Consider the following 143031-nt stretch of genomic DNA (forward strand, 5'->3'; position numbering starts at 1 on the left):
TCCAAAACGATCCAGCTCCTGTTTGTGCCACGAGCAGTGGTCGTTATATGAAACATATCTCAATACAAAACAATCATTTAACAGCACCACGTGCTTCTTCCTCCAAAGGAACCTGTCTGAAACTGAATCTAAATGTAATGCAGGATCGATTTGTTAGACCGCCGTAAAAATTAGCAGCTAAGAAAAACATCAGTTAGCCTGTTTATCTTGAATATGTCTTTTTTCTCAGCAACTATCACTCCAACCTATTGAAAACATTTTAAAAGCTAATGAGCTAAAACTAATGAATATAAAGGTATCATTTAAAATAACAAGGAAGGGGTTTTGTTGTTGATGTTGTTTAAAGTTTATAGATTTATAGATTCTCCATGACAATATTTCAGTCACCCCAGCAGTATTTTTCATTAAATATCTCAATCAATCACTTTTAAAATTAGTGTAATAATATTTTCTCAGTAATCTCAGCACCGGTGGTAATATATATGTAAAAACTCTGACAAAGTGCTCATTATTACCACAGAAGCTCTGAAAAGGATTTCTTATAGTTATCATTTAGTGTATCCAAGAAAACTGCTTTACATCCACGTCATTTCTGAATTTCTTTGTGCTTGATTGATAATTAAAAATTAGTAGGAAGGTGAAGCTTGCCTTCTTTATAGTCAGTTTGTTTAGTGAAGACTCACTGAAAACATGAGGCTTTACATTTAAACCTTTGTTTAAAGAGCGACTCTGTAAACTGAAAACGTGTTTCCTGTCTTCACAGGGGTTTTCAAGAAAACCAGAGAAATGAGAGCTGAGCTGAACGACTGAGCTGCTTTCTGTGAAAACAAAAACATTCACAGTATCCTAAAGCTTTGCTTTCCATTTGACTTTCTTCCATTTAGTATATAAATAAGTGGACATCCTGTGCTGTTATTAGTTATTATTCTGTTAGTTTGTGTAAGTGCTTTGTGCTCAGTTTGCTTCTTAATAAAAGTACTCCTTAAACACACAACTGTTTATTTCTTTCATATATGAGTCTGAGGCAGTTCTACCTGACAGTACAACATACAGTTACTCATCAGGTGCAGTTTCAGGTATTATTCATTTATGTCTGAGCCTTCACTACACTGCATGGCTAGCAGGGAACTATTTTTAGCAGCCTGTTATCTGTTGGGTTTCTGAGAACTCACCCTTATATTTTCCATTTTCTATGAACTCCAACTCAAAAACATTGGGCTATTTTTACTGTGACATGTTCCCCTATCTGTAAAACCTGTTCAAGATTCACTTTTTCCATTCTCAGTGAGTAAAGCTGTGTTTTTTTCACAGTAGGTGGAGGGCTATACATATTGAAGTATGTGTGTAAAATGTGAGTCAACCACAGCTCGTAGGAACAGGAAATCAATACTCTCCTCTCTCCAGAGACGGAGGTTGAAGCTGTTGTTTTGTGAGGAACAAACCAGGTCATGACAGCTTACGGAGGCGTTGAGAGCAACGGCAGAGCACAGGATGTGGTCACAGAGTGAGACGAGCGAGCGGCAGATTGCTGAGAAGCTTCAGAGGTGCAGACTTCCGCTTCACCGCAACCTTCACAAGCATTAACACGCACCTGTGCACCAGCTCCCCACTCTGCAGCGCTGCACCAAGCACACTAACTGTGTCAACTGAAGCTACGCTGGGAGACAGCAGCTGCTCTGTGTGCATACGCATTACTGCAGCCTTTTATTTAGAGTTTGAGGTCACATAAGTTCATCAGAACTATCAAACACAATAAAGTGCTCATTTCCTTTTTCCTAATCAGAGGATGTTTATATCACAACAGAGTTTTGATCTCCTAAAGCTGAGAGTTCTGCTTCAGAGTTAAGAGTACTGACCGTAATCCTTTAATGCTCACAACAGCATTACATAACAAGAAGGTAACAATAAACTACAATGATTATAATAAAACTATAATGTAATAAATCGTTTTGGGGGGCTTGACTTCTTATTAGTACATAAAGCTAACATCTGTCCATCCACTTTCTTTTGTTAATCCAACTCAGCCCAGGGCTGGAAAAAAACAGCTCATTTAATTCAATAAAGAACAACCTCATATTTCCCCTTAGTCTGCATTATCAGATGAAGGAGTGTTTCATGGGGATATGTTAACTAGTCTATTTTATTCTCCCCACACGTCACATCCTTCAAATAACAGCAGTCTCTATCTGAAAGTGAGATCAAATCTAACTTTGTTAAAGTATATTTACCATTAAAACTGGGATCTGCCTCTATCGCCTGATAATTGCTCTCATTTTTAGACTGCGTGAGAAAGACTGAACTCAAACACGCTGCCTATTCTTTACCAATAGCCACCTCCTGCATCTGCTGGAAGATATTAAAATAATACATTAAAATGTCCTTTAAGAATTCACACTCTGAGGTGCTTTTCCAGTTTAAATATGATTGTAGTTTAAGTATGACACTGGGATGGTATTCACTTTGTGCTATTTTTACTCTTACTGGCCACCAAAGTGCTTTGTAATAAAATAATTATTATTGTGTATGTGTTTTATCTGTCAGAAGAGTAACAGATGTGATAGTAAAATTACAAAACTTATCACAGTTCAACACTCTTTTTATGAACATGCTCAGGTTATACATTTAGAGTTTTGAGGGAGTGTTGATGGGCTTAGTGTAGGAACAACTCAGGAACAACTTCAGTGCTGTGTTCATCTATCAGCTGTGACTGATGGGAAATGAAACAAGCTGTACATTAATAAATTATAAATATGTTTACCTTAATCAGAGAGTGCTAGTGTTCCTGAGAGTAACACACCCAGGCCTGCTGGTCTTTTAATTAAAGAATAACATCGTACAGCCATGCATAGGATGCATCTGCACTATATCAGTGTCTCCATCTGCTGGGCAAACCATGCCACTACATCAAGAGCTTAAAGGCTACTATAGACGGTAAGTTTAACACATAAAACAAAAATCAGCACAAATAGTTTTCAAATGTTTTAATGATTCAAAATGAACATGATTGATTTTATTGGCACATTTGGGGATGAAGGAACAAAGTGAATCTTAAATATTAAAATGTTTCTTAAAGAAGAAAAGCTATCAAGCTCCAGAAAATTACACTAGAATAAATGCACACACGGTTGCAATTAATCCAGGAGGATCCAGCAGAGCTGCAGAGCGATGGCTAACAGAGACAGAGTGATGCTCCGGGTTGCAGAGCCGGTCAGCTTGTTGCTACCCAGAAGGGCACGAGCTATACTTCACTCCTATCATGGACACACCCTCACTTGCCAGCAGCATGCCAGAGAAGACAATTGATTTTGGGTTTGTGTCTGTACCTAGGTCTCCTACACTGACATTGAGCCACTTGTCACTTTCTTTAATACATATTAGTCTGTTATCCTCAACAACATACTGTACATGTGCTTCTAGGAGGGTGGAGCACAGCTGGAAATGACTAAGCTTCATATATCATATGAACTGTTAAACACACTGCACCCTAGGAAAACACCAGCAAATAGAAAAATGCTGGAAGAGCACAAAGTGTATTCATTGTGTTTCCATAAAAAATACAATGGAAGCAGAAATTTAACAAAATCACACCAAACACAACATTTTAGGGACCTGGAAACAGCTATCATGCCTTTGCTCGACTGCTGCAACTCTATGTGTACAGCAATGTCTATTCCACTCCCTCCCACAGAGAGTTCCAAACTGATCAACTCTTAACAAAGAACGATCTCATAACCATCTCTAAGTATTGATTTTGTTTCATTCAGTCCAATAATGTAGGCAGACCCTACAATATTCTATGTATTATTGTCGGGTCTGCCTTACAATATAAAGCACCTTGAGACACTTGTCTTGTGATTTTTGTGCTGTATAAATAAAATTGAATTGAAGTGAACATTAGGAACATCCTGTTCACCTAGAATGTCATTTTAAATGCAGCTGTCATCCAGCAGATAAAACATCATCATTAGCTCCCAAAATTCACTCTGCCACGTCCTTTCTGTCAGTCAGATGTGGAGTGAATCTCACTCTAATCCCTATTGTTCCAGCTTTAAAACCTGTTACCTAAAAGTCAAAGAGAGGTTGACTGTATGATGTCGGTTCATCAGTTCATTGCTCTAGATTTTACAGGTGTTAGAGGAAAAATGATTCTATGCTTCTTTACCTTCTTTAAATGTACAAAGATGCCCTTTGTCTGTGTTTAGATTAGTTTAGAAGTGCCTTTTAGACTTTCCCAGCAAGGACATATTGTTTCAGATTGTTTTATCTTTCCTAGCTCTCTGCTGACTAGACTAGCACCATATATGGAGTTGTTTTATTTTATCTGTTTATTATTTTCTTATCCTGTTCTCACGGTCTCTGTGATCTGTGCCTATAAAAAATGCCAAGCCTCTGTTCATGGTGTGAGTTGTTCTCAGCGGCTCACCCGTGTACATGTTTAGCACAGAAAGTAATTTTGTCTCATTGTGTCTTTATTCCTCCTGGGTTTTTTTGCAGGGTTTTCTACCAACAACAGGTCTACAGCAAATGGGCTAATAACTGCATATTCACTCTTTATTTATTCAATTTTTAACATAACACTCTTGGAGTTTGACTTGATCAGAGGTGGCAGTAATGCGCAGGAAAAACAACACGAGTCCATCTACAAGGAGGCTGTGGGGTAGCACGGGCAGTCACCAGTGTTTTTAATTGTCATCAGGGGTTAGATGGTGGGGTGATATTTGGAATAATGTGTATGTAAGCAGACAGTTTGGTCGATAACCATGGCTGTATAAAGAGAAACTAAACTTTATAAATAGTGCCCCATTCACTGCACTGTTGAAAACCCTCCACACAGCTAAACAAAGCACCATATACCAGACATTAGACAGCTCCTGCAGAGCTTCCATTACTTATTCAAAAGAATTCAAATTAGAAAAATTATATCTTGTGGGGTGAAAAAGCTGCTCTTTTCTTTGGAATTTGGAAAATACTGCAGTGCATTTGTCATGATCTGAGTGTTTCAAAGAATAAACAGAGTAAACATGCCTGGGCTCGGTTCAGTTAAGAATAATTCAGAAAACCTAAATTGCTGTTGCTCACTTAGCAGCTAAACATTCGCTTGGTTTGAAGTGCAAGCAGTTAGCATGTACCTAAACTGGAGAAATTCATGTTCTGCTAACTCCAAACTGGTCTGGTTCCACTTTAGCTTGCTCGATATTATTAATAACTATTATCAATTATTATCAGTCTAAGTCCACTGAATATTTGTAGAGAGCTGTACAGTCACAGAGGCTAACAATAAGCTCAGTGCTGGATCAGTAGACCAAACTGTGGGGCTAGCTGCTTATTAAACCCAAATTTCTCATTTTGAAATTAAAGCTGCACCCTAGCAAACATATTGGAAAATATTACTAAAATTAAAGATGAAACGACACTAGGGACATTATCACAGTGTCAGTTTGACATATATTTTCAATATCACTAAGAATTTGTTTTCAGTAACTGTTTTCTATTATCTATTTGGTAATGAGAATAAACAAAATGTAAAACATTTTAACGTTTCTCAATAAAAAGAACAAGCAGATATCTGATGTTTCAAACAGTGTTCGGCCCACTTCTTATCTTGTTAAACTAACTAACCGCACATAAGAGCAGCAGCATTCCTGAGTTTATGATGCTGACATCTCAGACAGAGCGAGCATAATCACACGATGCAGAATTTAGAAATATTAAATCATCAATAGCTTCACAGTGTCATTTCTTTTCCTAAAACAGGCTCCAGTAATACTAGTCTGTGTACATGGAGACGACTGACGTCTGATCACCATCAGTTCTACGCATATTAGTTGTTGTTTTTTGAGAAAAAACAAAGGTGAACACTTTAATCCTTCTTTGCAATAATCTGATGTGTATTTCTCGAGTTGTAAGCCAAGTCAAACCCAACTTCTACTCTGCTTGGAAATAAGACTGACATCCATCTGTCCACCATTCTGTTTTTGGCACAGTACCACGATCAGCTTTAATCAGAGGTGAGGTTTGGGTTTCAACCCTGTTTGCTGGAAACTGTGACAAAGTTCCCAATACTGGTCCTAATAGTTTCATTACTAAAAGATTTTTCAAAAGGACAGAAAAACACAACAATTAAAGAAGAGATGGATGAAAGGAGGGCAGTCTACTGCTGGAGGCCAGACGGCTCTCTTTCTCTGCCTGTTTAATACCTCCAACACACACACTCACAGTTAATAACTGTATTGCAGATCAGCAGTAATCATCTTGACATCTTTGACCTCTGTGGGACTTTGTCCTTCTCTTTCCCTCCATCAGTCCTGCACTAATCCCCTGTGGAGTACAGACACATATGGTCCTCATGACCCCCTCTATCTCTATTGCTGACTCTCGGTCTGACTGTCAATCAATAGGTTCAGACATTCCTGGGGCTTCTATGGTGATAAACTACAAAGAACAAAGAGTATATTCAAGAAACCTTCTATTAAATATTAAATAATTTATTTGCAATTTTCTATTTTACATTATGAGTTACAGACATGCAAAGATGTGTTTTGTGAGTGAACAGACTTCCCTTGGGTGTTGCATAAGAGAGGGTGTAAAAACCTGCTAAATTAAACATCTACGACAGCTGCCTGCTGTGGTGATCCCGTGAGATTAAGGAAAAGCTCAAATTAGCGTAGGTATTATAAAATAGGTGGAAACGAGATCAGTGAAAGGGAAAGAAAGAAAGCACAACAGAAGTCAGATTATGTGTGAACATTCAGCTGTATCCACACAGGGAGCGATTCACAGTGATGTGTGACAAGAGACCGCAGACAGTCAATCTGACATTTGGTGACTTCAAGAGACTACAGGTGAATGAAACCTCGGCAACTGTTAATACAAGTCAGACATTTTTTTACTCTTCAAACTCCACATTATGTGTATTGGCCTTTGGTCTTTACCAAAGTATGGCTTTTATTGCGAAAAATCCCATTGCTGACAATGGTCGTTCTTAAAAATTCATCGAAAGAACCACATTTTTACAGCAGTTCACTGGTAGCAGCAGATCACAGCTGCAATATTAAATTTGAACAGATACTCCAGGTCTTCTTCAGTTTTAATTCCAACTCTGTTTTTCACTTTTTGAAAGGAAAAAGAAATCAAGTACGATCCATTTGTGGCAGCAGTCAGGAAGTGTGTGCTAAAAGCATTTTTGTAACCAGAGGAGCCAGAAACATCTGCTTATCCTCTCACTAATTTTGCCTCAGGATGGAGGGCTGTGAGTTTGCGTCTGTGACTCGGTGTCCCAGTTCTTCCCTCGGTTCCTCTTCCTGTTCCTTTCCGCCATCACCAGAGCGGCCACCACGGTGACAAGCATAGTGACAGTGATGACGAGTACAGTAGCGGTCTCAGCCACGCAGAGTTGGCTGTCTACCCAGGCCAACGAAGCCCCCATCAGCTGCGGAGGGTCCTGGCATGTCACGTTGCGGTAGTCGTCAATGTGGAGGTGCCGGACGTGTAGGATCTTACTGAAAACACGATGCAGCTCACAGTCACAGCTCCAAGGGTTCCCTGGCAGGGAAAGAAGGAAGGCAGGTATACAGAGTTCAATTAAACAAAGAATGCAAACCTTAAAATTGTGTGTCAGAGTGTTGAGTCAGAACTTGATTGTAGAAGAGGGGGTGTTGATCAACATCATCTATTTTATATTGCATGATAATCAGTCCAAACGTTTTAAACATATTTCAGTCTGTTCCGTCAGTTTCTGACATGGAGAACAATGAATGAAATAGAATTAAAGTATTTCTGCAGACCTGACAGCTGTATGTGTGTTGCTGTTGTATGAAGGCTGATGAAGGTCTTAAATTTGAGGTTATGCAGGTTGTTTCCCTCCAGATCAAGAACAGCCAGGCTGTACAGAGGTGCCAGGGCATCAGTATCTATCTGAGAGATGTTGTTGTTGCTCAGCTGGAGTACCTAGGAAGACAGACAAACAGGTACTAATTAGAAAGGCAGACATACAGAATAATGAAGTCATCGAAAATGGTGTGCCACAGGGATCTGTTTTTGAGCCACTTCTTCTTACAATAATTAGACAATTCTTCCAAAGCAGCACATTAAAGTGTGCATTAATAGGTAGAGATATCATAGTACTTTATACTTTATAACTAATGATAAATTTCAAACTTATCATTATTCAGTGTACCAAAACACTAGCTGTCTTACGTGCAGATGAATTAAGACATGAAATAAGATTCATTTACATTATTATACTTTTTAGAGGCTAAATCTACAACAGTCCACAATCAAAAAAAAACTTTGAGGTACCAGTTTATTTACCCATTTAAAAAAAAGTCTGTTCACCTCCAGTCCAGGCAGCATGTCCAGGCTCCCATGCTGCACCACAGTCAGTTTGTTGTTGTGTAGATAGAGTTGTCTGAGCCGGGAGAGGCCTCTGAACACGCCGGGGCCAACAGACACCAGTTTGTTATAACTCAGGTCCAGCTTTTCCATGTTGTCCAGAAACTCCAGGCTGGCAGCAGAGAGACAACGAGAGCGTGAGACAGTGAGAAGATACTGTGAGAGACAGGCAGAGAGAAGCTCTGTGCTGAATGCTACTGTCTGTAACTGTATTCGCTATATAAATCCAGTCCATTATTATTATTAAGACAGCTCCTGGTCTTTTGGATCACTTTAAACATATTCCTGTTAAGCCAGACGATAAACAGAAATATGGAAGCTGATGGAAAAGTGAGATGGAGTTTCACGGCACTCTGATGACCCACAGATAGCCATGTACCTGTATCCAGATAGATAATGCAAGATGTTGTGCTCCAGTCGCAGTTCTTTGAGAGCAGGCAGACTGGATGAGAAGTCCACAGGGAGAGTTTTTAATTTGTTCCAACTGAGATCCAGTTTCTCCAGAAAGGACAATGAGAAAAATGCCTATTCAAAGACAAAAAGCATCAATTAGGTGTGCTGTTTCAACTTTCCTACTGTCAGGGACCTGGGTCTGAGGGTCCATGAGCAGTTTTGAACTTGTTTATTTGTTGCTGTGTGTACCATGATTTTGTGTGGTGCTTGTGCCCCTGGTTTCCCTTTGTATTGTGTATGTGTGTGCGTGTGTGTGATGTCCTGGTTTTCCTGGACCACCAGGCCTAGTGGGTGTGTCCTGTTGGGAGGCTGGCCACACCCGAGGAGGAGTAACACACACACCTGCAGCTGATAAGGATCGTTAGGGGAGCTACATAGCAGTGTGGCTGAGTGCTTCTCAACGCTGGATCATTGAGTGACTTCACGTTAGTCTCTTTGTCAGTTAGAGAAGGTTAGTCTGCCGCAATTGTGGTGTGTTCTGACAGCTGCCTTTTTGTTATTTCTCAGGTGGTGTGTGGAGTCGAGAGGGCAGTGAGCACGGGGTGCTCGAACACTGCCGAGCGCAGACACACTGGGCACTACTCTGGGAAGAGGACACAGCACGGAGTCGGGAATGCACTGTGTCAGTTTACTTCACTGTAAATAAACACACTGCTTTGCATCGAAGAGCCCTGCCTTTGGGTTCTAATTTCCCCACATCCCCACGGTCTGCCAGCGCGACCGTGACAGATTCAGTTTTTATATGACATATCAGTGACTGGCAGTGATGTAGTGGTAAACACATTTCCTTGCAGTCCATGTCTCTCATTTCTGTTATTTTCTGTAAATGTGTTTTTTAAATATAAAGTATTATTTTTTTATATATACAAGTCGATTTCTATACAAATACAAAGTTGCAATTTATTTTCTATCTATCTGTGAGCTGCAGACAGATAGTCAGTCACAGGCAAAGAGGCAGCGTACATCCTGGACCAGCACCAGCCTGTTTCAGAGCTTTCACTTAGACACAGACAACCACCCACACTCACATTCACACCTAATGCCAATTTGGGATCTCCAGTTAAGCTAACTTACTTGCCTTTGGCCGTTGGGAGGAAGCCAGAGTAACCGGAGAGCAGCCAACCCAACCCTGGAGTGTTTTCCATGCTTGTGATAATTTGCTTTAGTTACATATTAAATCTCTAAAATACGTCTTCGTATTATCCTTACAACTGTAATTGTGCAACATTTTCAGATGCATAAATAGTTTTTCCACCACTTTGTTCTTACCTGTGGTTGGATTTCCTCTATCTGGCTGTTGGTGAGCACCAGCACCCGTAAGGACCACAGTCCTTTGAAGGCTTGAGTGCCTATCACACTCAGATTGTTTCTTCCTAGCTCCAGCAGCCACGTGCCGTGCGGGAGACCCCTGGGAACGTGCTCAAACCCACGGTCGCGGCAGTCCACCAGGTCAGCATGCTCATAACAAATGCACTTGTGTGGACACAACTTTGAGCACTGAATACATGGGAGAAGGGACTGCGGGGAGTAAATGGCAAGAAGGAAGAAGAGATGTGTTGTGGAAAGAAGATTCATATTTCCCAGGACAGCTGAAGGAGGGTCAGGAGATTTTAAGAAGCAGAAAGCTCACTGAAGGGCGGGAGTTTAATTCTGCTGTTCTTTTTCCCAAACCTCGCAGTCCATGTCAAAGCGGCCAAAGTAACTGGCAATAGAAAGAAACAGAATATATTTTCTATATCAGAATATAATACTATACTCAGTACTAATAATAGTGTAGTCTTCACTGGCTCGCTGTTAAATCCAGAAATGAATTTAAAATCATTTTCTTTAACTGATAAAGCTTACAGATATCTGTGAGCTTCATGAAACAACCCCCCTGATCCAGTTCTCCCTTATTCATGCTGTAATCAGCTCAGGCTGCCGTGGAGAAGCACTCCGAGAGCACAAACCTCCACCAAGGTAGCTCACTGTCTGGACAGCATTTACTTTTAAGGGAATTGTATTGTTTTTTTATATATATATAAGCATTATGTAGGATCAATAGATAATATGTGCTGATTTGTAAATAACTGGACATGAATAACTTGAGAGTGCCTAGTTAGTACATTTGTAACTGATAACCTGATAATGCTTTCTTTAAACATGTGACACATTTTGGGGTCAACTTGGAAAAAAGGCAGATGTGACATGTCAAAGTGAGGTCAGAGGTTATGGACGCAAACCATAATGTGATATTGAGAATCCCTGTGTATCCCTATATGCCTGTATGTGGTCAATTCATATAGTGGCAGTAGGAAACATCGTTTTAAAAGCTCTATATTATCATTATTATCGCTTTGGCGTTAGGATCAGTCTGTTGACCTTGAAGGGGAGTTTAAAGGTCAAATGTGACATGATAGTTCAAATTTTTATACAGTACTTACTATATATCGATAACATATTATATATGTTGATAATTCACACCAAACTTGTAAGAATCATAGTTTCTAAGGCTTTTTGCCAATTTTCCAGCCAATAAATCACTGAGTTCACTTTCACCCTATCCGCAGGTTTTATTAAAGACAGAATAACATGCACACATGGAAACAGTACCAAAGAAATTATGGCTTTTGTGGAAGTAGTAAGCTATATTTATAAAACACCTTTAAGAATAGAGGCGAGAAAAAAGAGAACTGTAACAGAGTGAATTTAAAAAAGAGAAGAAAATGTAAAGTTGCACACAAAAACTTACAAGTTTTATCTGGTTTTTTGTTTGTTTGGGTCCCTACTTGTCCTGACAGAAATGTTTGGATCATTAGCTGTTAATTGTTCCACTGTACTCATCAGTATACTGTACAGTTTGTTATATCAATTCTGCCTCCTGCAAATGAAGGCACAGTTTATGACAGTTGAATTTGTATGCTTAGAAATTAAAACAATGAGCATAAAAGTTCTGAAAAGCTACGACATGATAAACATGACTTTCTTCATTTTTTTTTCTGTAAATCTCCAAAGGACAGTTTTACCTAACAGGCTGTAGGACTACAGGGATACGTCTTTATCTCGTCTCTCCATGCCTCATCCAGATATAGCTGCATAATCAGATCATGAATGAATTCAGCCAGTCTGATGAAACTGCTATTTTTTTACTGTATCAATTTTTTTTTTTATTTGTTAGCATGTAGTTTTCTAATGCTTATTTTGGAAAAACAATCTCCAAAATAAAACATTTTCCATGGTAAAAAAATAAGAAAATAAAGACAGCAAACAAAGAGGATCAATAAAGTTAAAGTTTAACAAGTGGGATATTTTTTATCAGTTATTTTGACAATGGATACCTGACTCACCCCTTCTGCTGCTGAAGAGCCAAAATATATCCATGCTAGCTCCTCAACTTGTACATGCCCTCGGCTTTGATGGATGATGCTGAGACAACAGGCAGAGGAAGGAAGGAGCGAGAGAACCAAAGACAGGACGACGATGATGCTGATGGAGCCTTCCAGTGCAGTCAGCTGCGTTAATAATCCTCTAATCCTCTCCAATCGCCAAACGCTTTCTCTCTCTCACTGAACTCGTCTGATGTTTGTCATGGTGTTTCTCTCTCTGTCCACCCTCCCTCTGGTTTCCTAGGCATCGCTCCATCTGTCCCTTTTACCGACTTAAATATTATATAAAGACTTTTAACATTTTGAGAATATTGCGTGTGTGTCTCTGTGTATATTTTTGTGCGTTTCTTTATTAAGTAAGTAAAGAAGCACACAAGTAAGGATAAGTGCAGATTTAACTATGAAAATTCACTTGGGCTATTTATTAATTAATTATTACTTTAATACAAAGAGTCAGCTGTTTCTACAGCTTCTTTAGCTAGCAATGCTAGTGACTACTTGCAAATTTAGCCCCTATTAGCATCAATATAACAACTGATAAGAACTTCTAGAAATTGTTGCAGTCATTAATTCTTATACTAGATAAATTAGAGAGGAGAAGTACAACATGTTAATTTACTTAAGGCTCATAAATCACAGAGGAAAACTCTGGAGGTCTACAAGGTTCATTTCCTGGGCCTTGCAAGACAGATGCAGCTTACAGTTCTGAAAAGACAAGCCTTTGTGGAAGCTCCTTAAACTGCCATTCTTTTTCATGACCGGCAGGGGGCCAAATACTGTGGATATAAAAAATAGTTAAGATTGTAAAAAAGTCTATCCGGTCATTAAGTGATGGCGTGGCGAATCCTACTTCCGGGCCTAAAGTAGTCTGCGTTTAATATGGCTTTTGTGTTGTTAACATTTTTAATGTTATGTATTTTCTTCTATTTGATCTCAAAAAGCTCCTAAAACAGTCAGTGATCACTGTTGACCTCCCTCGGCTTTTATTACCGCTAATCATTTATTTAAGCTCAGTTTTTAAAACCTTAGGATGTAGCTACAGCCCAGCCCATGCAGCAGTTTATGAACGACTAACCTCGTATTGTGGATGGATTATCTCAGTTGTTCTCCTGGCTGAAGTTACAGCATCCTGCCATGCGATTACATTTGTTCCTGACCACCGAGAACACTCACGTTAACTTTTATCGAGTGGAAAAAAAGTTAGCTTGTTTATATTATGCTAACATAGCTGTGTCGTAGTGATGTTCGATTCGTGAACGAATCGTTCAGTACTCGAGAATCACTTTACTGACTCGTGAATCATGATTCACAAGCCCAACTGACTCACCCCTGTTGCTGTTAGCAAACTAATTCCATTAGTAGAAATATATCTAGCTTATAATTAAAATTGTGGGGGGGGAAACAACAGCCAGTTTCGTAACAAAAGCATTTCTGCTCGGAACTGGAAGAAAAACCCCTAAGTAGAAGCTCACATCAAGAAAATAGCTCCTCGGTTCACAGTAGCATCGCGCTGCTAACATGCTAACACCACATTTGAGCTACTCACTAGTGATGTTCGATTCGTGAACGAATCGTTCAATAATCGAGAATCACTTTACTGACTCGTGAATCATGATTCACAAGCCCAACTGACTCACTGACTCATCCCTGTTGCTGTTAGCAAACTAATTCCATTAGGAGAAATATATCTAGCTTATAATTAAAATTGTGAGGGGGAAAAACAACAGCCAGTTTCGTAACAAAAGCATTTCTGCTCTGACCTGGAAGAAAAACCCCTGAGTAGAAGCTCACATCAAGAAAATATCTCCTCGGTTCACAGTAGCATCGCGCTGCTAACATGCTAACAGCACATTTGAGCTACTCACCCCCTCCCTTCCTGTGCTGAATCGTAAGCATAAGCGAATCACTCAGGACTCGCTAACCCCCTCCCTCCTGTGCTGAATCAAAGAGCGAACGAATCACTCAGGACTCGCTAACCCCCTCCCTCCTGTGTTGAATCATAGAGCGAGCAAACGAATCACTCACTCACCCTGTCACTACCCCCCCTTACCTCTGTTGAGTTTGATTCAAGGTTATTTGTATTACTCTAAGGCACAAATTAGTCTACCTTCTTTACATCTAAACCAGATTCCTTTGACGGATAAAAACTGTAATAATAAAACCATGAACAAGATATTTAAAAACAAATTATTTCACGACTTTAACAGTAACACAAAACTAAAAGGGAGTAATATTAAAATAACGAACAAATATACGCACTTTTTAAAATGGCCTATCCCCCCCAAAGTCAAAGAAATGCAATTTAAAATAATTAATGGATATTACCCAGCAGCTGAAATGCTTAAAAAAAGGTTTGGGTTTGAGGTAGAGCCATGTGGATTTTGTTCACAAAATGCGGAAAGTATTGATCATTTGTTTTTTTCCTGCTCAGTAACAACTGACTTTTGGCAAGATCTAGTAGACTGGTTGAGTATAAGAATAGATGGGATGACCCCACTGACTCTAACACAAGTTTTATATAATAATGGTGATCCATCTAAGGAACTGTCCATGCTACACAAGGTGGTGATAATTATGGGCAAATACCACATACACAAATGCAAATGGAAAAGTAAAAGACCTTCCCTAACTGTATTGAAAATTGAATTAAAATCTTTTTTGTCATCTTTAGAATTACTGAGGGATTCATGTAAAGAGGCTGCTTTGATATGCGACAATGGGACTCAATCTCTATCCTTTTAATGATTGTGTTTTTGGTGTACTAAGTAAGCCACATGTATGTTAAAGTGTTCGCAGAAAGGAAACTGTTATATGTCATAAAAATGGCCTTCATATATTTATGTATATGTATATATGTGTTTTTTTTTGTTTTGTTTTTTTTGTTTGTTTTGTTTGTTTTGTTTTTTTTCGTTTGATTTCTTATTCAACCTTTTCAAGATGTTGTTGCACAAATGTTGTCTCCCAACGAGAGATTGTAATATGTGCATAAATTTAATTAAAGTATTTAAAAAAAAAAAAAAAAAAAAAAACCCTGTCACTACCCGATCCGTACCGGAAACCCGATCGGTACCCCGCATGCGCAAATCTTACGTCACTTCCTCTCTTTGCCAACATTGCGACATTCAATATATTTGAATGATATGGTTAGCGCCCAGTTAGCTCCTAGCATTTCTCTGCAGCTCTGCCTCCTTTTCGACTACCAGGACATTTAAACAATGAATAATCCGTATCCGCAACAAATTTTTGCTTTTCTCCTCAACAGAAAGCGTTCCCCAATTGAACAACAGCGCCGTAAAATAAGAAGAATGGTGCCTAATGACAGAGTTAATAATACAGACTTTATAATATGTCACGTGAAGATTCAGCAGCCAGATGAAGTGTTTACTGGCAATTGACAGTGATAGCGGACATTATCATCACTTTTCCAACAATCCTCTCCACACAGACAAGCATAAACACACTCGATTATCACTAAATCAAATTTAACACACATTTGTAATGACGCTAATTCAGTTTACAATAGGGTTCATTCGCTCAGTCAGCAGGTGGCGATATCCTCGTACACTGGGGAGTACACTGCCATTAAACGAACAGAAGAAGAAGAAAACCCCTGCACATGCGCGGTACGGATCGGGTAGACCCGATTTGTACGGTCTGACTTTGCACATGCGCAGTAAGGATCGGGAGTCCCGATCTGTCACTATCTTTTAATTTTTTTATTTTTGTCTACATTATATTAAATGTTTCATTATCGGAAACATGTTAAGAGATACTTGTTATTCTTAACATCTTAACAGATACTCTGACCTGTAACTATCGTAAAATGCTTCGACCGGAAGTAGACACCTTTCGCGCATGCGGGGTACCGATCGGGTTTCCGGTACGGCTCACAGCTTCTTCTTCTTCTTGGTTGGCAACCAATGTTAAGGCGCATTACCGCCCCCTGGCTCACAGCGCAGTGGACATTTAGATGAGAAAATATATATTTGACACACTTAAGGAAAATACTAATAAAATACAAATAAACAAAATAAATGTTTATTAAGCAATTTTGATAAGAAATTGCTTAATTTTAGAAATGTTTTTGCTCTTTGTTCTCTATAAAATAGTTGTTTTTTTTAATCATTCATGTTAGCAGTGGGATTTACATGAAAAGGGAAACAAATTAAGTTTGAGTGAAAATGTAAAATTTTTGCACTCTGTGGTCAACTGACTCAGTGAATCAAATGACTCAAAACACCCGATTCACTTTGGTGAGTGACTCATTAACACTAGATTCAGTAAAAAGAATCAAATTTACCATCACTACTGTGTTGCTAGCGGTCACGTAGCACATCATTATATACCAGCTAGCCCAACTTCAGTAACCCTACAAACGTCACTGCTGTTTACTTTTCTGTCTTCATTTATGTTGGAAGTGATAGCAGAGCTGTACGTTTTAATTTGTTTCCAAAACCCTGCAGTCAGGACATGCTATATTATATTTAGATAGAAGCTAGCGAGCTAACTTCCTGCTAACTTCTAACTCCGTTAAATGTCATAAATTCCGTTTTCATGGATGCCTGGATGCTAAACTCAATTGTTACACCTGGTAGAGCAGAACGCTGATCATTTTATTAAAGATGAAAGACTTTAGACAGTTTTTCAACTCTCAGTAATGCCACAGTGATCGTTTGATATATGGACCTGCAGCGGAGTTTAGACCCAGACACGGCTAGTGACGTCAGACTTAACGACTGGATAAGACAAGCCTTTAGCTCCCTTTGCTCTCAGTACACTTTCCCCATATGGTCGTTTCTTTTAAAATACAACATGATTTTGTCAATCAAAGTCTGTTTTAAAGTCAAAAAAGGACAACGGGGACTAAGCTTTATCATGTGATCAACAACATTAGGTTACTAGGATGTAATGCCTCAGTTAGGTCGGCCCCTAAATAACCACATCTGATTTCAACACACACCAAGATGGTGATGGCAAAACATTTATTTTGAGGGTTCACAAAAAAGGTGTCCATTTTTATATACAGTCTACGATTTTATAGTATCTACGCAGACGCATGCTTGATTTATTGTAACTAGCAGTAACTAATTTCTACTGTGCAATTTCTGATGAGGCTTTGGTGAGCTTCAGAAATTACAAGTGAGCCAACATTTTGGCACAGCACTGTAAATGTGCTGTCAAGTTGACTGTGTTTTATTTTACAGAATAAACGATAATTCAGTGCATAAGTGAAGAAAAGCCACAAAATGTTGAATAATGTGTAATGTTGGAATTTATATTTGCATATATGAGGATTAAAATGTTTTGTCTTCTTGTTTGTGCACAACAATTTCAGCACATTATGCAATCAAGAGGTTAAATACCCAGCATCCATTCACCAGGAGGACTGCACAGTCCCTGAATTCAAGGTCATTATAACAAGCTGCACTGCTGCAGTGATGTTATTGGGCCTACAGATTTTTGCTTTGTTATGTGTTAAGCCTTTACTGAACTCAGACAACTGAGAGCAGGCAGAAAATGAAGAGGATAGAGAGAGAAGGGCATAGGATCAAGAGATTAAACCAGACTCAGACCCACATGGAGAGCTGGATATTGTTCATGTTTAATTATCACTTTTTTTGTTTTTAGATACCCATGTTAGACACAAGACAACAAGGAAAAGAGCACAAAGACAGCCTCCAAAATTCCTTCCTGATTGATTGAGGAACCTTCACAGGCTAAATGTGGGCAGAACGGATAAGGAAGCAGAACCATCACGTTTCACAGACTGTATATAAAATAATGTGTTTTATATCACCTGCTGGTTTGTCACTGCTTCTAAAGGCACAGTGGCTGTTTGATAAAACCAGAAATAGATTAGATGACATCATATTAAGAGAATATATATAAGATGATCGAAAAGAAAGAGAAAAAAAAGAACCCTTGGACACTGCTAGCATCATTGACAGGTTTTTGACGGGGCTCCCACACAAACGCAAAGCTGGAGATGAAGCATCGCCAAATATGTTTCCAAACCAACTTCCTTCCAAGCCAAATGCTAGTAAATATGCTGAAGCTTATCTTCCCTTTGGCTTCACCTGCACAAGTGCCAGGTAGGTCTCTGCGACAGAATTAGTTTCCCTTTCGTCGGGAGCATGCTCTGTGCTCTCGAAATTACGGACTAACAGTATCCCACAGTTGTTTTTGAATCCATTTTGCACACAGAGGCATTTTTTTGAGAAATGTATTGATATCAATGTTGAATATTATTACACAGGAAAAAAACAACTACACATAAAATAATTACACTGTGACGCCTCTGCCTTTCTAAATTGGGGGACAGTAACTGCGTGTGTATAGAGTGTAAAACTGTAGATAGTCAGATTAACAGTATTTTGTCTCTATCTGCCATTCTGCAATTCATCTCATGCAAACAATAACGTGACGCACAGCGTGACGTGAAAAAAGGCACATACCTTTGAGTTGCATGACGAACTCTGTATTCCCGGTCCACACGTAAACGCAAAAAACGGCGTTTAAAAAAAAAAATCTCAGTTTTCGGTGATTCGAAATGCCGTTTACGTGTGGACGAAAGGTTCGAACAGCGGCGTTTTCAAAAATACCCGTTTAAGTGTGGACGTAGAGTAAAAGAGTTAGTAGTGGGGGGGGGCGGCGAACATTTTTCTTGTAAAACAAAGTAGCCTAAAATTTCTATCAGTGCCAAACTCACATTAGTTCACCAATGTGTATTATTAATTTCCACAATGAAATAAGGTGTAGCGTAAAAATAAAATAATGCAATCTTAATTTCTTGTTTTAATTAAAATAAATGTTACATTCAAAAGTATAAAAAATGGTCATCTTTAAGTTAAAATAAAAATAATGAAAAGATGCAGCTGGTTTACCCTTTTCTTCTTCCTTTACTACATGTCCCATGTAAACTATGAGCTTCAACTCCTCCCTTCTGTTTCCTTGACTTTGCTACTTCGGACTTCTGCATCTCGTAAGATGTGTTACAATTTACCTGATTGGTCTATGTGTTTCTCTGTGTTATTTGGACTCGGTGCTTTGTTCGACTGCTGTATGTATAGAATAACGTAAAGAAAAACGCTGCCCAGATTAAAATCGACGATACATCAAAATCAAGTAATTAATATGAATCCGTAAATAACGTAAATTAAAAATATGTTTAAACAACTGTTATTTTATAGTTGTCTAATAACTGCCCTCTTGACTCTCCCTCTTCCTGAGGTGGATTTTTAAGGTCAATTGCACTTTTTACCTGTATAAATAAAGGATGTAGCGTCGCTTTTGCAAAAAACTGGTTGCATCTTCTACCTTGTGACTAGTGTGATTTTTTGGGCTGAAAATTACTTAATATAATTAATGACAGATATGTTTGGGAGCTTATAGGCCAACAAGTCATTTACAACGGTTTAAATACAGGCAATCATCTTTTTTTGGCAGACTACCATTATTTGGCACCGCCTGGCTGCGTCCACCTATCGGTGGCCTAGGATCTATAGCGTCATCGGTTGCTTGATAGCGAAACAGCCAATCACCGTAGAGTTACAGGGTAGTCGCATACGTATTCTTGCGCGATGACGTTGTTGAAGAAAAAAACACTTAGAACGTGTGTAAACGGAAATGGTGAATTGTTGTGGACAGTACACGTTGTGGGGCGAGAGAGGAGAGAAATGGGACAAAATCAAACTCCGTCCTAATGTTTTGCTCAGCGCTGCCGTGTGAGTTAGAAGGAGCCTAAAGAGAATCGACGCTAATGCAGACCTGCTAGCTGGGAGCTAGCAACCAGCAGAGGAAGGTACGTGTGACCACAGAAATAAAGTAGTGAAAAGTAAATGCTACCCCGCGCCGTCAGTACTTCTTACTGTTTAGTCTATTAAACTGTGTTAAACTGGTAATAGCACCTGTCCAGTGCTTTACTTACCTGGCGTTAGCACTGAGTAAGATGCGACACTAGCTGGTGTTTACCAGCCGTCATTTCAAAACGTCACTGACATATTAAGTGTTTCACAAATGCTCATATACGCGGCTTGCGTTTTAAAGACTTTAGAGTGTTGCACTGAAGACACCTGGGCCGTTTAACGACACATGCAGCCTTCAGGGACAACTCACGCTGAAGTAGGTCATGCCAGCTTTGCACCTTGTACCTCGGTTCTAAGTTCATGCAGCAGCCGCGTGTATCCGTCATGTTGCTTACTGAATCTCTGTAAGGGAGACAAGATAAGTGTGAATCACAAAGCCCGGATAGAAACCTCCTTTTTTGTGCTCTAGCCACCTTAAAATAGTTCCTAAGACTCATTTGGGCAGCAATTTTCAAACTTGAATTAGGGCTGCTCGATTATGGCAAAAATGATAATCACGATTATTTTCACTGAAATTAAGATCTCGATTATTTGACGATATTCATTTAACCCTTTAAGACCTACCATAGAACCAAGTCCTCCAGAGCTTTTTTTTTTTTTTTTTTTTTTTTTTACATGCTGTAGTGCCATTTTTGGGAGCATTTCAAGTTGCTATATATCAATACAACTGTCATAGCCCATATTTTAATAATATGTATGCATTAAGTCCAGAGTAACTACATTAATTGCAAAAAAGTGCAATAAACTACAAAAAAATTGAAAATCGTTTTTGTTTTTTTTTTACATATATTTCTACTTGGGGAAATTTAAGAGGCTTATCCCTCAAAACTTTAAATACAAAAAAGTTGCAAAAAATAGTTTCCCACCACAGGAAATTTATTTTGAGTGTCTTCATAGTTTTATTTTGGAGATACAGCAATTTTTATATACTGCAGGAAAAACAAAAAACAATCCTATGATGCAAATTTGCAAAGAAAACAGCAGGTGCATCAAAATAAACTATTTCCAGCAGTGCAATTCGAGTTCTAAGCATTCCAGAAACAAGTCAAACATGACTTATAAAAACACCAGTATAGGCTTTTAAGGCCTACAAGTAAAAAACTAAATTTTCCGTGAAAAATGACGTCACTTCCGGTTTCGGACAAGAAATGGCGGACATGCAATAGTTCGTGTTGACGTCTTTTTCAATGTGGGAAGTGTTACGAACAGCTGATCAGATCGGCAAAGCGTGTTTCTGGAATATTATGTTTTTGTTCCTGCAAGCGCTTTTCATGCAGTTTTTGCAAAGCTTTATGTGGAAGCAAACCGTGACCGAGGACAAGCTGATGGCATAAGATGTAAGTACAACTCCTCCGATTTCATATGCAAAACAAATTATTGCGCTAGCTTACGCAGCTCCGGTTCTACAGGGATTTAAAGGGTTAACAATAACAAAATTGTTGTATAAAATATAAAAAATAAATGAAAAATGTAAACATCTATGTTTAGTGAACTTTGCAGTGTTGCTCTGTGGTGCAGCTACGACACTGTAGCAAAGTTTACACACTACGTCTACTTGACCCACGTCTCGACTCCGCGAACCCAGAACCCACTGAAGTTTTTTTTACCTCTCTTTTCAACCAATGGCAGTCACTCTCCTCTCCAAATAACTTCTGCATAGCTTTCCGAGCTTCCCTTGGGTCCTCTTAATTGTTGTGACGCGTGTTCGAAATGCAGAGAGGTGCGCTCGATTTGCCACACGGAGCAGCGCCAGAGTAAAGCACGAGGGAGGGGCTAATAATCGGCTCAGTCATTTTTAATGATTGTTGAAAGCCCAGATCGTAATCGTGATTAAAATTCGATTAATTGAGCAGCCCTAACTTGAATAAATTTTAGTTTTAGTGAGCGCCGGGACATAAAAACTGCACAATTGCCCCTCAAACGGGAATTAAAACTGTGACTGACTGACAGATTTCAAGTTAATATTAGTCGTGAGATTCCCAAGAAAGTGCATTTCAAGCTGTTCCTCAAACGCAGCACCACATGGTGATTTTCTTCTACCATGCCAGTGTAAACCCTGCTTTGCGCTCTGTGTTCAAAGATTAACAGAAAGGTGGAAGTAGGGCTGGGCCATATTATACCGTTCACGGTAATCCCGGTATAATGTTAGGCAACGATAGGAAAATGAAATATCGCGATAGAATGGGAGTAAAACGCGCATGCGCAGTGCCTTTGTTTTCATACGCACATGGCCGATTGTTGAGTGAAACTGATGAACCAGAATTGGTTTGTAAAAATGGTGCAACTTCCATGATGTGGAACTGGTTTGGTGTTTGTCCGTCAGATACACAACAAAGCACATTTTTTTGCAGAACATGCAAGCAGCCGTTGTTATTGTCGTATTTGTCGGACTAAGATGCTCTTAAATCTGGGAGTAATCTGGGTCCTAAACTCCGTATGTTTCAGGTCAAACAACACTGCAGCATCACTTAGAGTTAAAAACTGTCTAAATTCTTTCATCTTTAATAAAACGATCAGCATTGCTGCTTTACCAGGTGTAACTATAAAGTTTAACTTCCAGGCATCCATGAAAACAAAAGTTATTACATTTATTTTTTATTTTTTATTTTTTTTTTATATTCTTTATTTCTACAATATTACCTCATAAAGATGATTACAGGCATTAATTAACACAGTTTACAAGAGAAAAACGAAACAAAACGAGAAGAAAGACAGATAGAAAGAAAGAGAAAGAAAAAAAAAAAAAAAAGGGAAAAAAAAAATATATATATATAAAATAAAAGGAGAAAGCTCTGTCGGGAGTAAACAATTAACTAAATTGGTGGTTTCAAGCTTTAAAGAGAAAATTCGGTTTATAGGTATTAACGTATTGGACCCACTTATCCCAGCACAGATGGAACCAGGCCATCCTGTCATTAACATGAGCTGTTACTTCCTCCATCCTATATATCTCTAACGTAATTTCCCACCATAATGACAAAGTTATTACATTTAACGGAGTTAGAAGTTAGCAGGAAGCTAGCGGAAGTTAGCTCGCTAGTTTCGCTAGTTACCTAAGCATGATATTGCATGTTCTGACTGAGAGATTTCTGAAAAAAATCAAACGTACAGCTCTGCTATCACTTCCAACATAAATGAAGACAGGAAACTAAACAGCAGTGACGTTTGTAGGGTTACTGAAGTTGGGCTAGCTGCTATATAATGATGTGCTACGTGATCGCTAGCGACACAGCTATGTTAGCATAACATAAACAGTGAAGCTGGAGGACGAACACTAACACTTTTCCACTTATAAAAGTTAACGTGAAGGTTCTTCATGGTTAGAGACAAATGCAATCGCATGGCAGGATGCTGTAAACGGACCAAACTTCAGTCAGGAGAACAACTGAGATAATCCATCCACAATACGAGGTTAGTCATTAATATACTGCAACAACATGGGAATAGAGCAGCTGCCAGAGAATTCAACATTAATGAATCAATGGTACAGAAGTGGAGGAAGCAAGAAGAATGAGTTTAATAAAGTTTGATTTATCTGACTGCTTTGTTTCGCTTAATGTGCCTTATAATCCCGTGCACCTTATGGTCCAAAAAATACGTACTGCACACTGCAGTTTAATGTTGCAAAGCACCTCTTTTTAACTTCAGTGGATATTATACATGGTTATGCTCAGGATATGTCAGCCCATTTCTACTGGAAATGCCTTTTGGTTAAACTTTCAGCAAGGAATTTGCATTTGCACTGTTACATTTTTATAAAGCTTTAATGTACATAAAAACCAGCTTCTTGTTTAAGTGAAAATAAATGGAAGGTTGTCTTTTTGCGCTAGTAATGTTGTGGAGTTGTATTTTGTCTCGCATCAATTATATCTTCAGTTATATCGTTATCGCAAATTTTCAAATATATATCGTGATAAATATTTTTGGCCATATCGCCCTGCTCTAGGTGGAAGATACAGATGGAAGAGTCTCTCAGTCTGGACTTGAGTGCAGTGGTCATACAAAAGGCAGTAAAAGGTAACTGTGCTGTGTTTGTGCAGCAGCCATGGCTGAGGCCGGAGCCCATCTCACATCCACGGTTGTCAGTGAGCAGCCATCAGTGTTTGAAGTCCTGGCACAGGAGTCTTTGATGGAGGCGGTCAGACCGGCACTGAAACATGCAGTCAAAGTGAGCGTGTGTGTGTGGTGGTACTTATACTTTCCATAGATCAGTGTTAGGGTTCTAACAGCCTAGCTCCTGGTGTCCTTTCCAGGTTCTGGCAGAGTCCAACCCATCCCGCTTTGGCTTCCTGTGGCGATGCTTTGATGAGCTCTACCTGCTGCTGGACCTCCTCCTTCAGAACCACTTCCTGTCTAACTGCAGTGCCTCCTTCTCGGAGAACTTCTACGGACTGAAAAGAGTTTCAGGCAGGCAGAGACTTCCTGTGCGCCTCGGGATGACCAGGACATCCCGCTGGTGGTCTCTTCTTCTTCTGTGCCTGCTGCCATACCTGCAGGCCAAGCTAGAGGCTACATTGGCACGGCAGAGGGATGAGGAGGATTTCTCCATCCGGTTGGCGCAGACGAGGAGCCAGAGGCTGTACCGGGCGGCCGTAGCAGCATATCCGTACGTCAGCTCAGCCTGGCAGACCTGGATCTTCTGTCAGCAGCTGCTGTTTGTCTTTGGAGTCTCCAGGACCCACAGTCCTCTCCTGTGGCTGGCCGGGGTCAGACTGGAACGACTTAACACTCAAGATATCAGAGACATGGAGTGGAAAGCCAGGACTCCCGGGAGACCAGCTGGAGGAAGGTACAGCTCGCAAACTCCTTGCTGTCTCTGTTTTTACCCACAGTGGTGTCCTAACAGGTGTGCTTTGTACCCGGATAGATCACCAGTTGCAGATTCTAAACTGAAGGAAGTTTTTCATGCAGCCTGTTTAACTCTATGTTGCTGATACAACGTTCCATGCATTAAAGTGCATTTAGTCAGTGATGTAAAAACCACAAAACTGTTGTGTCCTTATGGTCCAAGCCTGTCTGCTGGGATGGCTCAGATCCAACACATTAGAAAACAGATGTTTTTCACAGAGAATATTCAGACAGTGAGATTAATTTCACTTTGTTTGGCCAAAGGTTTAAGTACTTTAAACACTTATCAAGTTTAATGTTTGCTGATGTGCACTGTGTGGCTTTAGCTCATTTGGTGAATTGATTTGAGGCCACACAAACATACACTCAGTGATATTTTTTACAGTTCTTGAATGAGGAATGTCATAAAAAAAAAACATTGCTAAACACCCACAATGCATTGTTTCTGTGTTCACAGCGTGATGCAGAGAGCGTGGTGGATGATGTCACAAGCAGCGAGGGGCATGGCTGTGTCTGTCTCCTCTTCCCTCTCTATGGGTGTTTTCTTCCTGCAGTTCCTGGAGTGGTGGTACTCGTCGGAGAACCTCAGCACAGTGAAAGCTCTCACCTCCCTGCCAGCTCCTCCACCCCCGCTCCACCTGCAGCAGGATCAGGGCGGGCTGGGCTCAGAAAGCAGGAACTGTCCTCTGTGCAGGAAGCCCCACACCAATGCCACCGTGCTGTCCACCTCGGGCTTCGTGTTCTGTTACCGCTGCATTTACACATACGTGAAAAGTAACCACCGCTGCCCAGTCACCGGATATCCCACCGAACTGCAACACCTCATCAAGATCTACTCACCAGAGAGCTAAAGCATCAAGCAGTCAAAGCAGACAAGATCAACTGTGTGAGAGATGATATACAGACACAATATGAAAATTATATTTGAGGGATATTCACAGCTGTTTTCCTTTTTCTATACAATAAACTAATAATGTCCTTAAAGTTTCTGAAAAAACAAATTCATTTTAATAATATTTCTTTTTTACTAAGTTTCAGCTCTTGTCAAAGTGAAAATTGAATAATAATAAAGCCTAATTAAAAGAAATCTAATAGGAGTGTAATTGTTTTTGTTTTTTTGAGGAATTTGCAGGATCCCTTAATTTGGTCACCAGTTGGGTTACTGGTTACAAACTGGCTGCATTTTAGCAGCTTTTTCCAGTGCTAGGACCAGATTTAGGCCTGTCACAGTTAGCATAAAAGCAGATCAGTCAGTGGGTCTTTTCCTCACAAATGAGTTGTTCACAAATAAGTTGTCATTACTGATAAAAATGTCTGTGACCTGGCAAAGATGTTTAAACTCCTACATGGTGGATTGTAAGATGCAACTTCATTTTTGTGGCCTTGTTGAACCGTTGGCCTGGTTCTGCCCAAAGAAGACCTGAGGCACGACCAGTTTGGGAACTTGGTTCACTTCCCTTTTACCCAGAAACCTAAAAAGTGTTCTCCTGCTGCACAGAGAAACATTGTCGAGCTGCTCCTAGTAGAATCAGTTTCTATGGTGTGAGTGCTCTGCTGCATCCCATAATGAGGACACATGCTAATGGAGATGGATTAGAATGAGATCTGGCCCTTTCCTCAAACAAACTGCAGAGGAGTTGGAAGAAAAATAAATATACTAATCAATAAGGTTGTGTGAACACACTCTTAGAGGAGCAGATGCATTTTGAATGAGCCTAGAAAGCATTTGTGTGTGTGTGTGTGTGTCCTGTTTCCTTTTTGCCTAAGCTGATCTAACAAGTAGAAGAGTTGTTTCAGATATGACCTTACGATCACACTAATGACTGACAGTAGGGCATAAACAACATAACAAGGTTAATGATGCTCTCATGTCTACACCAAATATAAAACCTTATCCAAATGCGATTCAAAGGCTCATAGCGATTTAGTGCTAAGCTAGCAGTGTACATAACGATGATTACTTCAAAAGTTTGGTCTCCATTCTCCAATCCAGAGTTTTCAGAGGAGGGTTCTCCTCGTGCACTGTATGACTTTTCAGCAAGCAGCCAATAGGCTGTACAACCCCGAGCACTTGCTCTACAGGCCACTTGAAAGACAAGTCGATCACATCAAAAACCCCAACTTCAACAATGAAATTCAGTCTATGGCTAATTTCAGCTGCTGTTTTGTTAAGGCTTAGTTAGCCATGGACAGATGTTCCAACACAGACCTCATCTTTGCTAATTAGAAGTGGACTTGTGAGTCATCTTTAAACCATTTTACTGGAATCATATGAAACAATATGGTTCGCTGTGTGGTACAGACACGCCTGAGCTTCAGTTTTGGCTTGCTTCAGCTCAATAACCACGCTTGCTAGCTCAAATATGCTCACTTCTGGCTCGAGAAAATCAAGACAGTCAAAAAGCTAAACTGAACAAAGAGTTCAAAAATACTGCCACCCACCAGGGTAGCTCTCAGCCTCCTAGTGGACGCGCCTGTGGTATCAATTTCAAAAGCCGAGCTGAATTCCTTCAAGAGTTAGCGCCAGTTGATCACATCATGATGGCAACTTTCAGGCTTTACAAACAATCCATAGTCTGTATACAGACAGCCTCTTGCTGTATCTGAGACTAGAAAAGCGCTCTGTAAGTTTCAGAATACAAGTTACTGCACAGACCATCGGTGAATTGCTTTATTGAGTTTCCAGACAAATTTAACAACAAGCCCACTTAAAAAAAACAACAAAAAGAAAAAACAGAGAAACAGGTAATCAGGGTCAACATCACAACATTACAGCGAGAGTAATAAAAAAAGGGCTTCGTTAAAATGTCCACAAACCCCTGAAATGAAACTGAGCGTGAAGAATCACAATAGTCACCTTCCCTTTTTAGGCTCCTGCAACACAATCCATCAACAGCAAATCAGGACGAGGAGGGGAACAAAAAATAAACAAAACAAACAAAAAACAGGCTGAAACTTCAAAAAAGGGACAAGTATCATCATCAATAATAGTCACAGTAATAGATTGCTCGAATAGCGTGTATTGCACATGTGTACACATATATGCACTTTATATACATGTGAGTCAGCAAGAACTAGACACATGTTATATCGTCGCAACAGGCAAGAATCTGGAGAAAACAACAGCACAGACAGAGAAGAGTCAGGAATGTGCTCGTGATCAGTTTCAACAAAAATGGCGTTTCCCGAAAAGAAAAAAACAACGTTTCAGGCGCGAGCTGAAACGAGTGAAAGGTAACAGAGAGAACGTCTCCCCTCAAAAAACAGGAGGTAAATGAGGGAGAGAGGGCGAACCTCCTCTGTCTCCCTCCCACCCGACAGCCCAAATGTACCGCTCTCCCACCCCCGCCCCTGAACACCGCATGATAGCAGGACACTACATTTACACCACAGTATCAAACATATCAAGAAATACACAGTATCAACTCGTAGCAAAATAGTCCGAGTGTGTGTGACTGTGTGCGTTTCACCTCAGTGTCGTGTGGGTGGCAGCAGCAGTAAAGCTATGTGGCCTCCAGGCTGGGGAGGTGCCCTGACAACCCAAACCATCTCTCTGCATCAGCACGGTGTCCTGAAAGAGTTCTCCATTCCCTTCCCTCTTCTCTTTGGGCTCTTCCAGCTAGCGCAATCAGCCCCCGTGCTGAGGCAAGATCCCAATGTTTCCCACCTCGATCTGTGCTCATAAGTGTCCTCGACACCAAGCAGCAACCACTACAGCTGAAGGGTTTGGCCGTCTCTTGGTAACGTGCTAAATCAACGCAACCACAAGTGGTTCATTCAGTTTTTCCAAATTAGGCCAGGTTTGTCCATCGCATCTGTCGACTACGACGACACAGAGGAGCTCACTCAAAATCGAATCTTGGACAGTAATGCTAATATGAAAGTGGGTATTTTTAAAGATGAGCAAAGTTTAGAACTGTTCACAACCATGTGTGAAGAAAGGGATAAACGTTTGCCGTCATATACTTTGGAAACTTTGCTGGTGTCAAGTTTTGCTCGCTTGGCAATTCCGTTTCTAGATCCGACTGAGTTTGCAAGAAACCCATCTGAACAACATCTTGGGAGGATTTTCCTGTTATTTTTTTTCTAATTCTTTTAAATCTTTAATTTTTATTGTGGAACTAATAAAAACCACAAAATAAGTCTGACCTAGCGAGATAAGGTAGCTAATCATGAGCTCTTATAGGTTTACATGTTGACTTGTTGGGTCAAGGCTTTTTTTTAATGTGATTTTAATTCTTGAAAATACCTAAATTGTTATCCAAACTTGATTTACAGGAAATCAACTAACAATTTGTTCCCTTTGTGAATGCAAGAACAAGGAAAATTGGAAAAATTGTGTGCACTTCCAAATCAAAGGACTTAGAAAACCAACATCTGATTTATTGGTTGTTTCCATTTTACTGGTTTCTCTTCACTTGTTTGCATCTCAAAGGAAAACCTACCAATTAGATTAGATGCTAATTGCTGCTACTGAACCTTTTCCCTAATTATTACAAAAAGCAAAACTACATTTCTATATCATCTTTTCTAAAATGGAAAACAAAGTCTTACTGTTTAACTACATCAACTCAGTCTTTTCTTCTTCACTGGTTTAACAGTTTAGGCCAGCGGTCCCCAACCCCCGGGCCTGGGACTGGTACCGGTCCATGAGTAGTTTGGTGCCGGGATGCGAGTATTGAGGCTCAGGTGTGAAATTCATGGTTTTCAGGGTTTTTTAGCATTATTTTTTTATCGTTTTTTTCGTTAACTCGGTTTCCCTGGGTCCTTTCCGTGTGTTATGAATAAATCTTCTTTTTTTTGGTACTGGTACTGGTTTTATTTTGTTGCATTTACCCGCTACACCTTAAAGGCCAGTCGGTGAAAATATTGTCAGACATAAACCGGTCTGTGGCGCAAAAGAGGTTGGGGACCGCTGGTTTAGGCCACAGTGACCATGATGCCCACAAGATGCTAGTCTAGTTATTGAGGGAATGGAAGATCCTTTAACAAAGTGAATCTTTTACTTGTTGTTACTCATTTTTATAAATGTTAAGGTATTTTTCATCTGAACCAACACCTGTGGTAGTTGCTGCTTGCCTCCAAAGTTCTTCATTTGCTCCCTTTGTGCTTGCATGAACTCCAGTCGAGCTCAGAAGCTGACCCCGTGTAGCACTGCGGTGTCGGGTCATTAAAACGATCGACCTGTCCAGCTCTCGCTCACTCTACGGCCCCCACGAACCCGACGCAAGGCGCTGCTATTACTGACTGCGTGTTAAATGGACAAAATGCCCTTAGTGTTTACAATAGTACAAAAAGACTACACTAAACCACCTGGAAACACAGGTCAATAAATCAATCAATCAATACTGCCTCTCCATTCCACCTGACAGATAATATACACAAAGAGCACTCAACCACACTGTGTAAAAAGGTACAGAGAGTTCCTCCGATCATCAGTTGCTATGGCCTTCTCGCTCTCTGTTCCCGTCACTGCAGTTCTACCACTGTGGTATTGCTTTAAATGGACGAGACCCAGAGGTAGCAGCGTCGGCTAGAACACCACAAAGGGTCCTGGGAAATGAAGTTTAGTGAGGTTGACGATTACGTCGATCAGAGTTAGTCCCCTGACGTCCCAGTATAGTGTTTCTGAGTTGAGTTTCAATAGGTTTTCATAATAGGCCGGTCCAGCTCTGAAGCTTCTGTGTGATTGGTCAGAATGGGAAGGTGGTGGCCAAACAGCAGTCAGCAGGCTTGAGCCTGAAGTTGGGTAGGTTGAGTTTTTGAGACTGAACAAACCTCAACACTTTCAAACATTCACTTTAAAGATTTCATGAGTGGTGCAATTTGACTGCACTTTTTTAATGAGGATGTGAGGATTATATCATGTAACAAAGCACTCGCTCCTTCATTACTGCACTGAAAATAGTGGATTGTCAGCACTGATCCAGGAACAGCACACGATGCATTCTCAGTCATTGTCACAGAATGGAAGCGAAATTTGTGTTAAAAGTTTTAACAGCCTTCATATGCGCTCTGTTCATTGGATGTAAGTCACCATGATATATAGTCGTGGTAATAAGAAAGTACGCCCTATGTAACTTCTAATGTTTCACATATCAGTACATAATCAGATAAAGTGCAACCTCAGAATCACCCCAAGGTCAGAGAAACTGACATGAACCCAGGCAGAGCACCTCGGGTATGAACTAAAGCAATGTTGTAAAGAAGAGCTGTTCCTCCAACAGTGTGAGGAAATGATAGTCATACAGCGGTTACTGCTGCTTGTGCTTCTACAAACTACTGAATTATCCCAGCTTTTATTTATCTGACTTTGTAATGACCTCATTTAAAGAGCTGGTGACGACTCAGTCATTTTGTTTATGCCCGATACTTAAAACCTTAGAATAAACAAAGCATGTACTTTTTTTTGACTCAAACGAGACTGTTAAAAAATCTGAGCAATGCTCTTAAGTCTTAATTTGAAAAAGAACAAGCTTGAAATGAGAAATCATCTCGACACGAGGATGCAACTAAACAATATGAGAAAACAGAAAATGAATCTATCAAGAAATTCTAATTCTAGGCGGATCTCCCTGTGATCTATTGATGTAACAGTGATATTGATAAGCCTGCTGAGTTGCACATTTTTCTGCCAGCTTTGGCTACAGCTGCTGTGTAGCTTTCAGCCTGGATTATATCTTTAAATTCCTCATATTTGTTTAGGATTATATATGCAGGATTATATTTGCTCCCATTAGAAATACACACCTTTAGACCTGTGTCTGTTCACCATTGGAAAACTAGTGATAACATCCCAATTTGAACATGCACAAACTGAGAATCATGTAGCTTTAACAGCAATTCAGGCAATCCAAGTGCCAACCTGGACATTTACTGCTAACTCATGCATGCAGCTTCCTGATGTGTCCTCAACAAAAAACGGTCTTCTCCATTAAAGTTGGTGCAAACCACGTCCAATAATACCTGAGGAAGCAGGTTTTCCTCGCTCTCAGTACTTACTGCTTATTTCACCTTGATTGTAATCAGTTTGTAGTGAGTTTATTCAAGTTTACTGTGGACAGCTGGGGATGAAATACCAATATCCCAGTCCAGCCTCATGGTCTAGGCTCTGGCTGATCCCCTGGTCCTCACCCAGAACCACTTCACCCTGACAGACCCTACAAGGGGCAACAATGACTTCTGAACCCATGGGATCACTCAGCCAAAGCCCTCCACTGTGGTAAGGTGGTGATTATGCTTTCTGGGTGAGGTGTTTTGGGCATGTCCAACTAAATGTGGGGCAGAACCAGGGCACGCTGGAATGGGAACACCCATTTATCACCCCAGAAGAGATGGAGGGCGTGGCTGAGGAAGACCGTCTTAGCATGTCTGCTTAGACTGTTGCTGTGACCTCTAGAAAATGGATGGTAGTGAGTTTAACAGCATTTAAGAGGTCTGACTGTCATCCATCCAGCGAGGCTGTTTTCAACACTCCTGCTGTACCTCATTTCACGATCCATCAAGTGACCATCATTGCTTCACTGCTTCCTGGATCAGAGCTGATACAAACCTAACGTATGAGAATTACAGGGCTCATGATTTGGTACCATCGTGTGATATGTAGAATGAATACCACAGTCTCTGGAGGAGCTAGCGTCATTTGGACTACAAAAACACATAATCACTGGACCAGCCTATTTTACTCAGCCATGACTTTTGACCTTAATATCACCTTTCTGTAGTTGCTGCTGTTTGCCTGCGGAGGGCAGCGCTAGTCCTGCTAGAAGAACTAGAGCTTGCTGACCACCCCCCCTCCAACACAACAATATTCAGCCATCCTGAGCATCTATAAACAAACAAACAAACAGGTCGTGGTCTGATCGCATCAGACCATGTGCTTACTTCCTGTCTAACAGCCAAACCTTTTCAAACTTCAAATCTTCAAATAGAATATATTCAGAAATCCAATCTGATTGGATAAAACACTGTTTACATATATATATTTATATAGAATATTGTTTTTGCTTTTTTATACAAAAAGAGAAAGTCTTTTGTGGTTTTATACATATGTGTATGTACAGATATAGAAAAGTGACCACACCAAACCTGCTGTGATGTAACCATGGCCAACAGGACAGGAGACGCTATTTACACCAAACAGGAAATATTACAATTATTTTTTTTAAAAAAGAGAGAGAGAGAGAGAGAGAAAGATAACGTGGGACGTGGTGGTCACTGCGGTGGTCACTGCGGTGTTTCAAAAGTACAATCCCACAGTCCCCTCCTTCAAAGAAGAAGGGGCAGGGTTTAGGTCACATGACTAGATCAACACAAATGATAAAGACAGAGCGAGGGAGAGAGAGGACTGATGGGTGTTGCAGTTTCATTAGTTACATGAATCCTGCTAAAGCTGATCTGATCCTGAGACGCTTCCACCAGATTCCACAAAAGTCTGATTGAATATTATTTTAATCTTATTACTAATATTCAACTGAGATTTTTACTGGAGAGTTCTAGTGTGTGAGGATGGCTTTAGAGGGGTTTCTTCCCTCAAAAATGTGAAAAAAAGCAAAACTCAGTCTTTTGGAATATAGCCAGATATTAAAAAATAGTCAAGAAGCAGAATATGTATTTACATGAGCTCATGAGTCTCTCTCTCCATCTCTCTACAGGCTGCTAAATAGTGAGACTGGGACAAACTAAGGCATCCAGATGAAGAAACAAGGACTCAGAAATGAAGTGACCAACTGGATCAACAACAGCGTGTGTGTGTGTGTGTTTGCGTGTGTGTTTAAAAGTGTGCTTCTTCAGTCCTGATCAGCTGGTTGCTGTACTGAGGTGCTGCGGTGGTGGTTTGTGTTTTCTGGACTTAGTTTTAGTTTTTGTGGACAGAAAAAAAGGCACCTAGTTCCTCCTCCTCCCCTGCGAATATTAAAACCAGTTATTTCCTCCAACGGGCAACCCTGCGCTCGACACACGCAAGAGGACCAGTCGTCCGCTTGGTGTGCGGCATTTAAGATTCAAGTTTTTCCACAGTCATCGTCCCTCAGTGGAAACAAAGGAGCAGGGATGGAATAAAAAGGTCACGAGAATGATTGGAGGGTGGAAGAGAACATTTCAGTGGTGCTGTGTACAGGTGGTCAAATATTCAAGGGCTCCCTCTCTGCTGAGACCCACGGAGGTGCTAACAAGTCGTCTGCTCCTCCTTGCATGGACGAAACAGTAGAGAAAAGAAGTGCATCCATGTTTTCGCATGACACGGTTTCTCCTCCGTTAAGTTCTCCTTTGCCAGTTGGAGTCCTCCACAACAGCACGACTGCGCTCTGTGTGTGTGTGTTGTGTTTACCAATGCACACTCCATGGAGGAAGAGGAAGAGAAAGAGAGGTGCTAGAAGGAGATGTAAGTGGAAGTTTGGTGGGCTTCTTGTTTAAGCTCCTCCTACGAAAAGGGCTCCTCTTCCATTGGTTCCTCTGTGGACCTGAGAGAAGGTCAAAGCAAAACAACATAAATGAATAAATACAAGCCTGAGAATTTGTTTGAAAACATGATTCGTTTCATTTCATTGTGAATTACAACACTAATGTTCTTGGATGACATGCGTGCTCTCCTGGCCCTGTAGCATAAAGCTTTCACTGTGCACTGCTGACCTGCTGGTTTCTGTGCTATCAGGAACAGAGCCTGGCTGCTCAACATCAACGCTCAGAGACGCCATGGCGCTGACCGTTTCCGCCTCATCCTTCTCTGACTGGCCTTGAGCCCCCAAGGGGCCGTCGAGTAGTGAGTGTCCACTGGTCTGAGACAAACTCTGGAGACAGGACCAGTGTTTACCTGCAGGGACACAGTGAGAGAAAGAAATACAATCAGGAAGTTGAGAAGATACGATCTCATGGGTTTCTGGCAGTTTAGCGAGCGTTTCTTACTCTGGATCTCTATTACTCTCTCCAGGGAGGCGTAGGCTTTTGGACAGGGCTGCTCCTGAGGCCACTGAAACACAGAGTCGCACTGACGGAGACAGAGAGAAGGGAAAACCAAAAAATAAGTGCTCAACACTTCAAGAAAGTCTGCTGACCAGTGAGGAGTGATGTTCTCATCACTGAATCACAGAACAGGCTAGCTAACATGCTTTATCTCTTTATTAGTTTATGAGTTAGTGGATACTCTGGCTTCCTCCCACAGTCCAAAGACATGCACTACATGGTGTGAATGTGGTTGTGTGTGTATCACAGTGTAATCGGCTTCATAGCTTTTGTCCCAGTAAGAAAGCTACGAAGCAGATTTTCCATCATTTGAGTGAATTTATTTGGACAAAGCAGTAATTGCAGTTTGCGCTCAGTCACCTCAAACCATCACAAAACCTTGTAAACACTGGTGTTGTTGTTCCATACTGTTGTGGCTAACACCTCCAGGTGGTAAAAGTCTAAGGTTAAGACATAAATATTAGACTCTGACTCTCACCGGGTCTCCCAGAAGCGCAGAGACGCAGGCCTCCGATGCGTCACAGATAGCGGTGAGGTCATGACCGCCCTCCAGCGCCATAACAACCCGCCCACCCGCCAGACCCATGAGCAGCTGCGTTAGCTGACCAAAACCTGCCAACACACAACCGTCACACGTGAGAAACACTGCATGTGAACCATAGTCACATAGACTCCTCAGAAGACGGCTCTGTACAGAGACAGCATGTTTCTATTCGTTTGTTGTCTTACTGTTGAAAAACAGTTGTGGTCAAAAAAGAAAAAAGAAGTTGAGCAAAAACCCCAAATTAAAACAAACTAAAGGCTGTACTCACATTTGGCAGAGACATTGTAGCCTCCCAGAGGAGACTGATGACCCTCCACTGCATCGAAGCCTGCTGACACCAGGACCACATCTGGACTGAACTGTTGAGCGATGGGCATCACCACAGTCCTACACACACACACACACACACACACACACACACACACACACACACACACACACACACACACACAACAACAGAATTTGATTCCACTTATGTTGCAAACCTGAATTAACACCATTCAAATGCATACATGGCAGTACAAACATCACGAAACGATGAAATCTCCACGTTGAAAAGTTTTACCTGAAAGCAGTGAGGTACTCCACATCACCCATTGGGGGATCTACTCCCCCGGTCCACGCTATGTTCACATTAAAACCAACACCTGCACCTGATCCCACCTGCAGACAGCAGGACAAACAGGGACAGAGCAACAATCATCATCACGTGTCTTTAGCCATTCTGTTTGTAAACTCTGCTGTCTTTGCATTTCTGTCAGTTTCACTTTGTGTCTTTGAGCCTCCAGCTGTCTGCCTGCCTGTTCACCATCAGTTAATCTCTCTCTGTATTCTTGTTGCTTTCTCAGTCATTGGCCTCCTGCATCCTGCAATCAGGTCTTTTCTCTCCTGTGACCATATTTGCCATTTAAACTCAAATAGCCACCGCTTCTCGTTGATTTGCCTCTTGTTCGTTCCTGTGCACTATATTATGCAAGTGGAGATCTTTTTGGCCAGTTTGGTCAGCCGAGGTTGAAACTTTTGGTTTGTCGAATCCTCACACCCACAGAATGACCGGTGGGATTGTGTGATTACCTCCTCTGGAGCGCCGCTGCCAGGAAAGAAGTTTCCGTCGTCGTAGCGATGGAGGGAAATGTAGAGGACGTTGGGGTCACTATAGAAGGCCTGCTGAGTGCCGTTGCCATGGTGAATGTCCTGCAGTGACATATCACAGCAGCGTCAGAGAGAAGGTTAGAGGGAACGTATGGTACAGACGCAGTGGACACACAGGGACGGGTTAGCCTTTCACTCAGATTCATTTCCCTTTTAGTTTAACTTTTTAAAACCTTTTAAAAAAATGTTTTCCCAAAACTCTCAGGGATCGTCAAGATGCTGTTCTGGTAAATGTGAGACATGGCTTTGTTTTCCTTTTGCTCTAACTGTTTTTCACTGGAGTCTTAAAGCGTTAGAAACGGTTTTATAACCATTTCCAGACAGATAGATGGAGAATACTTCAGCAGCTTTCTGAGAGTTAAAGCGGGATAAATAGAAATGACTGTGTGATAACATTGTGTGAGTGAAAGGACCGATGTAGAGGGTGTACTGACGCTATAACTGATGTCTTGATTCGGCAGGTCTGCTAGGAATCAGGTCTGGGTGTGGCTAGCAAAACTGAACTGTGATATCCTAATAAAATGTGGTGAATCACAAATAATTCATAATTTAACAAAGATACAATGAGTCCACTAGGCTACATACACAAAAGGTAGGTTTGGATAGCTTTTCTTTATCCTTTAACACATGAAATCATTATTCAAATAGTGCATTTTGTATTTACTCAAATTATCTTTGTCCAATCACGTCACTTCACCTGCAATAATGAACAGTCACATTTAACCCTGATCTTACCCCAGTAAGCCTAAATCCTGCTTCCAGCTGCATCATTAATACATTCATCTTTCAGTACATTGATAGATGAATGTATTAACATGAATCTGTTTCACCCAAACTGAAGAAGCATTCATCTGTTCAGGGGGGAAAGTTTGGAGTAAAAATGAAGTTATTATTACACTTTCTATTAAATATGAAATGCCTAAAAAATGTATGTAAATATAATGTTTTCTATAGTCATAGAGAAACTGTGTGTTCCTGTCTAGCTATCTTTGTGAGGACCGAAATCTGCATTCTACTATACTTGTGAAAACCAACAGTCACTTGTGAGGACACACACACACTGGTCCTCACACGTTTGAAGCCTTTTTGAGGCTCGAAATGTGGTTTTAGTGTCAGGGTTACAATTAGGTTATGGTTAGGTATTAGGGTTAGGCATTCATTTTTAATGGTTAGGGCATAGGTGTCAAACTCTGGCCCGCAGCCTAATTACATTTGGCCCGCGAAACCATACAAAATTACTATCAGAGCTGGCCTGCCAGTATTATACAGTGCATGTACTGCTAATACTACAATTCCCAGAATGCTCTGTTGGTGTTTTGGCGCGTCAGTCATGACAGGACCCATTAGCACCCTCTCCTCTGTTGACCATAGCCATAGCAACCATGCAAATACTGCCATGCTATCTATTCCAAAATGGCAAAAAGAAAGGCAGAAAACAGGAGCTTTCTGGACAGGTGGGAGAATATGATGAAAATCTGATAAATGATAAAATGATCAAATTTAATTCAGAAGGCTGCAAATACATTTTTATTTAAGAAATGAATTCCACTGATGTGTTATTTAATTGGAATTTTGATTTTGCATGTGTGCAATTTTAAGTTATACATACGTTTATATAGTTATATATATTGTTCAGTATTAAGCTTTGCTTGTTCCATATTCAGATTTTCAGCAAAACTTGTTTGAGTCCATAAGAAAAGATTCCTTGCTATATTTGGAGGAAGATTTTTTTCAATGAATATTTATGTTAGCCCGCGACTTTGATCCAGTTTTGAATTTTGGCCCACTGTGTATTTGATTTTGACACCCCTGGGTTAGGGTAAGGGGCTAGGGAAACCATTATGTCAATGAAGGTCCTCACTAAGATAACTGAACGGGCTTAAGGCATTTTTGAGATGTGATTTTAGTGTCAGGGTTACAGTTAGGTTTAGGTTTAGGCTGACAGCATTATGTCAATTAGATGTCCCCACAAAAATATGAAAACATGACTGTGTGTGTGTGTGTCTGCCCTCTCACCCAGTCCACAATGAGGATCTTGCCCACTCCAAGTTTCTGCTGCAGCAGCTTGGCAGTAATGGCGACTGAATTGAAGAAACAAAAGCCCCTGTGCAAACACATTAAAAAAACATATTAGTCAAGCTGGAGATGTAGTGAGAGAAATGTAGTCAGAATTCTGTGACAGGTGTACTGACATAGCCGTGGACTCCTCAGCATGGTGCCCTGGAGGACGAACAACTGCGAAGCCATTCTAGAGAAACAAGCACAGAGTGAGGGGGACGCGCACGCAGCATGAGCTCACACTCATGGTTTGTGGTTGCCTCGGTGAAAGCCTTACTTTTAACTCCCCTGCAGCCACTCTGAAGGCCAGCTCGATGACCGAGCCCACCGCCATGCGCACTGCAGCCGATGAGTGCATCTCATTCCACACTGTGTCGCTGTCCACCTGCAGGGGGCAGCACACAGTTCAGACCAGGGCTAACACTAACACAGGCAGACCAGCTAGAAAGAGAGAATCTCACCCCTATTCCTCCACAGGGAAGAACAGCGTACATCTTCTGGCTAATCGGACCTGGAACGAAAATCAGCCAGAGTTGAGGTTACGGCACAGGAAGTGCTCGATACATTTATCACAAGTGGAAATAATAATAACAGGCAAACAGTAAAGTGGGTACGACACCCACACAGGCAACAGCCAAACACAGGATGGAAGGACCATAACTGGGTTGTCAGAACACACACTCAGTCATCACGACATCTCAATGTTATCAACCTTTATGTAATTACAAATGATGTTTCCTGGGTAAAGTATTCAGTTACAGTGGACACACTGCTGGGTCCTGAGCTTATTTACAGTAAGGATGCTGTGACATTCCTGTCTTATTTTCCTCTGTGGAGTTACTGTGAGGATAATTGATCTGGGTGTCTGATTGATGTATTGCTTTATTTCTAAAAATTAAACAGGAACATTTAAAGAAGCGATAAAACTCATGCTAACTCGTACAGCAAAAGTTAAGCCAGGGCTGCATTTTTCTCTATAATTTACTCTGTAATTTATAATTTACAGATTTACTTTAGTCAAGCTTCAGTGTATAGAAAGTGTAGACAGACAGTCAGACAGACAGACGGGTACCGAGCAGCTTCTTGTGGTCCAGTTTGTGCCGATTGAGCGGACTGGTTCCATACAGCAGGGTGTGGAACTCTGAATGGACGGACTGGATCTCATCCAGAGATGCTTTACGCCCACGAATCCTCTGCTCACACACAGACAGAGAGTAATGTTTGCATACAACAAAATCAACTTTGCAAGAAATGACAGATGTGCTGTACTTGCTTTTACACAGTGTATAAATCAATAAACTGAATTGAACAAATCATTGCAGGCTCTGCTGTCAGTGTGAAGGCCTTATCTGAAACTTAAGAATGTGTGTGTACCTCACAGCGGCCCAGCAGGCCTGTCTCCTGCAGTCTGGACCAGATGCTCTGAACTCTCCCAGCATGCTCTGGGTGGATGTGAGCGTTCCCACACACACACTGATGTTTCAGCATCAGATTGTCATATACGAGCCCTGGAGAGGGAGAGGAAAAAGATACACACAGATATTGCAATGAAATAAAAGCCTGTAGTTCAGTGGTATGGACACCGGGTCAACAGCAGCTGTAGTACCCAATGATCACCACAAGATGTCAGGAGCAACTACCAATTACATGTATTTGTGTGCAGCTGCATAAAGTCTGTTTTTATATTCGTAAACTGGAATTTAACACTGGTTGGTCTGTTACGGAGTGGAAAACAAAAGATCCACTTTAAGCATGAAATGAGTCACAGCAGCACAATAAGAACACAATCTATGAAGATTTAAGATTTCAAAATTTACAGCCACACGTTTACTCTGAAATAACTGTCAAAGAGAGACGGGTCACCTTAATCACCAGCTTTCATTATCAGGATTAACATGAGCATGCTCTCTGGAGCCTCTGTTTTCAAGCTTGCATTTTTACAAGGCCACATCTGTCAGATCTGCCCTCGTTTCATCCTGGTCAGACCCCATCTCAGGCTAAGCTCATGTTAAAGTGAACCCTTTTCTACATAAAAGAACTGGACTAGGAAAACAACAGCACAAAACTCATGGTTTGAGTCTTTATTTGGTACCAAAGACTTAAAAGCTAATTTAATACCAGAATAAATCTGTTTAATAACAGACGCAGTGTGAGATGAATAAGGATTACTTATGAACTATGATTCAAATCCAAGAATTCAAACTTGGAGCAGAACAGGTCATTACTGTGACGCTCCCTCTCTCTGGCTTTGAAAATGCCAAGAACGCAGCTTACGGTCTGAATAAACTTTATAAGTGTGCCAGCTGCACAGTGTGAGCTGAAGTAAATCTAGGTGAGGCGATTAAAACGTGAAGTGCTCAGACTCCTCTGTGTAACAGTTTAGTTTACAGTACTCATGCAAGGAAGTCTCATATGGAGCTGTTGTCCTGTGGATTCAGAGCATACAGTAAAGAACACCCTGACCTGACCTGCACGTTCTCGTCCCAGCACATCAATGCAACATCAAAACAGGAAGAGCTCTTACTGGAAAATAATCAAATATAAAACAAGGTACGAGTGATGGGCTCATGCGCTGTTCATCTGAACCGTCAACCGAGAGAGTCAGCTCCCTGTTGCTAGGCAACAAGTATGGAGGCCTCCAGTAGGCAGACTTGACACCATCACATTGTTAACCAATGGGAAACCAGATGTGCGCACGCACAACCACATAAGAAGCGCAAACACAGAAAACTGACCGGTAGTGAAGAGGTGTTTGATGGGATTAACGGCAGCTGCAGGAGAGGACTGCGCTCTACCCAGGGGTCTGTGGGGCAACGAGGACTGGAACACACCCAGCTGCTGCAAGGCCTGATGGGACAGGGATGGAGGGAGAGAAGAGATAGAAAGTAATGATTCGCTGCAGGAGGATGAATCAGAGATCAGCTCATTCACTGCAGCGATGGAGGATGTGTGTGTTTAAGAGGAGAGCACACTTAAAACCAGTCCTGTCTCTCTGTCTCTGCACACACACACACACACACACACACACACACACACACACACTGAAATCACTATTCAAAATATTGTATCATTCACAAAAATTGTGTTCCGTTTTCATGACATTTGGACTGACTGTCCTGAAATCTAACTGATCACCACCCCCTCATGGTATGTGTGTGAGATTTCAGGTTTGTGTAACCACTCCCCTCACACACACACACACACACACTCTGTGGTGTCTATATATAGGGAGTGTTGCTGTGCTCCCTGCTGCGATCTGGGTGACTCATCACGCGTGGGTGGACACTAAAAGACACACACTCGAAGATATACAGACATACAGGACACACATACACACACAGCGGTGAGTCCAGTGGTTGAGTCATCAGCTGGTGATGTCACTGCGGCATCAACAAGTGTGTGTGTGTGTGTGTGTGTGTCTGTGCATCATTATCTTGAGGCTGGGTCAGCTTTAAAGGCTTTTGTCTTTCCTCCACTGTTCAACAACGTGCCCCAAACATCCAACCTGATACTTGCAGTACTGAGCAACAACAGGTCCTGCAGCAGAGGACGTGAACCCCTGCAGAGCCCTGATCTCATCATGCAGTCTCCCAGGAAGCATCCTCCCTCTGATTTTGCATATTACTGTATACGCTGCATAAAAGCAGTGAAGTTGTTCATATTCAAATGCCATCTTGTTTTGTTTTGGTTAAGCATCTGATTTCTTCTTCTTCTGATGACTCATCAAGTACCGGTGCAAAAATAAATAAATAAAGCTGTTTCTCCACAATCACAGCATCCACTTTAACCCTCCTCTCAGTAAGTACCACCCACAGTGAACACGGGTCAGAGGTGTCATGGGGCTGGAGAGAGAAAGATGACTGAAAAACACAGTGAAATGTGCAGGTTAAATGCACTTAAACTCAATGACCGCTAGCACGCACGTCACACACGGACCTTTACGGTCGGGTCCAGAAGTATTTAGACAGCAGCACAATTTACCTACAGAAATGTTGCCTCCGTACTAAATCAATGAAATGAAGCAATCAAGATGCGATTGAAGTGGAAACTTCAGCTTTAATTCAAGAGGCTGACCACAAATCTTGCATTAAGCATTTAGGAATTACAGCTATTTTTATACACACTCCCTCCACAGTAACAAGAGCAGTGTACCATAACTGAGTATATCAGAAACCTTTAAACATTCGGAAGCCAAACCAAAAACTGAGAGTTCTCCTTCTGTGGCTTCAGTGTTGTGTGCTCAGGTAAGCTGGTAACCACTGAAGACCTCTCCATGTTTTGCTTTAAGAGGTGCTTCTGTTGGACCATTGCAAGGCTGAACTGTGAAGCACTATCTTATCAGTTTTGCAGCATCTGATTGAAAGTACAGTTTGCACCTGCAGTCACATAATCAATAAAGAAGAGTGGTGACCTGAACTGAATGATTGTGACCATAAGCTCATCGCAGAAGTGTTTACAAAAAAAACGTCGGCACTTCTTCAGAGCTGGTGAAGTCGCCCTCTGTTGGCCATTTGATAAAAGGCAGGCTTAAAGTATTTCTGTTGAGGCTTTACTTCTTAGATATGACAGGTACGTCCTTAATGCCGTCTCTACTATGTTGGAGAGGCGATCAGGTGTATGAATAATGATGCTTTCTTGTCCCTGTTCATGCTCTTATCATGTTTCACATTTGTAAGGCTGTTCTAATCTGGCTGTTTGTGCTCGTCACTGCAGCCACTCACTTTGAGGTTAAACTCTACTTACATTCACTAACTGTAGATTTAAATGTTCTCAACTTTACTCAATGTTATGTAGGGCTTTTGTTTACCAGGGAAACAACTCAACTGTGATTATCACCTTTATCTGCCATGTGTAGTCTCCGTGGTCTTTTGGTGTTGCTCAGCTCATCCTTCTGTTTTTGGCCAATTCAACTGTTGATACCAAATGTTGGCATCAGAGTCTGATTGTGGAACGACATATTTAGAATACCAGATGGCAGACTAAATAGGAAAGAATTCATGTAGTTAGCATCACTGATCCACTTTGAGCAAAGTGATCCTTACGTTCAGTCAGAGTCCTTGAACAGTGTTGTGCTCACACAGTTAGACGTCACCACCCTGCACACTGCCAAGTGGTCTGAGCATCACATTGTATAAGTTGGCTCTTCAAGAACGCTTAGCCTCGTCTAAGACGAGAAAAATATGCGTTTGGCAAATTTTGGAAAATTCAATGTGTGTTCTTTTTCCTGAAAGCAGATAAGACACGTTATGCAATGAGCTCAGCCCAAAAGGAATACTCTGAAGTGATACGTAAATGTACTGCAGCTCAGAATTGCTATGTGTGAAAACAGTTGCGCGTGGGTGAAAAACACCTGAAGCCACCTCAGCTTTAGACTGAAGTAAGAGGCCGACCATTAGCTGGGATGAGTCAGATCACTAACGCAAAGCAACCGCTGTAACAGAGCAAACGCAGCGAGATACAAAACAACAGGAAGGCGGTCAGTGATGCATTTGTGTGACTCATCCCTCTGTGGGATGACGCTGTGGAACCAACAAGTCCTGAGTTTTAAGACAGACCGTGGGCTTTGAAGGAGCTCCTGTTGGACACCTTGTCATTATCAGATGAGCCCAAGCTCACTAACTGACCACACCCATTTACATGAACCAAGCTGATTATCAATGATGCAAAGCTGCACTGTATTCACACACAAACCTGACTGTAACTCCCTCTCTCCTCTTCGTCGCCCTCCCTCAACTGAATGATATCTTCATCCTCTTCCTCTTCTTCCAGCTCACTCTCGGTGCTCTCCCCTTTGATATGCACGCTTCCACACTCCTCCTCACCCTTCACGTGCACGCCGAGACGCTCAGATGAAGGCGTGCTATCATCAGACCCCTCCTTCTGAAGCCTGATTGGATGAGAAGACAGAACAGAGGGAAAAGGTGTGTCCAGGAGCCAGATACACGTGCTCTTTACGAAAACTAGCTTCTGGGTCAGATTTACAAAGCAGGGCAACTGATCGACAACCTGCAACTGAACAACGCACCAACGAGAGTGTAAAGCTATGCGAACAGGCACAGCCGGTTCATTTCAATAATGATGTCGGCATGATCTACCAAGAGCAGCACAAATTAGCAGGCTGGACACAAGTAGGACCTGGTGAGAGAATGAGTCATCTATTGTTGCTGAAATCTGACAAACATAACAAGCTCATGTTTTACAGTGTTTCCTTCCAGGAAAAACAGCAATTCAGAAAAATGTTTTGATTCAAGAGCAAAACCAAAGGAAACTGAACAAGATCCGTTCGGGTCTTAAGACTGAGTCCAGGGCTGTTTCATTTCCACCTTACAAACCTGAACTCTGACAGCTGACTGATGGGATGATTAGGCAGTCAAATATCTACATCAATAATAGAAGCGACACACTTTATGTTGTTATGCAAGTCATAGAAAATTCCTAAAAGCTTAATTGTGATGATGAAGAGCTCTATAGCTCTCTGCAGTTTTCACTCCCAACGTTTGTACAGAAATCTGACTATAAACCAAAAACACTGCACACTGCACACTTGACTCTCTGTAACAGATCCATGACCTGCATGTGTTTAGCACCAAAGCACTTGGGTTCACAGTTTGAGCCACCCATTATAAGCTTGTTCCGCTAACAACCATCTCAGCTATGCCAGGAACACCAGTTAAGATAATGTGTAGAAATAATGGCAGGCAACCACAAACCTAAATCGTGTTGTGAGTCACTTAAATATTTCTCAAAACTCTGAGCTCAGAAGAGGAAACTGTGATGACTACGTCAGCCAACAAGATCAGTAAAAATGTAAAAATAGGAGCAGCCACACTCTTCATTTCTACAGATATATAATAATATATACATATATATATATTTATATTTATATTGTTATTAACCAGCCTAATAACAAAGCCTAAATAATAACAAACTGAATTCATGTTTTTATACTCATATTTGAGCTAACGGAGTGGACATCTCTGAGAACAGAACATTCACTTTTTATATTCAGGAATTGTATTTGTAATTTCAATTAAAAACAAATAACAGCTTTTCAGCTTCTTTGTAAAGCAACAAATTTGAAACATCACAGATAAAAACAATATTTCTATTTAGCATTAAACAGCCTCCACATACTGCTGGAGGAACCATTACTGAACGAGGATTTTGGCATTGGCATAAACCTCACATCAGGCTGGGGCTAATAATGTGTTAAGCACTGTGTGTCACACAGAGACACACAAACACAGAAATACTGGCACACCTGTGAAGGCCCACCCCTTCATCCTCCTCCTGCATGTCATTGGTCTCTGTAAGCTCCTCCTCTGTTTCCTCTGGGTGAGTGGGTGGTGGCCTAGGTAAATCTGTCCCCTTTGACAGCATCTACACACACACAAACACACAAAGATTATGTGAGAATCTGCACGTGTGCTCATCTGTGTGTGTGTGTGTGTGTGTGTGTGTGTGTGTGTGTGTAATTGTGTCTACCTTGTAATGCTTCTCCAGGAAGTGATGGTGCTGCTGTTGAACCACCAGTTGCTGCAGGGCCTGGGGGGACTGGGGCAAAGGTGCGCTCTGCGTACGAGCCAGCGGCCGGTGGCGAGGCAGCTTGTTGACGGCCCGCATGCCACCCGACACACCTCTCTCTGCCGTAACCAGCGGCGATTGGCTGTACATGGGCACTGGACAGGTCAAGGGTCACAGAAAAAGGTGATGAGTTAGGCGCTGTCGTGAATTTTTGTGTATGTGCTGTGTGCGCGATTGTGTTTGCACCACCTAGCATAGCAGTCTGTTGCCTAGCCTGCTCCAGCAGTAGTACGTGTTGCAGTAACGAGGAATGGGCTGAATGAGAGCTGGGGGGCGGAGTCTCCACATCATGTCCCACACCTGCAAAGAGATATTAAATCATAACTAAAGAATTCAATTTAAACCAACTACAGTCACGATGCACTTTTATGATTAGTGCACGATGACTCACTAAACTCTGATATGAGCAGCGGTCCAGCTCACCTGCTGGAAGGGAGGACGTGGAGAGAAACTTTCCTGTTAGAGCTCCACCCCCCCGCAGCGACTGGATGGCCTGACGCTCTGCCTCTTGCTGGGCAGACAGCTTCTGGGAGGGCTTTAGAGGGAGTATTACCATAGTTACCACACAGACACAAATTGACAGGCACCTCATGGCATTTTTTCAGCTGCTCAGCTTTTTGCTTAAATCCTCTCCTTGAACAGGAACTGTTTATTTAACACAGAACTCAGAACAACAAATCTATGAAGTGCTGGATTCCTTCTGATGGTACAGATTTCCTACAGTGGTGCAAACAGAGCTCGGAGCAAACGGAGCAACCAAAACTCATCATGAAAATGTATCCAAAGCCAAGACCAAAGGAGTCTCAACACCGTGTTTGGTTGTCTTAGCATATTTTACCTTTATGAAAATGCAGGAATAACTAGCTTTACACTGAAACACAAGAATAGGACTCTTTATTGTTTCCATGTATTCCATAAGAAGCAGCCTGTGGATATCTTTCCACTGGGTTCGTGTAGAAATGTGCAGACATAAAAATCCCACTGGAGAAAGAGCTTTTAACCAAATCATACATTTTAAGGATAGCACTCGCTTACACATGCAAGCTAGAAGTGATCTCTCACCAAAATGAACAGTCATGGAAATAAAACGGCCTCCTTTGGTTTACTTCTGTGTGGAAAACTACACACATATAGAAAAAGAAGAGCCACTGCTTCATGGATCACTTAGTGTAAGTGAGTAAGACTGACTGCTTTGTAACAAAAGTGCACGTCAGCTAGACGAAACTCCTGGGTTTAAAAAGCAAAGCAACAAGGAGGCGACTTCTACGCTCACCACAAGGAGGCCAGTTGGAAAGAAGTCACTGGCAAATGACTGATTGACACCCTCAGTAAACCTTTTCCCAATTCATTCATACAGCTCCATTTAACAACAACAGCTGGCACAAGGTACTTTATATTGTTAAGTAAAGAACCTGCAGAGGTAAGCAACCCCAGCAATCACACCAATCCCACAACTGTCTATGACTGAGCATTTGGTGACAGTGGGAAGGAAGAACTTCCTTTTAACAGGAAGAAACCTCCACCAGAACCAAGCTCAGAAAAAACAGGATACGCAGATACTTATAGAACTACAGGTTACTGTGTAACAGTGTGTGTGGCGAGTCCATCAGTGTGGGGGTGTATAGTGTGTGTTTGTGTGTTCTTGTGTCGATGGGTACATGCACCGCAGTGACTCACCGTGATATGTGTGTTGGCAGGGAGACCCAGCGAGATATTCGGCAGGGAGGGTGAGGTGTAGAGACTCAGAGGACTCAATGTCCCATCAGCCCCCAGCGTCTGATGGAGAGACCTCAGCTGCAGAAAAACAAACACGCAAGCAGTTTTAGTGTCCTGCACAGGGAGAACTCAGTTTGTTAAATTTAGCACATACTGGGGCAAAATATAATTAACTGCTTCTTCTTCTTGTTATAGAAGAAGACCATTTCCTGGAAGTTTCTTGGAAGAGCACAAAAACAGGAAACTTCCATGGCATTTGTTCCACACTCGCTCAACTTAAATAAACAGAGGAGTCTTGTCAGCCTTGAAGGCCTTTAAGAATTACTCCATACAGCCTGCTTTAACATGCATTTGATACAGTTGTGCCCAGTATATTATCCATATTCAACACCACTCTTAGAAATATGCCTCTGGAATAAAATGAAAAAATGAAATCACACTGTCTTTGGCCATGCTTGTCTTTAATCTCTAACTAGAGCCCGACTGATATCTCAGTATCAGTGTTTATAATGCCCAACAAATGAAAACTCAAAAGGTAAAGAGACAGGAAACCATGTTATGAGCACTGATGTTGGATAGTTTGACCACCAGAGGGCGTTCTGCGTACCTGCTTGTAGCCAAACACAACAACCAGTTAATTCAAGTGGCAATGAGTGTAAATGAGTAATCCGAAACATGATTATTTAACTGCTTTGTCATATTATCTTCATAAAGACCTACAACGAAAACATAAAAAATGTCAGGGGAATCATTTCATGTGTCTTTAAAGTCATATACTGAAATAACCAATCAAAACCAACCAACTCTGCTGAGGCTACAACTAGGATGATCTGATACCCTCATGTTGGTGTTGTTCCCAGACCATCATGAAAATGTTGTTCCAGGTTCAACATTGCAAGTGACCAATCACATTGTTGTGACGTTATTCTTTTGCGCGCCAAGCCATTCGTGCATTTATGAAATTCCAATGTTGCAAGGACAATATCAATTCTGCTTACTGTTTATTAAAGGGTTACGGTTAGGGTCAGGGTCCGTTGATCGGCAGACAGAGGCGGTTTCACGCAGCTTAGGTACAGTTTTTTGTTTTACGCCGGTTTTTCCTGAAGTCGCAAAAGTATGACGTCACAACATTCTGATTGGTCACTTGCAATGTTGATCCTGGAACAACATTTAGTATGATGATCTGGGAACAACACCAACACGAGGATATCAGATCAACCCTACAACTACGGTTTGTCTGTTAGGTGAACTCTGGATATCATCTTAGTATAGTTCCTTTCTTATCAACAAAACAGCAAAACTTATTGCAGATATGGCACATCTGGTGGTGTACCACAGGGTTCCATTATGGGACCTATGTAATTTGCATCACACACTCTACATTCCTAAAAATAAGGGCACAGGAAAAGTGTATTATTCCACTGAAACCCTTTAACACTAATCACTGTACCTCATTCATGAGTAGTAAAGGCTACATACTTCAAATTCTTCTTGATTTTATTCTCCAGTATCGAGAATCAATACTCTGTCAAATAAAAAAAGAAATTATGTTAAATTATAATTTTACATTTAGATTTGTAGGTTTTGCTTTATTTTCTCCAAAAATAATTGTAGACATTACAGAAGTTTGATCTTGTAGGGGTGGTGCAGATGCCTCACAGCAAAACGATTCTGGGTTTTCTGTGGCCTTTTTTAAATGTCTCTTTTTATTCTGTTATACTATTGTGAAACTGTAATTAGAGGTTCAAGATTTGTTTCTGTAAGCACAAACCACAAGGGTACAAATAAAATCCCCCCTCCAGGGTGCAGGGAGTACTTTAGAGTTTCCCTCCAGTGACTAGCTCTGAACCACTAAAGGTACAGTTAGATATTTATAACTTAGTATTTTTGCAGCCCTATTTCTGCGTCAAAGTGAGCAATTTTATCTTTGACATTTGACAAACAATAAAAATTCGAGAATGTTTTCTTTTCCAAGATTGCAGTGCTAAAATGGTTTATACTTTGGCTGTGACCCAAACAGCATCAAAGTATGCACAGCAAACACAACGTACAGAACAGAAAGCACAACTACACGCAGAAACACTCTGCAGATACAGCAAAGAAGACAACACAGGGGCAAAGCCAGAGTTCCTGCAGTAGTTCAAGGTGATTAAATGCTGCCTTTTGCTGCTCAATCATCACTTTCACACAGCTGCTTACATGTCGCCTGTTACAGTTTCCCCCATATCGTCATTTTTGATTCAGTGCTCCACACTGAACTGCAGGGGGCAAACTCGAGCTTCGTGTCGAGTTTGAAGAACTGAAAATGAAGCCAGCCTGTGTGTGTGTGCACGTGTACCTCAGTCTGTATGTTGGGGACTGATCCAGTATTGCCGTTGGCAATAGCTGTATTGGAACTGTTGGGACTGCTGGGACCTGACCCCGGAGCACTGTTACAGAGAGAGGAAACTGGTGGAGAGACACAGACACAGGAATAAATGAGCAGCAAATTCATTTTAAATTTCTGATTAAAGCAGCTATTCACACTAAACACTCTGCACCTGAGAGCTTATTTGCACTTCTTCTCAGAATGAAAACGTAAGCGTCTCTGCTCACCTGATATCTCTATGGCTCTCTTCTTGAAGGTGCTGATGACAGTTCCGTCCTTCCTGCGGAGGAGAGGGGAGCTCCGCCTCTCTGCCACCTTTTGCTTCAAGCGTGAACGCACCTTCAGGTTAGGCTCAGAGACTGGACGAGTAAAGAGAGAGGGGAGATAAAACTGTTCAGCGCAGAGACATCAGTGTAACGCAGACCATTTCCTGTAAATACTAAGCTGTGCTCGGAACGCAGGTGAAAGAAGAACAGTTATTTTGTCGGCTGCTGATCTGTCTTGTTTCTTTTTCATTATAGGTCACTGGTAACATGCAGTGGTTTGTTTTGGCAGAGGGCTTCAGTGATATTTTAAGTCACCTGGTGACTTGCCAACAAGATTCTATCAGGGCAGACTGAGAAGTCAACTAATCCTACATTACAATTTGGCTGGGTCGTTTGCTAAACGAGCAGCCACAGTGGAGTTTAAGCTATTTTTGGTGTATGGGTCAAGGTGAGGATAATAAACAGTAGAAGGGAAAACATGAAGTTTTCAGTGGCATAAACAGTATCTGGATCCAGAGGGATGACATGTCACTGCTTACCCGGTGGCATCAGGGCAGCCAATGACAGCTCGGCCTGGCATTTGTTATGCTAAAAACCATTTGTCATTATTGTGAGCCAGGCAGCAGAACCTGCACACAGTATCCCGGGACACACTGGAGTATATTTACAAAGAGTGAGTTTAATCTGGTCTATGTGATTTACACAAGTGCCACTGAAGAGCACCCGTGTCATGCACATCTACAAAGTGTTCCTGCCTCTATATTTGGATGACTGGCTAAAAGGAAGAACCCTTTAGAGCTGAAAACATCACGGCATGGATGCTTCTATCTGCAATTGTAGCCAATTTTCCATCTAGCACAAATTTGAACCTCTTAAAATCTGGCAGGTTGCTGGGAGGTTAGGGTACGTGCACATCTACATGGCATAACTGAAACAGAAACCCTGTAAGAGACAAACTGTGAAGCCATGATGCATGAAAGAGAGCATGTGGCTAAAATACAACCTCGTGCTAACCTTACACCGAAACTGCTTCACCCTGGTGTTGGCTATGATACAGACTATGATTATAATTCAGTGTAGGAGCATCAGAAGCTGGGTTTATGGACATGTATATGATCATATCACACACACACACACACACACACACACGCACACACATAAAAATATATATATATATATATATATATATATATATATATATCCATCACATTTTAGCTTTACTATATAAAGTAAAGCTAAAATACCTCAGACCTATGTGCTGTGCACGAGTGACAACTACAGTCTTTGCAGTCGGGTGGTGCAGATGCAGTACGGAGGTCCTGCCACACATCCATGTGAGCTTCACGTAGCCCAGCTGCTGCGCTCTTGTCTGTCTTGGAGTGTTGTGGGCGACCTTTGTACGCTGAGCATTTAAACAATTTAACTACAGAGGCAAACATGTTATCCGGTAACTGCTACTTCAGCTGAGACCACAACAGTCAAAAGAAAATGATGTTTCCATCTGCAGCCATTTATATTTGGCGGCATCTATTTGAGAACCTCCACTTTCCATGTGCACACATGAAAAGCCTTAGGCGGGGAGAGCAACAACAAGATCCCACCACAGGACAAATGACGACAGATAGGACAATTCAGAAATAGCATGAAAGAAAGAGCTGGGGTGGAGGTGGGCTGCAAACTCCCTTCCAGATGTCCAGCATCTGTGTGCAGGCTCAAGCAGCTTAAACACAGCTCCCTGTGTAAGAGTTAGCAACTGTAAATCGTCAGCTGACGTGGGGACCAGCTGATGTGCTCTGACTGTGACCGAGCTTCAGTTTGTGGGCTTGTCGCTCATCGCTTTATGGCGGACGGCCGGTCCCTGTTAGACACAGACTCGGACTGTGCAGATGACTGTGTCATTGTTTGACGCCCCTTCATAAGTAAAATGAGGTTTTCTTCACCTCCATGGATGCTGCTGAGTAAAATGAACCTGAGACGTGCCCACAGTTGCTTTGCATGTAGCATATCACAGCTACATTGTTACGTGTGTTTTAAACTTTCTCCATCAGCGAGTCCACTAGGGTCCATTTGGGTCGAACAGTGAGCGAAATTTACTTTACTCACTCCGTCTTCCACAGAGACTTTGATTACACCGACTACTCATGCACCCAGGCAGCAGACTGCAAAGTATAACAGGAACAACTGCTCGGCCATCGGGACTCCACCTGTTGTCATGTGTGGATCCACCTAAACACTTTTAATATATATGAGATGTGTCTGGTAGGTTGGAATTGTCCGTTGCATTGGGGAGTATCTACACACTTTTGTTCCAGGTCCAGGTAAGGCAGTCTGCAACACTTATTTCACAAGTAAATAATTATATGACAATACTGCACCACCTTTGCATACCTTATGAATTGTGTACGTGCAAACACACACACACACACACACACACACACACACACACACACACACACACACACTCGTACCCGTCTTGCGGAGTGGGAAGTCGTCTTTGCCCTCATAGTTCCCCAGGAGAGGGGGCAGTTTATAGGAAGGAGGAGTCCCCGGTGTGTTGCTCTGCGGAGGCGAGCTCTGCTCCAGGGAGGTGTGCTGGGCTCCCCTGCAGACACAAACACCCAAACAGACGGCAGATTAGCTGCCTGGGAAAACCCTTTTATCGTACCATGAGACCAAGCGCTGAATGTCATTTTCTGCCCAGGTTCTCGAGGGACGTGTACGTCATTTAGTCATTTCCTACACTTCCTAGAATGCTGCGTTATTTCCTTTGATTGTCAGTGTGGAAACATTCTCTCTGTGCTTCTTCCTTTAATTTCCTCCTGTGTTATAGCTGCTGCAGAACGGGTCTGAGTAAAAGCTTATGACACTCAAACCTGACCTTTTCTGTTGTTGTTGTAGATCAGTGAACATTGCCGGTTGCTTCTGGCCCTGCTGATTCTAACAGGACGTGGCATCGTGTTGTCTGCGGCCCTTTTCAGACTGGGAACTCATTACGTTCATGGGAAGTGACAGCTTTTTGTCATTCAGGCGTAGGTGTCTGGTATGTTAGCGTGTGTTATGGAGATGTGTCTGAGGTGTTGGAGCAATATTTTTTAACATGATTCAGGTGATTATCCACACATCAGACTGAAAAAAACATACATCACAGAACGATGGGTTTGTGGCTGTTATTAATAGTAGAAAACGAAAAAGAGCTCAGCTCACTGAAAACACAACGCGAGCAGCTTTGGGATCGACGTTTTCTATAGGAGGATCAAAACTGGACAATCTTTGGTCCGTTCTGCTGTAGGAAAACTGAACATGTGATGCTTCTGTTAGAACAGGCCATAATGAAACTTTAATACAGGGGTCCCCAATCCCAGTCCACGAGGGCCGGTGTCCCTGCAGGTTTTAGCTCTCACCCTGGGTCAACACACCTGAATCACATGATTAGTTCATTACCAGGCCTCTGGAGAACCTCAAGACATGCTGAGAAGGTAATTTATCCATTTAAATCAGCTGTGGTGGATCAAAGACACACCTAAAACCTACAGGGACACCGGCCCTCGTGGACTGGGATTGGGTCCACGCTTTAATAGCTGTCATAGACAGCGCCTCATTAAGATAACACAACCAAACTTTATTTTGAAGCACTCGAAACTGCTGGAGTTTTAATACAGGCGGGAACTTTTATTTAGATAAACAGCACTAAAACACTCGAGAGGCCAGTTCAACAAAGTGGGAAACATTTACTAAAATAAAAAGGGGGAAAGTACATGACTCACTTCCCACCCAAATTCAAAAATGCTCCTGCTAGTCTACATAAGAGTCCCGTCAACTAGGGCTGGGTTTAAAAATTGATTTTCCAGATTCAAATCGACTTTAGCTTCAATAAAATAAAGTAAATCCTGAAATATTTTTAAATAAAAATGCATTTTGCCAGAAATGCCAGAATCTCAGGTTGAAGCTCACAAAACTACTTCAACAACCGCTAAACAGCTACAACAACAAATGAGAGCAGGTACACGGATTCCACACAAAGATGTAAATACAAAGCGCGGATCGTTCACCCGACGGCACGTACACGGACACGCCGCCGGGCCTGAGAGCCGACAGCTCACAGATTCTGATGCTGCAGGTTTTGTCGCTCTCGCTGAACCAGCAGCAAAAGATCCAAATTTTGCTTCACGTTTGATAAACATCGTCATGGATTCCCTCTTACTTTTGCTGTTTTGCTTCCACCACGATAAAATCATACTTCCTCTCTCTCTCAGTGTACTTCAAGAACGGTTTCCCATCTCAAATCTCTGTTTTCTGCATTATTAGCTTGCTTATTACCGTTTTGTACAGCGCTGTACACAAATGACCTCCGATAAGAAAGCCTGATTTCTGCTGTTCAACACCGAAGAAATGTCAATGTTTTAAAATGATACCAAATTCCAAATTGCTTTGCTGTGTCTCTAATGAAACCTCTAACTTTGCTCTGCTTCACGTCAGCAGCATCAGATAATGCTCATATGTCGATTTATGGTTTTCTTCAGTTTTCGATCTAATGCAGAATATTTTTTAGGTCATCTGCTATAAAAAGCCAGGCCAGGAAAATCTGCTTCATGTTTTTTCTGTTTTATCCTCAGTTACTTTGACACAAAGGCATCTGCTGTGATGTTTACACCTCTGATGAAATCTCACAAGTGTCAATACTGATAAATGATCAGAAATATAATACAGTGGAACCCCGACTTACGAATACCCCCTTTAACAAAAAATTCAAGTTACGGAGGGACTTAACGGCAATATTTCTGCCCGTGTTACGGCAAAATGCCCACGTAACGAAATCCGCTGGCTCTGATTGGCTGAGCCCAGAATGCCTTCTGAATCATGTGACAACCCCCTTGGCTTTGGTACTTGCACTTCGCTGTTCCACTTAAACGACGTATTGTTGTTGCAGTTAGCAATTAGCCTGTAGCCTATCGTTCACTGAAAAGGCGCGATGGGTGCTTCGACTTACGAAGACCCTCGGGAACGAATTAGTTTCGTCAGTCGGGGTTCCACTGTATTTCTGACTGTCAGTCAAAATTGATTCAAATCAAATCGATTAGAAATGGAAATCGATGCCCAGCATGACCCTCAACGTCTCTCTGTTGCATTCAGGATCCAGTCTGAATGTTTCCTCCTCCAGAGCATCACACGCTCCCTTGCATGGTGTCCTAAATGCGTCATCTTCACCCTTGAGCTTGCTCACTCAGCTCTAACAGTGTTACATTATTGTTGGAACCATGAGTCCGGCCTGTGGACGGCTGCACCTGCACCGGTGAGCTCTGCTGTTAAAGTCAGCTGAAGACAGAGCAGTGTCCTCGGATGTTCGAGTAACGTGTTTCTTCTTTGCTGTGTACGTTGCTGTCTTTGTAACTTCTCTTTAACTAATGTCCGCGTTCTTTAATTATCCGAGCAGTATTTTTGCATTCTCAAGTTTTTCCTCAGGTTTCTTTCTCACTGTTTGCATTATTCACAGCGTTTTCCATAAAACACTTGGTGACTCGTGTCTGGAAAAGTGCCACATAGATAAACATTGCTTACTATTGCTATTGCTGAGCCATAGCACAGAGGATTTGCATGTGCATCACTGCACCATGCACATGCCGCGGTGTCACAGTGATTATGTTACTACCCAGTGACCTAAGACATGACTCTAGTACATTAACTGCATACTGTCAATTTAATGAGATAGAGCTGCTCACCAAATTGCATCATTTTCCCTCAAATACTACATATAACCATGGTAACGAGGTATAACTGTGTAAAACCAAAGCCATGTGTGTTTTAATGCTTATTTCTCTACATAAAGACAAACTAAACACAACTTCATGATATCGCGGGTAAAACAGCACCCTCACACTCTCCTCAGCTTGGAAAGTGAAGAGTGCTTCCTCGATATCTCTCAGGTCCGGCTTTGTTTTATTTCTGTTTTGTTTTCATAGCGAAGTGTGTTAAGTGCATGTTATATTAGTTCTGGTGCAGAAGATCAAACCATCAGTGGGAAACACTTTCCCATTTCTACACACACACACTCTGAAACAGTTTTGGTCCTCACCAGCACTTTGGGGAGAAGGAATGGTTTAGTCCGCCAGAACCAGGCTCCTTCTTACTGAGAAGGAACTCCTGCAGCTTCAGCTTCACCTCTGTGCTGGCAATGGCACCTTCCAAAACACACACACACAAACACACAAAGCAATCAGGCCACTTCCCTGTCTGTATGCAAACAGCCTGTGGTCTGCGAGTAGCATCAGGATGACCTACTCTCTTTGCCTTTCTCCTTGTTCCTCAGCAGCAGCAGTTGCTGCTCCAGCCGTTGTTTCTCCTGCTCTTCGTGTCTTTGCTGCTCCAGCTTCCTCTTCTGCTCCAGCTCCTGCTGTCGTTTGGCTGCCAGCAGCTCCTGTTGTTGCTACACACAAATACACACACAGGTTATTGAATGGTTCCTGGAATAAGGCAGCGGGAAAGAGAGCTGGTGCTTCAGCTCACCTTTAAGTGTTCCTGCAGCTGGACTTCGTGTTGTCTTGTTAGCACTTCGTGTTTTTTCTGAAATTCTGCAAACAGCAGCTGTTTCTGCAGCTCCTGCTGCTGCTTGAGGAGAATGAGTTCCTGCTGGAGCTGCTGCTCTCTCATGGCTGTGTCCACCACTGCCCCCCCGGACACAGACCCTACCCTGGGCTCAGTTCGCAGGTCCACCGGGCCTCCTCCTCCTCCCGGGCTTTCTCCAGGACTCCCACCTGGAAATGTCAAAAACAACATGGCATCAACTTTAGCCAAGTGCACAGCTGAGCTTCTGATTCTGTATATCTGCAGTCTGATTTGAATTACTGCATTTTTTCCATTTCCTAATTATTAATTTTTTTATTTCCTTCCAGCAAAACTGTGTGAAGAACAGTACAGCAGCCATCACACTGGACACTATTTAAAAGCTAAAATCTGAGACCTTTTATTTATTTTATGAAAAATATTATATTCTGGCAGCAGCAACAAAAAAGAGAAACTAAAGGCTGCAAAGGTAAGTGTTAATAAAATGAGCTGGAACAACATTTTGCATCTAATATTGGTTTATTGGCAACACGTCAGTAACAGGATTGGGTCTTTGGAAAAATTCCTCAATGTATAATTGTGATGACTTTGAATATCTTATCATCTAAAGCAGTAGTATCAAAAGATTATGAAAATCTGAGAAATCTCTGTGCAAAGAGGATAAGGCCAAAAACCAGTCTTGGACGACCCTGATCTTCAGGTTCTCAGCACACAGTGCACCGTCCCATCCACAAACTTAGGTTAAAGCTCTTATGTGCAAAGAAGAAGAAGAAGCACTATGTGAACATGATCGCTAAACACCACCGTCTTCTCATTTAAAATGGACTGAGGCAAACCTTTCTGTCTTCAGATGATTAGAAATTTGAAATTCTTTTTGGCAAAAACAGAAGCTCAGTCCTCCAAACTAAAGATCATCAGTATCAGTGCTCACTTGGTATGAAGGTATGAAGCTTGCACATCTGTAAATCATCAGTGCTGAAAACTATACACAGGTTCAAGAGAAATGTGTGCTCCCATCCAGTTGATGTTTTTTTAGGAAAAGCCTTACATATTTCAGCAAGGCAATGCTAAACTGTACCCTGCATCTATTACAGCAGCATGGGTGCATTGTGGAACAGTTGCTTCATTAAACTGAAAACTATAAGAAAGTAGAACCAGGACTCATGAGCTGCTCAAATCTATCAGGCAGGAATGGCACAACATTTCTCCCTCTGAAGTCCACCAACTGGTCTCACAGATGCTTACAACCTGCTAAAATAAGAAGGGATGCTTTGGAGAAGGTTTTATCCAATCAGGCCTGTGCTTGAAATGTAAAGGCTAAGCACAGTCCTGATTGGCTGCCTCATTCCTGCACACTTTTTGTAAAAACTTTGAATATGAGTCTAGGTTAAGCCCAGTTTTGGTTATTCTGATATTACTAAAGAAGGGTTTTACACTTTACACTGGCTCATGAATGGCACGTTGTAGTCAGACCCCTCGCTCATCACAAACACCCACAAACACCAGCTCTGATTTGAAAGTTTCGTACCAGGAAACAAACCGGTGGGTGACATCACGATAACTACATCATTCTTGCACACTGTCCATGATACATATGACATACATAGCCATAGTATATCATTCGCTGGGGTGAGGAACGTTAGGCACGCTGTGAGCGTCAAATTTGAAGCATCAGACACTTCACTTCCCACATTCTGGTTATTTTTTAAAATTTGTACCACCACACACACACAGACACACACCTCCCACTTCAAGGACTCTTAGAGGACTCCCTACTCACCACCTTCTCCACCACTTCCTCCTCCTCCTCTCTGCTCGCTTGCTGTTCCTACTGGGCTCTGCATGCCTGATGGGAGGCTGCTCTTCACCTCCACTACTGCAGGAAAGAGAGCGAGAATAGAGAAATGAGTGATTGATTAGTGTGGAAAATGTCAGGGACACAGCAGATTATTGCATCACTCATCGCATACACACCCACATAGAGACAGCTTCCATGTCATTCAGATGGGCTGTGATAGTGTTGTAAGAAAAGTGAGGGGGACAGTCCTGCTGCCTAAAAATATTCACAAGCAGCAGTGGGTAGCACTGAGCTCCAGCGCTGAAGTCAGCCTTTATTCAGCATGGCTACACTAAAGGACACTGCAGCAACATGCTAACATGTGCTTTACATACTAATAGTGACAGATTATTACAGTAGTACGAGTAGCAAGCAAAGAAAAAGGAACAAAGAAAAAGTGTCTTGTAACACTCGTTTCTGTAACACTTGTTCTTAATTGAAATTCCAGATTCATATTGATTTCCTGCTTCAGACAAAGCCTAGCTAAGCCCAGCAGCTGACTTTTTTTAAGTGTGTCAACAGGCTATGACCTCTGATTAATAATTACGAGCTGTGATACTGATTAATTGGTGAGCTTCCTTAATATAACCTACAAACAAAACCTGCTTTTGGACACTGGCTACTCTCTTAAAGACTTTTTCACAATAACTTATAAGATCGGCTTCATTTTAACAGAAATGAAGCATCATTTGTGTACGTACAGAAATGCACTCAGTTTAAGCTGACTGTCGTCACTCGCTCGCTGCATTTGTTGCAATGTACTCGTCTTCTTTTTTTTCACAAGTACATTTAAGCTACAAGCCTCAGCAGTGCTTAGATCGGAAGGTTCCAATCAGCTTAGCAGCTCCAATCAGCTTATACTGATCACTTGTGTGTATAAGTGAATGTTAGTGAGAGAGAAAGAGGAAGAGGGGGGGAGAGTTTGTATGATCTCATTTGGACTGATTCTTTAGTTTTGGCCCTTGGAAGCGCAAAGAAGCAACAGGTTAACACTAGGGATGAGTATCGCAAAGGTCCTGCGTAGCTGTCCGGGACTTTGGGAGATCAGATGACGTTTTAACCATGTTGGACTCGATGCACGCACCCACAACAGTCTGTCTGCTAATATTTACTTAGATCATTAGCCCATGTTTATATTTTAGATAAGATAACCTGTAATTTAGATAATGATGTGCTCTCCAGGCTGCTGCTATAAGATACCTGGAGCAATGCTAGATGAACTATGAGCCAGGCAGTGGAAAACTCTCCTTTTCTCACTTTGAATGTTTAAACGTTCCCTAAATGTTTTCATAGACTGTTTGTGTTTTTCCCTTACAAGACAAAGAAGTGTTACATTTGCACCAACAAGCACCGTCAGCATCAACACACAGTCTGTACGCTGGGACGGAGAAGCTGCAGATCCCGCACCTCAGAGGGTCTGAGCAAGACACAGAAAACCTTCTTCTTCTGTCTACGTTCTGTCTACATCAGTGAAGGGGGTGTCAGATAAAATGTGAAAGGTAACTTTAATAAACCAATAAAAATCTGTTTTCTTACTTTCTTCACTCCCAAAGGCTGCCATATAACGGAGACTCTGGTCATTTGTAATTTAGGGCTGGGAGTAAAAGATGAGAGCAATGAGAGAGAGGGGCAGGGAGGTCCTCGTATTCCTGCTCCATCAGCAGCCATCACTGTGTCCGGGAGAAGGGCTGTAACCGTGACCTGCCTTTGCTCTCCTGGTGAACCCTATGAGAGGATCAGGCTATTTCTTTGGAAACGCCACACACGGCAGCACGCTGTGACGTCAGGACATTTCCTGTCTGCAGACCAGGGAGGAAATTTAATTAGGTTTTACCTACTGTGAAGTCTGACCTTTGACCTTTCTGAGTTAGACCGATTGGTCTCTGATGTCTGACGCTTCCCATGTGGCTTCTAAGCTAATCAAACAGGAACATCGACAGTAGGGCCAAGCCTGTTAGATTGTGACGACTTTGGCTTCAGATCATAGCAGAGCTGAAGAGAAACATGAAGTGGATCTACAACGAGTGAACAAGTGCTTCATGACACAGGTATATGAAATCAGCAGAAGCTTTTCAGGCTGCTGGTTTGTGACCAAAAATGCCCAAAAAGTGGGAGCTCTGGATAAACAAGTGTGCCTGTGCATATGTGTGCAGCCGTTCACAAATTACCTAAACAAATATTCTGGAGTTTCACTGTGACGCACGTGTCTCCCCTTCCACTACAACACACACTCTGTCTGTATATGTGTGTGTACGTGAGAGACCGGTCTGTGAGTGTGGGTACAACAGTCCGTTTGGCAACAGAGCAGCATTCCACAGCAGCCAGCGTCTGACGTCAAACTGAAGACATTTATAGTCTGGTAAACACACACACTAACGTACAGTCTGACACAGAGGCAGGGCTCAGGCAACATTTTAGTCAATCATCCAGTATCGGCTTCTAACTGACTACTGCTCACTGCAGCACCACGCAGTCATTCATGCACCACGGCAGATGCAGTAAAAAAGAATGAAAGACAGACTGTGGGTCCACTTCGTCCAGTCAATGAATCTGGATGGAAACAAGACGGACTGGTCATTATACCCTGGCCCTAATAAGATACACAGGCACACTTCTTCAAGAAAATGAATGAACCTCGTAAAACCAGAGAGTTTATTATAAAGCAAGCTAAAAATGAAGGCGTGAAGAACTCCAATTAAATAAATGTGTATCAGTGGCATTCAATCAGGGCAAGCAAAGCCACCACTGCATGTTACTGGACAAACATGTTACTGCTTGTCCAGTAACATGTAAAAAATCAACATCAATATTTCTCCTTGCATCTCAAAGAGTGTTCTGTCCCATGAGCTTCTCTCATTGCATGTGTGCACCATCCTTTAAATTACTGTCATCATGCAGCCACAGTTAGCTGTTAACTCTGTAAGCAGGCTTAAGTATGCTTGCCTCCCTAGAATACATAGCACCGGTCGATTTGATGAGCATGTGCATGTGCCATTAACACTGGCTTGAGCTGGGCAAGCTAGGAGGACTGTTAATTTGTGCATGCACATTGTGAACAAACTTCTGGTCTTTGAGGGTAGATTAATAGTGGATAGACAAACTAGATAACCCGCTGCTGACTCTGATTTACCTGATCCGAGATCAGGTACTATCTGTGGGTTGATGGAAACAGCTAGCATTAGTAATTTAGCAAGCATTTTGTGATTTTCTATTACTAGCCATGTCCTCTTTATTCAAACAGCAAGTTGAAGTGGCTAATCAATGGACCACAAATTGCAGTTTAATTAATGGATAAGGACCAAGCAAACAAATGCAATGACTGTTAGCTTCCATCGCCCAACGCTACGTCCATAAAAGCAAGTCTGTACACTCTGTGCATCCATCCATCACACAAGGAAGCACTGAAATCACCAGCACAAGGAGATTCCATTTGGCCAAAGGTACTTCAGGAAAATTGTCAAACTACTGGATAAAAAGATTAATTAACAGAAAAGTAGAACAGTGTAAATGTGAGAGCAGTAACTATTGACTTCATTTTGTATTAAATATTGTTACTTTTAAAAAAAAATGAATTTTCCATTTTTCCATTTTCTTCTAAGAATTGGCATAATGAAACTAAGATTCTTCAGTATTTACTATTGTTTGTCAAATGGCTCATTTTAGATGTTGCAAAACCATATAAACATTCTCCATAATAATGAGCATGAAGGAAATAAAAATGATCTACAGCCGCTCAACTATAAATTCAGGATAAAAATCCCCAAGTACTTTATTTTGTTGTTGTTTCTTGGACCGGTGAAATGAACCATTTGTGTCTTATTCAATTCAATTTTATTAATAAGGCGCCAAATCACAAAAACAGCTGCTTTATAATAGAACCTACAATAATACAGAGAAAAGTCAACAATCAAATGACCCCCTATTTGCAAGCACCTGGCAACAGTGGGAAGGAAAAACTCTCTTTTAACAGAAAGAAACCTCCAGTAGAATGAGGCTCAGGGAGGGGCGGGGCCATCTGCAGTGACGGGTTAGGGGTGAGCGGAGGAAACGGGATAAAAGACACACTGTGGAAGAGAGCCAGAGATTAATAATAACTAGTTATTAAATGTAGAGGTGTAAAAAAACATGATGAGTGAAAAGAGGTGGCAAACGCTCAGTGCATTGGTGAAGCCAACTGCACCATAACTAAGGAAAGATTCAGGGTCACTTGATCTACCCCTAACTATAAGTTTTATGAAAAAGGATATTATTCTTAGAAGTAGCAATCAAATCTGGGATCTGGAAGCTGAAGGCTCTGTCTCCCATTCTACTTTTGAATATTGTAGGAAACACATATTACCAAATCGCCCTAATATGAGGTCTTTAAGATAAGGTGGGGCCTGATTATTCAAGACCTTGTTCATCAGGAGAAAAAACGTAAATGTGATTCTGGATTTAACAGAGCCAATAAAGAGAGGCCAGTATTCGATAAATCTGCTCTCTCTTTCTAGTCCCTATCAGTACTCTCACTTCAGCATTTTGGACCAACTGAAGGCATTTCACAGAGTTTTTAAGACATTCTAATAATAATGAGTTACACTCGTCCAGCCTAGAAGTAATAAATGCATGAACTAATTTTCCAGCGTCACTCTGAGACAGCATGGTTCTAATTTTAGAGATATTGTGCAAATGGAAGAAAGCGGTCCTACATATTTGTCTAATATGCGCATGTGCTGGTCAACAATGACTCTGACTGTTATTGGAGGACAAGGTAGTGCAGTCCAGAGTATCTGGTTAAACACCATGTTTCTAAGGTTTTTAGAGCCAAGTACAATATCCTGAGTTTAGAAGAAGAAAATTAGAGGTCACTCAGGTTTTCATGTCTTTAAGGTATTCTTACAGTTTAACTAATTGGTGTGGTCATCTGGCTTAGTAGACAGATAAAGCTAGGTATCATCTATATAGCAATGAAAATGTATGTAAGAATGTATAATGTAAGCAGAGTCCTGCGGAACTAATTAACATTAGTGTGTTTATAAGACTTCCCCCATTTAAATGAGCAAACCAGAGTCTGTTAGATAGATATGATCTGTTAGCTGTGTGACAACTACTCTTTCAAGGATTTTAGAGAGGAAAGGAAGGTTGGAGATTGGCCTATAATTTCTACGCAAGCTGGGTCAAGTGATGGCTTTTTAAGTAACAGTTTAATTACTGCCACCTTAAAGGTGTGTGGTACACAGGCCAGTAATAGAGATAGAGACTGATTATATTTAAAACTGAAGCATTAATTAATGGTAGGACTTCATTAAGCACTTTTGTAGGAATGGAATCTAACAGACACGTTGATGATTTGGAGGAAAACAATTACTGAAGTTAACTCAGAAAAATGAATCAGAGAGAAAGAGTCTAAATAAATATCCATACTACTGAAAGTATCTGTAAATAATGATATGTCTGTGAGGTGGTTTTGAATATTTTTTGAATATTGAATATTTTATTTGTGAGGAAATTAATGAAGTCTACTAGTTCAGTTTAAAGGAATGCTTGGCTCAGCGGACCTCTGACTCTTTGTCAGCCTGGCTGCAGCGTTACAGTCCTACAATCTACTAACTGGGAATTTCCCACTAATGCCTCTGACAGGAATACCTCATGTGGCTGCTTTAAAGCAACTGTGATCCGGTCAGTATCCAGACAGAGTCAAAGATGCTTTACTAAGTGTTGGCCAAGATTTGTCACTGCAAATATTTTGGAAATCGCATGATGTATCCCATCAGGGATGTGGAGTTTGAACTCCAATTTGGATTACTTTACACTCTTTCTCTGGTTCTATCACTCCTATTTCACACTGGTGCTGCTTCTGCTGGGAGGTATTTCTGCAAACCAATATTTTTCTCCTGCTTTCTTTCTCCCCGTCTTGTTCACTCTGCATTGCTAAAAGAAAATAGGCACTATGACGTCAGCCCTGCAAAACACTCTAAAAAAAGCCATGAGACAGAGAGACAGAGCAAGAGAAAGAAAAGGCAGAGGAAGAGGGAGAGTGAGGTAAAAATAGTATAATGGCTGTGTGTACTTTAGACAAATTAGAAGCTTAGAGAGAGGGAGAGGAGTCACATGTGTGGTGTTGCTATAGAGACTGATGGGTGGGTTAAGCATTATGGGATGGCAGACTGTAGGTCATCCACAGTGGATCTTGTCTGTTGTGTTACACTGGGCTGAAAGTACCTGAGAACATCTGGTACAATTAATTGTGCCACAGAATATACGTAGCTTTAAAGATGCACCAAGTTATGTTTTTATATTTCAACTTCAGTGGTCACGTACAATGTAAAGTGAACCAGTAACAGTAACGAAACCTCAAAGAATTATCACCCCATGAAGCAGGCCTCCTCAGCGTTTAACACTGTACATTTCGTCATTGTGTTTTTACACTCTATAGCTTCTGGTTGAGTCTCACGGTTGTGATCTTGCTTGGTCATTTCAGCATCCGACATCAGTTTAGAGTACAAAAAGCTCTCATTGAATGCTTACAGTTAAGCAGATGGAAAAGTTCAGAAAGTATCGGATGAACAAAGCAGAGCACATTTCCTACAACAGGCGGTGGAGACCAAAACAGACAGTGGTGGATTTAAACATGACTGAACAGATGCGTCCACACAGACTAGCACTGATTATAGTTGTGAACGTCAATGAATTTAAGCTACTTACAAAGCCAAAATAACCTTTACTGACACATAGTGGGCAAGGACTAATTTAAACTTTCAACTTTGAGACAAGGGATTGGATCAACTACCAATAGGAGAAAAGGATACGGCTGATGGGTGGTAAATACATTAAAGGGTTATCTATACAACAGGAATAGCAATAGGTGACAGCTCCTGTTACTTACGGTAGAATATCATACAAAGTTCATTATTTTTCACAATCTCATTTATAAAGGTAAACTTTTACTTTGTGGTTACATAAAGTTCCAGCCTACTAGAGCAAGAGAACTGTCGTGCATCTCTTGCGCTAGTAGAATACAAATAACCACAATCAAGGGAAAACTACCGACTTGACAGTTGTTCAGATTACAGTCACTGACGCCTGCAACAACGAGAGTAAGCCACATTAGGTCATTGCTGAAAAGGCTGGATACACAGGATTCACAGAGTGCCGTACCAAAGCATGGAAAGTTTAGTGGAAGGGAAAAGTGTGATAGGAAAAGATCCAAAAGGAGCCCGGGTGACTGACGTCTTGAGATGATGGTCAAGAAAAGTTGATTCTAAACTTAGGATGGACTGAGGCTGTTGCCAGTGCATCGAGAACCACCGTGCACAGACGTCTTCAGGAAAAGATGCTACATCTGTCACTTCCCTACGATTAACCCACTACTGAACCAAAGACTTGAGAAATGTCTTACCTGTTCATCAGTGGCCCAAAGTCTTTTCAGATGAAAGTAAATGTTGCATTGCATTTAGAAATCAAGGCTCAAGAACTTAAAGGAAGATATCCCAGTGTTTTAAGTGCAGTGTGAAGGATCCAGTCTCCTCGAGATGTTGATATCTTTATCTAGGTATTAGCACTTGCCCACAGTGCAAAATGAAACTGGCCAACGAACTCACCTGACCTGAACCTTACAGAGAATCTCTGGAGTACTGTCTAGATGAAAATGACAAACTCCCAAAATCCAGAAAAGCCAAAGGCCACTATCAAAGAAACCTCAATAACAGCCTTGCAATGCCACAACTACGATGCACTGACGCAGTAATCCACAGTAAAGGAGTAACGGAGTAGAGTCATGGGTGTACAGACAAACATTTCTTTGAACATTTTGGCCATTTGTGTGTTGTAATATATCTCTTCTAATAATAAGAGAGGCTGGCTTTGATTATAAGCTATAATCAAAATTCAAACAAAAGAAGACTCGATATATTTCAGGTACAAGTGAAAGTTCTTTTGTTAAGTTCTTTTTCGTGACATTCTCTTTTTTTGAGAAGCTTAAGATGTGCACATAGTTCACCAGTTATAATGATATAAACAAACAGGCGGTTATCAGGTGTGTTGATCCAGGAGTTGTTTTCATTTTGCAATCTAAGAGGAAATTCATTACTTCATTTAAAGGAATTTTGGGCCACTACACATGTAAATCTAACAAATCTTGAGCTACTTCATTAACAGCGTCTTCAATCTCTGCAAGTCTTTTATTCTGAACACACACACACACATGCACGGAGCCAACATTGTAACTGCAGCCAAAAGAAGATTAGAGTCAATATACATCCTCTTTGTTCCAGCCTGCTGTCATCAAGCTACATTTCAACATTGCTTTACCTCATTTTGGCACCATTGTTTGGCCAGTTCTACTCTACCTAAAGCTCAGAAAATCCATTTTATCACCCATGTTTCCTACTAGTGTACATTTGTGTTTGGCATTATAGGAGTAGCCAAAAATAAATAATTAAAACACTGTCAATTTCCTAAAGATGCCCAAAGGATTCCCAAAGCTAACTTAGTCTACAGAATGAAACGGAATGACAGAAAGTGTGTCCAGACAGAGAAAGCCAAAAAGAAACCATCTACATAAACTACAAAAATACTCAGACCTTTTACAAGAGATCAAGAGAGACTGGTCGGGGCTTTCTGCCCTTCTTCTCTAAGAAATGTGAAGAAGAGCGAGAACTGCTTTTTTGCTTTAAGAGTGAAATATTCTTCTTACAAAGAAGACTGAATCTCATCTCTCTTTGACCTTCTGTCAGGCTCGTCAACTTGCACTTTATTTCTAAAAATCTGATTCATTTTTCTTTTTGTTTTAACATAAAATGTGGAGCTTTCTCTTTCAATGTCAAACGAGAGACTTTTACACATATTTCGATTTTTTTTTAAAGAGTTAAAAGTTCCAATTGTGAGAAAATGTCTGTTTAACTGTACTGCAGGGATAAACTATGGAACCAGGATATTTTCTGAGGTTGGGTATCTTTTGCGTTGTAACACTGACGCCTAGCACTGGAAACCTGCACACAGTTATTCCACTTAAATCTATGATTTCTAAACACATCCATCAATATTTATCCTCAATGTGTTTGCTGGAGAAGACGATACAGACAAGATGTGGGAAGTCACGTTGAATCTAAAAATACGTGTATGAGGTATCTGTGGAGTGCACAGTTTGACGCAAACTGTGGACACCGAGCACTTAGTGTACTCAGGTACCACCGTCTCCTCAGCGAGCTGCGAGTGCTGCTGCTCCAGCTGACAAACTTCAACACAAATACCACACAGGCGTTACTTATGAGAGAAAACATCAAATTATTCATCAGTTTTAATCAAACTCCAGCACACCGCAGCACCCCCACTCCCTCCCTCCCACCTTCCCTCTCCCCCCACCCCTACTTTCCCATAGATGACTCACCAGCAGTGGGCATGGCAGCGCTGGAGCCCCTGTTGCCGCTCAGGAGCTCCAGAGGCTGATGGTGGCTGTCTGTGCTGCTGGAGGAAAAACAGGACTCAGTCTCATAGATGGTCTGCAACATGGCGCACAATCCTGACACGGTGGGATGCAACAGCATGCCAAGGCGAGAGCCGGCGCTTTATTTTATTAAACCAGTCACTTCTTCATCCGAGACGCAGGCATGCCGTAGACCCATACAGTTAAACTGAAAACTTCAAAACTAACTTCTGCAGGGAACGGCCGCAAATTACAAGAAAAGAAAATAATCGAACAGCTCTGTGCTTCTCTTGTGTAATCCAGTCTCCATCGGACTCCTGGAGCTTCTGCCGTCTCTGACTGCTCAGCTCGAGTTGTGATGACGAGCGGGCGACACTTTGAGCAAACTCCTCCTTTCTAATATCGTCGTCTCGGCTGCAGCCCACAGAAAGCCTCCCCTCCGCTGGGTTTCGCAGATCAATCAAAATGTCAACAGCCAAAGGAGACCACCTGAAAAGTGTCTGTGTGGTCTTTTGGTTTATTTCTCTGTACCTACATCACCTGGAGTCCTGATCCATGCAGAAACACAGTGCTGGCTCCAGTGCTGTTGGGGTGTGTTGCAGATGGAAGGAACAGAAAGTTTGTTTCTTCCATTCAGCTGCGAGGGAAAATCCAGTCACCCACAGGCTGTGAGAGCGAGGAGCGACGACGAGAGGAGCTGCTGCAGCCTCGTCAACACAATAAAAATACAGACAGAGGAGCAGCCCAATTCCCCAGCTCTGTGTGCATCAAAGAATCCTCACGCTGTTCTCCTCCTGGCTGACGAGAGGGAGGAGGAAGAGAAGGAAGAGGAGGAGAGCAAGGAGGAGGTGGAGGAGGAGGAGAGGCGAGGACGTAAATAGCTTTGGGAGAGCGCTCCCCGAGGTTCCATGTTTCCAAAATTAGAACGAAGCACTGAGAGAATGACAGACAGAGAAGGAAATGGAAGAACGCTGGGACGGCGAGTTTGGAGTCCTCACTGAGAAACTGAGCAGCAGGAGAGGAGATGGCACGCTGTCCTCTTATCATAAGACAGAGGATAGTGGAGCTCCACACAGCGACCACAAACAGCTGCTGGTCAGACGGCTAATATTCACTGACTGAGAGTCACTGATGAGTGTGTGTGTGTGTGAGAGAGACGCTCACTGAGCTACTGAATGAACGTCGACAGAGAGACAGGAGACGGAGGGAGGAGGGTAACCGAGAGAGAGAGAGGCTGAAAGTAGATCACTGGGTGGAAAGGAAGTTAGACGGATACAGAGAAAAGTCAACAACAGCTCATTTTACTTCATAGAAAGGAGAGGGAGCAAGGACACGAGAAGAAGAGAAGAGAAGAGAAGAGAAGAGAAGAGAAGAGAAGAGAAGAGAAGAGAAGAGAAGAGAAGAGAAGAGAAGAGAAGAGAAGAGAAGAGAAGAGAAGAGAAGCATTTACAAACACAGGCGATTGGGGTGGGGGAACAGTGCTGAAAATAGCCTGCTAGGGTAGAGGAGGAGCTAGAGATAAAAATAGACAGAGAGAGGGGAGAGAAGGAGAGAAGGAGAGAAGGAGGGAGCAGTAAGCCTGCAGCTCTGGGGTGGGGATGGGAGGGTGGCGCTGGGTGCTTTCATGTTTCTGTGCTGTGCTTGCCAAATACTGTATGTCAATCAAAGAGTGTGGGCGGGCACTGTGGACCTCTTCTTGCTCTGCTAGCTCCACGACCCCCCTTTTTTTGGGTGCACAAATTGTGGCCGTGCAGGTGTTTATGTTAGCTAGCAGCGGGCACTGGGGGATGGCACAGTCAGTGTAAGATCGCAGTGTGATATCAGCTCCAAGCATCCACAGTGCCAAGAGGATAAAGCCTGCTCATCTGCTGAATGGTCATTTAGTGCCACCGGCTGGCCGATATGTCCACCTGACCAATAAAATATGTCAACATTCAGCCAAAGGATTGGCCAACATTCATGGCTCCCAGAGGAGGAATCCTGACAACTGTTCCATTTAGTACCACCATCAGGTTGGTGCTGCGAATGGTTCTGCAGCTTTAAGCTGTACTTGCTGTTAAATTGCATTAACAATATTGTTAATCATTGTTTTTGTGAGGCTTCATTCACTTAACCCATAAACAGGTTTTTATTGAAAAGAAACGTTGAAGCCTTAAAGACACTTGTTTGAATTAGCTACAACTTCCACCATCAGGGGGCAGTGTTTTACTAGTTTAAGATGTTATTATTTGATGGCTGCTTAACTTTTTTTTATTCGCTACCACCATTTCTTTAAGAGCATCTGCCGCTTGCCAGGCTGCCAATACGTCTGTGGTCTTAAGGACTTGCTGGGTTAAACAAAGAGTACACCGCCTCACTTGCACCATCTTGTGGTTAAAAGCTGGTAGTTAAAGTACAGCCAGGTCTAGTTAGGCTTTCGTTAAAATCTCTTAAACACAATACAAAGACGCTTTTGGACACAAACTCACAACAGTTTCTTCACATTTTGTTGAAAAATGTAATTTTCAAAAAGGAATTTAAATTAAGTATAACTACAAGACTGTGCATAAGTCTTAAGTCACCTCTGATTTCTTCCCATTTTGCTTCCAGTGAGCCAGACTTTTGTTTTCTTATATTCTGATCCTGAGCAGTCGTTCTCCGTGCTTCAAAAAAATTTTTCTATTCTTTCGGACATTTTTCAGTCACCTCACTTCCAATAGAAAACTGTCACAGAGAATCCTGCAAAGGCTTCTTTGTAACCAGAAGCTACACGCCTCACTTTGCTGTCAGCGTGGATATTATTCATTGAAACTGCTCTTTATAGAATTTGTTTGTTCCATTCAGTATTCAGTCATAACAGAAGCTAGAGATTAAGAATAGGTTTTGGTCCTCATAACGAAATATAATGGGATGTCTCAGCTGCTGGCAAATGCAGAGTGCAAGGATTAGAAAAAGCAAAAGAGGAGAACAAACTGAGCTCTGTGTAATCAGTGATTTTACATTTAACAGACAAACAAATCCAGCAGACCAGCTCAGGACTCGTCTAATTCATGTATTTGTCTGCTTTTCATCTCTGCGTTGACCACTGTCGCTGCTGTTTCCTTTCCAGAAATGTTTCTTTGAATCATTTTATCATCACTTCTATCCCACCTCCTCCTCATCACCTTCATCTCCCTCATCATCCTCACCTCCTGTGTAAACAGCTCCCTGTGTCCTCCAGCAGATCTAAGGCTGCCTCAGTATGACTCACAAGTAAAGACTATATACACAGCAAAGGGAGAAAATGTAAATACAGAAAGTTAACTTGAAGTGTCCTGTCTTGTTGAAACTGAATGGGCTGCTGTGTTGCTGCTCTGTTATCCAACACTATGATTATTTATTAAAGACATGCGCTGTTAGCTTAAAATCAGCCTTTCGTGTGTTTATAGTAGCAGATGAAACTGTCCAGGCAACATGTCTGACATCTCAGTGGTCTAACATACCAAACACATCTACTAAAGGTGAGTGTGTGTGTGTGTGTGTGTGTGTGTGTGTGTGTGTGTGTGTGTGTGTGTGTGTGTGTGTGTGTGTGTGTGTGTGTGTACTGCAGCAGCTTGGCGGATGACTCATCTCTGCGTTTCTATTTGAGGCGCATCAACCCCTGGAGTCACACTGCTGTCTGTGCGTGCTCGTGTGCGCGTGTATCTACTACATCTGTATCCATGACAACCAAATTACAGCCAGTCAGTCACCCCGTCACTCGTCCCAAGACAAAGCTGTCAAAAAAGCTGTGAGAAGGACGCACAGGTACCTACTACTCACACATATACAAACATGAACGGAGTTAACCAAAGCGATCCAGCACATGGAGCAAAGCAGGAGCTGCCGTTACATTCACCGTGAATGAAAAATGTCTCCCTCACCTGACTAACTCCATCAGTAGCAAATATCAAGCATTTTTTTTTAAATCATGAGGACTGTCGGCAACTCGATTTAAAGACTCCAACCTGGTCCACTCAGATTTCTGACATAAGCCATGTGTCCCAACATTTAGTGCCCTTAAACATACACCTACCAGTGATGATGTAAAACGAAGATGACTCACAAGTGTTCAAAAACGTATTGCTTTCGTTAAAGCACACGTCTGCAACGACACCCAGAGACTTGTAATATATTAATATATGCTTTTCTTTCCCAGCATGCTAGCAGCTTGACATAGGAATAGCAATGATGCTCAGTTCTCCACGTGTGCCTTTAGTCCAAACAATAATAGTCTATGGTGCAGAGGATGAATTCTATCACGTGTGCTGATCCCCTCACCTTTCCTCTCGCACCACCATGACACTGGCATTTTTGTTGCCATTCAAATGATATGCATTAATAAATCCTTCTGCATGCTCTGGTGTCATTGTCAAGGCCGAATTTTCATTTTTGTTTATAGTTGAGATGAGCAATGAATGAAAAATGACATAAGTGTGTGTGAATAAAATAATCAATCAATAACTGTAAACTGTTCAGTTAATCAAGGTTTTGATTTGAGGCCTTACACTGAAGTTACACTCCACTAGCTAAGCAAATTAAACAAGCACATTTCAAGAAAACTACTTTTCATCCTTTCAAAGACCCCAAACCACTCTCACACGATTGCACATGCTCAATTTAGCATGTTTTGCCCAATGTAATGATTTAAATGCTGTGGTCGCCTTTAGATTTGCAGGTTGCTCCGGTGACCGTACCATCAGATCCTCATTCAGTTTTGATTTCTTTCATTTTCATCTATAATGTCCAGAACTAAGATGTAAAGAAATAAATATCAGCTCTGAGTTAACAAATAGCATCGTTAGCACAAAGCTATTACAATACAACTTATAATCATCTGTCCACGGATTAGTCCCATACTTTGCCCAGTATAACAGCTGCATCATAACTCAAACATAACTGTTTATATTATGCTAACATAGCTGTGTCGCTAGCGGTCACGTAGCACATCATTATATACCAGCTAGCCAAACTTCAGTAACCCTACAAACGTCACTGCTATTTAGTTTTCTGTCTTCATTTATGTTGGAAGTGATAGCAGAGCTGTACGTTTGAATTTGTTTCCAAAACCCCGCAGTCAGGACATGCTATATTGTATTTAGATAGAAGCTAGCAAGCTAACTTCCTGCTAACTTCTAGCGGAGACGGCGAGCAGTAGTGTATTTTGTGAGAAGCTTGGATAAATAATCTGGGGCTTGGCCATTTAGTGCTCTGTACGTTAAAACAATAATTTTAAAACGAATTCTAAAATCTATTGGGAGCCAATGTAAAGAACATAAAATAGGAGTGATGTGAGCTCGCTTGCTAGAGCGAGTTAGTAGTCTGGCTGCTGCGTTTTGTATAGCTTGGAGGCGAGAACGAGATGATTTATCCAAGCTGGTAAACAGGGAATTACAATAATCTAAACGCGATGACACAAATGCATGGACAGTTTTTTCCAGTTCAGCTAAGGAGACCATATGTCGCAATTTAGAAATATTCCTTAAATGAAAGAAACAGGAACGAGACAGAGATTTTACGTGTGAGTCAAGGCCCAAAGAAGAGTCAAATATTACTCCAAGATTTCGAATATTTGGCTTAGCAGAAGAACAGAAAGGGGCAAGAACCTGACTGATTTTAGAATATAGATCAGGAGGAGCTATGATCATGGTCTCTGTCTTGTTCATGTTTAAAACAAGGTAATTGTTAGAAAGCCAGTCAGAAACCTGAGTTAAGCACTGGACTAGGGTGGACAGCCTATCCAGCTGATGAGGCTTAAAGGACATATACAGCTGAATGTCATCTGCATAGAAATGATAAGACAGGTCACTAAAAGACTGAATAATGCCAGCTAAAGGAAGCATATAAAAAGAAAATAATAATGGACCCAAAACTGAACCCTGTGCAACCCCGCAAGTTAGGGCAGCAGTGTTAGAGGAGAACCTATCAGTCCTAACAGAAAACGTTCTGTCTGATAAGTAGGAAGAAAACCAGTCTAAGGCAGTGCCAGATACACCAGCCAGAACCTTCAGCCTGTTGAGTAAGATTTTGTGGTCGATGGTGTCAAAGGCTGCACTAAGATCAAGAAAAATGATCACGGAACAATTTCCTGCGTCAGATGCCATTAGTAGATCATTATAGACCCTTAAGAGAACGGACTCCGTAGAGTTCTGCTTTTGAAAGCCAGACTGAAAAGGGTCAAAAATCTGCAATCGGCATAGTAAGGACCTGAACTGATTTTCTACAATCTTTTCTAGTAATTTACTTATAAATGGCAATCTTGAAATAGGACGATAACTACTAGGGGAGGTAGGATCTAGATTCTGTTTTTTTAACAGAGGGGTTACCTCAGCATGTTTAAAATAGGACGGAACACAGCCTTGCCTCAGTGAGTTGTTGATGATGGATAGTAATGTGGGACCAATGCTGGTGAGAGTCCCAGACAGGACAGAGGGAGGTAATATATTTAAGGAGCATGATGAGGATTTCATTTTACCTATTACTACAATTAAGTCATTGAGTGTGATTGGAGAAAAAGAAGTAAATGACCCTGGACACTGTTGTGTAGAACAATTCCTTGGGATCCTCACAGTTCAAAAGCTGTTTTTTACGAGTTATGGTCTTGGATTTAGATGCAGTTTTTCAACAGGTGCACCAAAGCAGATTTGACAGGGTTTTGCCACAGAATAAGATAAGATAAGAAAAGATAAGATAAGATAAGATAAGATAAGATAAGATAAGATAAGATAAGATAAGATAGAACTTTATTAATCCCTCGGGTGGGTTCCTCTGGGAAATTCGATTTCCAAAAAAGCACAGCACCGACAGAAGTTACAGTTACAGAATGTTATATATATATATATATATATACACACATACACACACATATATAAATACAGAGACAAATATAAATAAAATATACAAAGGGGATAAATAGAATAAATAGGAATAAAAAATAAAAATACAAGTGAATTGCACATTTCAAGTATTGAGTCTATTGCACTGTTGACTATTTACAAAAAGTATTGCACAAGGTATTGTACAGTGAGGTGAAGAGGCACTACAGCTTAGTTGTTCCCCCCTCCTTTGTCCTCCTGTTTCCCCTCCCTCTCCCCTCCAGAGAGGAGTTAAACAGACTGATGGCGTGTGGGACAAAGGAGTTTTTAAGTCTGTTGGTTCTTGTCTTGGGGAGAAGCAACCTGTCACTGAACAGACTCTTCTGGTTGTTTATGGCCGTGTGCAGAGGATGCCCAGCATTGTTCATAATGTCCATCAGTTTCTTTAATGTCCTTTTCTCTGCCACTGTCACCAGAGTGTCCAGCTTCATGCCGACCACAGAGCCAGCCTTCCTGATCAGTTTCTCCAGCCTGCATGAGTCCTTCTTTGCTGTGCTGCAGCACACCACAGCATAGAAAAGTACTCCAGCAACCACCGACTGGTAAAACATCCTCAGGAGCTTCCTGCAGATGTTAAAAGACCTCAGCCTCCTGAGGAAGTACAGTCGGCTTTGGGCTTTTTTATACAGGTGCTCTGTGTTGCATGACCAGTCCAGTTTATTGTCCACCCACAGCCCGAGGTACTTGTACTTGTTGACCATCTCCACCTCCTCCCCCTCTATCTGAACCGGCAGTGGACCTTCTCTGGACCTCCCGAAGTCCACAACCAGTTCCTTAGTCTTTGAGGTGTTGAGTTGCAGGTGGTTTGTGTGACTCCATGCGACAAAGTTCCTCACCAGACTTCTGTACTCCTCTTCTTGATCATCCCAGATACACCCCATGATGGCCGTGTCATCTGCAAACTTCTGAATATGGCATAATTCAGAGTTGTAGCAGAAGTCGGAGGTGTACAGGGTGGAGAGAAGAGGGGACAGCACAGTTCCCTGTGGTGCTCCTGTGCTGCTGACCACAGTGTCAGACGTGATGTCCTTCAGCCTGACGTACTGTGGTCTGTCGGTGAGGTAGTCGGAGATCCAAGCCACCAGGCAGGGGTCCACCTCCATCCTGTTCAGTTTTTCCTGAAGCATACAGGGCCGGATGGTATTAAAGGCACTGGAAAAGTCAAGAAACAGGATCCTGACCGTGCCTTTTCCCCCATCCAGGTGTGAGTGGGCTCTGTGTAGGAGGTACAGGATGGCATCCGACACCCGTATGCAAACTGTAGTGGGTCCTGGGCATGTTGTACCTGTGGTTGAGGTTGAGGAGGAGCTGCTCTAGAGTCTTCATAAGATGTGACGTCAGTGCCACGGGTCGGAATAACAGTATGCCAGTAGTTATTGCAGGCCAGCTAAATACAGCATTCTGATTGGCCCATTAAATTCAAGCTTATTGTTCATTGGTGGTTCAGATCTCGGCAGTTGAAGTCAGATGATGACTTAGAATCATCTTTTCTGACTGAATCTTACAACATTTAGTTGTCTTTAGTGGATTTTCCAATATTTCAGTCATTCAGAGATTTAAATAATATAAGGTTTCATATTCATTCAGATGTTTTCTGACTCTCAATTTTCTTTTGTCTTTACTCAGGTTTTTCTAATTCACATTTTAAACATGTTCACCTACTTTTCAACTTCTGTGTGAACGTCAGCTTTCAACAGTTCTCAACTTTTGTTTTCAGGTGAAAATTTCTGTATTTTTAATCTCATTCAGCATTTTTTACTTAAATTCAGCATTTGCTTCATTTCAGCTCAAAACATTCAGCTATCAGCATTAGGGCTGCCACAAACGATTATTTTGATAGTCGACTAGTCACCGATTATTTTTGCGATTAGTCGACTAATCAGATCATCATCCATTGGACGTACAGCGTACAGCTTATTGCACCAGCAGCATCTGGTCTTATATAACTATCATTAGCTTACAGCTTGAAGTGTTTGTGCTAACTAAAAATAAAGACAAGATGGTAGTTTATTAATTTTTAATGAAATTTGCAGATTGTTTCGGTGAAGTTTAATAAACTCCTTGCTTTCTAAAATATAACAGGACACCGGAGTATATTCTCCAGCGTCTCACACTTCTGATAATCAGCTGTCTGCTTGACAGTTTTAGCTGTGCAAAAACTATAACTTTAATCTCAGCCAAACCGATTTACTCAGGAACAAATAAAATACTAAAGAAAGCCAAACAATAACATTTTTAAGTTATCTAAGTGACTTATATATATGTTTAACCTGACTAGCGAAAGACGGCGGTGGGTTTGAAAACGATTTGCGGGGAGTCCGGTGTTCTCACGGCTCTAGTTAGCCTTGCCCCCGCCTAGCTAACGAGCTAGTGGGTAACAGACGTCTCCGAAAACGTCGGAGCGCTTTTGAAAATATGCGGTGTCTTGATAAACTGAGCAGATATTTGAGGTTTACACAGCTACATTCTCGCCTGAAAATATGTTAAACGTTTATTTTGTGACCCAGAAAGAATAATAAGAGTAAAGTTAAAACTAACTAGCTGCCGCCATTGTTGACAACTGCGCTGGGCTGCGCTATGAATTCTGGGACACAGCTTCTTCTTCTTCGGGGTTTAACGGCAGCTGGCATCCTTGTACATGCAGTGCTGCCATCTTCTGTTTCAGTCCGTTATTACACTCTTAAATCCTACTACTCATTCCTGCGTCCTTTGTGATCTTACAAAGCTTCAAACGATGCGTCGACTATTAAATTAGTCGTCGACGATTTTAATAGTCGACATAATCGTGACTAGTCGACTAATCGTGGCAGCCCTAATCAGCATTCACACTGCAGTTTCTTCAGAAAATGCATTTTCTAGTTATTTATTGATGTCTTACGTAGCAACACAACCACACGATGCATTTTCATACATGTAACACACGATCATGTAACATGGTCATGTCACATGTAACTCATGTAATCAAAGACTGATACCGATGCTAGCCACCAAATGCACAGACTGAGCTACAAGCTGTGTTTTAACACAGCTGTTAAGGTTCGCTAACACTTACGTATTCACTTTTATTAAATGACAACCAATTAAAATATTTGCATTCAATTTACTAAGAGGAGCATTTTCAGGGAACTTTATAGTAGCAACATTAGCATGTTAGCAAAAGTAGCTTTGAATGGAACTAATTTATATCTTAGGTGATCTCTACCATTGCTTAGTATTCATGCAATGAATGTGACTGATGATTATATGATTTACACTGACCGAGCAGGTTCTATAAGGGGCGAGGTGTCGATTGACTCAGGAGGGTTTGTGCAGCTCAGATAGAAAAAGGCCAACTGTGCAAAATCATTCTTTCTGAACAGTATTTTACGATTCCCTCTAGAAAACGATCAGGTTGACGTGTTTTGATCTGTGTAGATGATAATAATCATCACAATATCTGTGTAACAAAGGCAAAAACCAACATGATGTAACTAGAAAACCAAAATAATGTAATTATACACTGTACTGTGACATGTGCATATTATCACAGTTATACTAAACGAGGATGGGAGCACCCCTCCTAGGTCTGTTTTGCTGGTGTAAACACAGTATTGTTTTGTATGTTCAACACAGACAGTATATTGTTGTGCAGATGGATGAAACACAGTGTAACAGACTGTAACTGGATCTAGCTTGCTCCTTATGCTAATGCCACAGCCAGTATACAAATCAGTAAATATAACTGTTCAAGATGTACCTACAAACATGCTGCCCAGTATGGCACAAGCTCTCAAACCAACACAGCTCTATAAAATAAGCTCAAGTCTTGCAAGGCTGTCAGTTTTGACCTGGACAAATCTAAATTTTGACCTGACTTGAGAAAACACTGTAGATAAAGCACAGAGCGGGCTTCAGAGACACTTTGTCTGCCACAGGAGGAAGTCACACACACTTAGCGCTGTCAGGCAGCTGGAGTAAAGCTACCTACAGTATGATGACATGACTGCTTTTGATACTGACAGCTTAGATGAGCCAAACATCTGCTAGAAAGTGCCACTGAAGCATCGAGCCTTTTAGTCGTACTCACAGTGTTTACACAGCACTCAGCACCTTATTGAGCCAGCGCTCAGTATAATTGACCTGAGCTCAAAGCGCAACAACAAAATCACACTGCACAGTAACCCAACCACAAGAACAAGGCCAAAGTTTGCATTGCTCATATGGATTTATCTGGGAGCTTAGAACTTCGACACATTAAACACAGACACTGCATGAAAAAATGAACATTCACCAGTCCAAACTGGGCAGTTTTACGCTTCCAGGATTCAGGACCACTGTTAACTAATTACATATCATGCTGTTTGAAGAAGACTTTACCTGAGGGGTGTGATGAATTCATGATGGCTGAACCTGGACTTCTTTCCCCTGCCCTTACACTGTGTGTGTGTACGTGTGTGTGTGGGTTAAAGCGGGTCCTCTGAGTCGGCCATGTGTAGAAGGACACACGGATGATTCAGACCTTCTTCTCGACGTCTTTCTGCAAAAGACAAAATTGCGTTTTTCAGCATTCACACTCAAAACAACCAACACCTCAACCAAACAGCTACAGCCCAGTCACAGCGTAGCAGACAAACTCGGACTGCAGGTTGATTTGATCCTGCTCGACAGTTAACTGCAAAGATTAGCATGCTTAATGTCTCTCTTGGCTTCTGTTCTTCTGTCTGCCAGAGGTCAAGTCAGAGCCACAGTATAGTTGGAGTTCTTTATTTCCCTACTTTTCACAGATGCATCCAAAAGCCTGAGAATGCCTGTGAATATGTTTTTATTGGCATGTGTCAATAAAATATTTCATTCAAAACAATGATGCCAGCTTAAACATTTTAGTGTTGAGTTAAATCTCTGAAATTTCCCTATTTGACAGCTTTTTATAGCACTTGCTCACGTCCAATAATCCAGGTTACTGCAGCTACTGGTGATGTCTGTAAAGCTTCAATAGGTCCCATTAATGTTCAGTAGGGTTTAGGCAGTGCTGGGCAGTCGTTCACAAAACGAATCAAAACTGACATTCAGAACATTTTATCCATGTTGGTTATTTGTTTTTTATTTTATTATTGCTTCCGTTATGTACTGTCCCCTTTAAAACACACTAGAGAAAAAGTATCATGAGGAAAACTCAAACACTGAGCCGACAGCACAACCCGAGCAGCTTGTGTGTGTGTGTCTTTGTGCAAAATAATAAGTATTTATTCAGTAAAATGATGGTAAAATGTTCAATTAATCGTGATTTTGATTTGAGCTTCAGAGTAAAGTCCATGACAGGCATAAGTCTGAGGTCTTTTCTGGTGTTCCTCAAAGCTTTGAGGTGTGTTTGGGCTCATTATCCTGCTGTGAATCCTTCTCCACAAAGATGAAGTATGAAATGCTACTTCTCCTTGATCAGGATGCACTGCAGGAATCCAAATCAAGAGACTTTAATATTTCCTCCATCATATTTCCTTACTGATTTAATCTGCCGTGTCATTTCTTTCATGTCTTTTTACCTATATTCTACTCTTGCTGCAACAAATCCTGTCAAACATCAGAAAACAGGATTCCATCATCTGCTGTAAAGTTCAGGTTTATCTTAGTCACTAAGATAACCTTAGTTACTGATCCAGTCCTGTCATGTTTTGATGGTGAGAAAGTCTGACCTCTCTTAGTACCGATACCTCGCATCCCCAAAATTGCCAAAGCCATATAATACAGCTGTGCCTGAAGTTTAATATGGCTACAGGTTGATGTACTTTATGTCCTAATCTGCCCTCATCTGAAAACAGCTTCAATGACAACGAGTAAAGGGAGGTAACACAGGTCTGAACTGCTAACCAACAAATACCTCCAGATCCTTGGGTGACTTGAAAGGCGCTCATAAATAAAATTTATTATTATTATTATTATTATTATTATTAGGTGTTTTTGATAGGGTTTCACATTCCAGGGCCCAACTGTACATGTTGTATTATCTGTGGATTAACTGAAATATTAAAATGAAATGTCAATCTTTACACCAATAAAAGCCATTCATCAATAGCACAAATGAATACAGAAGTAGTTCAAATAAAATCTTTATGCACACAAGCTGCTGGTACACTTTTCCACAAGCTTTCATTTTATGTTTTACTGAAAGCTGCCATTCCTTGTCCTCTCTGTCTCTTTCTAGCAGCAATGCCTTCAGGATGCAGCATTCACTTACTACTGTTTACAAGCTTTAGCTACTTATATAGACTATGTCTTATTCTTACAAACGCTAGCAATACATGTAGTAATAAAATCTTCTGTTTTTGTGACAGATGCTCCCGTCACCTCTATGCACTTTTGCCAAATATAAGGCCTGGGGGCCACAATTGGCCCGGCAAAGACTCCAATCTGGACCGCTGGAAGGCTTTGGACAATATGAACCAGTGCATAGCTGAACTGTCACAAGTTTTATAGGTTTTCCTGCTGATAAAGAGTCCACACATTCATACTACACCAAAGCCACAGAAAAATAATCAAATGACACAAGACTTTTTCCACTATCTACTACAGAAATTTCTGCTTTTATTATAGTGGGTCCACATTTTTTTTAAATGTAAAAAAAAATAATCTGTGAATTAACAAAACTTTATACATTTTCTGTCTTTTCACACATTTATCATGTCAAGAAACTGAGACGTGCAGTTGAAATCACACTTTGTTTGTCTTATATTAAAACATTGCAGGGATTAAATGTTCAGTTACGTTTCTCTACACTGACAGAAAAGCTGTTTCATTATGATATACGACAATAACATCACAAAGAATCATGAAGTACAGTCTGATATGATGACATTCACACTGGCTATATGTCAGACTGTTCTGATCTAGAATAATGAGCACATTTGTTTTGTTTTATTATTTTAAACACAGAGAAAACCCGAGGCTCGCTGATGCTGCTTGATCCTCTGGCTCCACCTACTGGTTTTGTACTGAAAAAGGGTTTATGGAAAATATACTGACACCCTAAATAGTTCCCAATAAAGTGTGTAATAGGTGTGTGTGTGTCTAAGTGTTGCAGCTGAGTCCTTGGCTACTTAGCTGTAATGTGATTTAAAGTCCCCTCACCTCCTCCATTCTTTTTGTGTCACTCAAACCACACACACTCATTTGTTCTTGGACACATCACACACACACCGACATAGAGCAGCGTGGCGGCAGTTGTGTGAGGACTGCTGGCTCTCAGCCCAAACACTGATAGCAGTCGATTAATGCTTTTAACTGATGGAGGGGGACATCTCAGCGTGGGTGGATTCTTCATCGCTGTCATAATGTCACATACATCCAACATTTACTCGCCTGTAGATGCAGCTGAATCGGCTCAAAATAAACCTTTTTAACACATGTAGTCAACTAACCTGTATGTACAATATAATGGCTTTGACTGGTTGAAAGTACACTGGACTGCTTACAGACGCAGATAAAAACAAGCCTACAGGTGCGTGCCTACGTACTGTATGCCCACAAATTCAACTTAATTCATTTATATAGCACCAAGTCACAGCAACAGTCGCCTCAAGGCGCTTTATAGTGTAAAGACCCAACAACAAGCAAGAAGGAAAAACTCCCTTTTAACAAGAAGAAAACTCGAGCACAACCAGGCTGCATCTGAGCTCATGTGATGTCAGACGGGGTCAGGCCTGGTTAGTACTTGGAACTGGAGACTGGCTGGGAATACACATTAAACTGGAATAACTGGTGGCCCAGCAGAGCATTAGTTTTCAGTGTCAGCTCACAACAAGAAGGTTTTTAAAAGCTCTTTTTATTTGGAGTCAGGAGACAGATACCTTCTCTACTTTTAAGATTAGACTTGAAACCACGCATTTAATCACTAGTTACTATTCATGTCTGCCTCTCTTCCACAGCATGTCTTCATCCTGTCTTCCTACCCTCACCCCCAACCTGTGGCAGCAGATGACCTCCGCTCCCTGAGCCTGGTTCTACTGGAGGATTCTTCCTGTTAAAAGGGAGTTTTTCTTCCCCACAGTCACCACAGTGTTTGATCACAGGGGGTCATTTGATTGTTGGGGTTTTCTCTGTTTTCTTGTATTATTGTTGTTGTGATTTGGCGCCATATAAATAAAACTGAATTAACTGAACTGGTAAATGGTAAATAGTAAATGGACTGGTTCTTATACAGCGCTTTGAGGCTGTTTGCCAGCACTTTTCACACTCTCCCTGTGTCTGCATGGGTTCTTTCCAGGTTCCTCCCACAGCCCAAAGACATGCCTGTTAGATTAAAAGCTGATGCTAAACTGGTCATAGTTTCTGCCTCTCTGTGTTAGTCCTGATAGGCTGATGAACTATCCAGGGTGTACCCCAGTTCTCAGACTGGGGTAGCTCGCGCAGTCTCCGCCCTCTGTGAACCTTTACCACACAGCAATCCATACTTTAGTCGTGTAATCCATTAGAAATACATTAAAATCCTCAAACAGCACACCCAAAGTAAAGAGGTCCAGATTAATAACAAAGAAAGGAGAGGCCAAGCAGACACCACCTACTGCTGCCTGCGTTGCACACCTGTCAGTCAAAGCAGCCACACCACTAACTACTGCTGACTTCTAAAAATATACCAGATTTGTGTGAAAAGGGAAATTAAGCACAGAAGCCAAAACCACTCTAAAAATATGTTTTTAATGCTGTAAAGTTGGCTACTTTATGATGGAAGTCTACGGGGACTGACTTGCTTTTGGAGCCAGCCTCAAGTGGCCATTAAAGGAGCAGCTCTGGAAGCTGAAAAATGAAAAACCACTGAAGAAAACAGCAGAGCTGAGCACAAAACTGAGGCATAAATCATGAGGAAATAAATCATTCAGCTGTCATTTTCCTCTACCACCTTAACAATCCCACCGACTGAATAGCTTCAGCACATTTAAGAAATACGACCTGTATGTTTGTGATTTTTAGTTCAGACTTTTTAAGCAGTTATTAAGTGTTAAAAAGGAACTGAACATATTGACCTAGCACTACAACACAGTGGAGATCAGCTAGAGGAACAAATGTTTCCCAGAGAAGCTGCTGAAGAACAACCATATGAGCTCCAAATAAAGTCACTGTTGCTCTTACTGACAACAATACGACACAAATGTAACCGACATTACTGATAGCAAACACTAGTTTGTCGCATTCACTGATTTTGAAACAAAATGAGTGCATTTACGATAATGCAGCTGTGGCCGGATCATTTCCCGGCAGATATGTAAACATGTTAAAAGAGGAAAAACAGAGGAGTAATTAACAGCATTAATGAGCCAGGTCCTGGGTTTGCTGGTGCACATGGGACCTCGCTGAGGCAGAAATGAACAGAGCTATTGTTGAAATTAGCAGGAGCAGCTGCGCTTTTCCAGCTCTGAAACACGTTGTCCTGTTGGACACGTTAAAAACACTCACAGCTCACAACAACCGCTACGCAACACCAAACTACTGCTGTGCTGCAACACAGGTGCACTTCTTTAATCACAACTGAAAGCACAACAATGCAAATGATAATAATGAGCTGCCTATTTACACAGAGGTAGGCTGGTGTTACTTACTAATAACGACCGTGCACACTGCAAAAAAAAAGTGTCAGGCAGTGGAGAGAAAACAGGCCAGGAATGAAAAAAGAAAAGCGACGGCTCGCACTCTGCGGGGCCCCGGTTCTCACCTATTATGTTAACTTTGTTCTGTGTCGTTTTTTGTTTTCCTTTTAGATTACTTTCAGAAAACTGTAACTCTGTATAATTAGCTCTCGCATTAAGTCCAAACAATTAGTGCCGCAAATGTGAAAATAATTAGTCAGAGGGTCAAAATGATTTAATACGATTAGTCACAGCCTGGAACAACAGTGGATTTATTCAACTTAAACTGGTGGGGAATGAACGTGGACTTTTATGGAGGAACGGGATGTCCTGACATGCAAACCAAGAATTATTGCAAAGCTTGTGTAACACACAACAGTTCAATAATATCAGAAATCAAACACAACAAGTGAAACATTTCAGCCTATAATTAGCTTGGGACTGACTGTGTTACTGGCTGCTGTCCGACTGGAGGAAAGCTGCCTTTGCAGCTCTCCTCCAACTTCGCTAATTCCTGAAAGAAGTCACAGGATGTCAGTGTCAGGGCCTATATAATGGGATGAAACGCTGTGGGTGTCAGCATGTCTGCGTGCCTCAGTGAGTGTGTATGTGTGTGTGTCTGCACTCAGGCTAAAGAGCTAACTAGCCATGACAGACTAACCTGCTGGCCAACTACTCCATTAGCCTAATAACATGCACACACACACACACACACACACACACACACACACACACACACACACACAAACACACACACACACACACACACACATACACACACACACGCATGGGGAGGTCGGGAGAAAGAAAGAGGAAATACGTGAAAACAGAAGAGCAGAAGCTGCTGCTTCAGTGTCCAAATGTTGCCAGAAAACCAAGAAACATAAATTACTCTGTTTCTCACTCTGCCACCTCCTCCTCCTCTTCACACTATCATTTCCTAAAATACCTGGCCCCTCCCAACCTGGAAAGGAGCAGGAAGTGCTGCCTGGCAACCACGGAGCTGGGTGCCGTGGTAACGGTTCACCTGAACGCCTCTTCCCTAAACAAACAGCAAGCCTGAGCAAGGGAGACAGGGGGAGCAGGATGTGGAGCTAATGTCAGAGGCGATCTCCTGCAGGATTTCTTTGGAGTCCCTTTGTCCTGCTTGCTCTCACCTGTTCTCTGTCACACACAGCAAGCTGCTGGACCATGACAGCATTTAACACCGGCCCCACTGCCCGCCCCCCCGCCTTGAGTCCAGCACATTCAAGGAGAAAGGAGACAGCAACTCCAACGCGCCAACACACACATGGTGTAGCTGTCTTTACCAAAGTGACCTTACTGTATCAGCACATATTTAAAATAACTGTTAAAGCTTCAGCGACTAGCTTTTAATCCTCAGGGAGTTAATAATGCGCAAACATCCTGACTGTTACAAAACTGATGCTTTACAGCTTTTCTATCTCTTAACATAATAACTAGTCCTAACCTGAACACGACAGGGACAAACACCATAATCACACATTTATACAACCATTAGTCATTCCTCCTTCGAGTGTTATCAAGATAATTCTCTATATTCCTCTGCTTCACTCAGTGTTACACTGTCCAGCAGAACAAAAACAACAAACCCTGAGGGCTATTTTGTGACCTATTTGAATGATATTGAATCATACTTGTTATTAACCTCTGGCTCTCTTCCACAGCATGTCTTCTATCCTGTCTTCCTTCTCTCACCCCAACCAGTTGCGGCAGATGGCCCTGCCCCTCCCTGAGCCTGGTTCTGCCAGGCCTTTTTAAAAGGGGGTTTTTCTTTCCCACTGTCACCAAAGTGCTTGCTCATAGGGGGTCATATGATTGTTGGGTTTTTCTCTGTATGTATTATTGTAGGATCTACCTTACAATATAAAGCACCTTGAGGTGACTGTTGTCGTGATTTGCCGCTGTATAAATAAAACTGAATTGAATTTGTTACAGTGTTGACATACTGCTGGGTTCACTGCAGGGCCCTTACAGAGAGACGTAATCATCACAACAACCTGTCACTAAAGAAGGCTCTGAAGTGGCTGAAAGCTCTAGAAATAGAAAGCAAGAAGCATCAAAGTTGGAAGGCAATGAGACAGAGTAACATAACAGAGCAAGAATCCAATTATTATGATCACTGGAGGTCAAAATGAATGGCAGATGATTATCGCTCTTACATAACTAAAAGGCTGGCCTTTACCTCCAAGATCTGACCTCTTGACTTTGGAGGAAGGACGGAAGAAATAAAGAAATATCTGCTAACATGATGGTAGAATTCACAAAGTGTAACAAATTCTAACCAAACATGAAGGCAGATAATCAATATCATTTAAGCCAAATCACTATTCTGTTTTGTTCTGATCTGAGTAACTGAGCCAGAGCTACTGAGACTTTAATACCATTACATTACAGACTTACATCACCGAATGAAGAAAAGCTCTGCTAATATTTACTAAACACATTTTAATATATATTCAATGACTTACACATAGACTCTTCTCAGTCTGAGACAATTGCCTTACTAGTTTGAAAGTTCAGTCCCCGCTAACTAGCCAGCACCGCCCCATCCAGTGTCACATTTCCCTGCTTGCAGGATCATCAAGTCACAGTTTTCAGACTGTCATCCAGCAGTCTGCAATGAAAATGTGCTGTGAGGTGGAGGGTCGCTCTAACCAGAACCTGCGGCAGGGGAGGAACTAGTTCATGTGATGCTATGCTGAGTTTATCAGAGCTGTCAAACAAAGCGCAGTTCAAGGCTGTTCCCACACTGCAACTGATTCACACATTGTTTTGAAGCTGACTGCCTGTCACCTGTGGACATTAAAGCCTCCGGTTGCCTTGGTAACTCTCTAATGTTTTTACTACCAGGTCACATGTCAATCAGCTATACTCTCAGTGGTAGTCGCTTCAGTTGCTCTGCTGGAAGTTGAGGAAAGTTTATGTTGCATCCTGCTCACTTCATGTCACCAGCAGTCACCTGAAGTCGCTAAACATCCTTCACTTTCTACAGTCTCTGGTCATGACATCACTGACATTCACTTCCAGTATGGATGCAGCCCAGTCAAAGTCCAGACCTAAATCACACTGAGATGCTTTGGCACGAACATGCCCTTCTTCCTCAAAAACCCTCCAATGTGACTGAATTAAATATATGTGCAAAGATGCAGGCCCAAATCCCTCCATGGTGATGTGAAAGACTCATTGCCAGTTATCGCAAATGCTGCCAAGGATAGCACAACCACTTATTAGGTTTAAGGTTTTTAAAATATTGTGATGATAAAGAAAATTCTTGCTTGTTCCTTGTATTACCCTTGGGGTTGTTATAAACTCTTCGTGAACATCTACAAATCAGATATAATGGGTAATTATGCATATTACCTACAGTAGCAGTCAAGAGTTTCAATACACTCTTAGAGCAGAGCAGTTAAATACAGGCAGTATGTATAATTACCTGTATGGCATCCAGTTACCTTGGATTCTCAGGAGAATGCAAATCCATAATGACAGGCCTTAAGCTAAGTGTTTATTGTCAAACCAATCATTGTCCTATACTACTACTACTAGGCTGTTTTAGGTAACAACAGAAAAACAAGACTGGCAGAAATAACCTCACCTTACACATAGTACCTGTTCAGTCTTACCTAGGACAGGCCGATATGACCTCATGAATACACACACAGACCCTGTGTTTGCGTAGTTTCTCTCTGGATACTCCGGCTTCCTCCCACAGTCCAAAGACATGCAGTTAGTGGGGATAGGTTAACTGATGATTCTAAATTACCTATAGAAGTGCTGGGTATTCAGTACCCTTCAGTACCCTTAGATTGTTTAGACTTAGACCTTAGACTGCTGTTAAAAGTCTAAAATTCAAAGCCACCATAAGCAGTAATAATGAATCTGCACACAGTGATGTCAATATTGCAACATCACTGTGTGCAGTTTACCCCAAGCTATAAAAGACATGACCTCACCAATAACTAGTAACTAACAAAATAGTACTAACCAACGACAGGTAGCATGGTAACAATTTAAAAAAAACATCTTATGGTAGCATGAGTGTCCCGGGTTTGATCAATGACCATTAACAGAACCAATAAAGCTTTTTTCATTCTTTAGGGAAGAGATTTTTCTGTCCACACTCAAACACACTGTGGCAACTGTCCATCGTCTAAGGCCCGTTAACCCAAATGATGGGTTAACAGGGAAAATTTTCACAAAAATCCCTGGAAGTAAACCATGTCTATAGATGATACATCCACTTCAAAGACTTTCATACATGTGCCGTGTTATCTGTGTGACATGAACTTATTCCTTCACTCACTGCTCTTAACACACTAGCCTCTCTGTGAATGTTGTTTTTCCTTTACCAATGGCTTTTAAAATAGAAAGGCAGTCATTGGTTGATCTCTCTCACACACATTGAATACATGTAAAAAAAAAAAAAAAAAAAGAAGCCCTATATCAACCTGTTATCATTTTTTTTTTAATTTCTTCCAGGAAACACCAATTAAGAGGAAGCTATGATCATGTAGCAGTTTTTATGAAGTAAATGAATAAGGGGCACATTGTGGGGTCCAGTTATGAATACAGCAATTATATGAATTTGAATCATTAAACTAAGGAAGAATAAGAGTACTGATAAGAGTTAATACAGATAAGCATTACCAGTACTGCTACTATTCAGTCCTTGTGACGTGCATCCCTACCCGTGAAATGTGTTCTACCTCAGCCTGTGCTTTGAGTTGCTGGATGATCTATGGCCAAACAACTCAGCCTCTAGGTGTTTTCACAACAGCTGATGCTGACGCACAAATTTGTGCTCCCTCTTGGGAGTAGGACCAATACTCAGCAGAACCATGCAGGATCAGTGCAATGAACTTTAATCCCTTTTCAAGTGGTTTTGGCAAAGCTTTTGGATTTTTATCACCATAACCGACCTGCATGATTTGCGGATGAGTCCCTAGTCATACTGGTCACAAGCATTAGTGATGAGTGCTACTGTCCAATACAACATCAATTTCTTCAGATTGTTCTTTGTTTGAAATAGATTGAGGTTTAATATTGCCAGAGGGCAAAATAAAAGTAGACAGAGACACTGTCATCTAGTCCAACTGCAAATCACTAACTTTCCAGCAGAGATGCAAGGAGGCGGGATTACAAATCTAATAATAAAGACAGACTGTGGTCGTCTTATTTTGCAAAAAGGAAACTAAAACCTTGATGTTCAGAGAATTCCATACACGATGACTGATTGTCATTTTGGCTTTCACATTAATATAAAAGTACTAGTTTTTGTTTTAGCTCCATAGAAACCATAGAATCTAAACACTGCGTATGTACCAAAGCCAGTTGGGGCACCTGTCTAACTTTACATACCGAAAACAAAGGACACCCACAAGCAAAACAAAAAAAACATGGCGAGTAGCCCTGCCTCATTGATAAGAAACAGTCAGGCATGAAAGTACTTTGTGTCGAAAGTGGATGACCAGGACATGCTAACTGACACGAGGCAGTATGCAAACAATCCCACTGTGTTTTTTGGACAAAGGAATGAAATGCTTCTAATTTAGCAAAGCACCTGAAAGATCAGCATTCAGATCTGTTCAAACAATTCAAGGTGAATGAGTTTCAGTTCATATTACCAACATCCAAAGTATTATGTTATCCTCAAAAATACATTACCATTTTGTTTGAGACAGATGTGAAACCATCTATGTCTTCTCAACAGAATATATCATTAACATTTTAAATAAATGGTCTGCCAGCATCATGTAAGTGATTTAAAATCACTTTTTAATGAAAGAGTTTAAGTAGATGGGATACTGGCTTTGTTTTGTTTTCAGATTAGGTATCAAGAATCATGTAATTCTGCTGGTATTGGCAAAGACTGCAAACGTTCAGGTATTGTGGCATGCCTATAATGCAGTGCTATGACCAACTGTGGGGAAGAAGAACTCTGACAGCAGGGGACCTCCAACAGAACCAGGCTCACAGTGGGGGCAGCATATCTGCTACAGCCAGCTCAGGGGTGAGAAGAAAATGTGGCTGCAGGTTAGCTTGTTGGGTGTGTATTTGTGGCGCTCTGTTTGAGACTGGTGACGATGTAACAAGATGTCCCATCACATTACAGAAAAACATAAATATGATGCTTTTTACTGACAGAACTATGATATTTTATCAGCATTAGGGTGATTTTATTATGTTATGCTATAAAGTGTTGTAATTTTTTCAAACATAAATGTAACATATTCACAAATAAGTTTTGTAATATTGCTGCAACCAGACCCTGGTCTGCGATTTTTACATTAGCACTACTGGGACTAAAAGGTAAAGCAGACATTAAAGATCAGCACTGAATATTACTTCTGTAATGTAACCATATTTTGTTTGTATGGATCCAGTGTAGTATTATAAATCTTGAGTATGTGATACTTCCATAACATCAATGATTACATGGGCTGCCAAACATTACAAAGCTGCCTCTTGATCCAAAAAAGGGAAGAGAGAAGGACTGAACACTCCAGATTCGACTTATGAGGCGCTTCACTTGCAACTTTGCAACTTGCAAGTTATCAGGTTAATTGAAATCTCCATGAGTCCTGTAAGGTTCTGCTTAAAATCTCAGACGCGGTTAGCATTAGGTAAGCAAAATAACAGAAATAGTGCCATATGAAAAGCACTTTACAGAGATGTGTGAGGGTTAACATTTTAATGTAAATTACTTGAATTACTTCTATATTTACTTTAGAGCCCTTTAGAGCCATATTGTTATGATATTACTTCATTGTATGCTTTTAGTTAGCATGTTGTTGTTGTTAAATGTAAAATATAATTAAGTTTTATAAGATGTAAGCAGGTTATGACTATTTGTTAATGCTGTATTCTCACTGCAGAGACTTACAGGTTAAGAGCTGAGGCTTGCTTGCTTGTGATTTTCACAAATATCTTTCTACCAACTTTACTTACCCCTCTTATTCTTAAACTGACTGTCTTACACTCTCTTGTTTTTATGCTCCTTCTATTGCCTAAAGAGTAATTCAGTGAGCTCCATAATAAGGAGTCATTAATCATGAGATGACACAACTCCTGAACTGCAGCAAGATGGCAAAAATGCACATACAAATTAGACATTTTTAGTCAGTATACAACTCGACAATGATGCTTTAATGGCACTGCAGATGCAATAAGATTCAGGGGAAAAACTGGACAGCCTCAACATAAGTTAGTGTCTGAATACATGTGAAGACTTCATACCAGCAGTGGTAGTGGTACCCATAACAGCTACTAGTAGCAGCTGTTATGTTCTTCATTGGTAGCCCCTGGCAAGTAAAACCACCATATTTGTAGTTAATTGGTGCCCATTGCTAGCTCTTAGTTTATTAACTTGTGGTTGTCAGCTGTTTGTTCTGTACTAGTTAGCTGGAAGCTATCATGTCACTCCTGGCACGCCGCTAGTGCCTGTATGAAGCTGTAATAACTGTTACCTGTTTGGTAGCTAGTTAGCTGTTGTATCTGTCAGGTGTGAGCTTGTGTATTTTAGCTAGCCTTAGCACTAACTACACAGTTTCCAAGTTAGCCTATGCGTTAACTGTACGGCAGAAGTGAGGACAACGTTATAGCAAAAGCACAAAATGTTACATCTTAGCTCTGCAGCAAAATAAGACCAAATAAATGTCTACGCATAATGTTCTTGGACGGTCACGCACACACGCACGCGCCTCAATCTCTCGCTCACGCTCTCCCTCTCTCCCGCTTTCTCCCTCTGATAAAACCCCACGGTACCGTGGATGTCGGCGGCTCCTCTTGGAATGTGTATTAGAGCAGAGGTCGCTTCCTCCCGGCTTTGGTTTCTGCCGAGGCACGGTGTGTCCCTCCGTGGAGCTCCTTTGCGCTTCTAATTCACACGAAAACGCGTAGTTTAACAAGCGGGACGCGTCTCACCTCCTACCGCTTCACCTCCTCCATATTTACCGTCTGCCTCTCTCCCTCTCTCTCGCTCTTTCTCCCACCACCAACAACAACATTATTGACGTCCTCCTCTTGCCACGTGACCAGTCTGCTGAGGCTAAAAATAGACTCAATAGAAACCAATGGAGGCAGACAGACAAGGCAGAAGTAGACAGACAGACGTAAAGTTTGGCTTGTTTGCCTGCTTCACCTTACTTTGTCAGATAATCTTCGTTAGTGGAGGCAACCGGACAGCGTCTTACTTTCGAGCAACAGATAACACAGGAAAGACTTTCTAAGAGTATTCCCTTTAGTTGCGCAATTCATGAGCAATAAATAAGCTGACTGCCAGGTTTATGAACTTGTGAAGAGTGCTAAGATTCTTATCATCTATGAATATTTTTTGCTTTATTCATGAGCAAACTCTCTACTATCACACTGCAGGGCCTTTTTTGTTATTTTTTTAGAGCTCTAGTATGGCGATTACACTAAGCTAATCATTTGATTTCACAGAAGTCGCTTTAAAATCCAGACATGTTTGAAGAAGTTCTATAAAAGGTTAATACAAACTCTTAGTGATTTGATAGTATTTTCACATCCAGGAGACCAGGATTCAAGTAGAAACTTGGAATACAGTGTCTACTTGTACTGAAGCGCATCCCTGTCATAAGATGTGTCCGATCTATTGCAGGGCTAACTGAGGCAGACAACCACAAGTCTTACAGTCACAGGGAGAACATAGAAACGCCACACAGAAAGGTTTTGGGCTGAATTCAAAACAGGACCTCCTTGCTGTGAGGTAAGGCCACTGCACCACTTTGTCATCCAGTGCTCTTTGATAAGTTTTTTTTTTTCAGCTTCTTGTTTTTTTTTGTTTGTTTGTTTGTTTTTTACCACATCATACAACCCTAATTATACATTTAATTGTACTCAATGCACGGTGTTTGCGAAAGCATATATCATTTACAACATCAATATGTTGTAAATTATAGATTCACAGTTTATAGCTTTTTTACACTGACTGCTCACTGTTAGTTACACCATGCTAATACCAGGTTAGACCCTTTTTGCCTTCAGAACTACCTTAAGTCTTTGTGGCATGCATTAAACATGGTTCAGGAAACATTCCTGTGAGGTTTGGGTCAATATTGATATGATAGCATCAAACAGTTGCTGCAGATCCGTGAGCTACACATCCAAGATGTGCCACCATTCATTTCTCAGCTCGTCATTTAATTTGTTTTTAAGTGACTGGTGAATTACAGATTTTATAAACACAGCAAAACTCAGAAACAAAGTGCATTTCCAACAGAGCTGCTAACAATAAAAAGTGTTTTGGTAAAAATTACTATGAATGGCATAATCTTTGTCTTGTCCTATTGTGTGCAGCAGTGTGTGTGTGAGTGTAAATGTTAGGCAAAGTGCTTGAATGGGAAAATAAGACTTTGTAGTAAGAAAATGCTTTGAGTGCTCAAATTAAGAAAAAGCCTTTATATATGTATATACACTAGGACATACATCCAGAGCATACATCCAATAAGGGTCCTCAGGCTACGCCCATGGTATCAAACCCTACATCGGAATCTGAGCGAGAGACATATAGCTGAAGCCATAATGGCTCAGATGTGGCCCTGGTTTGGGCCAGGTGATAAAGAACCAGGATACTCTAATGAGAAGTGGGCTACTGGAACAATATATGCATGTATGCCTTGCCTGCTAGCATCTTGCACCCTGCTGTTATGTGCTGGATTGTCTCTGGGGCATCTTTACACAGCCTGCACCTGGGGTCTTGCCTGGTGTGATAGACCCCAGCCTCTATGGATCTTGTACTCAGAGCTTGTTCTTGTGCTGCCATGATTAGTGCCTCTGTGCTGTCTTTCAGTCCAGCTTTGTCCAGCCACTGGTAGGATTTCTGGACCATTCATGGTAAGGAGCTTTCTTGTCTTTATGTCAGTGGCTTCTATCTCCTCCTTTGGCCAGCCTATTACCCCAGCAGGGTACCTGATCACGGGCAGGGCATACGTGTTGATGGCCCGGATCTTGTTCTTACCATTCAGCTGACTCCTCAGGACTTGCCTGACCCTCTGCAGGTACTTGGTGGTTGCAGCTTTTCTAGCGGCCTCTTCATGGTTCCCATTTGCCTGCGGGATCCCCAGGTACCTGTAACTGTCCTCTATGTCTGCAATGTTGCCTTCTGGTAGTTCAATCCCCTCAGTTCTGACTACCTTCCCTCTCTTTGATACCATCCGACTACACTTCTCCAGTCCGAACGACATTCCAATGTCATTGCTGTATAGCCTGGTAGTGTGGATCAGTGAATCGATGTCTCGTTCACTCTTGGCATACAGCTTGATGTCATCCATGTACCGTGGCTGACAACTGCTCCGTTCCTATGGCCTATGACTCAATGCCCCACAGCTGGATACTGGAATGCCTAGAATTGTACAAGATCAATGGGACCCTAAGAGCCTTCATCAGGAACTCAATGGGGATGTGGCGTACAACACTAGAGGCCAACTCCAAGCCCATAGCACAAGTCACCATCAAGTGCGGGATCTACCAAGGAGATGCACTGTCCCCACTGCTGTTCTGCATAGGCCTGAACCCCCTCAGTGAGATCATTAACAAGACTGGCTACGGATACCGACTACGGAACGGAGCAGTTGTCAGCCACCTCCTGTACATGGATGACATCAAGCTGTATGCCAAGAGTGAACGAGACATCGATTCACTGATCCACACTACCAGGCTATACAGCAATGACATTGGAATGTCGTTCGGACTGGAGAAGTGTAGTCGGATGGTAACAAAGAGAGGGAAGGTAGTCAGAACTGAGGGGATTGAACTACCAGACGGCAACATTGCAGACATAGAGGACAGTTACAAGTACCTGGGGATCCCGCAGGCAAATGGGAACCATGAAGAGGCCGCTAGAAAAGCTGCAACCACCAAGTACCTGCAGAGGGTCAGGCAAGTCCTGAGGAGTCAGCTGAATGGTAAGAACAAGATCCGGGCCATCAACACCTACGCCCTGCCCGTGATCAGGTACCCTGCTGGGGTAATAGGCTGGCCAAAGGAGGAGATAGAAGCCACTGACATAAAGACAAGAAAGCTCCTTACCATGCATGGAGGGTTTCACCCCAAGTCCAGCACCCTGAGGCTGTATGCTAAGCGGAAGGAAGGGGGCCGGGGACTGGTGAGTGTCAGCACCACAGTCCAGGATGAGACAACGAACATCCAAGAATACATTGGGAAGATGGCCCCAACTGACCGAGTGCTCAGTGAATACCTCAGGCAGCAGAAACCCAAGAAAGAGGAGGGAGACGAGGAACCATCATGGAAGGACAGGCCCCTGCATGGTATGTACCACCGGCAGATAGAGGAGGTGGCTGATATCCAGAAATCCTACCAGTGGCTGGACAAAGCTGGACTGAAAGACAGCACAGAGGCACTAATCATGGCAGCACAAGAACAAGCTCTGAGCACAAGATCCATAGAGGCTGGGGTCTATCACACCAGGCAAGACCCCAGGTGCAGGCTGTGTAAAGATGCCCCAGAGACAATCCAGCACATAACAGCAGGGTGCAAGATGCTAGCAGGCAAGGCATACATGGAACGCCATAACCAAGTGGCCGGCATAGTGTACAGGAACATCTGTGCCGAGTATAACCTGGAAGTCCCGAGGTCAAAATGGGAGATGCCCCCAAGGGTGGTGGAGAATGACCGAGCTAAGATCCTGTGGGACTTCCAGATACAGACGGACAAAATGGTGGTGGCTAACCAACCGGACATAGTGGTGGTAGACAAACAGAAGAAGACGGCCGTAGTGATCGATGTAGCGGTTCCGAATGACAGCAATATCAGGAAGAAGGAACACGAGAAGCTGGAGAAATACCAAGGGCTCAGAGAAGAGCTCGAGAGGATGTGGAGGGTGAAGGTAACGGAGGTCCCCGTGGTAATCGGAGCACTAGGTGCGGTGACTCCCAAGCTAGGCGAGTGGCTCCAGCAGATCCCGGGAACAACATCGGAGATCTCTGTCCAGAAGAGCGCAGACCTGGGAACAGCTAAGATACTGCGCAGGACCCTCAAGCTCCCAGGCCTCTGGTAGAGGACCCGAGCTTGAAGGATAAACCGCCCGCAGGGGCGTGCTGGGTGTTGTTATATATATATATATATATATATCAAATCAAATCACTTTTATTGTCACATCACATGTGCAGGCACACTGGCACAGCACATGCGAGTGAAATTCTTGTGTGCGAGCCCCACAAGCAACAGAGATGTGCAAACACAACAACACAAACGAGCAAAATACAAGAATGGCCAACCTGAAACTAATAAATATATGTACAATATATAATAGTGTATGCATTTCTGGATGTGTATACTAAATATTTTCCTACGTGTGTGTGTGTGTGTGTGTGTGTGTGTGTGTGTGTGTGTGTGTGTATACACATTTTTACAAATTAAATAGTAAAAAAAAAAAAAAAAAAAAAATAATAATAGTAATAATAAAATATATAAAATATATATATATATACACACACACACATAATCCCCACCCTCTAGATTTGATACCAAGCTCCAAGAACACCTGGTGCGTTTTAGGCATCGAATGCAAGAGCAGCTGGCCTGAAAAAGAAAATTGTGGCTAAGCTGGAAACCTGGCCCTTGTGGTTAACTACAAAGACTAAAGAAAGTACCTCCTGAACGTCTACTAGAAGATATGAATGCAGCATTACAATCTCTACTGCGCTGCAATCATCACTGAAACCAACCAGATGGTTGACACCATGGCAACAGTGACTCCTGAGATGTTTGACTACAACATGAACAAGGACAAGGAGCAGTACTCTCCTTGAAAAGGGAGACTAGAGGCCAAACTCAAGGTTAGTACAGAGGGAAGTTAGCCAACTATCAGGACTGAAGAAAGGCAAGCTGGCCATACCTGAGACCTTAGAAACTGCCAAGGAAAGACTCATAGTCTTGGCTAACCCCCGAAAAAGTATACCAGAGAAATAGTAGCTAGGATAAAAAAAACAGATGTCCTCCACTGAACCATCCAAAGTATACTCTCAGTGGCAGGGAAACAATATAAGAACAATGCCACTATGCCTGGAGACTGAGCAATACTGTAAGGATATATGGAAGAGAGGATGCAACACATCAATACTCAGTTGCTAGTGGATCTAAGAACAGACCACAGCAACCTCCCTGAACAGGATCCAGTAAGCCAAGAACTGTCTTGAGTCTCAAGTATGAAGCATTGGACAGCACCAGGCCCTGACATGATTCACACCTATTGGCGAAAGTATAACTACAAGTACCTTAGAATCCCACTGGCAAATAGGAACCATGAAAAGGCCACTAGGAAAGCAAAGCAGCAACCACCAAATACCTGCAGAGAATAAAGCAAGTCCTGAGGAGTCAGCTGAATGGGAAGAAGATCCGTGCAATCAACACCTATGCCATGCCAGTCTTTAGATACCTTGCTGAGGTCATAAGCTGGCCAAAGAAGAAGATGAAAGCCACTGACATCAAGACTGGAAAGCACCTTGCAATGCATGGAGGGTTTCAGCCCAGGTTCACCTCCCTGATACTGTACTGTTCCAGTGAGTGTCAGAACTATGATCCAGGATGAAACAACAAAGATCCATCCAATAATGTGCTTAGTGAATACCTCAGGAGGCAGAAATAAGAGAAAGAAAAGGAGCAAAAAGAGGAACCATCATGGAAGAACAGGCTCTTGCTGAGCCTACTATTTGCAGGTAGAAGCAGTGGCTGATATTGGAAAATGGCTACCAACACCAATAGCTGAAAAAACTGGACTGAAAGACACCACAAAGGCATTAATCATGGCAACACAGGAACAAGCTCTAAGGACAAGATCAATAGAGGATGGGGTCTACACCAAGCCAGATTCCAGGTGTAGTGTGTAAGAATCCATCACATTATGGAAGGGTGCAATATGCTAGCAGGCAGGGTATACATGGGATACCATAACCAAGTGGCTAGCATAGTATGCAGGAACATCTGTGCCAAGGCTGGCCTGGAAGTCACCAGGTCAAAGTGGGATGCGGTCCGTAAGGTGGTTGAGCATGACCAAGTTAAGATCCTTTGGGTCTTCCAGATACAGAAGAACAAATGGTGACGGCTAACCAACCTGACATCATAGTGGTGGACAAGCAGAGGAAGCAAGCCTTAGTGATAGATGTAACTATTCTAAATGATATCAACATATGTGAAAAGGACCACAAAAAGCACGAGAAATAGCAGGGACTGAGAGAGGAGCTAGAGAAAATGTGGAGGCAGCAGTGGTCCCCATGGTAATCTGAGCACTCAGGGCATTGACCTCCAAAACTGGGTGAGTGGCTCCAGCAGATCCCAGGAACAACATCTGAGATCGCTGTCCAGAACAGCGTAGTCTTTAGACCTGTCCATAGGCAGTGTTGTGGCACTGACACATTTGGCTGCCAATAGAAATGGGTCACTGCTGTTTAGTGATGGTGTGACTGCTTATAAGTAACAGGGTAGATTCTGAAGCAAATAAAGCTATACTCTGTGCTGAGATTTAGTAAAAATGCAGAACATTTGACACTACTTCACAGTACACATGGACAATGAGCCAAAATGAACTGTAAAAGTGACTCAAAACAAGGTAATGAAATGTTCTCAAATGGGAAATTAAGGAACCTGAACTCAATTCATCTGAGCATTATATTACTTACTGTAGACTAATCTGATGGCAAAAAAACCCATAAGTTAGCAATAACTGAAGGCAACTGTAGTGAAGGCCTACCAAATTATTTTAGGGAGCAAGCTTAGCATTTTGTGATGTCCATGTTCTGCTGAGTTCAGACAATCATTCACTGAAAAGGATACGTTGTTACAATAAGACACAATAGTTCTTTTTTTCATTATTATTATTATAACTACCTTTATTGAGGGCAGCACTTCAATCATGTCAGTCATGTCAAGTGTGCGGAGGTGCATGAAAATGTTGCCATTTTTTAGGCATTTCTGAATCTCACTGTAGCCCACTAAACATATGGTGGCATGGATAAGATGTAGTAATACATCATAATGGACACCAAATTTCTAATATTATGCCAATCAGAGTCAAAGTCCTGCATATCAGTAATGCAGGAGCACTTCAGTTCAAATTTGTCAAAATCTGATTTTTTAAAAAAGCAATTAGTCTGATGTAAACAGGTGAAAACAACTGTCAGATTTAATTGGATAGCTCAGAAGAAACGCTGCAGAATCTCACTTTCATTCACAGTAAACAAAAAGAGAGGAGAGGAGGAATCATAGCTGAGGCTATAAATATATTCTCTCTTTGCACAATGTGAAAATGCTAAATAGATACATGCGGAGGAGGTGGACGGAATAAAAAATGGAGACTGGGAAAAAAATGAGGGAGGAAAGGTTTGGAGAGAGATGGGGTAGAAAGGACAAAAAAGGAAAGAAGGTGGGAAATGGAGGAGAGGGTTGAGAAGGAGGACATGAGGAGGAGAGGAGAAACAATGTGCATTAAGCCAAAAAGAGGAGAAAGGATGGGTTGCAATGAAAGGTCGGAGAAAATGGAGAGACAGAAATAGAGAAGTAAAGAGCTATTCTGGTAATGATGTTGTTGCCATGGAGATGCTGTCCTCGCTCAGGCTACTCCACAGGTGCCTCGTGGGTATTTCTAAGGAACTGTGCTGATTGGAGGGGTTTATGGAAGAGAAGGCTATGGATTGGTTGGTGTACATGGATGTCAAAGGTCGTGTCATTGCTTCCGATTACTCTCCACATATTTTCTTATCCCCTCCTTTTATGTTCTCCCTCTGACGAGTCATGAAATGAATTGAAATAAAGCTAAAATGAACGAGGTGCATCAGTGATAGTAAAATGTGTATCACACCTACACACTGTTATGTAGTAAATTACAAGTGCGTAGAGCGCTTAATGAAAGGGTTTCCATGGCCAAGCAGCTTCACCCAAGATCATGCCACCATTGGACTCTAGAGCATTGGAGATTTGTTCTCTGGAGTGACAAATCACACTTCTTTGTCTGGCAATCCAATGGACAAGTCTAGATTTGGTGGTTGCCAGGAGAATGTTACTTACCTGACTGCACTGTGCCAAGTGTGAAGTTTGGTGGAGAGGGGATTATGGTGTGGGGTTATTTCTCGGGAGTTGGGCTTGGCCCCTTAATTCCAGTTAAAGGAACTCTTTATACGTCAGTACACCAGAACATTTTGGACAGTTTCATGTCCCAACTTTGTTGGAACCTTTAATGAGCAAGTTTGGTGTAGAAGAACTTGACTGCACAGTGACCGCTACCCAATAGAACACCTTTGAGATGATTTAGAGCGGAAACTGAGCCAGGCCTTCTCATCCATTATCAGTGTGTAACCTCACTTTCTGGAAGAAGAAAACGCCCATGAACATTCTTCTAAACCTTGTGGAAAATCTTTCCAGAAGAGTTGAAGCTGTTATAACTGCAAATGGTGGGCCAACAGCATATTGAATCCAATGGATTAAAATGGGATGTCACTCAAATTCATATGCATGTGAAGGCAGATGAGCAAATTCTTTTGGCAATATAGAGTACAAGAATTATTTATCAGGGTTGGGGTCACAAGGGCAGCAGTCTAAGCGGAGATCCCTCTCACCCGACCAGCTCCTCCAGCTCTTACTAGAGGACACTAAGGTGGAGGACTGAGCCAGTCAATTGACGTAACATCTGCAGCGGGTCCCAGGTCGAGCCTTCGGCCTTCTCTCAGTTGGGCATGCCTGAAAAACCCCACCTAGGAGCTGTGAAGGAGGCATACTTGTTGCCTGAATGACCTTAACTGGCTGTACTCTGAGCCCCTCCCAAATTACCAAGCTCCTCATCCCATCTCTAATGCAGGGCCTTAGATCAATACCTGGCTGCTCCAGTCCACACTTCAGAAAGGACTTTGGCATAGAAAAAAATGCTTGTAAGAATGGGTGAATGAGGCATTTTGTAGAAAATGCTTTGAGTGCTCAGATAGAGTAAAAAGCTCTGCGTATTTACATTTACTCATTCAATATAGTTACTGAACGGGTAAAAGTAGTATTGGGTTAAGAGTTTGTTTGTTTGTTTTTTTACTTTTGACCCTAATACAGTCATTTATGAGAACAGAAGCCCCACCCACATACTGTTCAAACTTTCTGTTTACAGGGGGTAACTAATCAGAAGAAAGCTAGCCAAAGGCAAAGGTAAACGAAACAGCTTGTTCAGACAGCAATAAATTGAGGGACTGCACCAAGGCCTGCTAAGTTTCACTAGACCAAAATGCAGGAGAGGACAACAGGTAAAAGGTAATGGGTTTATTTACAACAAACAGAGAACAAGTTTGACAGAGGTATCCAGGTGAGTGTTGCAAAGGTCAGGGGCAGGCGTAATATCCAAAAATACACAGCAGAGATGTGACACACACGGGAGAAATCTGCAGCAGAGAAGAAGAGATACAATGTAAGTCTTTGTCAAGAACCAGAATTACTAAATACAGCTGAGAGCTTGAATGAGGATTATTTTCAACTGTGAATCATTAAACATAATCCTGTAGAGTCCATGAGTAAATATCCAAAGCTTTAAATGAGTACAATGCTCCAGTGGTATTAATATACTCATTAGCAACTAAAAGTATTTAACATAGTTTTATAAAATGAAAAAGTGAGCTTTACGTGCGAGTGTTTCTTTAATTGTGACATCATACAGCACCAGTGGGTGGAAGTACAATCTTAGAGTAATAGAAATGTGACAGGTTCAAACCCACAGCCGTAGGAAAAAAAGAAAAAATCTATTCATACTGAAGGAGGGTCAAAGAGACTTTATTATTAGAGTGAAAGAAGAGGGGGAGAACTGGGCACATGGGTGTCATTAAAAGTTAGAAGACATTAAAAGATGAAAAGAAAGGAAGGGGATGGAGGCTGTTGAGGACAGATTAATAAACAGCATGTCAATATGTGGCGCGCGCGCACACACACACACACACACACACACACACACACTTACGCAAAAGGAGCAGTGGTGAGTCAGCCTCCAGTGAGTCACAGGAGAAATCAGAAATGTCAGACTGAAAAAGAGAGCGCGCGCACACACACACACACACACACACACACACACACACACACACACACACACACACACACACACACACACACAGGGCTGTAGCCACCCATTTCTGACATTAATGAAGATATCCTTGACAAACTGTTCTCTTTCCTTCTTCTAAAAAAAAGGTGACAGCGTAAGGCTTTAGGCACACACACACCTGAGAAACACGTGAGTTTAACACATCCTGTGTTACAGTGCAGCTGGACGTTTGGATAATATTGAGTATATGCAGATATTAGACCTCGTCGTGGAGGATGTATATTTTCTGTCATCTGTTGTTGTCCCTTAACAACTCCCCAGAACCCCAAGATCAACACCATCAAGGATTTGGCTGCTGCTCATTAAACACACGATCACAAGGTGAATTATCCGAGACAGCAGCGCCCTCAAGAGGAGAAGAAGGCAGAGTGCAGGGATGTTACTGTGATTGCAATAACGCAGTACTTTTACTACATTTTAGGAGTAAACGCAGTATTTTTAAGTGCACTTCAATCGATAGTTTTTGTTTTTTCACCCTTTTTTCTGCTTGTCCAAGTCCACTAGAAATGAGTGCATCTGTAAATGTGAAATTTACAGTGGAGCTTGTAATTGTGATTTAAAGGCCAAACAGCCACAAGCTCCCAGAATGCATTGTTATTTACAGAATATTACTGTGTTAAAAAAAAAACAAACAACAACACAGCAAAATCATGCTGTGATTTTTGCAGGAAATTATTAGAACATATAATGTTGGGTTTTTTTAGTCTGAGTACAAAGTCTCCTATTCTATTAGGCTACTATTTATGAAGTTTAGGAGTGTTGGTGGTGACTAATCCTAAGGATTTATTGGCCTTACCTTCTTGTCTTCAGTCAGCCTCAGTAACACTGAGGAGATGAAGATGACTACTAAAAATCAAAGCTATGTTAAACCTTTTTTTTCATGAGTAAAACTGTACTTCAGCAGCTCCACAGGTTGACACTTTTCCCAACTGACAACTGACAACACGGATAAGGCTTCAGAGTGACGCTCGGCTCTTTGAAGTAAATTTCAATCTCTTTTCCTGATGTTTATCAAGAACGTATATTCACTCCTGATAAAATTTACAAGACAAGAGCAATGACTCATGATCACATTGAAACAGCAGCATTTGCTCCTGAGCCACAGCCGTCCAACAACAGCTAACAGGAAAAATTTGACAGCGACACAGAGTGCCACAGAGCCTCACTGTTATATTGTAGCTGATGTTATTACCTGCATGATTTGCTTTTCTTGTGTGTGTGTGTGTGTGTGTGTGCTTTCCTTTACTGGAATAAATATATTTCTGCTGTCATGCACATATTGATGCTTAAAGGTTTAAGAGAATGCAGGAAATGATGCGCAGAACGTAGATCTGTATCCGTGATTGTTTTAAGAAGTTGGGAAATTCTATCAGAAATTTTTTTTAAACAAACAAAAGCATCTGATAATTCAATGAATTATAATGATTTTAATGTGCACAGACCCACCAGAATTCTGTAAACATAAAAAAGAAGGTTTAATGGTGACTTAATAGGGCTAGAGCTAATAATAAGATGTAGTGCTGCTTCCATCTATTAACCCAACATATTTCATCGATAGTGTTTCATAGTTATACATTTACAGCGATACACTGGTGAATTTTTCCGATTACTGTGCCACATCAACACCCCCGCCCCCTTCCGCCCCTGCGTCCATTGTCTTCATTACTCTGAGTGAAACTTGCTTTCTGGAAGGTAACGCAAACTGAGAATCCACACGAGTGGGTAGTGCCTTTAAAAGCACTGGTGGCTATGACTGTCTGCGTCTCCACTAACGAGCTGCTCTCATTCAAAGACGAGCGCTCCCATCTTCCTCCTCCTCTTCTTCTCGCTCACGCACCCACCTCCATCTTTCCCACTCCAGCGTTGTCAAGGCAACAAACCTTTACATCGAAGCTGTTAGTCATAAGTCCACGCAGACAACCCCCTCCCACCCCTCCCTTGACGCTGTCGTGACGTTTTATCACGTAAAATCTCATTTTCATGATTCATTTTTCTTGGAATCCTCTGTGTGAGCTGTGTGTACATCAGAGTTTGATCCCCATATCATCATCCTCATAATAATATTAATATTATTAACACGATCACATACATATATAAACATAAGTATGCTTTCCACTGCTCATCGCCGTCCTAAAGTCACGTGGGCTTTTTTTTTTGTCTAATAAGGCCACCCAAAACAAACACACACACCCACACACAGGCGCACTTGAGCCCGGTGGCAGGCAGGGGAGGAGGAGGAAGGCGGATCTGTAAAGTCCACTCTGCAGGACTTCCTCGCTACAGCCGAGCAGACCGTGGAGCGCAGTAAGTACTCCACGCTTCCTGTCAACCTTATGCTCTGTGCCTTTCCACAGTCACTGTGAACATAACTCAGACACAGCTAAAGCAGGCTGGAGAGTCCCGTTGATCGATCCCACAGGTAACAGCGCACCGTGGGAGCGTGAACACGACTGTTTGACTTGCTGTCATTCTTCCCGTGTGTGTGCGCGCGCGCCGTGTGCGTGGAAGGTGAATTGTAACAAAGAGGAGCTGATAATGGAGTTTGAGCTGCAGTCGTGGAAATCCGTTGGATTCGGCTGTTCTGTGCTCCAGTCCTCATGTAACAGCTGTGACACACTTCCTGTTATGCATTGGGAGCGTCATTGATACCTTGTGCCTTTTGGGTTGATATGAAACATGATAAAACACAGCAGACACAGGCTCCTGTGTGTTTTTATTTTTAAATCTTCCGCTTCAAGCCAGTGTGGTGCTGGCTGTGTTCGTGCCATGGTGATTCTGTTCTGTAACAGTGACATCAGGAACTTTAAGATCCTGTTGTGAAACGAAACAGACTTTTTGCTCCTTTTATGCGTCAGTAGTTTAGCGCAGTTCAGAGCCAAAGACGTGTAAGTACATGAAGGAGCCATTACAAATAGGTTATTCCATTTTATGCTATTTTTATACCTTTTAATGCATTTCTTAGACGCACATTAGGGAATGCCTAACAGCATGAAAACATCAACCCAAAGAAGAAGCACGGTGGCAGTGGCATCAGGATTTAGGCTTGTCCAGCTGATGTTTAGCAGAATTTCAGTGAGAGGTTAAGAGCAACAACCACAAGGTGAGCAGAGACCATAGAAAGTCAATGACGTTCAAGTGACTATGGGTGAAATAAGTGCTGGCACCAGAGCAACATTTTCTAAACTTCCAGGCAAACTACTTCCTGTGAAACAGAAGAAGAACACCTGTTGCCTATTCGCTGTCCTATGTCAATCAACAGTGTTCTGCATTCCCATTGGCTGTTCCTTTAATCGCTTGCCTCAGAGTTGAGAATAATTAAACTTGGGACCAACAGCTATTTTGACTAATGCGACTACTAACATGAGAGCAAAGGATAACAGATCTATGTCAGGATAGCAAATTCATTAATTCAGGCAACCAGAGCCTGGAATGGCCATAAACAACCGACTATCAGTGACAAAGTAGAGCACAGCAGGTGATTTCCTTCCCTTGGTGGACATCCATTAAGAAACTGGAAGTTCAGAGAGCAAGAACGGTCTCCTTTAGCAGCAGTAAACCTTTTTTTTAACCTTGTTATTGCTGCTAAATGGAGGTTCATTGTTGCATTGCGTTGACCATGAACACCCTTTCATGGTAATGGTATTCCTTGATGGCTGTAGCTTCTCTCAGCAGGAAAATATGCCCTTCCACAAAGTGAATATCTGTGGGACGCGCTGGACAAACAATTCCAGTCTCTGGAAGCCCCACCTCGCAACTTCCAAGTCTAAAGGATCTGTTGCAAACTACTTGGTCCATGCTTTAGTGGGTCAGGGCTGCTTTGGCAGCAAAATGGGACCAACACAATAGGCATGATCAGACCTAATGTTATGCCTGATCAGAGTGCATGTGGTACTTGCATGTTAATATAATTGACATGCTCTATGCTTATTTTATACACTAATACAGCATCTTATGAAAAACTTACCCAAGAAACTGAAACTAACCCATAACTCTTCTCATTCCTTATTGTAAGGAATGAGAAGAGTGTCGTTGCCGGATATTAGCACACGATAACAGACATGTCATGATGTATGTGTAGTGCTTTTTGTTACCAGTGTATGAAGGGTTTAGAGCCTGATTTTATGTTCTAGCAGGCCTGAATCCTGAATCAGTCACAGAGGGCATTCAGTATATCTGTTTTTAGATATTTATATTTCTTTTTATAGATGGAAGACTGTTCAGCTAAATCCTTTTAGCATGGTAGACGGCCCCTTGGTGAGTCTTTTCACTGCCCAGTCTTTGACACTGGCTGGTGAAAGACAGACCCTAAAGATGGAATACAAATGCAGGAGTGATGTTGGCTGATGTTATGTTTCATGGGTACAGATTTTCTCGTACTGCAAAATTTCCTGAAGCAAATATGAGTTATTTTAGCTTTCTTTCCTCTCAAAAGCTCAAATAAGTCAAACTCTTTATAATGTGACATGATGAAAAATAATGTTTATGAGGTACTTTGTTGATGCTCTGTGTTTATCTTTGTCTAACCCATCCTTCTAATTGAATTTACTTTGATTTTATTCAGCAAATGGTGCAGCCTAAGGCATCGGTTCTAACTGCTCTGTTCCTGTCTCTCAGATCATGGAGGACTCTGCCCCCCGTCGTAGTCGCGCTGCGTTTGCGGGGCTGGTGGGAGTGTCCCAGGTGCTGGGTTTGGCATCGGTGGTGCTAACCGGTGTGTGGATGGGTCACTTCCGTGGAGGTTTTGCCTGGAATGGCTCAAAGCAGGAGTTTAACATCCACCCTCTGTGTATGGTGCTGGGCCTGGTCTTTCTGCATGGAGATGGTGAGTCCACACTGATCAATGAGTGTACAGGTAGAACCTCAGCCTAATCAGGATGTGGCTCAAACTGAGTGATGCATCTCTGTGATTGTATTATACTTTTTTCATTGTTAAAAAAAGGCTTTACTTTCCTCACCCATCACTCCCCATCAGGTCAGGCTAGATCGCCGCCCCTCCCTGAGCCTGGCTCTGCTGGAAGTTTCTTCCTGTTAAAAGGGAGCTTTTCTTTCCCACTGTGGCCAAGTGCTTGTTCAAAAGGGGTCGGCTGATTGTTGAGGATTTCTCTGTATTGTTGTCGGGTTTCTACCTTACAAGATAAAGTACCTGAGGCGACTGCTTTTGCAAATTTACTCTGCATAAATAAAATAAAATTGATATAAAATGTTTGTTTATTATGTATTTGGTTTTTTTCCAGCAGACATACCGACCGTGCTACTGTCAAACATTTTAGATCCCTAATGTTAGTGTTAAGCAATAATCCAGGGAAGTCATGAAATATCATCTGTATCATCTATAAAAGATTTATTGAACAGAACACATTGTATGAAGAATAAAGATAGAGACAGGAGGTTATTAATGCAAACAAGTGCTAACACACACACACACACACACACACACACACAAAACCCAGAATCAACATGAAATCAAACAAAGACATCATGTTCAATTTAAAACAAGTTGAGCATTTTGGTAAGTGTTTCAATGTTATTCAAGTTAAACTCTTAACTTGCACCACCTGGGGTAGAAATAGGCGACTTAATTTAAAATGTAACATCTCGTAGCTGATACTGATATTTGTTTATTGAGCATGTGGCTAAAACACAAGCCAGCCCTGCTCCCAATCGTGGGCTTGTTTCCATTGAGCACCATAAATGCTTTATAGAAGCAGAGCAGAGAGTTCTTGCTGAAATATCAAAGTGCTATCCAGCTGACCAGTTAGCCAGAGCTCAGCTGAAAATGTTAGAATAATTAGAAAAACTTGCAGTCAGTGATTGTTCCTCTCTCTTTTTTTCCTTGCAAAATGCTCAACAGAAAATGGCTGCTCTAAATTAGCAGGACTGTTGGTGTGTGTGTGTCTGAGCTTATGAGTGTGCACCAGTGCATCGTAGCCTCAAGCCACTGTTTTGCTGACTTGTTACATTAAGCTAACGCTGGCCAGACACCCATCAATCCTCCCTAACCTGACCCAGCAGGACTGAGACAAACAGAGGAAAGGGGGAATGGTTTGCATCACTGAATGAATGTAAACAGCTTGCGTGTGTGTTTTTGTCACGCATCCAGTAAAGGTTTGACAGGATGACTCTAAAGGGAAAAGTGGCACAAAAAAGCACCAGTCAGCAAACAACAGCATATTTTTCACTGACAGCAGAGGGCCTCCACTCTATTGGTCTTTAAATTCTCTTGTCCAATTATGGTATTTCTCAGAACTGGGTCTTCTTGTTTGTTCATGCTGTAGCCTCCCTGTGCTGGATATATTGAGCTAACCGCTGCTAGCTGCACTCCACCAGTTTTAAAATGTGTCAGTTGGAATTATTATGTTATTTGCACCCTGACTGTCAAAATTGTATAAACAAAATCAAATATTCTTGTGTTAGAGTTCAGGTTAGTTGCAATTGACCTTCATGCTAATTACCAGATTACCAGTTAATTTGATACCTGACATTAAGAAGGAAGTTAGTTTGTTAGATGAAAGTGAAATAATATTTTTGACTCAGCTTTTTCATGTATTTACTCTGCCTTTTGTCATCCTTTATGCACAAATGTAGCTAGTTATAACTCGATGAAAACAAAAGGATGAGGCTCTACAAAAAAAAATAAAGCAACACTTTTTAATCAGAGTATATCATCAGCTGCCCAACACTGCCACAAGGAGGTTCTGGGGGACAGGCATTTACTGTAGGAGAGCTGGACAGGGTGGTAGAAGGCCCTCAATCCATCACTGGGACTAGTATCTGTTCCTTTGTGCAAGGAGGAACAAGGTGTGCACTACCAGAGCGACAAAATGAACTCCAGCAGACCACTGGTGTGAATGTTTCTGACCCAAAAAAATCATAAACAGACTTTATGAGGGTAGAACCGTCTGGTACCGTAGAGCCCTGTATGCCATCAAATACCAGAACTGGCCGGTCCACCATTGAGAGCATGTTCACCTTGAGTGACACACGTGACCCTGGAGAAGCTCTGGAGAATGGGATGCGGCCTTTAGCATTGTTCAGACTGACATCTCTGGTGGTGGGTCAGTGATGGTGTGGGGAGGATCCCCATGATGGGACACACTGACCTCTACAGGCTAGTCGACACCATCCTGACGGCCATTGGGTGTCAAAAAGAAATCCTTGGACGGATTGCCAGAAACTTGGGTTACTGCTAGTAACTCGGGAAATCACCTTGTTGGTGCAGGAATCTTATTCTATATCTGTCACACTGTATTGTTGATTTTTTTTTAGGCCAGTGTTAAGTGGCTCAAAAAACAAAAAAACATTCCTCTTCAAACGGTCAGGTACAAGGACTGGACTGAAAATGGGTGAAAATGCAGTCAATGTAAGACCTTCAGAAAGCTGGAAGAGTTTCTGCTCAAGAAGACTTAAGAAAAACATAATGAAAGTCTGACTGCTGAAAACGGAAAATATAAGAAAATGAAGAGTGGCTTAAGATGTCTGCACAGCACTGCATGCTTTTGTATGTAGTCTTCATGTAGCTTTAGTCTTAGTCACTCTGCAACAGCACGATGAACATCATTCAAGACTGAACTCAGATCACCACAATACAACGTTACAACAGTGAAAAATGCAGAACACACTTGACCCCACACATTAAGACAGTTGGATGACACGCCCACACGACATACACATCCACACAGCCAGATTAAAGGAAGTGCAAATGACAGCTGAGGTGAAGTTGCTCTGTCACACACAAATGTTTTGTGAGGTGACCTAAATACTTAAACAGCATAAAAATTGTAGGAATTTTGTCAAATCTGACTTGAACTTCAGATGTCACATGTTCATTTGATCCAGACGCTTGGTATGTGAACATGATGTGGAGAGACTGCCCACCAGCAATTACTGTGCCACACAAGCCATTAATACGTCTAAATGTATTCATTCATTCATTGTTTCTAAATGACACTATATAGCAGCTTGGTTAGGCCATTCTTTCCAATTCCCGTGTTCAGTTTCTTTTTAATGCAGATTTTCCCTTTTGATGGTGCCGTCAGTCATCCAGCTCAACTTGATTTGTTTTGGACACACCGTCACTGTTTTTGACGTATTGCTGCCACCTGCTCATGCTGCAGCAGACTTTGCTTTGTGTCCGCAGCCCTGGGTACCGTTCTAATGAGAGTAACCACATTAGCTCAACTGGTTCAGTGCTAGATTGCATTAGAGCAATAAAAACAAAGGTTAACTGGACATTAGAATGAGATTGAGGAAGGATCTTGATGTGAAATGGAAACCTCCTGGGGGTGTTCCTCACACAGAAACAAACACATGTCCACACTAATGCTGTTACACTTCAGCTCATGCCCCCCTCCTTCGCCTTTAATATTGGGTTCTTTTGAGTATCTTGCACCCCCATGAGGTGGCTTAAATCTCTGTGACGCTGTGAAGTGGAAATTAAACAAAGCTGTTGGCTCAGGTGGGTGAATGAAGGATTTATGCTGAGAACAATTAGAGAGTGTGTGTGGTAGAGCTGGAGGCTCAGTTGCTGCACAGTATTAATGCTGACCTTTTACCACAGTGTCCCCTCACTTCCAGCTGGACCGTCCTGACTCTGGTTCTGCTGGAGGTTTCTTCCTGTTAAAAAGGAGTTTTTCCTTCCCACTGTTGCCAAATGCTTGCTTATAGGGGGTCGTGTGATTGTTCATTCTAAATTAGTGTGTGGCTGTGAGCTTGACAGATTGTCTGTCTGTATCTGGTACCCTGGAACAGGCTGGCAGTTTGTTTTGGGTGTACTCTGCCTCTGGAGCCATAACCATTGAGATAAGCTCCAGCCCCACTGTGACCTTATACTGGATAGAAGGAATGAAGGAAGGAATCTGTAATTGCTTTATTTTATAGAAAATCAAATGTTAGCTCCAATAATGGTGTCACTGCAGGAAGTGACACACAATCATGCTGTTTAGTTGTGTTGCCTTGAATTCTGAATAAAATACAGATTATGTTTCTAGCAAAGTAAAGATAGACCTCAAAATAACAATTGTTTCTTTTTACTTGTGATTCCTTCCATACTTTACATGGTCTTCTAATTTTGTTGCCCAGTGGTCAATGCAAACAGCTTACAGGCGTGCACCGTGTTAAAGACTGATTGCAGACATCTTCATCCATTAGTAACGTGTCACATTCTGCCAGGCACCTTTAAAAATGATGGACAATGGGTCCACACAGGTGATGGCAGCTACATTGTAGCTACAGCTGCCCTGGGGCGCACTGACAGAGGCGAGGCTGCCGGACACTGGCGCCACTGGGCCCTCTGACCACCACCAGTAGGCAAACATGGGGTTAGTATCTTGCCCAAGGATATTTGGCATGCAGCCAGGAGGCAGCCTGGGATCGAACCACCGACCCTGAGGTTATGAAATATGAGTATGAATCATGTTTTGCTGTTTCAGACTGCATTGGATGAAAAAACAAAAGTCTAAAAAAGAACAAACAGCAATTAACATGTGTGTAATGTTTGATCAGTGTTAAATGCATTTAATGGATTCTATAGTCTTCCCTCTTTCTGCATGTCTCTGTCTGTCTGCCTCTCCAGCCATCCTGGTCTACAGAGTGTTTCACAATGAGCCGAAGAAGAACGTAAAGCTGCTTCACGGCATTATTCACCTGCTCGCTCTCATCATGAGTATTGTAGGTAAGGGAGCTACATCAGCCGGCGTCTGACTGCTGCAGATGTTTGTTTTTTTTAAATAACCATGTGTGTGTCCGTCTGACATGTTGCTCTATGCGTGCGTGCAGGTTTTGTGGCTGTGTTTGACTACCACAGGGCAGCCAAGATTCCTGACATGTACTCTCTACACAGCTGGTGCGGTATGACTACCCTAATCCTGTTCTGCTTACAGGTACACACACACAGACTGAATCTCTGCAGCAAATGTAACACATTACAACACTAAACTTTTTATCCCTCCATTTTTGCCAGTGGGTGATGGGTTTGATGTTCTTCCTGTTTCCTGTTGCGTCGGCATGGTTACGAGCCTCATACTTGCCTGTCCACGTGTTCTGTGGCCTGGCTCTGCTGGTAATGTCCGTAGGGACCAGCCTGCTGGGCATCACGGAGACGCTCCTCTTCAACATCATGTATGTCTGTACTCGAGTATCTGCCCCCTCGTCTCCTCTTCATTTCATTAGTGATGTTCTTTAGGCATAAACCACAGACAATATGACATCACACGAGTGGCTTGTGAAGGTCGTTGTGTTTTTGTCATTTCTTTTTGAAATCATTTCTTGCTTAAGTAACTACATTTATTTGACTATTTCCACATTATTGTATAGTCAGCACCAGTGGTTTGATCTGAAAATATAAAGCTGGACATTTGTCCAGGGAATATAACATGGCCGGTTTTAATGGCTTCATATCAGATATTACGAGTCTGGTGCATAAAGGCCTTTTTAGTTAGGGTCATCGCTGATTACAGCTTGGATCTCAGAAGTCAGATGGCTCTGATAAAAAGAAATCCACCACTCTAATCCAGTACATCCGCACACTGCTCTTGTTGCCTACCATGGTGGACATGGTACAATCACCAGTTGCTAAGGAAAATGTGTAGTGGTTCCTGGAGGTTGTTGGCTGCATGAAATTGGTTGCAAAGAAGGCGCTACACCAAAGACCTCCTAGCAGGCTGCTGAGGTTGTGAGCAATTTTTTAAAATCGTTGTCTGTAAATACTTGCTAATGACATGCTAAGAGGTAGCAAAACTTTCCAAAATGCAAGTTTGTCATTTCCATTCAAACTACAAACACAGCAATATGATAGTGACCAAAGCAATCGGAAGAAGGTCATTGCCAACCGGAATAAGTTTTTCCCTGGTGACACGTGGTTGCCAGGTTGATCACTGACCAGTCTGTAGGTCTGTGTGATCCTTAAGCAATCATTTCCCAGCAAACTCCACCAACCACTCGCAGTAAAGTCGGGGAGTACTAAATTTTCCCTCACAACTGCTGGTTGAGGGATGGTCACTGAGTGACCTACATTCATTGATCCCACAATGTCACAAGTGCAGAATGTCAGACAAGTTAACATCACATGGTTTGTGGTCACATGTCTGCAAATCCTCAATAACCACCATCTGCTCCTGATTTATCTCAACTAACCTTAAATTTTACTATGCCCTTACCCACTTATGATGTCTCCTTGCTTCCTTGGGGCCAGGCCGACCTACTCTAAGTTCACCCCAGAGGGAGTGCTGGCCAACGTCTTGGGTATCCTGTTGGTGTGCTTTGGATTGGTGCTGGGACACCTGATGACGAGGGAGGAGTACAGACGCCCACCAAACCCAGAGGAAGAAGCTCTGTCCGTCCATTTCAAGACACTGACTGACGGGGGATCACCAACCACGCCTTAATCTCACTCTGAAGCCTCTCTGTGATCTACATCTACAGAGCCAACAGACCACCTGTGCTACCAGTCTCTGTTAGTACCTGCATACCTGTCAGAAAATGAGTTCAGCTTTAGGTTCAGTGAAGTAAGAACAGAAATCTGTAATAACTGTCCTTCTCATGTTATTATACCAACCAGCTCTGTCAGCTTTGTCATGAAAAACATTTATACAAACATAGTTAAAAATGTACTGTTTCACTACACATTGTGATATGGATGTTTGTGTACGTCATGTTTGTGTAGTTGAAGGGCGCAGTTTATATTTTATTGTTTCCTGTTGTGCAGTGTTCATGGTTAGGTTGGGATTCTCGTTTTGCTTAAATGTGTCTTGGATTCCTTCACTTGTGTTTTATCATTGTGTCTTAACTATATTAAAGATGTAGCATCAGCTGACCGGAGTAGCTGCAGTGTTCTCCTCTCCCGTCCTTTCCTCCTCAGCTCTGCTCTGTGTCGGCTTTGTGAGGACAGTTATTGACATTAATGCACTCCCAGCGTCTCACCCCCAATTTTAACCATATTAACTACAGTAAATCTCACACCTAACATAACTCTAAAACCAGGTCTTAACCCTCAGACAGACAGCGGTGTGAGAAGATTCAAGTTGTACCTTCCAGAAAGTCACAGCAGATGGCTGCCATGGGCGTTATTTGGTGATTGTGCTGATGCTATCCTTTTTAGTAAATCTGGCACCTTATCAGGGGAATTAAATTTGACTAAAGAAAGAAACCACAAACACAAATTTCTACTTTGACGCTCAAAAAGAAGCTACACTACCCTCAGAACAATTGTACAAATCCTGCAAACGTAGCCTTTCTGTGAGCAGGGTGGAGCATGGTGGTGCAGGGTGGTGCGCTGGTAGTCTGTAGAATAGACTCTGTGCTCTGCTGGAGAACCACGTGTTCAAAAACTGTTCTCCGCAGCCGCTGTCTACTCTCCGTGCTGCTTTTCTGTCTGTGAACATTGGTTGAGTTGTTGGTTGTATGATAAAATTTCCTCTGCTGTTGCTCCGTCTTCGTGACCTGCAGTACCATAAAGTCCTGTTTTCTGACCGAATCCTATCATTAACTGTTCCTGTTTAAATGCTTCAATAACCTGTTGTGTGTATTCAAATACCTACATGTATGTTTTAAATCTACTTATTTTTGTTTTGCTCGCCTTCGGCTCGGACTTCAGTCTTTGTGCCTCAGAGAGAGCTTGGTGGAGGTTGTTCATTTTTCTGTAAGTTGTGACAGTGTCGTTGTTCACAGGAAGTCGCGATCTCATCAGGACAACCTGAAATAAAGTGTTTGAAATTATTTTCCCCAGATTTTTAACATTGGATGTGAAAGCAGCAAGAAAACATATTTGAATTGTAGATTGTTTTAAAATGAACATTCTAAAACAAACATTTTTACTGTACGTAACAAGCTGTTCACGTCACCTTTATGCGCATTAAGCTGCACCAGTTTTGTCGTTTTGCCTTTGTACACCAACATAGTGGATTTTAAATCACACAGGCAAGATGTCATTGAAGTGCAGACATTCAGTAATAATCTAAGTGGGGATCACGTTAACTGTTCAGGGTTTACATTTTCTAACGCTCAAATGTAACTGGACATGGAACTGAAAAGCAGTTTGATGGCCAGTTCAGGTCTGTTCCCGCTTTATTTCCTGAAAGGTTAAACAGATAAAAGATCTGTAGTTCACCCTGAGAGCTGCGCTTGCCACTCCTAAAGTTTTCCACAGCAAAAAGTTTAGGATGGCCGAAGGAGCAGTCTGGCTCATTCTTACAAAGCAATCATAAAAGGCCCGATAGCCCACTGACTGGTGCTTTATGTTAAAATCAATATTCTATTTAGATTGCTTCTGCTGCCCCCAAGTGGCCAAAAAACAATCAGTTATTGTAAGAGCACTGCATATAAGATCAACACAACAAGAAGGTAATGTTCTTGTTCTAATGTAAGATTATACCCAAAAAAGCTTTTCCTTGTTGGGTCACACAATGAGAGACAGACTTACAGTTCAGTCTTTTATTCAGCTTTATTCCTCTTTCTAACTCAGTGATTCCACATGAGCCAAAAACACATTCATGTTGCTTGAAATGTTTGATAATGAAGCTCTTCTCGTCACCATCCTTGGTTTTAAATGTAAGCTCATCTTACACACTGTGAAAGAGCCCAAAGTACACACTGACTTGGCTCTGTTCTGACGGGATATTTCACAGTCAGGCACCAATGCAGACAGAAGGTAAACATCCTACATGTGATGCACAACACACAGTTTTGCTAACAGATTTTCCACGTTTTCACTTTGAACATCAAATTGCTAATATCATCTCACAGCTGCAGTCCCCTGAGCAGTACGAGATGATGGCAGTGGTCAGAGACTGTACTGTGTGTGCTGTGTCAGACATCACTTGTTTCATCAGCAACAGCAACTGAAAGTGAGAAGTTTGGGGGAAAAAAGCACTACAAATGTACAAAAACTGGCATTCATGTTTATAAAAGACAGTTTTAAAGAAGCCTGATCTTAATATATCATTAAAGTGAAACTTGTCCCTCTTTTAAATATTCAGCTAGCCACCTCCCCTTGTCGTTAACAAGGTTAAGATGGAAAAGTTAAATCATTCCTTGCTGACATAGACAAAAGCATTTTGAGCAGTAAACCGTGTCTTTTGCCATAAATATGTTGTCTGTTTTATCTGTTTTAGCAAGCTAGGCAAACTACTGGTTTGAAAGGAAAACCTTGTAAAGACATAAATAAGCATGTGCTTGATGGATTCATAAACGATAGTGTGCTAAAAATTGGTAACATTCAAAATCCCAAGTAGATGGTGATCACTTTGGGAAACGCAAAAAAGAAACAGCGTAATTTCTGTATTGCAGCAGATGTTTGTTAGCCCTAGCATCTAAGGTACGATAAGAAAAACGCATTTTCCATTCAAAGTAACGGCTTTTAAAACCCAGTAACGTGGCACAATGAGGAAAACTTTTTTTATGTCACAGTTACTGTTACTGACGCCTAGTCTTTGATATCACATAAGCAGAAACACTGTCGACAACTATAAATGTTTGTTATATAATAAGACTTTTGATTAATGACTTAAAATCATTTGTTGCAGACAAACATTTTAATTATCATCTTTGATTACGACAGTTTTTTTCCTATTTAACATCCAAATTTAGGTCTATGTTCTGACCTAAACTTCCTTTTTTTAATTATACTTTGCAAATTCTAACAAAAACTTTCACCACTTTTAAAAAAACTTTTCTTGTCTCTTTTTATTTCTGCCCTTGTTGCCTCAAGAGAATTTGCCTTTTCCCAGAACAGCACTATAAATAAGAACATTATTAAATAAAGGTTATATTGATTCACTGCACCAGCTCATGGTACAAACCGATTTCACATGAAAAGTCCTGCCTGGCTCTAGTACAACTTAAGATGGTGTTACTCCAACACAGTACAATGTACATGTTTTGGAGAAGTTGTTTCTTCACATTTTGTTTGAAGATTTTAAACTTTTTCTGAGCGCAGGCGTTTATAACAAGCACAGAAACACACCAAAGTTGGAGGAACCATCTGAAGAGTAAGTAAACACACGGCTACGTATGCTAATGTTTGTGAGGCTACGATTCTGATCTGACTGTGAAATACACAGTGGATGATAAGATGAAAAGAGTGAACTGAACTTTAGTTTTTGAAAAACAAACAAACCTCAACACAGTAAATGAATGTAGTTGAATAGTGGTACATTTTTGGGCCTCATTGGTAAGGCTCTGTGGCTGCTGTTGGTGGTAAGATAGTTAGCTTGGCATGGTCATAAATTAAGCTGGTTTCGCGCAGATAAATAGATTGTTTCATTGGAATTTTACACAGTTATCTTTGGAAAGGCAAGAAAAACATACAACACCATCCAAAGAGTTCAAATGCACATTGTTGAGGACAAATATCCAGAAATTACATGTCAAGCCTAGTTAATGGTCAGAGTGAGAGTGACTGACAATACTGACAACCGAGGCACATACAAGCAAAATGTTTCCAACATAATACAGTATGAAGAGCCCTGGTGTATCACTTGGAATCATATGGTTTGCATAATTAGACCATTAGGACTACAGAATATAAAAGGCCTTCAGAGAGCACAGAAAAAGGATGAATGGATGACCCTTCCAAAAAATCCAATTTTTACAAATGCGCTATATCGTTCTAATTGAACCCAGAAAGAGACCAATGTTAACCCAACATCTTTAGAGTTTCTGCTTCATGTAAACTAAAACTCTAAAGTTTCAGTTTACGTGTTCTCACAGACGATCCCCCCAAATAAACACGATGGCAAATCCCAAAGGAATACCGTTTTAAGAAAAACCAAAAAGAAACTTTACAGTTTAATACAGACATAACTTAAAAAGATAAATACAATTTTTTCTCCTTTTTTTAACTCAGTGTTTATTCAATGACAGTATTTTCGAGTTTCTCAAACTATGGCTTGGGTCTGGGTCACTAACAAGCGTTTGACTGGTACAATGACGCGAGCCTGGATTCGTCCATTTCTTTCAAGTCAGTGTTATTTAAGCGCTTCAATCTTGAAATGAGATCTTTATTAAAGGCGTCGGCAGCAGGCAAAGGTAATTGCGGTGCTTTTTCTCTCCTGTCTGGACGTCACCATTTAGACTTGAACTGCAGTTTTAAAATGTAATTCAAGCCAGAATTGTGCAAGAAGAAGAATACAGTCTTATTCCATAATTATCTTCTTCGTTCTTGTGCTTTGTGAGGTGAACACCTGTTAATGTTTCACTTCCAAATGGCAGAACCAGTTCATTATTGGTGAATATGTTCCATGCCGTTCTTATAGGTTAGGCATCTTCACCATGAAGGAGTCAGTATGCCTAAGATGAAGTGGCACTCTTTCCAAAAACAACATAGAGCAATCACTTAACCTAGCAAGTGAGGTGGAGTTCTCTGAAGCATACTAACAAATACAACCAAATGAAAACAAAAGCTTTTACCCAGTCTGAACTTGGTGTGTCTTGCTCTTATAAACATTCCAAGTACTAAATGTAGGAACTTGACATTACTTTGTTTCAAGAACAGTCTTCCAGTATATCGGTACAGTGACTTCATTTATACCACTTTTCATTAATGTTCTTGTATTGTCTTTACACATTGGACTCTACAAAGGGTCTTTTTGGTTTAACCGGAGACGTAGGACCCGTACGTCTCTCAGTCGGTCTGTCCGAGCAGCTGTGGATCATGGGCAGCGTCCGAGCCACCTTCACATCCATGTAGGAGAGATTCTGACAGGCAACCTGCACTGAGCCCTCACCCTGATGAACATTTCCTGGCGTCACGTCATAGAAGTCCAGCTGGTTATCATAAGAGGCGTGACCATTGTGGGCATTGTTGTTGCTGCGGTTGTGGTAGGCAAAGGATGAGAGCTGGGGTGGAGGGGGGTTTTTGCTGGGCGAAGTGACAACTGTGTCCACTGAAGACACGGCCCAGGAGCGAGACGGACTGAGACAGGACGCTGAGCTGGACGGAGCCTGTTGCTGATATTGCTGGTGCACCCTTGCCGTCTTGTCGATTACTCCCATAAAAGGAGTGTTCCTAGATGAACGTCCCACCTCTCCAGGGTAAGTCCCGCCTCCTGACATGCATATTTCTGACTGGGGAGAGGCGATCAGGAAGTTATCATCATGGTAACCACTAATGCTTCTAGCAGAGGCCAGATCTGAAGGTAGATCCATGTGCTGAACAGAGGCCGATGTCCTAAAGCCTGGCCCAAGATTAGCTGGCTGTCCAGTAGCAAGACTACCACTGCTGGGGGAGAAACGGACGCTGACACTCTGGGAATGGATGAGAGGCCTAGGGGAATGACCAGAGGAGGAGGTTGGGTGAGCACTCAGTGGACGTCGAAGACCACCCTGGTGTTGATACTGATAATCGTGCGATGACTGAAGCCTATCTGAAGACCCCATTGCTGCCTCTGTAACTTCCAAAGGGTAGTAGGCTGCTTTGGATTGGTTACGGCTGAACTGACGGGACTGGCCAAAACGGTTTACCCCCGCCCACTCGGCTCCTGCTGCTTTCCCATAGCCAGATGTGCCTCTGGCCTGGCTAACCAGGTCAACTTCTTCTTCTTCATCCTGTACATAAGAAGCTCCAGAGCTCAGACCAGGCTGAGCCAATGGGCTAGGCCTGACATCCATAGGATTTGAGCAAAAGCCTTCCCCAAGCTCTGCTAGTTCTTTGGGCAGATGGGCGAACTGGGAATAGGCAGAACTTCCCAAAACCATGCTGGAGTGGGTAGAAGAACTGGGCTGATTGGTTCGGACCACCTGTGCTTTGGCTGGTTGGAGCCAGTGGCCTTGGACGGGGTTCTGCTTCTGGAACCTCTGACCAGCCAGATGGGGGTGACGCTGGACTCCCTGGTTCTGATCTAAGTCAGACTGTGGATAGTTTTGTACACCTCCACTTTCGGACAATGTAGGCATACTTTCAGACACTATGCCACCTCGCTGCTGATGCTGGATTAGGGAGGAAGTAGGGCTGAAATCGTGATAAGATGTGGAAGGAGGGGGAGGTGCAGAGTGACTAGGTGAAGAAAGGGAGGCTGCGTGGGTGGGACTGGGGAGGTGATGATACAGATGAGTGGGGGAAAGGGAGGAGGGCGATGGTACCCCAGAGTGGCAGCGGGTGTCAAGACTTTGAACCGCAGGTTGAAGGTGACAGGGAGAGGAGTCTCTTTCCCTGAAACTGCTCTCTGCTTTCTCCTCTTCCTCCTCTTCCTCTGTAAGCCCCTCTCTATCCTGTACCTGCAAACAACCTGAATCTCTAGACCTGGCCTCGCTGATGGACATGTTCTGCTGATAGACGTGATTAGATGATGGAGGATGAATGTCCTTTTGCTGTGCAGCCTGCCGACACTCTTCTTTGACCCGTGACAGCAGGCGCTGAATCTCCCGGTTGGATGGGCACAAACGGCTGGCTTCAATCAGGTCCTCCAAAGCAGCGTGGAATTGTCTGGGTTGTGATAGTGACAAGGAGTGAAAACAGGACAAACTTCAGAAGATGACAGAGAATGTGTATATCAGAATGTTTCCGGAATTATAGGTTTCATATTGTCAGTGTTTAGAAGGTCTGTTCCAATCTTTCGATGTCTGGTTACCTGAAATTTGCTGCAATCACATTCACAAAGAAAAAACAGGCTTAAAAATGTGTCCCTCCATCTGAAATCTATGCCTTCAGTCACTGTGACTGTAAGGCAATGCTAGGTCAAAGCTTTAGGTCTTTACTCTCTGGTGAACGGTGCCAGTCAGTGACCCCACGGTAACCACTCGTCACTAGTGGAAAGTGTGTCTGGTTGGCAAGCGGTTGCAGGAAGTTGCATGTGCTCACAGAGTGGAATACTTTTACTTTGAAGGGAAATGGTCTCCGTTTCTGGTTTGTGCTGTACTTTTTCATGCTTCACCACTACATGGTGGTTAGTTAGTGACTGAGTGCAGACAAGCTGGCATCTTCTATGCAAACTATGAGTGACCGCAGTAATCTTCTAGCAATGAAAGCAATCACAAGATGGTTTTTGGTCCAGCACCCTTTTTGCTTTCCTAGTGATTGGAGGTTAACAGGGGATTGCCAGCTGGTCTCTGGGCCTGTGTAACTGAGGCCTTAGCAAACTGTGTAGAGCCTTAGCATGGAGGTAACTGGAAACTGACAACACCCCGCCAAGTTAAAACACATGAGACCCTTACCTGACAGCACATATGTCTTCTACTTCTTACAGTTCAGGTCACTCTATCTCTCAGGTTTTCTTTACATGGTAGTGAGCCTAAAACTACTCAACTCTTTCTCGCTGCAATCTCGTGTCTAAGTTTCAAATAGTTTAAAAATGTCAAACAATAAAATCATCACACTACTGAAGATCCAAAGAACCCAAACTCTCAGAAGATGACGATCAGTTAGTTTTATTCAATTTCTCACGACACTGTTTACCTGCGGCTGCGTTTGGCACGGGCTCTGGCATAAAAGGCTTCATAAGATTTGGCTTTTAGCTCCAGGGCCTTGGTAGCAAACTCCTCAGCGAGGCTGAAGTCCTGTAAGGAAGATTAACGATATATCAATACTGAAATAAAGTTTTCGAGATGAGATTTGTTTCAAAATAATAAGCAAAATATTCTCAACATGTGTGTGTGTGTAAGAAGAAGCCTCACGTTCATCTTGCGGCGGCAGCGTGAGAGGTTGAGCAGCACGCACACCCTGAGCTGTTTGAACGTCTTCAGCTCGTCTCCTGGAAACTTCTGGAGAGCTGACTGATAGGAGTGAGCGGCTTCCCTCACTTTACCTTGCTGGAAAGAAAAAAAGAAGAAACTCTTTCAGAAAGAACTTTGGAATATCGAATCAAATCGATATCGAGTCAATCAAATCAAATCTCATCAAGATGGAAATGTGCGCTACCTTGTACAATTTATCTCCTTCTTGGATCAATTTACTGAGCAGAACCATTAAGATATCTGGCTTAGAGGTCGCCATGGCCCAGGTTGCAGGTCCTACACACACACACACACACACACACACACACACACACGCACACACACACATGCAAGTTTAGTTTAGGGATATATGAAGGATGATTTAGAGTTCATGAAGGTTCATTCTGCAGGATGATGTATTGCTAATGGAAATGAACTATATGGGAGTCCGGCCATGCAGCAGTGAAGATGCTTACTGCATAACTACAACATCCATGGTTTAATTCTTGCTGTTAAACTGAACATGCTTCATGCTTCTACCTATTTTGGCTCCCTTTTTCAGTAGAGCGATGACTGCAGAAGTGTTTCTGCAGCCGACTGCTCGATCCAGAGGGCGCATCCCGCTGCAGTCCACATGCTCCACTGACGCACCGTGATCCACAAGGTACTGCACCTGGACACGGATCAAAGCGACATTTTTCACCACTTTTATAAATTCTCCTCCGGCTACATTACATTGCCCTCTGCAGCGGCTGCAGAACAGGTAGGACAGGTAACTGTTCTAAATTAACTAACACAATCATGGTTACTCTGGCTGTACACACCACATCTGGGTCTCCGCAGAATGCAGCCAGATCCAGAGGCGTGCGTCCATTGCGGTCTGCATGAGTTGTGGCTGCTCCTCTCTCCACAAGCTCTCTGACCAATGAGAGCTGGCCTTTTAGACACGCCCAGCTCAGTGCCGTTAGCCCTTCTCTGTCGGTCTGTTCGAGGGAGGCTCCTGGAAACAGACAGATTCATTAGGGTGGGAGCTATTGTCAGGGTCAGAGTGATTAGAATGGGGGCTCTAAGGACGACCTTATAAATAATGGCTACAAACATGGCCTCACTAGTCTCAGCACACATGCCATTTCTGTTAAAACCGTCAATTCCTACAGTGGAGTGTTTGATCACGAAGACAACAGATTCATTTCATATTTCTTCTACTTTTTTGTCAGTGTTAGGAAAGAGGAAAACACGTTTTTACAGCAGTGTACACGCTGAGAATACTGTACAGTATCACAGCTGTCCTCTAAGATTAGCGTTTGTAGTTAAAGTATTATTGATTAGGACCAATCTCGTTTTCAAGGGTTTTTTAACATCGGAATCTCCTGATAAAAGAAAAAGTAAAAAATACTTTCTGACTGCACTGAAGTTGGACATAAACAATGTGACTGCTGGTTTAATTGCATTGCTGCAGCAACTCTTGCTGTTTTTCTGGCTGCAGAGTGCAGTGTGTGATTACCATGATCCAGCAGCAGCTGGGCAGTGCTCATGTGTCCCTCTGAGGCTGCAGTCATCAGAGATGTTCGCCCCTGCTGGTCCACCATGTTCACCTCCACCCCCTGATTCAGAAACAACTCCACCACCTGACCGAAGGATGCAGGAGGAGGAAGACTGCAGTTATCTGCTGCAGGTATCGTGTGATCATGTGCCTGTTTGCTTTCTGGTTCCACCATACCTGCCAGTGACCCCGTCTCACGGCGCTGAAAAGTGGAGTGACACCCTGCTTGTTTCCTTGCTCCACAGCTGCCCCCTGATCCAACAACAGCCTGCAGACAGACAGACAGCCACATCCTGCTGCTGCTGTCAGAGCTGACGCAAACACACAGAGTGAGACAAGGGAAACCAGACGATTACAAACTTCAGCTCTGTAACTGAACACATGGCATTATAAAGCTGTGGTAGGTGTTAGAGAACAAACATTAAATATAGAAGCCAGAGTTTACTTTGAAATGACGCGACGGATATTAAATGAATCCACGTCTGAGCTTTGGTAAGAAAAGTTTGCAATGAGACAGAATCACCCAGGTCTGATCCTGGCTCTGCTGGAGGTTTTTCCTTCCCACTGTCACCAAGCGCTTTCTCACCGAGGGGACGTCTGATGTTGGGATTTTCACTGTACTACTTTAGGGTCTTTATCTTACAACATAAAGGACCTCGAGATGACTACATAAATAAAACTTCTGTATTTCTTAGGAGAACCTTTTGTTTTCAGTGTAGTTTTCTATTGTGTATTTGCTCGTTTCCATTTCGTTTTTATTGCTTCAGTATAGTTGTTATTGTATCAGCTTGTTTTTCACATTTACTGTATGTTTTTATTTTTATTTATTTATTTTTTGTCTCATTTTAATTATATTTTTCAAAGACTTATTTTATTGTGTTGGTTTTTTGCTCTTATATAATATAAATATAATAATCTTGGCCAGAGGAACCAAACATGTAGAAGAGTCTAAATACTTATTTTTTCTGTTTTTACTGAAGTGAACATTTTCGTCCACTAGATGCTACTAATGTAAAGTATAGTGATCAGTCATGTTGTCTCCTGTTTGCCTCTCATTAATTATGAGGTTGTGGTGGGAAAATGATCCTGCTACATCATCCGTTATTGTAAATGACCTTTTAAGCAAACCAAAGCATGTTTATGAAAACATTGTTTCCCACCATGTTCCACGTGAATTTATCACACTGATGGCGTCTGGTTGACAGAAAAACAAAGCCTGCCGTGACAAAGTAGTTACACAATAGTAGTTACATGGTCATTACCTGTCTCTCCCCATAGACTGTCATATGTGTTGATCTCAGGTCTCTCCTCCCCTTCTTCATCTTCCTCTGGAAGGTCCAATAGGTATGACACCATCTACACACACACACACACACCCGACTATGTGATTGTATATTCTGTACCACACAGTGTTATACATTAAAGGTGTGTATGTGTGTGTGTGTGTGTGTTTGTATCACCTCTGTGTGTCCCATGCTGGCTGCAGCAATCAAAGCCTGCTGCACTGCTTGGCTCCTGCTTGCCCCCTTCTGTCCACAGCAGGTAGTACAACTCCACTCCGCCCTCTTTAGGAGAAAGCGCAGCACCTCGAGGTGGCCTCGCTGGGCTGCGTGAACCAGCACGCACCGACCGGAGCCGTCCACGTGACCCACCTGCACCCAAGGGGAGACAGACACTCAAAAACAGGGTTGGGACTCTTTCTAGGTTAAATTGCAGTGATGCCACTGACTATCAGAAAAGGTTATGAGACCAAGAATCAAAAGAAAAAGAGCAACTGAACTGCAACAATCTCAATTTTCCTTATTTAACATATTTCACTGTATGTATAAGGTTGGCCCCTTGCATACCACGGTGATATTTTTTTGTGCACAATTACCTTGGAACAACGCGAGGGACAGAAAACTATTACTTTTTTCAGCAAATGGTGGATCTACAAGCTACTGAATTATGGGATGTACTGCACAGAAGCCTGTGAAAATCCTGCTGTTGTCATTCTTTACATTAGCTGCAAACATCTGTCTGACACCAAACTGCACATGTGGAGTAGAACTGGTAGCTACCTTGGCTCTGTGCTGACTCAGCATTGTGACAATATCCAGGTGACCAGCTGCAGCAGCGAATCCCAGTGCAGTCAAACCGTCATGTGACCAAGCATCCAGCTAAAAATTGAAGGTGGAATTGTGGTTGGAGTAAATCTGCTCTTGTTAACACCCAATGACGCGTCTCTATGAACTCACATGATGTTTAAAAAGCTCCACGGCCTTTTCTTTTTCCTTACCTGTGCTCCATGATCAAGCAGCAGTGCTACAGCATCAGTGTGGCCCAGGTGAGCGTGGACACACAGCAGGGGGGCGTTGTTCAGGACATCGCTACAGTAATCCACATCAGCCCCAGCCATAATCAGCAATCTGCTCACCTGCAAAAGGAAAAGAGGAAAGTTACAGCAGAACTGTGGTGGGAAATACACTCGTGTGTGTGTGAGTATGCATTGTTACCTTGATATTGGGGGTGTAGAGGTTGCGCAGTGACGCAAGAACAGGGCTCAGGCTCTGGGTGCTGTATGACAGCCACAGCCCTTGCAGAACTGAGGAGGAAACCCCTAGCTTCCTACTCAGGCCCTGGATGAGGAGAACAAATGCGACAGAAACCAACAGTTAGACATAAAACAGTGGCATCTCATTGGTTTGTGATCTGTAAAAAAAATCTACTGGTGTGGTTTCCAGCCCCATGTATCTGCGTATGCGTGTCTAACTTTGTGTGTGAGAGCTCGCCTTGTAGATGTGCGCCTTCAGGATGTGATGCCCGAGCTCCAGTGTCTGCTGTCGGGTCAGCTTTCCTGCCTGTCTGCAGAGCCAGAAGGACAGGAGAGTGTGGCCACTCCTGGAAACAGAGACACACAGCTCAGTGAGAAACATCTGTCCCTGTTTTCTTCTCTCTCCATTTGTCACTCATGCCCTCTGGCCCTCTGACTATACCTGGGATCGCAGAGGAACCGGTCATCCTGGCCCTCCTCCCTCCACATGAGCCACTCCCTGAAGGAGGTGTGGTTTAGCATCCGACTGCCGTCGCTGCGCCGCAAAAGGAACGAGGAGAGCTGCTCCAGGCGCTGTGAGAACTCCGCCCACTCCAGCGAACCTCCGGCCAGGGTGCCCGCATTTACCACCTCAAACAGCTGTGCATTGACAGTATTGTATCCACTGTTAGCAACTATTAGCATGCTAGCACTAACTGAAGCACAGCTGAGTCTGAAAGGCACATCAGGAAGTTTGATGATATTTGTTCATAAAAAAATATCCTGATAAGGTCACTGATTTCAAAGGACGGTTCTTACAAGGTGACACAATTATACACACAATCGATGCATTTCAAGTCATTACTTTGAGGGCTTAAATCTATTTGCAATATCAAATATGGCTCTGTGAGTAATATCATGGTCTAATTATAACGGTGTGGTGTGAATGAGACACGGCGGGTCCAGGGATCATAGGTTTGAGCCATTTTATTCAATATTCACACCACAACACACCAACCCCTGAGTCCCCGTGTTTATAACTAGGCGGGCGTGATGAAGGATGCCGTGCAGGTGCGTCCGCCCTCCCTGCACAACACCGCAGACCACGCCCCACCACAAACGGTGATAAAGATGACAGAGGAACATTGTACAGTTCCCTGAAGGAGGGACCAACAATCAATTTTGAGCCAGCGGGGGAAGAATATGTTGTCAGTATTGCTAATGCTCACTAGAGTTATTCGGTGTGTATATTTGTTAAACAGTCATCTTCACTGAAGAAAAAAGTATCTCGTGTATGTGTGCTCACAAAATTCAGTAGTGTTACAAACGTTACTTCCAGTAAACTCATCATGTTCCGAGTCCACAGTATACTACATAAAGTTTACCAACGTGAAAATGCTGGTGTGCTATGCTACAATCACACTGGGGACCACAGCCCACAAATTACTAAATTACTACAAACTTGTTGCCTTTGAAATGGTTGTTTTGAGACGGTGACCAGGCCTGTCAGCTCAGTCAGCTGCCATCCTCAAAACAACTTTGCTGTGTCAAGATGGCAGAATAACAGCAATAAGACAGAATCAGTCTACAACTGATTGGCGTCAAGTCAGCAATTATATGCAATGTTTTTGTGATGCTAAAACGAATAACTATGATAAATGTACTACCTGCAGTCAATTACTGATTTTTCCTAGTTGCAAAGAAGCTGCTGTCCTGTTTTTACTCTACTGCGACTGAGCCTTTACCTGCTGGTCAGTCAGCGGGTGCAGCGATGCCACAGTAACGTTGAGTATAGGTAGAACTCTCTGGAAGGACGACTGGGTGGGAAAGCGCATGTTGAGCTGCAGCAGGTAAACCTCTGCTAGACTCACAGGAACCACCTGCACACACACACGCACGCACGCACGCACGCACGCACGCACACACACACCCATTAAAAGCCTTTTCGGTATATCAGATGAGCTACAAAGAGTGCACACATTTGTGCTTTATGGTTACACATCAGTATCTCTTTGTTTACATTGAAAATGCCACGCCCACTATTTTCCGCAGTGTCCAATTATTTAAACTAACATGCTCTCGCTCTTGTACGCTTCAGTTATTTCAGCTGACATTTGTTTATATTATGTTTACACTGAAACTTAAACAAGTCACAGAATCGCTGCTAGTAAACTTTTTGGCATGCACATTTCAAATACAGATTAAGTTCAGGGTCGACTGAAACTGATGTTGGTGATTTTCAGTGGAAAATATGTTGCTGAGTTTCAGAGACTGTCCCTTTCACAAAGTTGTTTGACATAAAATTCAATGACTGAAACTAATTTTAAAATAAAATGTAGTCAGAACAGTCAGTCCCTTTAAATACATTTACTCAAATGCTGATATAATCTCCAAGAGCCAACTGTGACGGACATTTTTCCAGCGGTATGGCACGGTAACTGACTGAATGTGTCTATAGCTTTTTAAACAGTAGCACACACTAAATATTTCCAGTATGGGGAAGATTAGTAACTGTCCTGTATTTTGGCTAAACAAATCTGGTAAAAATGACAAGCAGACAGTAGAGAAAATAATTTTTGCCGTCCATGTGGAGTTCCTGTAACAATGTGATGTCATGTGGAAACTATGAATACTGCTTGATTTATTTCATCCGTGTTTAAATGAAAGTGCTTTAATCTGTGTCGATTATACTTCAACTGTCAGTTACTTCTTTAGTCTAGTTTGTAGCAGTCTCGACTTTCTTCAGGACTTTATTTGACCTTTACCTTCTTTCTCCATCTCACCTTGAAGCTGGAGCTCTTCAGAACGAGGTATCCCCCCTCTATCAGGTCCAGGATCAGTTTTAAATAGAGATATGAGCCTCTGCTCAGGCTCTTCAGGTGGCTGATCAGTTTGGACAGTGCAGTGTTATCGAGGCGGCCATTGCTCAGTGACACATTGCTTTGGATCTCAGTGCTGCTGTGGATACGCTGCATCAGGTAACCCTGAGAAAAGACAGACCGATGCAGTACAGATGTGCAGACAGACAGAGAAATAGAAATCTATTTACACCTTACCTGCAGGTCCTGGTCTATGGCGCTATTCTCATCCATTCGGTCTAAAGAGATGCGGTGAAAGGGCAGAGAATGAGTGATGTCCTGATTGAATAAAAACACAAAGAAACAGATTTTGTTAGTTCAGAAAAAGTTGTGTTTATTAGCCGTGTGTGCTGCTCACAGTAATTTGGCAGCACAGACAGTATTTGCTTCAGAATAATATGATTTTAATCATATTCAGAAGGTTCCAAACTGATAAGAGATATTCAGTTAACACTGGTAACAATGGCAGAAACCAACACAACTCAAAATAGTCCCCATGTGCTTGTTTGTATGTTTATGCTCTCTTCACAATGCCGGGAACCTAGGACCCACTGCACTAGCATAGAGTCTTTCTCCTTTAATGTGTTCAGGGTGAACCTGCTCTCATCTATGGAGCTGCTAGTTCTGGATTTGTATGGCAGATGTCTATCAGGCTCCACAGTGCTGGGCTGTGACCAAAAGGCCCACTAGAGGACATCGGGCCCTGAGACCACCCTCATGAAGTCTGTTTCTGATTGTTTGGTCAGAATCATTCACACATGTTCTCATCCTCTTCAACCCTGTCCAGGTCTCCTACAGTCTCCTGGAATCTCTTCGATGTTCTTGAGACTGTGCTGAAAGACACAGCAAACCTTGCAGGAATGGCACGCATTGGCAGGAGCCGGACTACCCGTGTGACCTCTGTAGGGTCCAGGTATCACCTCATTAGACCACTGTTAATGGACATTAGAGGACATTAGACCACTGTTACAGCACGATCAGGGGGGCCTATCGCGCGGTGCCCCGCGCTTCACTCGGACTTTCTGACCACGTCATGATCCACCTAATCCCCGCGTACAGACAGAGGCTGAAGCTCTCCAAACCTGTCGTGAGGACCAAAAAACTGTGGAGCAACGAGGCTGTGGAGGAGCTTCGCACGTGTTTGGAGTCTACAGACTGGGACACAATGAAGGCTGCTTCTAACAGCTTGGACGAGTTCACGGACACTGTCACCTCCTATATCCACTTCTGTGAGGACAGCATTGTGCCATCACGCACCAGGGTGAGTTATAACAATGACAAACCCTGGTTTACTCCTAAACTCAAAAAGCTGTGGCTGGAAAAGAGAAAGGCGTTCAGAAGCGGAGACAGGGACTGCTACAGAGAGGCCAAGTACAGGTTCACTAAAGAAGTGGACATTGCTAAACATCAGCACTCTGAGAAGATGCAGCAGCAGATCTCAGAGAATGACTCGGCCTCTGTGTGGAAAGGTTTTAGGAATATCACCAACTACAAGCCTAAAACCCCCCACTCCACTGATGACTTGCTCTTGGCCAACACCCTCAACGACTTTTACTGTCGTTTTGACGAGCCATCAGGCAGCCTTCACACCTCCAACGGCCCCAACAATAGAGACACTTTGGACACTCATTCCCCCACCTCTCCCCCCTCCATAGAGCCATCACCACCTTCAATCACTTCACCTGCAACACCCCCCTCCTCACCCCACACAAAGGAGGATTTCACACCACCTCCTCCCACCACAACTCTTCATATTCATGAAGCAGATGTGAGGAAGCAGTTTAAGAGTCTGAATGCTCGAAAAGCTCCCGGCCCAGACGGTGTGTCTCCTGCCACCCTCAGACACTGTGCAAACGAGCTGGCCCCAGTGTTTTCTGGCATTTTCAACTCCTCACTGCAGGCATGTCATGTGCCTGCCTGCTTCAAGTCCTCCACCATAATCCCTGTCCCCAAGAAACCTAGGATCACTGGACTAAATGACTACAGACCCGTGGCTCTGACATCTGTGGTCATGAAGTCTTTTGAGCACCTGGTTCTCTCCTATCTCAAGACCCTCACGGCCCCCCTCCTGGACCCCCTGCAGTTTGCATACAGAGCCAACAGGTCTGTAGACGACGCCATCAACATGGCCCTACACTTCATCCTGCAGCATCTGGACTCCCCAGGAACCTACGCCAGGATCCTGTTTGTGGACTTCAGCTCTGCCTTCAACACCATCCTTCCAGACCATCTCCGAGGCAAGCTTTCCCAGATGAATGTGCCTGATCCCATCTGCCGGTGGATCACTGACTTCCTGACGGACAGGAAGCAGCATGTGAGGCTGGGAAAGAATGTCCCGGACTCCCGGACCATCAGCACCGGCTCCCCTCAGGGCTGTGTTCTTTCTCCTCTGCTCTTCTCCCTGTACACCAACTGCTGCACCTCCACCCACCAGTCTGTCAAGCTAATCAAGTTTGCAGATGACACCACCGTTATCGGACTCATCTCTGACGGGGATGAGTCTGCCTACAGGAGGGAGGTTGAACGTCTGGTGTCCTGGTGCAGCCACAACAACCTGGTGCTGAATGCCCAGAAGACAGTGGAGATTATTGTGGACTTCAGGAAGCACACAGCCCCACTCCCCCCCATCATCCTGACTGACACCCCCATCACCTCTGTGGACTCATTCCGCTTCCTGGGTACCACCATCACCCAGGACCTGAAGTGGGAGCCCACCATCACCTCCGTCATTAAGAAAGCCCAGCAGAGGATGTACTTCCTGAGGCAGCTGAAGAAATTCAACCTGCCAACACGGACGATGATGCAATTCTACACCGCAATCATCGAGTCCATCCTCACCTCCTCCATCACCGTGTGGTACACTGGAGCCACTATCAGGGACAAACAGAGACTGCAGCGTGTTGTGCGCTCTGCTGAGAAGGTGATTGGCTGCAGACTCCCATCTCTGCAGGACCTGTACAGCTCCAGGACACTGGGGCGTGCAGCCCGGATCTCAGCTGACCCTTCTCACCCTGGACACAGTCTGTTTGACCTGCTCCCCTCAGGCAGGAGGCTCCGGTCCATTCGCACCAGAACCTCTCGCCACAAGAACAGTTTCTTCCCCTCTGCTGTTGAACACATGAACAATAACCACATGACTGTCCCCGCCACTAACACATGACCCTACGCTGCGTTCACTGCATCATTCCATGTTTGTCACTGATCACCACCTGCACTCATGTATATATCATGTATATATCTATCCACTTAGCACTTTTAATTCTTATTCTTATTTTTATTTATTTATTTATTTTTCATGTCTATTTTAGCGTAATTTATGACAGTATGTTTGCACTGAAGCACCGCAGCAATTTCCTAATGTTGTAAACCTGCTCAACATTTGGCAATAAAACCTTTCTGATTCTGATTCTCATGCTACCAGGTGACCCCAGTCAAATGCAAACAAATGCAGAAGTAGTGAAAAAACAGTCGGAAAAGATGAGGAGGGAAAAATGTCTGTGTCCTCCAGTTGTAAAACCATTCCTGTTTTGGGGGTTGCCTCATTGTTGCCCCTCTAACGCACCTGTGTGCTCTTTTGTTCCCATTTCACGGCCACCTTTGTGATTTTACACTTCTGTGTGTTTGTGACTTGTGTTTACCTGCTGACTGGTCCTGACAGTGGTAATGACCTTCAGCCAGGAAGGAAATCTCTGGATGGTTCGGGATAGAAAGGAGGTCAGCGTGTCGCCGTAGTCCGGCCGGTGGAACTCTGCCTCGTTTAGCCCATCAATCAGTACAATAAGGCCCGCCCCTTCTACATGCAGTTTATTTTCTGGAAAACAAACAAAACAAACTCACATTGCATCACTGCACATCAGTTAATGTGCCACAGCAGAATGTAGTAGAAGCTGTACCTCTGTAGAGAGCATCGAGCGGTTCTAGTATTCCTTTCTGAAGGGCAGAGATCGGATCCTGGATACAGGAGCGCAGACTGAGCATGCTCTGGAGCTGTGGCGCCCGGTGCAGTAGTTCACGATAGGTGGCCAGCTGAGGCGCGCTGCTTAATGTAGCCGCCATGTTGTGGACAAACTCCGGAACGAGACAGGTGTGGCAGTTATCGGCCTGACAGAAATGATATGAGACTACCTACAAAACAGAGGCAGAAGAAAGTCGGTGAATCATCTGTAGATTTTCAGTAAAACTTTGCTAAGGTGGATTCACACGCTGGCCTTTTAGCTTCATTCATTACACTGGTTGGTATTACAGCAGTCTAATTCATGTGGGTCTTTTATGGTCATTTCCACTGCTGTACACAAGCAGCCTACAGAAAATTATGAGAAGCACAACAGGTCATCTTTGATTAAAAAGTAGAAAGAGGAATGAAGTAGGGACACTACCTGTCCCGCGAGCCTCCTCAGCGCCTCCTCCTGTCTCCTCCTCATTTCTGGTGTGCCTGGACAGCTTTCTCCTGACCCCCCTTCATCTCCTCCTCCACCTCTTCCCAGGGAGTCGTGGGAAAAAGTCTCCACATCTGGGAAATTCAAACATACAAACGTGTCATTCTTTCTGAGCAGCTGTTGCCTTCATTAACTGCATGATTTTACACTGTTTTTCTGATGCCTGGCTCAGCTATGGGTCTGGCTACTGGCCCTGTGGATTTTATTGGGTTACATATGATGACTCTGTTAGTCTGAGTGAATTTAAGTACATAAACATTTTTGTCTAAACTGGTCAAAGACACTCAGAGCCTCGTCTTGGCTGTGTGCTTTGGCTCTTTATCTTGCTGAACCTCTTTTCCAGTGTCAGTGGTGAGAGGCTACACAAGAAATGAACTTTCTGATATGCAAACGCAACCAGAAGACAGTTTAACTCTTGCATACGTTTTTTCTAGGGTTCTGCTAATATCCACATAATGTCTCTTGTACGACACAGTTTACAGAGCTGTGAAACAGGAGGGATCTTTTCCTCTTACGTTTGTTTATGGTCTGGCTGCTAGAAGCATTTGGCCACATACGGTTTCCATGACAACTAAGTGCCACCAAGCGAGCAATGATGGCCGTTTTGCCAAATCCCATGTTGCCGATGATAACCGCGCCCCGGCTGGTTGCTGGATCATCACTGCGGAGGCAGGTGTCCATTTCTTGGAAGAGCCACTCCCTGCCGGTGAAGAGCCAATCAGATGAGAGACCAGGAACCTCAAAGTGAAGCGGCTTCAGGTTCAGAGAGGGAGTGAAACGAACTGCTGGAAGAGAGGGAAGAGAGGAGCGCGTGTAATGCTGCCATTTATTATAATTGCATCTCAGGATGTTTGGCACCATGTGTGCATTTACCTCTGTGGTCCTGTTGACTACGAATCCCAGAATTCTGTCTAGGCATTCTGAGGGATGTCCTTGAAGGGATGTGTCTCTGCTGCTCATCAAGATAAGCCAGGTCTTCAAGGTGGGCTGAACTAGTGGCTAAAGAGAAATAAAAAAAAAAATGCTGTAATAAGACTGCTGCAAAATAACTGACATAATGTGCTTTATACAGATGCTAAGTTGGTTATAGAAAACTAAATTAGAGCCGTTTGTAGATATATTTTTTTCCACTGAAGAAACTCCAAAGTTTAAGTTAGCTATGGTGAATGTGTCCTTACTACTTGGTACAAACAGGTCTGGCACTTTGGTAAACCGATGCATTCACGTTCTTGCCAAAGGTTAGACGAGAATATTCTTATAATTCTTGTTTCTGTTAAAGGAGGACACAGCTAGGAGAAATTAGTCAGTATAAAAGATGGATGTAGCCAACATGATGTCACCATCTGCTTTGTGAAGTCTTTTTATGTAGCCTAGAGCTATATATATGTAGAGTCACCTTCATCAGCGAGACTCTTGTTTTACATTCTATGGACTCATATAGCTCCTAGACTTTAAATCTCTTTTAAAACTGTTCTTATTGTTCATTTACCATTAACATACCTCCACAAATACGCTCCACAACAGTGAGAAATATTTAAAAACTCTCAGTAACAAATATGTTACAAATCGCTGTATGAACAATTTAACAAGTTAATCTTAACATAACACCAACCAAGCAAAAGTACTCATGTGTCTTCTAGCTTGTATGAAGACAAACGTGTTTATAGCTTTAGAACAGATTTCCGTATCTGTTGTTAGCAAAGCAAACAGGCAGGATTACTAGGATTTCAGCATCTTGACAGTTCCTAAAAAGTTGATATAAAACCTAACAAAGGACTAATACAAGTTAAAAACTTTAACTTTCCCTGGCTGCAAACACAAAGCTGTGAGAAACCTACCAGAACTTTTGTCTTAATGACTCCAGTAACAATCCTGTTGCACTGCAGAGAATACGAGTGCAGGCTGTGCCTTGTATCCTGTGTGTCACTTCCTTCCTTCCCCAAAGTGCTCATGACTTTTAGCTTTTATTGAAACAGGAGAAGGAGAAGAGGAAAAGGAGAATGGGCTCTGAACACGTTACCCAGGCACCATCTCCATTTTTCAGCTTGTTGCCTTTTATCAGCAGTTTATAAACTACCAATGACGAGCTTGTTAACACACCTGCCTGTGTACACATGAAATAAACCAGAAACTTGAAAGAAACCAGACAGTCTTAATAGGTGCTCTTTTTAAGGTGTTAAGGATTCTGTATTAACATCTGCCCGTGCCTCAGTTATGTCTCTGGTGAAGTATGGCCTGGATCCAGGACTGTGATTTTCTATGTGTGCTTCTGAAACACTGTCTTTAACTCTCTGTGTCTAACTGTAGCCCTAACCTGTATGATTATTATATATTTATATATATATATTTATTATTATATTTATGTTTTTACATAAAGGTGAGGGTTTTTTTTAAAGACAGATTATAAACTAGAGAACAAGCTGTGTTTTAATTCCTCACTACTGCGTGCATGTGATCCAATCACACTGCAAAGTGTCCTGGCAGGTTTTTACAATAACAGCAACATTAAAAAACAAATTTCATGTTTTATTCAGTTTGATGCAAAATGAATGAACGTGCCCATAAAGTCCTCCGTGTCACTTATTAATAATATAGGAATCTTTTTCTAACTGTCGCCCCCACAATTCACTGCAATTGTTTGTATATTTGTATACAAATTTGAATACAAGTGCGTTGCGTATGCACTGGGACACACTCTGAATTCACTTTTGCAGAGCAGAGGGATGCACTATGAAGCCAGATTATGGGCTTAGTGAGCTGTGCTGAGTTTAAACTGAGTTCCCTGTCCTGCCGCTGGCTCTCTTTTTACCAGGTTTTCTTTTACGATTTGGTCTAAAATGAAATTATCTGTAAGCAATCTGCAAAATTATAGATTCTTTTATATGTGGAGCTTGTTAAGCTGGACTTTTATGGTTGGTTGGTGTCAGCCAGTTAGTTGTGACTTTTCTAGACCACACTGACTATAAATATCTGGTAAAATGCAACAGAACCTCACACTGTGCTGAAAGGCAAAAAAGGCCACATCGCATTCATCTGCCATCTTACCAGCAACCGAATTAGGGCGAGGCATGAAGTAGAGGGGGATGGAATAGGTGGAACCTGATGACTGGGTGAGGCCAGTGCCTCGATCTGGATGGAGTTTGTTTAGGCTGTAAGTGGAGGCAGCCATGCTGTCGTCCACCCTATACAGAAAACCCTCATTTCTGCTTCCTGACGCTACCACACTGGTAGACGAAGTGGACGCCACCACTGGTCGACCCCCCTGCTGCCACAGGTTGAGACTGCTGCCATGGTAACATTCTCCTGCATACTTAGCGCCGTCATCCCTCTCTGCAGCTGAGTCAGCAGAATAGCTAGTCAGCGTGGCTGAAAATTAGAGAGAAGGGGAAACAGGGGGCATTAGCAACAAGAGCTGGTTGTTTAATGGCCCATTTGAAGACAACTGCCCCTTACCTATGATCCCACTGTCTCTGCTCTCCAGTGTTGAGGTGGGGGAGGTGACGGAGGCGTGGTTCGGGGAAGCGTGCTTGTTGTTACTACTGCCTTCAGCACCAGTGGGAGGGTGCAGTGTGGAACTGGGCGAGGTGTTGCTACTAGCCAGACTGGAAGAAGGAGACATCCTCTGTGGGAAAGGCAAAAGAAAAATAGAAATATTCTTCTATTATTGTGCATTATAGGTATTAATGTTATATCGTACAGTTCTCATTCTTATAGTTATCATGTGTCTGTATAAGTTAGCATTTTTTGGCAAAACATCTTTAAATATTCAAATAGAAACACAGTGGATGGATGAAATAGATTTGTCAGTGGAACGAGACTTTCCACGACCTCGATAAAACATCGTATAGCAGATTCACAGTTAAATCTCTGAACCTAAGAGCATTCGATGATTTAGGTGGAACAAAAGCGTGTGTGTTACTTACCTGCCCATCCTGAGCATGGTAAGGGGAGCCTGGCTCTCCACTGATGACCTTTTCTCCAAGTAGAAAACCAAGCCTCGTCATCAGGGCATCAGCTGCCTCATCTACTGAGGGGGGTGGTCCTAACTCCTCATCTTCACCTAACGAGTGAAGAAAAGGGAATTAAAAAAAAATACTATGCTGATGATGTCATCTGACTGTTGACTGTGACATGTTAAGCAATGGAGACCGTATACCTTCATGTATTATAATCACATTACATTTTTTCAGTAATGCAGTAACATAAACCATTAGTGAAAAATGTAATTCCAGTTGCAATTATGCCAGTACTTGTGTTACAAAGATTTCAGCTTGTGTGCAGCAGAAGGAGAACGATGAAGTCTACAGCTTGTCAGGAATGAGATATGGACATTCATTTTATTTTTATGGCACAAAGGGACGAGAGCGTGATGATAACGTTGAATCTGCATGCAGGACAGAAACAACTGGATTATACTGGTGGCAAGATTTGAGCTTTTTGCAAGCACGGACAACATGCTAACGCAGGGCTAGCGAAAAACCTAGCGTGATGAGCAGGGAGAGGATGAGCTTCAACACAAGACAAAGCAGTGATGAGCAGTCAGCCTCTGTTTCTACCTGTTCATAGTAGAATCACTGTGATGATTGTTTTCAGGTCTCTCATACGCTCATACATATTCCATGTGTGTCCACCGTCCGTATTTGTGTCCATATGGGGATTTGTGTTGGTGTGTGGGACTGTAGTGATTCCACTTCCATCACTTATCGAGTCCATTCCTTATTGATTCTCAATGGCGTCACTTTGAGAGTCACCGCCATCGCCAAGCAGCTTATCAAACACATTACATTTGTGCAAATGAATTGCATGCTGGGTGATTACATTTTTTTGCATGTTGGAGGTATGTCCCCTCTTTCTTGCCATCTGGGTTGGAGTCATTACTCAAAAAAAAGTGTTCTGTATTACACAGAACACTTTTCTAATCCAGCACACGTTACATTAATTTCATGTTTCTCCATAAAATGACCTGAAACACACTGTCTCATGATTACCATTTAACAATATAAACCCACAGGCTACAGCCCCACACACCAACACAAATCTTTCTCTAAGTACGTAGGTAAGAACACAAAGCAAAGATGAAAACCAGCACAAAGAGACTTTAAAACATGAACAGATAGAAATGCAGGCTGTAGCCTGACTGCTCATCAGATTGTTATCTGTTGAAGTTCAGTGTCTGGCTGCTGGGCTGGGGTCAGCATATGCTCAGCATAAAGCTGCCTCAATCACAGTTTTCTACAGACATCCACTGGCAACCTGCTAAAAAGTCCCAATTTGATGTGCTGGCTTCAAGAGCAGACACTGTTATAAGTCCATCCAATCAGAAGAAATTATGAAAATAGAACAATTCAGAGAATCTCACACACGCTGCAACTCACTCAAAGCACATGCAAAACAGTGATTGATGTTGCTATTAATGTATTCACTATCATGACCTAAATATGCCAAGAGCACTGCACACGTACACACACACACACACACACACACACACACACACACACACACACACACACACACACACACACACACACACACACACCAAGACAAGAATGTAAGCCGCAGCACGAAAGCTCCGACTCTGTTTCTCTCTCTCTGTAATTACAGCTTTAAACTGCTGACTGCTGGTGAAGAATCAGACACACACACACACACACACACACACCAAAAAAAAGCCATCCAACACAAAGCACGTGTGTGTGTGCACGTGTGCACATACATGCGTGTGTGTGGTCAGTCAATGACAGGGTTGTGAGTCGTTTTTAGCAGAAGAAAAATAAAATGGAAAGATCAGATACAGAGCGCGCAGACATTTCCATTTCTGCTTTCTTAACTAGTTCAGCTTCTGATTGCTTCTCCTGTCTTTCCTCCCTTCCTTAGGAGCCTTCCTCTCCCTTTGCCGTCCCTTCTTCTCTTCTTTCTTTGTGTATTTCTTCTTTTTTCTTTCCTCCTTTCCATTCTTACGTTCAGCTTTTCTTTCTGTCATAGTTTCTCTCTTCTTCTAACCATTTGTTTTTCATCTCTCCTCCAGTTTCTTTCCTTACTTTCCCTCATTAGTCTTCCTTCTTTTGTTCCTTTATCTCTTCCGACTTTCTTTGCACCCTTTGTGTTTTCTCTGGTCCCATCTTTCTTTTGTTTTTCCTTCCTCCGTTTTTTCTTTTCTTTCTTATTTCTTTTATCTCTTCCCTCCCAGATTTCTTTCTTTTGCCCTCATGTACTCTCTTTACTTCCTTTCTTCCTGAACCAGAAGGACTTTCTGCTATAACAGAATCCTGATATAGAAACTCTAACATGTTTCTGTCAGTAAAATGATGCAATCATTTCTGAAGTTCTGGAGCAGTCTGAAAGTGTCACTATGATTCTGCTTGTTAACTGCACCTCTGACTTCCTGTAACATTCAGTGAATAAAATGATGAACAGCATCAAGAGCATAATCCTGGGGCAAGGACGTTTAGATAAATTAGAAACTCAGAGCTTTGTAAACTGGGATTAGCATGCGTTTTAGCTGATCTAAGCACAAGTGACTGGATACAGGTAAAGGTGCAAATGCAGTCCACATACTTGAGATCTGATTGGTCAGATCATTTTGGTCACATAATGCATTTTTAAATGAAGAAAGACGTCCTTTCTTTGATGTTATTTTCTGTTTTCAGTTATGGTTTAGATACTGTAAGTGAAAGCAACAGAACAAGCTGGTTATATTTTTGGGAAAGTATGGTGGCTAAAATAGACCCTGTGAACTCTCTGAAGAATAATAATAATAATAATGATAAGAAATTTTATTTAAAAGGGCCTTTGAAGACACCTAAGGACACTTACCAATAGAATAAAACACACAATAGAACAATGACAACAAAGAACAATAAAAAAGGCACAAGATAAACAAAAAATTAGTTCACAGTGAATATGCAGATTTGAACAGATGGGTTTTGAGTTGGGATTTAAACTGGGGGAGAGAACCAGTGTTTCCTATATTTGGGGGTAGAAAGTTCCACAGCCTGAGAGCAGAGCAGCTGAAAGCTCTGCTTCCCATGGTGGTGAGGCGGACAGAAGCCACAGCGAGCTGGATAGAAGAAGATTGAAGTGAGCGAGCAGAAGAAGTAGTGCTTAACAGGTCAGAAAGGTAAGGAAGAGCAAGGTTATGAAGGGCCTTGAAGGTGAGCAGAAGAACTTTGCACACTCTCTTGAATTTCACAAGGAGCCAGTGAAGCTCCTGAAGATCGGGGGTGATGTGCTGGTAGGAGGGGGTTCTGGTAATAATGCATGAGTTTTGAACCAGATGAAGCTTATGGAGGGATTTTTAGGGGAGACGATGTAAGAGAGAATTACAATAGTCAATGTGGGAGGTAACGAGGCTGTGAATAAGACTATTAACCACCTCACAGAGAGCCTGACACAAAGTCCTGAGGGCAAACTCAGTCTAAGGAGTTAGCTGTGACTACATCAGCTAACATTACTTAACCAAACAGCCTTGTGAGAGGTCCTGACTTCATTTTAACAACATCATTCAGTGTCACAGTAAGTACCTTGGGTTTTCTAAAGGCCATTAGTATATAACTTAACTCATTTCTACATTGTAACATCTGTTTGGAAACCAATATGATCTTGCTTTAGTTCTTTGCGAAGACATAAGACACAAGTTTCTCTCCCTTATTTCAGAAAAAAAACCTCTTACAAAGTGAAAATACAAAAGAGAAATGAAAGCAGTAGCTGAGTGTATACGCTGGAGTACACAAAACCAACAGTGAACAACCTGAGGCTAGGACACAAGCTGCTGAAGAGGAGGAGTCACCACATATCGATATATAGCGATGTAATACTTTGTCAAAAATGCAGATAATCACGTTCCTTAACTAAAAGGACAAACTTTCCTGCTCTGGCAAGAAAGACATGTGAGCCTTGTGGACACCTGCATAGCTGAAAAAATAACAAAACTGCAGTTCTTCAAACAGCCACTTGGGGCTGACTGTAAAATCATAGCACAGGTAAACACGTTTACAGGCGAGTTTTTTTCTAACCTTTCTGTTCATAAAAAACAAACTTTTTTAGATTCATTTGCTTACACGCTTGGAACAACATACTAATCAGACATTAAATGGCATCACCAGGTTTTTGCCAGCTTGAGCAGCTCGACTCATTTTTGGGGGGAAATGTAGAATCCACTTTTTTTTAGCTAAATTTAAAGGGAAAAAAGATATTTTCGCATACTATTTGTACAAAATCTGAAAAAAATCAAACACAATTAGAGATAACAGATTAGAGTAAATTAAAAAAATATGGTATTTAACTGATAAAGCAAGAATTTCTGGCCATAGAGAGATCCATCACTCTCACCTTCCTCCTGTCTCCTTCCTCTTCGATCTCTCTCCACTCCTTGGATCGGACAATCCCCCCAATCGCGACACAACTGCGAACTCTCCTCATGAGAGTGACAACAGCAAACGTGCAACAGCAAGCGCCGCAGGAGGGACGAGGTGTGGTTGACGAAGCCCCCCGCAAACACACCTCGACCACAACCGCAGCCATTCGCCGGCCCCCACGGGTGACGGACACTGGAGCGCCCGTGGCAACACCACTTGGCTCTGGAGCGGGCGCATGCTTTCAAAATAGCCGCCGTGCAGTCCATGGCTAGCTGTCAGCAGGACTCTGATTGGTTCACAGTACTTCCATGTAGGGGGCAGAGTAAACTAAGTCAGCTGAAGTTGTGCTCTTCTCCCTCTCCATTAAGTTTTGTTGGTGAAAATGTGATGACATCATGATCCCGTCTTCTTCACTTTGGTATCGAGCTCCTCCTTCTCCAGAGTACACAAAGGAGAGGGGGAGAAAAAGATGAAGGAGGTAGAAGTGAAGTGATAAGAAGAGGAAGAGACTCTCCGGAAAAAGAAAAAAAACACACCAGAGGTGCTCCGACTTTTCAGGCTGAGTGACTGCGGGACAATAAAACATGCAAATCCAGTGGTAACAGATGAACTTCTTTGTTACTCTTCAGAGGTGAAACAGCAATCTGCATACATGAGAAGTGCTCTAAAGTTGACTGCAACTCACACAAACCTGGGAAATGCATTTCCACTGGTTATTGTCCTTTGTAGC

General features: G+C 42.2%; 5 protein-coding genes, 1 long non-coding RNA gene and 1 gene segment (V, D, J or C); 4 read left to right on the forward strand and 3 right to left on the reverse strand.

Annotated features, from left to right (window-relative positions):
- The window catches only part of LOC146575442 (T cell receptor beta chain MC.7.G5-like), a 12468-nt gene extending 11483 nt beyond the window's left edge, over window positions 1–985 (forward strand). Inside the window, 1 exon segment of the C gene segment in view lies at window positions 764–985. Coding sequence covers window positions 764–790 — 27 coding nt within the window.
- Window positions 986–6470: 5485 nt separating this feature from the next.
- Window positions 6471–13281, reverse strand: LOC146575443 (uncharacterized). Of its 2 annotated transcripts, none has more exons than XM_085270156.1 (6): window positions 12171–13281; window positions 10114–10546; window positions 8771–8916; window positions 8311–8503; window positions 7785–7947; window positions 6471–7542 (listed from the first exon to the last, which is right to left on the reverse strand). In XM_085270156.1, exons 2-6 carry the CDS (start codon window positions 10417–10419, stop codon window positions 7235–7237), a joined length of 1116 nt encoding a protein of 371 aa, XP_085126282.1. In that variant the 5' UTR covers window positions 10420–10546; window positions 12171–13281; the 3' UTR covers window positions 6471–7234. The 2 variants fall into 2 exon arrangements, with proteins under 2 accessions (XP_085126282.1, XP_085126283.1); XM_085270157.1 differs by having other exon boundaries at window positions 8335–8503; window positions 12171–13277.
- Window positions 13282–19776: 6495 nt separating this feature from the next.
- Window positions 19777–26009, forward strand: pex12 (peroxisomal biogenesis factor 12). 4 transcript variants are annotated; one of them, XM_085270163.1, is made up of 5 exons: window positions 19778–20010; window positions 23373–23485; window positions 24021–24242; window positions 24328–24863; window positions 25380–26009. In XM_085270163.1, the coding sequence occupies exons 3-5, from the start codon at window positions 24120–24122 to the stop codon at window positions 25771–25773; spliced, it is 1053 nt and encodes a 350-aa protein (XP_085126289.1). In that variant the 5' UTR covers window positions 19778–20010; window positions 23373–23485; window positions 24021–24119; the 3' UTR covers window positions 25774–26009. The 4 variants fall into 4 exon arrangements, with proteins under 4 accessions (XP_085126290.1, XP_085126291.1, XP_085126289.1 ...); XM_085270164.1 differs by lacking the exon at window positions 23373–23485 and having other exon boundaries at window positions 19777–20010; window positions 24115–24242; XM_085270165.1 differs by lacking the exon at window positions 23373–23485 and having other exon boundaries at window positions 19777–20010; window positions 24118–24242.
- Window positions 26010–27579: 1570 nt separating this feature from the next.
- Window positions 27580–92839, reverse strand: hdac5 (histone deacetylase 5). 3 transcript variants are annotated; one of them, XM_085270160.1, is made up of 29 exons: window positions 92622–92839; window positions 79597–79756; window positions 58909–59004; window positions 57072–57319; window positions 56847–56991; window positions 56641–56746; window positions 53039–53172; window positions 50532–50663; window positions 50275–50384; window positions 47898–48014; window positions 46644–46755; window positions 46410–46520; window positions 46122–46315; window positions 45898–46016; window positions 44328–44523; window positions 41372–41483; window positions 40011–40144; window positions 39709–39829; window positions 39098–39147; window positions 38914–39021; window positions 38771–38826; window positions 38595–38682; window positions 36501–36620; window positions 35992–36089; window positions 35695–35813; window positions 35361–35494; window positions 34826–34907; window positions 34553–34733; window positions 27580–34383 (listed from the first exon to the last, which is right to left on the reverse strand). In XM_085270160.1, the coding sequence occupies exons 2-29, from the start codon at window positions 79616–79618 to the stop codon at window positions 34344–34346; spliced, it is 3285 nt and encodes a 1094-aa protein (XP_085126286.1). In that variant the 5' UTR covers window positions 79619–79756; window positions 92622–92839; the 3' UTR covers window positions 27580–34343. The 3 variants fall into 3 exon arrangements, with proteins under 3 accessions (XP_085126286.1, XP_085126284.1, XP_085126285.1); XM_085270158.1 differs by lacking the exons at window positions 79597–79756; window positions 92622–92839 and adding an exon at window positions 68333–69690; XM_085270159.1 differs by lacking the exons at window positions 79597–79756; window positions 92622–92839 and adding an exon at window positions 60502–60541.
- Window positions 45784–48342, forward strand: LOC146575446 (uncharacterized). Of its 2 annotated transcripts, none has more exons than XR_014892126.1 (3): window positions 45784–45991; window positions 46140–46343; window positions 47918–48342. It is a non-coding gene; the product is annotated as an uncharacterized LOC146575446 (long non-coding RNA). The 2 variants fall into 2 exon arrangements; XR_014892125.1 differs by lacking the exon at window positions 45784–45991 and adding an exon at window positions 46004–46045.
- Window positions 92840–105108: 12269 nt separating the features above from the next.
- On the forward strand, window positions 105109–115669 carry cyb561 (cytochrome b561). Of its 2 annotated transcripts, none has more exons than XM_085270166.1 (6): window positions 105109–105261; window positions 107572–107779; window positions 112529–112627; window positions 112732–112835; window positions 112916–113073; window positions 114146–115669. In XM_085270166.1, the coding sequence occupies exons 2-6, from the start codon at window positions 107575–107577 to the stop codon at window positions 114336–114338; spliced, it is 759 nt and encodes a 252-aa protein (XP_085126292.1). In that variant the 5' UTR covers window positions 105109–105261; window positions 107572–107574; the 3' UTR covers window positions 114339–115669. The 2 variants fall into 2 exon arrangements, with proteins under 2 accessions (XP_085126292.1, XP_085126293.1); XM_085270167.1 differs by lacking the exon at window positions 105109–105261 and adding an exon at window positions 105358–105376.
- A 697-nt stretch (window positions 115670–116366) lies between these two features.
- tanc2a (tetratricopeptide repeat, ankyrin repeat and coiled-coil containing 2a) overlaps window positions 116367–143031 on the reverse strand; it is a 59756-nt gene continuing 33091 nt past the window's right edge. The window contains exons 1-27 of one of the 3 annotated variants that reach the window (XM_085270169.1): window positions 142276–143031; window positions 137871–138007; window positions 137401–137569; window positions 136993–137313; window positions 134821–134946; window positions 134463–134729; window positions 133888–134021; window positions 133405–133636; window positions 133150–133322; window positions 129710–129790; window positions 129437–129637; window positions 128399–128533; window positions 127117–127313; window positions 126913–127021; window positions 126637–126759; window positions 126420–126557; window positions 126202–126300; window positions 125602–125793; window positions 125404–125497; window positions 124319–124452; window positions 124103–124226; window positions 123423–123598; window positions 123139–123271; window positions 122804–122895; window positions 122560–122694; window positions 122342–122442; window positions 116367–121372 (exon numbers count right to left, since the gene is read on the reverse strand). The exon at window positions 142276–143031 is cut by the window's right edge and continues 251 nt beyond it. In XM_085270169.1, the coding sequence (XP_085126295.1) occupies window positions 119509–121372; window positions 122342–122442; window positions 122560–122694; window positions 122804–122895; window positions 123139–123271; window positions 123423–123598; window positions 124103–124226; window positions 124319–124452; window positions 125404–125497; window positions 125602–125793; window positions 126202–126300; window positions 126420–126557; window positions 126637–126759; window positions 126913–127021; window positions 127117–127313; window positions 128399–128533; window positions 129437–129637; window positions 129710–129790; window positions 133150–133322; window positions 133405–133636; window positions 133888–134021; window positions 134463–134729; window positions 134821–134946; window positions 136993–137313; window positions 137401–137569; window positions 137871–138007; window positions 142276–142567 (5979 nt within the window). In that variant the 5' untranslated portion in view covers window positions 142568–143031 and the 3' untranslated portion in view covers window positions 116367–119508. Of the gene's footprint in view, window positions 121373–122341; window positions 122443–122559; window positions 122695–122803; window positions 122896–123138; window positions 123272–123422; window positions 123599–124102; window positions 124227–124318; window positions 124453–125403; window positions 125498–125601; window positions 125794–126201; window positions 126301–126419; window positions 126558–126636; window positions 126760–126912; window positions 127022–127116; window positions 127314–128398; window positions 128534–129436; window positions 129638–129709; window positions 129791–133149; window positions 133323–133404; window positions 133637–133887; window positions 134022–134462; window positions 134733–134820; window positions 134947–136992; window positions 137314–137400; window positions 137570–137870; window positions 138008–142275 lie in introns of all 3 variants that reach the window. The other 2 variants (XM_085270168.1, XM_085270170.1) reach the window with 2 other exon arrangements.

This window comes from Mchenga conophoros, linkage group LG4 (assembly GCF_057382185.1).
Source record: "Mchenga conophoros isolate Kocher_MC1m ecotype Shallow Benthic linkage group LG4, M_conophoros_male_GT1.1, whole genome shotgun sequence".
Taxonomy (NCBI): Eukaryota; Metazoa; Chordata; class Actinopteri; order Cichliformes; family Cichlidae; genus Mchenga; species Mchenga conophoros.

Bases quoted from the DNA above. Each gene is read 5' to 3' on its own strand.
- pex12 (XM_085270164.1), top strand. From the start codon at position 24,120: ATGGCTGAGGCCGGAGCCCATCTCACATCCACGGTTGTCAGTGAGCAG. The intron at 24,243-24,327 runs GTGAGCGTGTGT...TGTCCTTTCCAG, and splicing joins CACTGAAACATGCAGTCAAA to GTTCTGGCAGAGTCCAACCC. The intron at 24,864-25,379 runs GTACAGCTCGCA...CTGTGTTCACAG, and splicing joins GGGAGACCAGCTGGAGGAAG to CGTGATGCAGAGAGCGTGGT.
- LOC146575443 (XM_085270156.1), bottom strand. From the start codon at position 10,419: ATGAATCTTCTTTCCACAACACATCTCTTCTTCCTTCTTGCCATTTAC. The intron at 8,917-10,113 runs GTAAGAACAAAG...GTCTTTGAATAG, and splicing joins TAGAGGAAATCCAACCACAG to GCATTTTTCTCATTGTCCTT. The intron at 7,948-8,310 runs GTAAATAAACTG...CTGTCTTCCTAG, and splicing joins ACAGACTTTTTTTTAAATGG to GTACTCCAGCTGAGCAACAA.
- hdac5 (XM_085270158.1), bottom strand. From the start codon at position 68,489: ATGCTGTTGCATCCCACCGTGTCAGGATTGTGCGCCATGTTGCAGACC. The intron at 39,022-39,097 runs GTGAGATTCTCT...TGCCCCCTGCAG, and splicing joins TTCCCTGTGGAGGAATAGGG to GTGGACAGCGACACAGTGTG. The intron at 38,683-38,770 runs GTCAGTACACCT...GTGTTTGCACAG, and splicing joins GCTGAGGAGTCCACGGCTAT to GGGCTTTTGTTTCTTCAATT.
- cyb561 (XM_085270166.1), top strand. From the start codon at position 107,575: ATGGAGGACTCTGCCCCCCGTCGTAGTCGCGCTGCGTTTGCGGGGCTG. The intron at 112,836-112,915 runs GTACACACACAC...CATTTTTGCCAG, and splicing joins TAATCCTGTTCTGCTTACAG to TGGGTGATGGGTTTGATGTT. The intron at 113,074-114,145 runs GTATGTCTGTAC...CCTTGGGGCCAG, and splicing joins ACGCTCCTCTTCAACATCAT to GCCGACCTACTCTAAGTTCA.